Source organism: Lytechinus variegatus, chromosome 13, assembly GCF_018143015.1.
Source record: "Lytechinus variegatus isolate NC3 chromosome 13, Lvar_3.0, whole genome shotgun sequence".
Classification (NCBI taxonomy): Eukaryota; Metazoa; Echinodermata; class Echinoidea; order Temnopleuroida; family Toxopneustidae; genus Lytechinus; species Lytechinus variegatus.
In genome coordinates, this window is record NC_054752.1 from 18,203,201 (window position 1) to 18,325,729 (window position 122,529).

The window sequence follows — 122,529 nt, forward strand, 5'->3', positions numbered from 1 at the left end:
TTATGTGGTACTAGTGAACAAAATAAAAAGACCTGCTTGCAAAAATATTTTGTAATGGAAGAAACAATTTATTATACTTAAAAATGTAATACATGTGATATGACTGCTGGATTTTGTTTACTACCCTTCCTCTAACTGTATTGAACAGTTCGTCGGCATTGTCTCTTAATGACATAAACCAGTTTTGGCAAAATTGATCATGAAGTATAGTGGGGGGGGGGGGGGGTCAGGAAAAAGCATTTTCATAGTGAGATATAACTTCCATAATTACACACATTAAGAAGATTTTTGTGGCACTGAAAATGGAGAATTAAATATTGCTGACTTAGAAGGAACTTTTGTCCTGTGGCCATTTTCACCATTAACACTTGTGTAATAAAACACTCGCCATGAGTCCCTTAAACTATGTGCTTCCTTTAACTTAATCATGGTTAAGAGATTCCCTTAAGGGTACAGGATGCTTTCTTTTTAGCGCAGCTACAAAAAGATAATTTTCATGGTTTAGAATAGGAGATTAATGACAAATAAACCCTGAATGCTTTTCTTGGTCATGGAATACAAGTCGTACATTTTGTACACTTTAAATAATTTCTTAATGTATTGTGGTTTTTCAGTTATGTGTCATTTTATGAAGATGGTCCATTTCAACTCTTTTTACATCATAATTGAAGAACCACAAGACCCACAAAATTGTAACTGGATATTTGGATTCAGCATCACACCTGATTTAAAATCTTTACAAATTTCACTATAGCCGATTAGGACTCGCAAGTTATGACGAACGACCAAATCTCCTATGTCAAAAGGTCCTGTAGCCTTAAGTTTACCTCAAATTTAATTTTTTTCCATTGTCTTAAGTTATAATAAGCATATTTAGAGCTGGATTTTGCTGTAAACCCAACTAAAATTATTTGAGTTACTGTTGTAATGGTATGGCCAATTTAGTGCAGCTGAAAATAACAAAAATACAAAGGGATTTGAACACTGTAACTGGCTATATCTCAAAATCAACACATCTGACAAATTACTGAATTCATTTGATCACATCACCTATTAATGCCTTTATAACCTAAATAAATAGTACAAATGAGTTATTACTGTAAACAGGTACAGGCATGTGACAAATATTGAAACACTTTTGCATTATATCCTAAATTTTCCAGTAGGGATTAACGCACAAAATCTAGTTTAGATCATTAAATCCCCACTCATGTACTTCAGGGTAGGGAAAACAAAACAAAACAAACAAAAAAACATTCCAAAGCTTGTATGTCCCACAGAATTCAAAACTGGCATTGAACTAGTTGTGAATGACCCCAAAGGTCGAATATTGATTCATATGTAGAGTACAAATGCCACTTTTAGGTGCTTTTGGACATAACTTTTTATTATATATATATATACATACAGTGCATCCCAAAAAGAACTATACACTTGAAATGGCTACCAAATAAAGGTAATAAGATTCTTGGGTAAAATGTTTATATTTATATAAAGCTCATATCCTTAACTATCATTATGACACCAAAAATTCTGAAAAAAACGCATGCTTCAGTGAGTAATGCCCACTTTTGTAAAGGACACAAAAATTACCCTGCGCAGGAATTCACTATTCATTTTGCACGTGGTTATGAAACGCCATGAAGGAGTCAAAATTAATGATGGAATAAATCAGCAAACAGAGTCAAAAATAAACCAAGAGTTAAAAAAACAATCAATATTATGCAAAAATGTAATATTTTTACTGTTTTGTTTTCATATCATTGATTTTTGCCTGTACTTCAATTTATTTTTGTCTTTGTTGGCCGATTGATTCCATCATTAATTTTGACTTATCATGGCGTTCCATAACCAGGTGCAAAATGAATAGTGAATTCCTGCGCAGGGTAATTTTTGTGTCCTATACAAAAGTGGGCATTACTCACTGAAGCATGCGTTATTTTTGGAATTTTTTGTATCATATTGATAGTTGAGGATATGAGCTTTATATATTTATAAATTTTTTCCCCAATAATCATATATATTCCTATTTGGTAGCTATTTAAAAAGTGTATAGTTCTTTTTGGGACGCACTGTATATTATACAGATATTGCCTACCTAGAGTTTGAATATAACATTTCCTCTCCCCGATGGAGTTATATTTTTCCCAAGGGAATATATTTTGCCCGAAGCTTGCAGCGCTGAGGGAAAATATTATCCCGAGGGAAAAATATAGCTTCGGAGGGGAGTTGAAATGGTATTTATTAAAACGATAGACCAGGCAATATCTGTTATATTATATAGTATATGTGGATTCGCCATCAGAAATTGCATTCATCATCTGGTTCAAGAGCGAAATTCTTGCTACAGCTCTGATCCGTCTACGTCATAATAGATTTTTTTTTTGAAAATACATCAAGCGCGTTCTTCATGCAATCGACGCGTTAACACTAGCGCGTACATCAAATAAACTATCTTGTTGCGCAACTTGTATGCAGCGAGTGACGTCACCTTAGGTGATATAACGCCGCAATTGAAAATACTACGCAGTATATTCCCTGAGGTGACGTCAAAACCTAGAATATAACAAATGCGATCCTCGCAGCTATGGTCACGTGATGGCGTATTGACCTATCACTGATTCGAATCTACATAGCCTATGTAATATATGTATATATATATATACACCTAATACATAAGATTATTGTTCACTGGTCATATTTACTATCAATCTCACAAACTTGTCACAGGGAAAAAGTTACTAAGCTGAAATGATAGTGCCCTTTTTCTCTGCCCTAAGTCAAATGATAGAACAATTTTTCCCTGTGCATGTTACCATGGCACACGACACTTATGCTTGAAGGGACAGTTGACACTAGAGATGAGTTCATGACACATTAGTCTATCATCACCAACTTTGCATTGACACGTTGAATGGCGGACTAGAAATTCCATACAGCCAAAGATTTATAAACATTTAACAATTAAATTTGAAGTGGGTATGTGCAGGAATACATTTCAGTAAGTTAAGTTTCATTTACTCATTCCAGAAAAATACAGCAATAAATTTCCTAAATAAAATAAATACTAAATCGTTGTGCGATGAAACACCTGTATATTGCAATCCTTTAATTAGCACTATAATCTGTCGCAACAAGGCTTGGCAGTGATGTCAGTGTGTGCTTTATTGCACACAGCTACAAATTACAAGCGTTCACACAATGCACTTGTGCATAATTATATGCGTGTGTGTTTAAGGATATCGCCTAGATTCACGCAAATATAACTGTCTTTTATTCCAGATTGGGTGGTTTGCTTCCGTTTGTACGTGATCAAATCCTTAGCAGGTTCAATCAATGTATTCAAATTGAGCACCCAAAGCAGATAAGGTGACACTTGTATGTATTGAAGGTTAAAGATTGTTTTGCTTGCCTGTGTGCTTAGAAAGAAACATTGGGTGCTTCTCCAAACAATGGTCCCACAAACTCTTAAGCAAGTTTGCTTCATCACGTGCATGTTAGCATTTGTAAACTATTCATGGAAGTTGTAGATAAAATGGCGAGACCCTTTCCTCTGTAACAGTTGTCCCACTTTTATGAATAGCCTGTTGGCAAATCTAAGATCCTTGGTCATACTCATCCACATTGTGAGTCACTTCATTGTGCTGCCACTCAATCATTAAATCTGATAAGTTATAAATGGAGTTTTTAAAGACCCATCTCTTGGCTTTCTTGCTAATTAACAGAATGGTGTTTACTGTGAAATACACTAAATGTGTCCATTCTCAACATCATCAAAATTCACACTGATGTTGAATATGCTGATGCCAATTCTTCTTTCCTGAAATCAGTAAGAGTAGCACTTCAAGTTCAAAGGAAGGAAGGGAGGGATAGATTTCATGCTCTAATGCTTGCACAGTGACGTCAGTCCATTCAAATTATGTGAACATGACATCACTATGCTTGCTGCACTAAAGCATGAATAATGATAACATGGTGAGGGTAGACACTTTTTGTGTCTGAGTAGATCACATGGTGAGGGTAGACACTGATTTTGGGTGTTTAATAACTACATTTGTTTGATTTTATGTCTATGATTAATACCATTCTCTTGTTTGCTGTTTTCTTTTCAATGATCGAGGGATGAGTGTTTAATAGTTACATTTATAAAATATAAAGTTCAATTTTATGAGTTACACAGCTCTCTGTTAAATGTCCAATTTCAATTGTGACTTTCATTCATTGTTATCTTCTGCTTCACCTTCATTATGTTCTTCACTTGCTTCACCTTCATTATGTTCTTCACTTGCTTCGCCTTCATTATGTTCTTCACCTCCTTCGCCTTCATTATGTTCTTCACTTGCTTCACCTTCATTATGTTCTTCACTTGCTTCACCTTCATTATGTTCTTCACTTGCTTCACCTTCATTATGTTCTTCACTTGCTTCACCTTCATTATGTTCTTCACTTGCTTCACCTTCATTATGTTCTTCACTTGCTTCGCCTTCATTATGTTCTTCACTTGCTTCGCCTTTATTATGTTCTTCACTTGGTTCGCCTTCATTATGTTCTTCACCTCCTTCGCCTTCATTATGTTCTCCTGGCGTGCCTTTTTCATTCTGCCCTGTTTGTACCTCTCTCCACCTTCCATATCTTCCACTCCGTCTTCATCAGTAAAATTGTAAATGTCATTCTGATCCTACAGGTTGCCAGTTACTACTGCAGGCAACTCTGTATATACTGACCTGCATGCTGTATCTGGGCTGCGTATCTGCAATGTGGTAGAAAAATAGATGCGATATTAAAACAGAGTACATTAAAATAAAAGTTTGCCATTGTGACATTTACCTTGCTTCTCCCCATTCCAGAAAATAACAACAAAAACATTTATACCATAAATAGGCCTACATGACACATGTCTCTCCCCCAATAATTCAATTAGCAGTTATTGGGAATAAAACTTGACATTTCAAATGTCATCAATTTCTAGGTGTTTTTGCACACTGGAACCAGCTGCAAGACTTGGAACGAGACATAATTTCAATTATGTTTGTTGTTGTTGTTGGTTTTATTTTCCAATGTTATAAAAATAATGATAAAAATCCGGCCAACCCTATTGGACAACGCTGGATCCGCCCCTGTATAATACTCGGGATGCTAACAATATAATTACTGTTATCAGTGGTAGATATGAACACACCTAACTTATTCTGGGGTCTCCTCCCCCTGACCCGTCCCCACCACTGTGCTTCTTGTGCTTCAGAAATTTTGAAAATGAATAAAACCATAATGTCCATAGGAGAAATCTATAAGAGTATAAGACTGGGCCTCCAAATACACATGAGCAAATAGAACATTGATTCTTGCCAAACGAAATAAGCTAGTGCGGGCATGGTAGCAGTTAACTCATTCGGTACAAAGTGACCACATCTTGTGATTTGGCCCACTGACAGCCTTACATTAGAAGAAAGAGTAAATACCACACAAATGCCCATTTTTATTGTTGCATCAGTACCCTTCGTTCACGGAAAAGGAAAAAAATAACTAAAATCCTAAAGTTGGCAACGTGATAGAAATATCCGAATTGCTCTTTTCCCACGCAAATTGGGGAAAAAAAATAAACTTTTAAAGACATTCCTGAAACCTCAACTTAAAAAGGAAAAAAAAAATGCAGCAAAGCTAAGCAACTAATCAATTGTCACGAATGAGAGTATTCAATGTATATGATAAAGGTTTGTTCTCTTATCGTATCCCATGAAATCCGTTTTGTTTGCCTGCGCTCTTAAAAGCCACTAGAACGTAAAGACATGGGTGGCGTAAAGACATTTTATGGCTTTTTTGCCGAGAACCAGCTCTAAATTTACGCATGTACACGAAAAGGAAATAAAAAAATGTATATACCACGCTAAATAGAACTGGGTCATTTTTTAATCATGCCCCTTTTGGATGTATTGAGTACATTCCTTCAGCGCCTTCATCCCGGGGGGTTACATATATCTGATAATCATCAAGCATTTTGAAAAGGATGATTATACCTTTGATAACTATGTCTTGCACCAGTCTTCGCACTCATTCAAGATGCCATTTTAAGATCAGCGTTCATAGCTCCACTCAAACGGCATCCCAAATCTTAAGATAGAAGACAATATTTATGATAACAAGACGTTTAATGGCTTTTTTTGCAGAGGACCAGCTCTCAATTTACCCAAGTACACAAAAAAGGAAACCAAACAGTGTATTATACCACGCTAAATAGAACTGGGTCATTTTTTAATCATGTCCCTTTTGGATGTATTGAGTACATTCCTTCAGCCCAGGTCAATTTCCTGTATGTCACCGCAAAAGGAATGTATGATAGAAATTAACAGCTGTACTCTCTCAATTAAATATTCTATCAGGAATTGATAATTATCTTCAGATTTGGATTCTTGTCAGATTTGGATTCTTGTACACGAAAATGAAACCAAACAGTGTGTATATACCATGCTAAATAGAACTGGGTCATATTCTCAATCATGCCCCTTTTGGCTGTATCGAGTATATTCCTTCAGCCAAGGTCAATATCCTGTAAGTCTGTTACCGCGAAAGGAATGTATGTTAGAAATTAACACCTGTACTCTCTCAATATAATACTCTATCAGACTATCAGGAATTGTTAATTTCTCAAATTTTGATTTTTTTTTAATTTCTAATGTCCGTTTGACCAGAGTGAAATTGTATATGCTACTTTCAAAAACTGAGCTTAGGGCAAGGAACAGAGAATTAAGCGGGATTAAGGATTATGAAGCATGAAATTTCACACAGCTTTTCATAAGGGAAGGTTACATATATCTGATAATCATCAAGCGTTTTGAAAAGGGGCAATTCCATGAGATGGGTGCCATGGGGTGAAAAAATAAATTCATATTTTGGAACTTGTCACCCACCTAATTTTGTTCAGTATACTTCTTGGCATACGGAACAGCAATTTTTTTCCAAAAATTCCATCAAGAATTGCAAATATTGAAATTTGAACTCAACTTACAACTTTATTGAGAAAAAACAGTAAAATTTACCTAAAGAATTAATTTGAATTAAAAAATAATTAAAGAATGGTCAGCAGTTGTTTAGTTGATTTTTAGAATGTATGGAGCATTAGTTTTGAGTTACCAAAGACACAAAAGTGTCTTCCAATCCCATGAGTGGGTGAAAAGCATGCCACCCCATCGCTTAAACCAATGTAACGTGAGTAACGAAAAAACTGAAGAAGTTTGATTTTTTTATATTCCCTTCCATTCAAAATGTGCCAATGGAAATTTTCTTCATACTCCTTGTACCTGATAAGAAAAATAAAGTAGGAGCTGTATACATGTCATGGTATTACAATGAATGAGGCCCAAAAAATGTAACGTGAGTAACAATGTAACGTGAGTAACGATGGTGTAACGTGAGTAACGACATAAAATTGTGATATTGATGTGTTTTTCACAGGCTATGGTACAGTACCCTTTTCCTGTATGACTAAGGGGTAAAAACAAAGAGTTTGGTCCATTAATGACCTCAATGACCCTTTTGAAGTGGTCATTAATGTCATTAAAGAAATTTGCCAGTTGTGGTAAAGATCACAAAATTAATTCGATCAGAATCAAATGAAATGACCAACCAAGTGTTTGTATATATTAAATAAATAAAATATATAAAAATGTGCCAAATGGCTCTTGAAGAAAATGTGTAATTGCTGAGAAATTAGCAAAATAAATTCCATCAAAAGTCAGGTACGTTTCCAAGCAATATTGATACACTGTCCCACATATGCTTTTCTGTGTTAGTGATCATGAGCGTTGTCAGTTTTTAGCTAAGATTTCATGATTTCACAAAGATAAGTTAATGTTATTTATCTAGATCTATGATAATAGAATGACAATCAACCTTGATTCTAAAGACTTTCCCATGAAATAATTGTTTGCTGCAAGTACATACATGTACATTCTTTTGCCATTAACATAGATAAACCAGATGTAGCTAATAATTGTTGCCCTTTCAAGTTTACTGTTCAGTTTTAAGCCTTTCTGAGACTTTTCATCAATAAAGATGAATAAATTTGTATCTTTGCTTATAAGAGTCTGCATTATTTGCATATACTGTATAGTATAGCCTAATGTTCAAGTACCAACACTAAACTTTGGTGCATTGCTTTCATGTACTAGAAATAAGTTCATAAATAATTCAGCTGGCTAATAATTACAGATGGATAAAGCATAAAAAATATTACACTTCATTTCATTTTAGTTTGTTAAAGGTGGCAATTTCTGTTTTCACAATTTGCATTTTTTTAAGGTGGAAGGGATATATGATAATTTCTTAACCTTATAATGCAATATTTAGATAGAATGTTTTGGTCAGAGTTACTCTATTATCTGTTTAACGCATAATTCTGCTCCCTTAATCTTTAAGCAAGCACATTACCTTTATAAGATACATGTAGGTTTGCTTGATATTGCTTACAGTACAATTAATTCATTCATGGGATTTCATGAAAGCGAAACATAATAGAGTATATATATATATATATATACAGATTGCACATAAATGTGGTGTGGAGTCCAGGGGAATAGTTTTCTACCAGTTGTTATGTTGCTTCACGATTATTAAAGTCTTCAAACGACTGACTAAATAGAATTCAAGTGTCTCCTGACTCAGTGATTCAGAGAAACTTGAAAGGAATTTACTTTTAAGAGAATAGAATTAAAGGAGAATATTTTTCACTCCACATCACTTACAAATTTCATGTATTTTCACTAAAATTGACATCGTACGTGTATGTGTGGTAATTGTTGATGATAAGTCATATAAAATGGGCAATACAGTCATTCTTGAGAAAAGAGGTTAACAAAACTGTTCCATTTTATGCCTAAAATAATTCTAATAGTTAATTACATCTAAATATACACTTTCAAGCAAATATTCATGGTCAGGAGCATGGCAATGAGTTATGTTCAATATGTAACGTGAGTAACGCGTAAGTTGAGTAACGCTAATTTGGGTAAATTTGTCAAAGATGTGAAATGTTTCAAAATTTCTGAGCATCTACATTTGTGAACCTCTATACCAGTTATAAAAATCATAAACCCACTTCTTGTTATTCCACTCAGTATGAGGACACTTTTTGAACAAAGTCATGTTCTTGATTTATGGGGTCCAAAAATGTAACGTGAGTAACAAGAATTTGCTTGCCTATATTTTCTGGATAGAATTGTCAAACTAAATTATGATAATATACCAAGGTGTATTAAGTTATCATAAACCTTGTGCAGAAAAGAGAAATTGTCAAACCCCACAGTAAGCAAAATATGGCAATTACAATATGTTAAGGTGCCTAAATTGTGTAACGTGAGTAACGTGGAATTGCCCATAGGATGATTATACCTTTGATAACTATGTCTTGCACCAGTCTTCGCACTCATTCAAGATGCCATTTTAAGATCAGCGTTCATAGTTCCACTCAAACAGCATCCCAAATCTTAAGATAGAAGACAATATTTATGATAACAAGATGTTTAATGGCTTTTTTTGCAGAGGACCAGCTCTCAATTTACCCAAGTACACAAAAAGGAAACCAAACAGTGTATTATACCATGCTAAATAGAACTGGGTCATTTTTTAATCATGTCCCTTTTGGATGTATTGAGTACATTCCTTCAGCCCAGGTCAATTTCCTGTATGTCACCGCAAAAGGAATGTATGATAGAAATTAACAGCTGTACTCTCTCAATTAAATATTCTATCAGGAATTGATAATTATCTTCAGATTTGGATTCTTGTCAGATTTGGATTCTTGTACACGAAAATGAAACCAAATAGTGTGTATATACCATGCTAAATAGAACTGGGTCATATTCTTAATCATGCCCCTTTTGGCTGTATCGAGTATATTCCTTCAGCCAAGGTCAATATCATGTAAGTCTGTTACCGCGAAAGGAATGTATGTTAGAAATTAACACCTGTACTCTCTCAATATAATACTCTATCAGACTATCAGGAATTGTTAATTTCTCAGATTTTGATTTTTTTTAATTTCTAATGTCCCTTTGACCAGAGTGAAATTGTATACGCTATTTCAAAATCTGAGCTTCAGAGAATTCTGCGGGATTAGGATTATGAAGCATGACAGCTTTAATATAAAAGAAGGAATGAATCAATGAATCAAAGGAAGAAGACAGAAATATGAAAACAGTTTGAAAAGATGAACCTTTGATAACTATGTCTTGCACCAGTCTTCGCACTCATTCAAGATGCCATTTTAAGATCAGCGTTTATAGCTCCACTCAAACAGCATCCCAAATCTTAAGATAGAAGACGATATTTATGATAACAAGACGTTTAATGGCTTTTTTTGCAGAGGACCAGCTCTCAATTTACCCAAGTACACAAAAAGGAAACCAAACAGTGTATTATACCATCATGCCCCTTTTGGCTGTATTTGAGTACATTCCTTCAGTCAAGGTCAATTTCCTGTAAGTATGTTACCGCGATTGGAATGTATACATGCCTGTACTCTCTCAATTTAACACTCAATCAGGAATCATTAATTTTTCAAATTTGGATTCTTAAAAAAAACAAGTGGAATGCCTCTGGCCGTCTCACCTGCATCACGCGGTTCAATATAGCAGCAGTGCTGACTTTGAACACTACTCTAACTCGCACAAGATGTTCAGTGATACATGGTTACTCTTATGTCCACTTTTTATGAACTAGACCAATAAACTTACAGAGATATGATGGTTATTCAACAAAAAAACCCAACATGGCCAAAGTTCATTGACCTTACATGACCTTTGACCTTGATCATGTGACCTGAAACTCGAACAGGATGTTCAGTGATACTTGATTACTCTTATGTACAAGTTTCATGAATCAGATCCATAAACTTTCAAAGTTATGATGGTAATTCAACAGATACACCCTATTCGGCCAAAGTTCATTGACCTTTGACCTTGGTCATGTGACCTGAAACGCGCACAGGATGTTCAGTGATACTTGATTACTCTAATGTCCAAGTTTAATGAACTAGACAAATAAACTTTCAAAGTTATGATGGTAATTCAACAGAAACCCCCGATTCGGCCAAAGTTCATTGACCCTAAATGACCTTTGACCTTAATCATGAGACCTGAAACTTGCACAAAATTTTCAGTGATGCATGATTACTATTATGTCCAAGTTTCATGAATCAGATCCATAAACTTTCAAAGTTATGATGGGAATTCAACAGATATCCCCAATTCGGCCAAAGTTCATTGACCCTAAATGACCTTTGACCTTGGTCATGTGACGTGAAACTCATGCAGGATGTTTAGTGATACTTGATTAAGCTTATGTCCAAGTTTCATGAACTAGGTCCATATATTTTCTAAGTTATGATGACATTTCAAAAACTTAACCTCAGGTTAAGATTTCGATGTTGATTCCTCCAACATGGTCTAAGTTCATTGACCCTAAATGACCTTTGACCTTGGTCATGTGACATGAAACTCTAATAGGATGTTCAGTAATACTTGATTAACCTTATGGCCAAGTTTTATTAACTAGGTCCATATACTTTCTAAGTTATGGCGTCATTTCAAAAACTTAACCTCAGGTTAAGATTTGATGTTGACGCCGCCGCCGCCGTCGCCGCCGCCGTCGGAAAAGCGGCGCCTATAGTCTCACTTTGCTTCGCAGGTGAGACAAAAAACGTCCTTTTGACCCGAGTGAAATTGCATACTTCACTTCTCTAACTTCAAAATCTGAGCTTATAGGCAAAGAACAGAACATAATGGGGGACAGCATTTTAGCAATTAATAAGTCTAATAATTGTTTTTTAAAAATCATATTTTCTGACCAAACTAAAGGATTAAGAATCATGGAATTACACACCGCTTTCTATATTGGAAGATTACATGTAACTGATGAACATCAAGTATTTTGAAAGGGATGATAATACATGTACCTTTTATCTTCTTGCATACATCTTCGCACTCATTCAAAATCCCATTTTAAGATAAGCGTTTATATACATGTAACTACACTATTACAGTGTCCCAAATTCAAAGAAAAAAAATGATAACAGGATGTTCGCTGTCACATGATTTTGATATCAAGGCATCAAGAACATCTTTCAAATTCTAACCTGGTCTACTGTAAGACCAACTACAGTAGATAATCACCAGCCCAATAGAATACTGTAGGCCTACAAATGCAATAGGCTAAAGCCTAATTCATCTATGGTCAGTGCTCAAGATAGCCGGTATTGCATCAGTTTGCTCTAGTTTTGCAGTATTGCTGTAAAATAGGCTACTACATTTATAGACATATTCAACATCCCAGACCAATTAAATTTAGCCCCTTATACATGTACTTGCCTTAAGCAATCACTGTTGTTTATTTCACATCAAGTACCAATTTAAACTGCCACCCCCCTCTCCATGCTCTATAACATTTAGGCGTCTTTTGATTAGAGTAAACTGTTTATATAACAGTCTGTACTCATTCCACTTTGTGAAAAGACAGTCATTTAGCACTTTCCTTGGAATACTTCTTCTTAAAAGTGCAACTGTTGAAGATGATGACATTGATGATGATGATAGCAGTGCTGATGACTTACATGTAGATGTATTTGACAATGATGGTAGCAGTGCTGATGACTTTGACGTATTTGACGACGATGCTAGCAGTGCTGATGACTTAGATGTATTTGACGATGATGGTAGCAGCGCTGATGACTTCAACGTATTTGACGACGATGGTAGCAGTGCTGATGAATTCGACGTATTTGATGATGGCAGCAGTGCTGATGAATTTGACATATTTGATGATGGTAGCAGTGCTGATGATGACTTTGACGATGATGGTAGCAGTGCTGATGATGACTTTGACTTTGGCGGCGTACAGAATAAAGGGGTGTGTTTTTCAGTCATTTTGGTTTGGATGCAATGGCTGTTATCTTCATTAGCTGGGCTATCAATTTTCATGTGACTCATTTGGGTATCATCCAAATCATTCCCAGCTAATTTTGTTTCTCTCATTGCTGATCTTCTTCTTTTCAAATATGCCCTTCTTGCTTCTTTTCTGTGCTTACCCATGAAGTTGTAAATGGACAGTAACTGCAGGCTATTCAATATGACATCTGGAGATGAAGTAACTAAAGCTGTTTTCTCCTTCTCTCAGTTCCATCATCTGTAACAGAAACATTTCTGAAACAGAACATTCACAATTAATAAACTAATTGATGAATGTTCAATTTTCATTAGTTGTTAGACTAGGGTTCCCAAACTTCCCGCTAGCCTTCAACGGCTCCTCTAATCTGTTGCACAACTGTAAAACCCAGTCAGGATATTTGTGTCCCTTAATGCCCCAGAGACATTATGTGTCAGGATGAAACACTGACAATTTCAGGTAGTGTAGGCATGTAAAACTAATTAGCCCTTTTCAGCCAATGTTCAAAATGAGCAGTTTGAATGAAGTATATACATTATACAATTCACAACATAATTACGACAATTTGATATTCTGGAATATTCAGCCAATTATTCGTATAAAACAAGTGGAATGCCCCTGGCGGAATGGCATAATTTTCAACTGAATCAATTCCAAATTTTGATTTGCTTATAAGTTTGAACACAGCTAATTTTTCTTTGAAAATCATGTAAAAGATAGATTGAGTTTTCTTATTGTTCTAATAATAATATTTGATATTTGAATAGCGCACATACCGGTATCCATCATTATGATGCTCAAGGCGCTACAATATTACCCCAGCTAAGCTAGGTGTCATAAGCGCTCACAGCATTGAAGGAATTCATTCCTACACCCATTTACACCTGGGTGGAGAGTTGCAAACGTAGATTCATGTTTTGCCAATGGACATTACTTAGTGCTGCGGTGGGATTTGAACCCTGAACCTCGTGGTTCATAGTCCGGGGAGGTGGGATTGATCCACAACACCTAGATATATTCTCTGTAGAGGTTTTTCTCTGTAAGCAAGTACACCCCAACAAAAAGTGGAATTGTATGAACAAAAAAACTCAAACAAGCATACATGTTGATTATTTCATCAAAATCGTACGTGAAAGGAGAAAGTTTAGAAAATTTCATATATTTTCACAAATCTGTCGTGCACAACATGGGTGATAGGCAAATGGTCGAGACAGCCGATGATATCACACACTCACTATTTCTTTTGTTTGTTATTATATAAAATATAGAATATATCAATTTTAGCACTTTTGACAATAAGGAAGGTTTTTATTGATGTTGCAAAAATTGATTTTCCAAATGTTCAGGGAGGTATCAAACCTAATTGTTTAAAGTTTTATGAGAAAAGAAATATGATATTCCATATTTCATACAATAAACTACAAAAGAGATAGTGACGTCATCGGACCCCCTCAATTCTAAACTGACCAGAATGTGGACATATAGGTCTAAGTGTTTTGTGGAATTAAGCAAGACTTTAAACTGTCATAACTTTATCATTTTACATCCTATTTGATGTAATTTTCAGCATTGTCCTTTACATAAAACAGGCCCTTCACCGAGCAGCTCACAGATTCGATCGAAATTTGATGAACTTCGCCAAATTCGCGCATGCGCCCAACATTGCACGTTCAATCGGCCGATTGAGACTTGTACCTGCGCTGTTGGGCGCATGCGCGAATTTGGCGAAGTTCATCAAATTTCGATCGAATCTGTTTTCTTTGCGCACGAGCCCTTGTCTCTCTCTCAATCGGTAATCTGCCATTTTGTAGGCCCTATAGAATTTTGAAAGATGGAGTGGTACCGCGACAGAACTTACAGTAGAGGCGCATGGCCAATATGGGAGACTCTCTCCAATAGGGGAGACAATCTCCCACATTGGAGACTTGCTTTGTAAAAGGACAAAAGAAACAACACCAACAAAAGCACGATTTTTTCCACCCGAAATTTTGTCTCACTGAGGTCAGAAGCCCATTTGTTTTGTGTGTGATTGACAACAAAAATCCTTATCAAAACAAAAGCAGACGGTGAATTTTTAAAGTAGACGGTGAAAAGGGGTAATTTTTCACGAGGAATCTGCTTATCACATTTTTATTTGCCGCCAAGGTAATCCTTTTGCAGCAAATGTAAACAAAGGAAATTGGTCTCCACTATTGGAGACTGTCTCTGAAATTGGATACCAAAATTCTTTACAAAAGTCTCTGATATTGGAGATAATCTCCCACATTGGAGACAGTCTCCAATATTGGCCGTGCGCCGGCCTCTACTGACTTATCGGGTTTTTTTAGGGTTCGACTTCGAGCCTTTGACCCGATGTCTGGATGCTGTCCTTAGTAAGACCATCATCCATATAATACATTTAAGTGCTTAATTTATGTTTCCACCTTTTACTTGACTCGTATTGATAACCATAAATACCCCTGTTACGGTCGGAGTGTGAATGAGCGGTCGGAGTGTGAATGAGCGATGGGCTGGGCTCCGGCCCGCGAAGCGGCCGGAGCTCCCTGGCCTGGGTGTCATAGGGTCTAACGTACTAAAATTATAAAGCCAAGACTCTATACCGGTCTGGGCCCCTAAGGCTGAGATGTAGATCTAGCCCATTTACAGCCTTTGATGATTAAATAATGTCAAACAAAACTTACCGAAATAAAGTCAATGCAGCTCATTTCAGGTCTCTGATAATGCATTCAAAGCCCAGCTCTAGAATTGTTTCCTGCGATAACTCAGCTCTAGCTAGCGGCGCGCATGTACTGTAGATTCAAATTTCAACGTTTGATTGAATTGAGTCAAAGATAGAATACGGTTGACGGTGAAGACGCACGCATGTATTTTTATCGTAGTCAATAGAAGATTCCAAATTGGGGTAACCTTATTATCACAGTCACAGAACAGATGAATTATTGATTCCTCTTCATTATCACAAAATGTACAGTTTGGTAAATCTTTCCTTTTGATTTTATACAGAAATGCATTTAGAGCTATAGTATTATGAAAAATCTTAAAGTAAAAGGAACGGAGTTTAGTATCGATAGTACAAAAGAAATTGGCTTTATGTACCTTTTCCCACAAAGTGGGTACAGGGATTGATAGACATTCATTCCAGTAGTTGTACCGTCTATCTGGAAGTATTGCACATTCAAAATTTTATAGGCATAACATGGTACTTTTTTCGCAGTAATCAGTTTAGTAATCAAAATATCATGAACGTGTACATTAGTCAAAACTGTTCTATTAAACCACTCCATTGGAATATTTTTCATTAAAAAATTGTATTTTCTCCTATCAGACACAGGAATATCAAAATCTAAAATAAGTTCTTCAAACAGTTTATGTCCAGGATGAGGTGGATTCAATAAGTCTGAAATTACAACAACATTCTTCTCATGCCAAGATTCATAATAGAAGTATTTTTTGGATTTTGATCGAATTAATCTATTAAACCATAAGAATTGGCAATGCCCCATCTCAGAAAATTTACAATGAAATGATTCTATAGAAGCATATTCTCTGAAATAATACCATGAACGAAGCGAATCTGCAATTTGGGAATTACCTAAAGATTGTAAAACGGTTTCTGGGGCATATGATTTCTAGAGCTGAGATTTCAATTGATTTCCAAACAGACTCAAAATTATCATCAAGTAGGTGTTTGACCCATGTCATTTTTTGGGATAGAGCAAATGAATAAGGATCAATCATCTTTAGTCCACACTGAGTATAATCATTACACATAAATGATCTCTTAACCCTATCATTACCACCACTCCAAATAAATTTAAAGAACAGACTATTAAGTTCCTTAAAAAATGACTGTGGTATCTTTATACTGAGAACAGAAAAAATACATATTTCAGATTTCAATCTCACTAATTTTCAAAAATTGTTTGGTGTATCAGCGGATAGATTTGTTACTTACCTTTTACTATTGGCCAAATATTATATTTATATTTGTAAATTCAAGAACACCTTACCAAATGTGGATTTATTTAAAAGTTTTGTGAAGAAACAAAAGGAAATTGAGCATCACCTAGCCAAGAAAAGAAACAAACTCACTGTACACTTTAAGAAGTGGCGATTTGATATATGATTTTTATTTTAGACACAGGTAGTTCCCCCTTTTCCATTCTATTTGTTTTTGTATCTTAAATTGAGACTTGTACAATGCACAGAGTAATATGCTACAATTGATTATACATGTAAATTTATCTCGATGTGTATTCCCTTTAAATAGAGTAACCTGTATCGTCCAATGTTTTATTTTGATTTATGTCACCCTTTTTATTTTTTATTTTTATTTTATTTCTTTTTAATTTTTTTTTTCCATTTTTTTTTTCCATTTATTTTTTTATTTCATCTTTGTTTTGTGATTTTACTGCTTTTGAACTGTTTCAAATCATTCCAATTACCTGTAAATATTGTGATTATATGTGATTTTGAATACCAATAAAACACATAATTAAAAAAAAAAAAAAAAAAAAAAGACGCACGCATGTACTCGAGCAGTTGCGATGCATGTTTAATTGTGCACGATTACGTTAATGCACACGTGCAAAGCTTTGCATTGCAACTTCGCACAAGTGTTTTCAATGGTGCAGCTAGAATTCAAGTTTTAATTCATTTTGGGGAAGGGAGCAGAAAGTGGAATTTTGTGAGAAGTTAATGGAACTTAGTACAATTTTATGTGACTTTGTGAACCTTTGCGCAATTTTGCATAACTTTGTGAAAAGTTAATGTAACTTTGTACAACTTTGCGCAATTTTTTGCAACTTTGTGAGAAGATCATGCAACTTTGTACAACTTTGCACATTTTTGTGCAACTTCGTGAGAAGTTTATGCAACTTTGTACAACTTTACGCAATTTTTTGCAACTTTGTGAAAAATTTGTACAATTTTGCGCAATTTAGTGCAACTTTGAGAAAAGTTTGTGCAACTTTGTACAATTTTGCGCAATTTAGTGCAACTTTGAGAAAAGTTTGTGCAACTTTGTACAATTTTGCGCAATTTAGTGCAACTTTGAGAAAAGTTTGTGCAACTTAGTACAATTTTGCGCAATTTATTGCAACTTTGAGAAAAGTTGTGCAACTTTGTACAATTTTGCGCAATTTTGTGCAACTTTGTGAAAAGTTTATGCAACTTTGTACAACTTTGCGCAATTTTGAGCAACTTTGTGAAAAGTTTATGCAATTTTGTACAATTTTGTGCAACTTTGGTCAATTTTGTCAATTTCTGGCAACTTTTGTCAATTTCCACTGTGACATGGGGCCTAACAACAAGATCAAGGACTCATATTTCCTTTTCAATGTGCCCATTTATACCACATGTGCATTTAGTAAAGGATGGAGTCGGTTACTCCGTGCGGTGTGACTGTGCATGCCACACTGCCTTTTCGCTCCACGTCGCACGACGGATCCAAGAACATAGAAAATAAATTATCGAATACCCTTCATGACGATGAACAACCAAGGGGCCTTTGTCAAAGATTGGTTTATCAAAACAGCATTTTTGTCTCGGGGGAGCGTTTCATGAAAGGACTTGTCGGATGTTTTATCCAACAAGTCCTGTTTTATCCGACAGTTACTATAGTAACAGTGCTTCTCAACCAATCAGAACCCAGGAAAGTTGTCAGATCTGACAACTTGTCGGACGAAAATATTGATGAAACGCCCCCAGGACTCAGGACAAACGTCCTTATTACAATTATTATTCGTCAGCTCCAATCAACTGCTGTTGCGGTTCACCAATTTTCAACAAAGACTTCCCAACTGTTCTTTGCCATTATTTTGATGGGCATTTTTTAATACATTCACTGTAACTATACTTGAATCTGTCGTGCGTCGTGGTGCGGAAAAACTCTTTACTTTCTAAAAACAAAATGACTTGATGATATCATTCGCGAAATGTTTTATCCACAACGAGCTAGTCCACTTATTACGAAAGTCGAATATCTAAACCGTGTTTACATTTGCTGAAGTCGAGATATGCGTTCTTTGTCACTTTATTGTAAACTTTAATTTGAAAAAAAAAATAGTAAAGTAAAGAATGGTTCCTTCAATTTTTAAAAGCCTGATTGGAGATCAGGTTTAAAAAGTGCGCCCTCTTGTGTTTATGACCTAACCACTGATAAGCAAAGTCGCGCCGGGGCCGTTTCATAAAGCTGTTCGTAAGTTAAAAGCGCTTTTAAGAACGACTGGTGAACCTTTCTTACGCGCCAATGAATATACCATTTACCTCAAAAAAAGGTAACTAGTCGTTCTCAAAATCACTCATTAATATTAGGAAGAGCTTTATGAAACACCCACCAAGGCCGAATTCGAACTAATGCTAAAGTCACTCGTCCGGCGAAACTGATTCTAGACCATCGGTAGTTTTAGAGGCAGCGTATTTGGTTTAACTGTAGCATACTTAAATTGTGCATCATGAAAAGTATCAGTCGTGAAAAAAGAGGAGAAAGGGAGATCAAAGGGAGAAAATGCAGAAAGAAGGGACTAAGTGAGAGGGCTGTGAACTGTCATCCTTTGTAAATTACTATTATCATTTGAGATTTTTAAAAGCTATTACGTCAGCCTTCATCTTGTCCCCTGCATGCATGCTATATAAAAATATACATTCGCCGCCCCTGCGTGCAATAATCTGACGGCTGAACTTAACTGAAACATCCTGATTGTTTGTTGCATAGGCATGGCCGGACCTACTACTCTGGCTAGTAGGTCCATGGTCATACCGTCCTACACATTTTTCATCCACTTTAGGATAGCTTTGATTTTTCAGTATGAATGGGGCCTACATGATTCCGATTATCCACACCACACCTGCACATGGAATAGATTAGGTGACGGAATTTAAACGGGATCCGACGGATGCTGAAGCCAGTGTACCTGTTTGCCTGTGAAGCAACTGGAAAGTTATTCAGTGATGTAAGCTTATAGCTAGTAGAGATATTATATTTAATTCTACGCGCCAAAGGAGACTGCCAAAGTTAATTTAAAAGCCCCAACAGCTAGCATAATTTGCCATGGCGTCTGACACTGACACAGTGACTGGCGACACATCTTCTGCAGGTTTCGACTACGACGATTGGTCAGATGTGATCGAATTGGCCGGTCGACTCCTGACGACATTCCGGGTGGGCTTTTCACTCGTCACCATCATCTTGGTCGTCGGCCTGGTCGCCAACGGGTTCATTCTCTATGCCATCTTGCGAAGTAAGAAGTTACGGAATACTGTCTACAACGTGTACATCGTCAGCCTCTCTGTTTCAAATTTTATTTTTCTTCTTGTCTGGGGACTGACCGATGCAGTCATTTACGGGATATATCTTCACAAGCAAGTGTTCCACGTCGTAACGGACTCGAGTATTAGGAAACTGATCGAAGCATGTGAATCGGTAGGCCTACATCAATTTCATTCTTTCAGTAGATCTAAACACATTCCATGTTCACAATTTGAATTCAGGAAAAAATGTATGTTTATGTAAAAGAAGTGTTGTATAAAGGATAGATCCAAAGATATCTATGGGGCAGTAAATGACAATGCTGGTGCAACAATAATCCAACTTCGTCTGGCAAAATTTGCTAGACAATTAATGACGTTGCCTTAATGTGCATGGGCAGGTAATGGCACCTTTCCCAAGTTCCCCATTGTTAAAGGTATTCTGCCTTAATCTTTTAACAGAGTACTATGGTGATTAATTGTTTCATGATAACGGCACTGGCAGTGGATAGATACGCCATCGTAGCACACCCTCAGGCTCTGCATAACAGGAGAACTGTAAAGAACGCCCTCATCGGCTGTGGCATCGTCTGGGCAGGTAAGTCAAGCATTTGGGATAAAAACACAACAAATATTGAATGATATCTAGTAATTAAGAATCATGATATTTAAACAGAGATTCTTTCAATTTCTTCATTTTGCTCTGCGAGCGCGCATTATCGGCAGTCATCCGATTATCTATGGAAGGCGTGTTGTAGCAAAATTGCCCAACCCAGATCAATATGGCGGTATTTTCAAAATACATGTCGCCTTCCATATATATGCAAAAAATGTTAACATGCAAATTATAGATTTCTTTCCAAAAAAATGATAGGACATTAACGAAAACAACACAGTAGAGATCAAATTAAATTACCTAACAAGAACTGGACGTATACTTTATTGGATTATTTATCTCTTTCGTTTCTCCCCCCCCCCCCCCTTTCTCCATCCTTTTCTCGGTGCCTTGGTGAAAATGAAACAGTTGGATTGCTGTCATCATGTGTGGTTATTCCCATCGACCTGTTCACCACTCTGGAAACGTTGTACTGCATCAATATCATCTTGTTCATTTTCACCTTTGCCATACCCTTCGTCATCATAATAGTGTGTTTCGGGTTAACCATCGGGGCTGCTGCAACGAAGCAAAACACGTCGACTCTGTCCCTAACCAGTCGGCGAAGAATTGCACGCAAAACACGTTTCTTGGCGCTGATCGGAGGAGTGTCGCTATCTTTCTTCATCAGTTGGGGTTATTGGCATGGCTACTACTTAGCGATATGGCCGCATGTCCTCAAAGGAGACTTCTATCACCGTAACGTGGTGCTTCACATCTCCCTAAACATGTTAACTGATGTCCTAGTCCTCTTCAACGCGGCGCTCAATCCAATTCTCTACATTCTCAATCAACCTCACATGAAGCGCCATCTTGCTAGTTTGTTTCCTTGCGGACGTAAAAGTACACAACACGCGGCGGCTGAAATGAACAATGGACGATCTGATGGAACAACAGAAAGTGTGTCCGTTAGTACGCCAAACGATGGTGGTGTCGCTTTCAATGTTGCCGAAGAATCCCTGGCGGACACCAGGGGCGGATCCAGGATTTTGAAATAGGGGGGGGGGGCGCCAGCGGCGAGGGAGCGAAGCGACCGAGCGGGGGGAGGGTGTGGGAGGGGGGATACCCCCTCCCACGGCAAGGACTTTTTCAAAAATCATGTCCAAAAGTCGTATTTTGAGAGCACCTTTAGAAGAAAATACACACTTAAATCACTGTAACTTCATGAATAAAAGACACATACTGACTCATTTAGGAGCTGGTTTCCAGTCACACACCGTATAAGCGGTCATTCAAAACATACATTTGGCAAAGGCTCTTCACTTGCTTGCATCGTGTGATTGAAACGTCAAATTTAAATGATACGAAACTGAGACTTGTAATCGATAAGTTCCGAATAATCCATTCTGTTTATTGTCATTTGTGTATTTACATTGTGTGTTTCAAACGAGAATTGTTAAGTCGTATGGCAACATGCATAAAATTTGGTTCTTTTTTCCCCAAAATGCACAGTAAATTGTTACAAACTACAGAAAAAACGACATCATCTTCTGGTAATCAACCTTTTCCCTCGTATTATTTTCAAATCATCTTCAATAATCCAGTCATTCTGCACAACCTCAAAGTAATATAATGCTTCTTAAGGGGATTCTCATCATATTTATTGTTTACGTTTTCGATTTTGCTGGCAATTTTTTAAAAAGATATATTGTAATCAGCAAACCTATAGATTATCAAACATTAAAAATGGGGTAAGGGGGGGGGGGGGTTAATGTCACAATTTCTACTTTTTAACAATACACAATGTGTCCTCGGGACGTTTTTCCCCAGCACGAAAGTATTTTTATTCTCCCCCACCCCCCCCCCCCCCCCCCGTCACATAAAATCTTCGCTCCTTACGCTGACATATAGCTGCCTATACACAGCAAACGCGGAGTGGGGTCGACTGGTGATTGAGAATATACAATTTTGCTCCTTGATAATTCGTTGGAATGATTGCTTCGGCGAAACTTAGTTGGGGCGCCCTGGATAATATGCCTCTGAATCTACCAGAAAGTGTAAAAGTTAGTTTACATTAAATACAAATATGTCTGACCTATACACATTTCAGTGAAAACGTACATGACCAAGGCAGAATGATAATGCTGCGCACGTGGTGCCCGATATAGGGCTTCATCTTTGAGTGAAGATTAATCTCGGGGATAGACATTATCATTCGCATCGTTGTTGACACTTTCTCTCGCGATCTGTTACTTACAATTTACATGTATTTTCCATAAAGACGGACAAACGCATGTTACAAAAAACACAAAATTTCGGGAAAAAATGATATCCAATCCAACATCTTCACACTGGTCACTGCACTGCAACTCCCGATTACAAGTGGCGCATCTTTCCAACCAATCGACTTGCGCGCCCTGGAATTCCGGAATTTACATATTGCAATACAGTATGACAGAGGTGCATTTGTGCGAACACAAAGGCCATGAGCGTGAGTTAAAATATAGTTTTGACTAGATCTAGCCCTTGAAATTGACTACATTGTGCCATCCAGTAAATATAACCATCAACAAAAAAAAAAATCCGGCGAAAATAGGGGGGGGGGGGCGCGCGCCCGGGGCGCCCCCCTCTGGATCCGCCACTGGACACTGTTCCAAAATCTACGTTTGGTATGTAGGAATGCAATATGGTAGACATAATTAAGGTCCACGTCTCCAACATCTTCAACAGCATCATCGAATGACTAATATTTTCGTTTCAAACGACTGGACTGACAGGCCCCAGGAGAGTCGAAAACATATTGGGGGAGGGCGGCTTGGGGCGCTTGCCCCTATCCCTCTCATTTTTCACGACAAAGAAAAATAATAGATTGTTATGAAAGAAAAGGATAAGAGAGAAGGGTGAAATATGATATAATTTTCTGGATATTATGTCATAATCTATAGCAGAATTATGTTTTTGTATGGAAGCTTAAAAGTGCCACCGAGATGTTGAGATAATTATCTCATCATGTTGACATCTTGTAGAAGAGATGATGAGATGACAAGATCCCGGATCTCATCATGTTGACATCTTGTAGAAGAGGTGATGAGATGACAAGATCCCGGATCTCATCATGTTGACATCTTGTAGAAGAGATGATGAGATGACAAGATCTTGGATCTCGTCATGTCTACATCTTTAAGAAGAAATGGTCAGATGACAAGATCTTCGATCCATGATCATGTCATCTAATCATCTCTTCTACAAGATGTCGACATGACGAGATCCGAGATCTTGTCATGTCAACATCTTTTAGAAGAGATGATGAGATGACAAGATCTTGGATCTCGTCATGTCTACATCTTTAAGAAGAAATGGTCAGATGACAAGATCTTCGATCCATGATCATGTCATCTAATCATCTCTTCTACAAGATGTCGACATGACGAGATCCGAGATCTTGTCATCTCATCATCTCTACTAAAAGATGACGACATGACGAGATCCGGGATCTTGTCATCTCAACATCTCTTCTAAAAGATGTCAACATGATGAGATCCGAGATCTTGTCATCTCATCATCTCTTCTAAAAGATGTTGACATGATGAGATCCGGGATCTTGTCATCTCAACATCTCTTCTAAAAGATGTCAACATGATGAGATCCGGGATCTTGTCATCTCATCATCTCTTCCAAAAGATGTTGACATGATGAGATTCCGGATCTTGTCATCTCATCATCTCTTCTACAAGATGTCAACATGATGAGATCCGGGATCTTGTCATCTCATCATCTCTTCTTAAAGATGTCGACATGATGAGATCTGGGATCTCGTCATCTTATCCTTTGCTATCAAGATGTCGACTTCCCGAGATAATTATCTCAACATCTCGGTGGCACTTTTAAGCTTCCATAGTTTTGACCTGAAAATGCCGAAATTCGCAAGTTTTTCATAGGCATTGATAAAGGTGAAGGGCCTTTTGAAACTTGCCAAACACACACCAAAAAAAAATGCGAAGGTCTCTTTGTAAGAAGCAATCACCCCTCTCAAGTACTTTTTTGAAATGTGAGGTCCATCCCATAACGATGCGAGAATTATTTAGGGAAGGAGAAGCACTGAAAATTTCATCAGTTAGTAAAAACGAAAGTTATGAATATCGCCATCTAGTATACAGGTTTATGACCCTGCCTGTATGCACATGAGGGAGATGACGTCATACCCTTTCTTTTGTATATGATTATGTACTATCAAAACAAATATTTTAATTTCACTTTTGATCAAAAGAAATATCTTCATTGATTCACAATGTTCCACGGAAAATCGATTCATACTGTACATTAATTGGGGAAAATTCAGAATATTGATTAGATTGAAACAAAAATATTTGTAACAGTGGGTGTATACCATCAACGGATCCCTTACTTAAAGGTCAAGTCCACCGCAGAAAAAATGTTGATTTGAATCAACAGAGAAAAATCAGACAAGCATAATGCTGAAATTTTCATCAAAATCGGATGTAAAATAAGAAAGTTATGACATTTTAAAGTTTCGCTTATTTTTTTACAAAATAGTTATATGCACAATTTAGTTACATGCAAATGAAAGAATCAATGATGTCCCTCCCTCACTATCATTTTTACATTTTTTATAATTGTTTGAATCATACAAATATTTCAATTTTTACAGATTTGACAGTAAAGACTAACTTGACTGAGCCATAAAATGTTAAGTAATGATAATTCAACATGTTCAGGGTGAAGTATAACTTTGTTTCAAAGGATAAAGAGGATAAAATAGAATATTTCATATAATAAAATACGAAAGAAGTAGTGAGTGTGTGATGTCATCAGTTCCCTCATATGCATACCGACCTGGATGTGAATTAACTATTTTTTTTTAATTAAGCGAAACTTAAAAATGTCATAACTTTCCAATTTCCCTCCGATTTTGATGAAATTTTCAGTGTTGTGGTTGTTGGATTTTTCTCTTTTTATTCAGATCCACTTTGGTTGGGGTGGACTTGTCCTTTAAATGCCATCATTCAGTGTTATGCTTGTTTGATTACTCTCTAATTCTACCGAACTGGTTTTTCCGCGTGAATTTGACCTCTCATATGAATAAGTTCACTCTGACGTAGACTTGAATCTATATATGCTGAGGTTCTAATAATAAATCAGAAAGTGATAGAATCACAGTGTATATCATGAAAGTTGACAAAAAAATCCACCAAAGGTATGATTCATTTTGATATTGTTGTGACGTCACACGCAAGCTTTTCTTCTTTATGTCAAGTACTATAAATGCTGTAGCTTCTTTTTCATAAATTTCTAATGGCTTTTATCTTAATATGCATAACTATGACTCATCCCTTATGTCTACGAAAAACTGATACTTGAGTAGATCTCTTTGATTTCTAATTTCTTTTTATTTGTCTTTTTAGAATTTTTACCTGTTGAGAATGTGTTTTTCATCATTAGAGATGATAAAAAAAATCTTGTCAATGCTGATTTGGAATTACACTTCATGTTGCTTGTCCTTTTTTTTCCTTGTTTCTTGAATGCTATATGTTTTAATTTTTGTAAGTGATTTCGGTTAAATACTTATTGCTGAATTGAGAAAGATGTTTGTTGGGATTGAAATTAATTAGTTATTAGGATTTGAATAAAAAAAATATTTACAATTCGCCCTTTCTGGATTTAAATTGCCCCACCCCATCTGATTGACTTCGGTAGGCCTTATACGCCATTGTGTATTCGAGCGGATTAGGAAACACTTAGCTTCCCCTCTTCTTTTTATATTGAAGGATATAATTGCACATTGCATTCATCAAATTTGAAAGACACCATCATGATATATAAACCACATTTTTGGTGGAATTCATAGCGGTTTCGGAAACGCAACCTACATCAGGCCTACCATGTGTGTGTTTTATTTTCGGGGGGGGGGGTATTAACAGGGGCGGATCCATAATTTCCACGGGGCAAATTTTTTGGAGGAAAATTTTGGGGAGCAAAAAAAAAAACACAAATGAAGGATATTTCGCACCCGAAAATATTTGACAAGCAAAAAAAAGGCCTTCAGGTCCGCCAGTGGGTATTGATGCACTGCTTGGGTAAAGATCCAGCTTCACCACAGGTGGCACTCTACAAAAATAATTGTCAAGCCTCCAGATCAAATTTATCAACATTCATGGGGAACAATTTCCCGTTATGCTTAGGACCCAATGACTAAATATAAATATACAAATTCCTCAGGATTGGGGCACCCCCCCCCCCCTTCCAGGAGTGTGTCATGGTATATCAAGGTATATGTGATGCACCCTTCCAATGCAGCTCAACATTATCGCTGGTCAAAAGATTTGTAGACCAACTAAACCAAAATCTAGGCCTGTACCCATTCAACGCAGTTCGTTCATATAAGGAGGGGTGGGGATGAGGGTTGATCGGCCATAAGCTCCATGGATGAGAAAATATCGTTTTAATTTGGACTGCCCAAACAATATATCCGTCAAAAACAGTGGCGTAACAGCCGGGCGGGGGGGGGGCAAGTTGCACCCCCCCCGCCTGATTTCACCGGGAAAATAAAGCAGGAAAAGAGAAAGGGGAGGAAGAAAGAAAGGGAAGAAAAAAAAGAGGAAATGGGGAATGGAAAGGGAAAGGGAAAAAGTGTGGGAAAAAATAAAATGAAACATAAAAACGGAAAGGAAGAAAAACTGGAAAAAGAAGAAAAGAAGAACGTGAATTATGAGAAAGAACAAATCATCCCGAAATGCTAATAAATTAGAATGATCAGTAAGCAATGATGAGAACGGGAAAAAAATTAAAAGATGACATAAATACACAGACAAGTGGGAAATGAAGGTAGGATGGAATGAGCCAAAAGCTAACATAGAAAATGAAGAAAAGGACAAAAAACACAAGGCTGCCGAGGATTGAAAATAAAGAACGGGGAGAAAGATGAGTGACCTATAACATTGTGTATGAAGTCTATCATAAGCTTGCTAAATCTCCAAAGTTAAATTTAGTTAGATTCTCATGAAAAGGTGTATTTTTTTTCTCGCTCGCTCAGAACGTATACATTTAGCAACTTTTTACAACATGCGCCAAATTTTTTGCCCGATATATATATTATATATATATATATATATATATACGCTATTTCTGGCCCCCTAAAATTTTTAGCCCCATTACGCCATTGCCTGTTCATGCCATGATATGACCGGGAATCTTGGGTTTTTATATAGCTCACAGGCCTAATTCATTTCCCTAAACTCGTGTGTTAAAGTGGCACTTAAAAAGAATTCATTAAAAAATAGGAGAAAATTCGAGGGTTGAATGTTTACTACCAGTGGATCGGATAGATGTCTGACATTCCAAATCTGACCAGAAAAGGGCACCTCGACCGGCTCATTTTAAAAATAAATCAGCATTTATGAAGACAACACCTGACAGGACTAAATTCATCACTTGAGAGAGTAAAATGACCCTAATTCTTCCGCCAGTAAAAATATAGTTCATTATATAGTGGTGATATTCCAATTTGGAAAAAGTAAGTTCAGTAGGTACCCTTCCCAGAATTAGTATTAGATTTTCAGCAATATTCATTCATTTTTGTTAATCAGCAATATCAAATTTGAAAATCGAGCAATGGGTTGGCTCGAATGAATATCTATGTGGCCTGCCAGTTGCGTAATTATAATATAATCGGTTGCGAAGTTTTGTATCAATGGTTGCGCCTAAAGCACAAGAGGTCGCACTATCTTTGGCCAAGTAAAACTTTCATACATGCATACGTGAAAGCCTCGACACAACACACCAAAAGGGCCAGTTTATCACTGCCGGGGGGGGGGGGGGGGGGGGGGGGTTACGTGCATAGGTATGTGGTGAAAAATATAACCATGTAATCACGAGAAAATGTGTACTTTTTCAACGCTTGATAAGTAACCTACTTGTAAGGGCACTCACCCTAAAAAATGTTTTTTTTTCGGTGGGGGCATGAAAAACTACTCTGAAATGAGGAAGGGTTTTTTTTGTGTCGTCGGTCTATTTAGAAAGTCGAACATGGTGTACGTGTACCTCCTTATGAGGACTTCTGCTACCCCCCACCCCCAATTTCAGCCGGCTAAGCTTGGGAAGACAAATAACCAATCACAGTGTCAACCTATAGTGATCCCGCCTAAATCATGTAATTTTTACTTTCTTGTCTGTCATAGATTAATGTACTGAAAATAATGACATATGGCACTAAACCAAAATAAACGACATTCGAAGTGTATTTCTTTCAGCTTTATGGGATTGGTATGGTATTTATTTTCCATATCACAATGTATGTATAAAAAAATTAAAAAATAAATTGTATAGTGCACAACAAAAACTGTGGTGTTAACCGATGTACATAGAGGACCACACCACTTATTTTACACCGGTGTTACTTGGTGATGTTAGTTTTACACCTGTAGGTGTTATTACAACACCTTTGGTTGTTACATTTACACTCTTTGGTGTTACGTTCAATCTCTAGGGTGTAATTTTAACACCTCAGGGTGTGGTCCTCTATTAGCACCGATTGGTGTAAGTTTTAACACCACAGTTCTTACAGTGTGATGGCTGGATAAGCCCACTCAGCTTTGCTAAATACAACAACGCTGCTTTTATGATCGGGATGGTCCGTTGATATCACAATACAACTTTAAATATTTCCTGAAACATGGATATATATCATTAGGTTCATCTTTTCTTCCACAATTTTAGAAACAAAATATAGTTATTAACTCTCCGGGAACGAAATTTTCGGTACATTATCTTTTGACAAATCCTTGTCTCTCCAATCACACAGGTTTGAGGTCCATTTTAAAACAAACTTTAACAATTACTGCAAAGTACAAATCAAGTTAATAGTGTCGAGTGCCTCAGGTAATTACTGTAACACGGAAAGAGCAACTAGATTGTGCGATTGTGTAAATTCTTTAATAAACGTGCTGGCACAATGAACAAAAAATGAAAAACAATTTTATCCGAAAATATATAGGGCCTACTTCATCCACCATGACTATACAGCAGTACTAATGCAATAAAATTTATTGAAGTTAACTAACTCTAAACCTGTCTGTGTTTTGTCGAAATCGCTCCGAATTTTGTCGTTCTTTAGGATATTTTTTTTAAAGAACATGGCTCCGTCGCTATATACTCCCTAATTGCAGCTAGATTTATTTAAACGTTTTAATATAATATAGCGTCGATCCATGTTTCGGACGGCGAGAGGGGACAATGTCCAAAATTATCGCCAAATTATAATGCAGAATTTTGCACGAGAATCACACCGAAAAAAATACAATTTTATATGTTTATTAGTATTTTTATGTCAAGTTTGATGGCTTTATTTTCAAAGACATTTTTTGCAATGAATTCATAAATTTTTCATTTTGTCAAAATCATTGTAGGGCAAATCGATATAGGTTGGCCGCATCCCCCAAATTTTTCAAATGCAAGGTTTCACTTTCAAATTTATCTCCAAACTCCCTCGTAATATTTTTAAGGGGTGCTTGACATTAAAATCCTGCTATGTTCTATTATACCTTCAGACGCTCTAAATTTTGAGAATATCGCTCTTGAAAAAAAAAACGCCTGGAGAGAAAAACAACACTCAGGCAAACCCATTATCGTGAAATGCCCTCGTCTCAATTTTGGAATAAAACTTAGTAGAATTTGATGCTAATTGAGACTTGGAATATCTTTCTGTGTAATGTTCGAAATCATCGTACGAATACCTGTGTTCAAATTTGTGACTATGCTATGATCATTCTTCTTAAAATAAAAGCAAATTTAATATCTAATAAAAATGACGTCATAGCAGTCGAACGATTGGCTACGATTTGAAGCTAATTTGGCCTTTCCTCCAAAAGAAAAGTTTAGAATCTTACAATTTGGTTATATCAGTATTCTTTCAATTAATTTTAACCTGAAATAAAATGATATTAACATTGTCAGAAAATGAGCAAAATGCAATTGTTCAAAAATCGGATCGCGAACAATTGTAAGGTGTTCGGTGGTCTTAACACCCATCTGGCCGCATTGCATGTTATAGATGAAAAATTCTCAAGCATTTTGAAAATGTGATTTGTTTTTCTCACTCGGTCGTTACGCGCCCTCGCATTACATTTAATTTTATTGGGGGTGGGGACTTTAGCTGTACGGTCAGTATAATGCTACCCACAATAGCTAGGCCATTTTCATTGTATTGAATGAACCAACTTCGAAAATTTCTCAATCCCCCCCCCCCTCAAGAAAAAAAAAAAACTACATCTATATGGCACCCAACTGGCCATGCACCGCTGCAGGCCTATCATAACGGGCATGGCATTTTTCATTTCGAAGATATTCTTCCAGTCAACACAGATGGCGCAAATTACATCCGGGTCCTCAAGGTGATGTGAGCAGAAATATGGTGGCACCCGAAGCAGAAAAAGAGGAGAGGAAAAAGACCATCGGAACGTTGATATTTTCGCTCAAAGTATTTCTATTTGGAGATGAGCAATAGCAATATACAGATGGAGTGATATAATATATATTGGGTGCCTGGATCATTACCCTTTTTCCTTGGAGTTACAGAAGCTGCGCAGGATTATTCCACAACACCACAGAGATAGAGAAAGCAACACGGAAATTGTTCCGGAGCGTCTCCGGTCATCCGGATTGCCGCAAACTCAACGAAATGTAACACAAAACTCACCTTGAAATACCAGTCCTATTCATCATTTGGAAATATCTAAACACTTTTAGAAAGTCTTGAAGGCATAACATAAATATATGGATGAATTTCACCGTATTTAATCAATTTTCTGTCCTACTTTGATCTAAAAACACAACATGTCTGTAGACGCAGTGGAATTGGACGTTAGTACCGTCGGGGGAGGGCCGAATCACAGCGGACCATCGCCGGGAGGTTCGGCGGGTAGGAGGAGGGTGAAGAGTCGGGCCTACACCGCGGAGGATGAAGCTCTCACAGATATCGCAAAAGCGGTTAGTAACTCTAACGTTAGATTCTAAGTTTAATTTCATTCATCCTTTAACCCTGTCACCAGTGTCAGAAGTCAGACATCTTTTTTTTAGAGTCTTATAGACTGCAGGAAATTTACACTTGCTAGATTTGGCAGCGATATGACCGAGTATTATTTCAAAGAATTGTCCACGCCCATTCCCAGAATTCCTGCTCAAAATAACCAAATAGGGGGTCTGATAGTAATAGAATTTTTCTATTTTAGTGAAGACTTTGTTTGACGAGTATGTTAAAACATATTGTCTAGCTAAAAATGATGGTTTGGGGTGATTTTTTTTTCATTTTCAAGAGGCAACCCCTATAGTACTAGATCCCGCTATTCCAAAACAAAGTTGTCAACAACCTCCAGGTCTCTTCATGGACAGGAATAACCGTTGTTTGTGGGGGGGGGGTTTATTTAACAATTTCTGACCTTTTACTCTCATCCCCATTCACAGACGGTAGTGTGTATGTGAGCCTGCATGTGTAATCAGGTACACCAATTGGGGCGACTGGGTTTTGTCTAGATTTTAAAATTCTAAATAATATATTATTATCTTGAAAGAAGGCCCACTATTTTCGTTAGACTCTTTCTTTTACTACTTTTGATGTATACATATTCCCAGAAAATATCGAAAATATATGTTACCAATGATTAATTCCTTACTTTTTAAACTTTCTGCTGGAGAGGAAAAAATGGCAGCTGTGTGTTGCTGCCTTCTACGTTCAATGAGTTGTGCTTTTATCAAACCTTTCTGATTAAATTTTCGGTATCCTGGCCAATCAATACGAGCGACAAGCTCTGAATGCAGGCACATCTACAAGCGCAAAGCAGTGGCACAAATCGTGATATATAGTGACTGGTAAATACGTCTGTAAGGATGATGACGTCATCCAAGATGGCAACTTATGTATGTTGACCATCGAAAGGATCGAAGATGACAATGTTTTGATCATCATTTTAAAGGAATTGGTGGTTACTGCGGTCTAATGTACGATATTTCTGAATTTTATTTATTTTCTTTTCAACTTGGGTGTAATTTCATTTTTATAATGTTACATTTTATGTACAAAATAACGATCAGAAAATCAGGTTTCCGCTGAATGTTAGCTATCTAACATTACTGCTAATATGTTGTCTGTAGTGTACGGGCCAACAACTCTATGTATTGGTGAGTGAGCCAAGGCAGTTCAGTGGAACAACCAAAAAAAGAGACTGAAGCTTTTGTCTAGGGTTTTCAATGCTTTTCTACGTGTAGATGTGGATGCGTGGCAGGGTAATGAGCCCCCACCCCCCCAATACGCCTTGTTTCATCAGTTGGATACAATTTAATGCTTTGAGAGACCAACCAGGATCAGGGACCCATAACATGAAATTTAGAGATTGATCTTGAGGCTGATTTTTACAAGTGATGCTATCGATCAATCAATCAATCATACTGTACATCAGCCCCTGGCATGATCAATTCCTATTAAACCTTTAACCTTGAAGAGATGAGAGCATTCCATGTCTTGAATGAAGTGTATAGCAGTTATGGAATAAAATACCCTTTTTAAAAGAAATTTATGCTTGCCTTGCTTTCCTAGTTTGTTGGTGTAATCTTACAATGTACATGTAGTTGTCAGAAATTATTCGATATTAAATTGAAGAAATCAAAGTTGAAATATCAAGAACAGTACGTTTGTATATAACAAGCAGGCAAGACAAAAGCTGAAAATAAATCTGCACTTTTGAGAGGGAAATGTCATTCATTGATTCGTAGGACCTACATTACAGTCACAAGTGATTTTACAAATGATTGCCGATTATTTCTTTGGCACTAAATAAACATCAATCAATGAAATTGGTGTAGCCTTTATATGTACAGGTGGGTGTTTCATAAAGCTGTTCGTAAGTTAAGAGCGACTTTAAGAACGACTGGTGATCCTTTCTTGTGGTAAATGGTATATACATTGGCGATGGTTAAGCGCGTAAGAAAGGTTCACCAGTCGTTCTTAAAGTCGCTCTTATCTTACGAACAGCTTTATGAAACGGCCTCCAGGTATATCATTTACAATACAAAGAAAGTCTAGTCATTCGTAAAATCGCTTGTTACTTAGAACATGTACGAACAGCTTTTTATGAAACACCCACCAGATTTCATTCATGATGCATATATTTTGCATTGACCCTAATCATGCTTGAAAATGAACAACATAGAAATCTGTTGTGATAGAAATGTTTAAATAAAGGTCAAGTCAACCTCAGAAAAATGTTGATTTGAATCAATAGAGAAAAATCAGACAAGCACAATGCTGAAGATTTCATCAAAATCGGATGTAAAATAAGAAAGATCTGACATTTCAAAGTTTCGCTTATTTTCAACAAAATAGTTATATGAACGAGCCAGTTACATCCAAATGAGAGAGTCGATGATGTCACTCACTCACTATTTCTTTTGTTTTTTATTGTTTGAATTATACAATATTTCAATTTTTTACGAATTTGATGATAGATGATTAGGACCTCCTTGCCTGAAGCACAAAATGTTAAAATAATGGAATTCCAAGTGTTCAGGGAGGAATTGAACTTCATTTCACGTGACAATGACGAGAAAATCAAAATATTTCATATTTCAAACAAAGAAAACAAAAGATATAGTGAGTGAGTGACATCATCGACTCTCTCATTTGCATACCGACCGAGATGTGCATGCATGTAACTGTTTTGTGAAATGAAGCGAAAGTTAGAAATGTCATAACTTTCTTAATATTTTACATCCGATTTTGATAAAATTTTCAGTGTCATGCTTGTTGAATTTTTCTCTTTTTATTCAAATCAAGTTTTCATTGGGGTGGACTTGTCTTTTAAGGTTTGTGATGAGACACAAGTTTCACGCACTGCTTGTACTGCAGTACGCAGTGTGGATGACATTGGAAGATGAGTACCGTATTGCAACTACAAATGAAACTGGTTATTGGATCAGAGAAAATTATACAATTTGTCAGAAAAAGAGGGTCTTTTTCTGTATGAATGTGCCAGCGTTAGCTTGCCTGTGAGGACACGTCCCGAGGGTCATGGAGTTCTAACACCTTTTTTCCCCGCACCAATCCTGAAGAAAGTTAATCACATTATGTGCATTCCCTTGAAATACAATCTCAAGTGGTTGGCACATAATACAGTACATAGTATGCAGGTGTGCCCTAGATTTGAACACAAACCACCATTTTTGGTCTGGTGTACCTTGAAAAATAGAATGGCTCAGTTCAGTGTTATGCTAAAATTGTCACTCATTCTTTTTGTACAACCATGATGTATAGCGCCACAATCTCAGAAAAGTATTGAATCGCTGTCCACAGGGATGGATGGATGTATTGTACATGTACATGTAGGAGCCGATATCAGGACAGCACATTTAATCCATGTGTTATAGTGTGTATAGTGTGTTCACAACTCCCTGGTTACTTTGTACAATTTAATAAAATAAAAATTCATCAATGAAAAATAAACAGATTTGGTGCTAATGAATTTTAAAAACAAATGAAAGTATGAAAGTCATGTTATGTACTTGTAATAGCTAAAAGCAACATGTACATTGTAGCTACATGCTTGAGATAGTGAGTGAAAAAAATAGATACAGTTGTAGTTGAATGTCATCACACAGTGATCAAGATCAAAGGCTTTTGCTTTGAGGCTAATGAAAACATGACCAGTGACCACTGAATGCCATCACAGGATATAATACTGTACATGTTGATGTACATGTACATTGTATAAAGCTGTGAAAGGGCTAATGAGAACTTGGCTGTTGTACATGTAGATAAATGTCATCACACAGTAGATTAAAGGGCTAATGAAAACATGGCCTTTGTAGTTGTATTCCAGCACAGACCAAACTTGCATGCAGATCAGCTTTGAGGGGGCTAATGAAAACTTGGCTGTAATTGAATGTCATTGCCTACATCACACAGGGATGACTGTATGGTATCATCTCAGGTCACTCGGCATTCCATCTTCTCTTTTCAACTCTCTCTGAACCCTTTAATACACTACTGTGAATTGTCTCTTGGTCTTTACACTTTATGCCAGTTGGTTCCAACTCAAACATGTACACAATAGGCCTACATGTACATGTAAATGTACATCCTTCGCAAAATACAGGTGGATTGAGATTTGCCACTGCCCTCCATTACCAAACAACCCTGACTAAATTATTAGAAAATGTTCAGTAATAATACACTTTTAATACATTGTACCCCTGTCCTCTGTACTGTGTTCATTTCAAAGCTCTTAAAGAAATTTAATTGTATATCACTTGTGCAATAAATTTTATGCCTCCAAAATTTATGATGAACCCACTTGTACAAACACAAATGCATGCATTTACTGTAGGAGTGCACATTATGAGGAGAACAAATATACGGGGCTACATTGTAGATTGCTTGAAAGAACCTCCAGGCCACAGCTAGTCAAGGGAGAGAGGAATGATGAGCTGCCCTGTCTGCAAATTATGTACCTGTAACCTGTACAAGTACATGTACATCTACACTGTACATGTATGTACTGTACTACCGTATAATATAAACAGATCTTCATTTTTGAGGAGCGCGATCGCTCTGGCGCTCTTAACGCGCTCCTTAAAAAATAATTGATAAAATTTCACATTTTACATCTTTAAATCCGTGAAATGGCCATTTATTTTCCATAATTCCTTGAAATTATTTTGATTTAGTGGAAAACTAGCAGAAAATGAAGAATATTCATCTCTTTCCCGACTCTGATTTGAATTTAAACTCGGTGAATAGTCCCATATGTAGATTTTTATGGTGATCACCAATTTTTTTTTTTTTTAGCAGGAGCGCGATATTTTGTAAACGATTGACCCAGGCCTAGTTTCACCACAGATTGATACAGCTATTGCATACAATGTTAAGAAAAAAATACAATTTATCATACATAGTATTTTATTGAATTGATTTGAGCTCCTCAAGGAGAGCGCTTCTGAGGAGCTCAATTGAGCTCCTCAAAAAAATAAGGAGAGTGATATATTGAGTTCCACGAAATTATAAAGGTGAAGGACTGTAATAAAATTATGAATTCAAGAATAAAGGAATTGCCCAACGTACACTGTACATGTACATGCAAATGGGACCACCAGGGACTTTTGCTTGTTTCAAATATTGTTTTTTATTTATAATACTGTACATGTATTTCCCCTATAAAAACTGGCCACCTCTCTACACATTTCCAATGGCATCCATTTTCATCTGAACTTAGCGTGCTATTTCTGATCCGGCGAATTATCCCGATCGGAACAATCTCGAGATTATTTGCAATGGAGACGCAATTACATTTGTATCTCGCTAGTTCGTAGGATTAACATGTATCTCGAGATTGCGATCCCAAGTCAACTTGGGATTATTTGCAAAATAGCGCGCTATTTTACGAATTATCGCGCTAATTCATAGGTGCAGACGCAATCGGGATTATTAATTTACGGTGTCAGACCATAATGCATTGATGCCTCGCTCGAACAGGAATTGCTCTTCTTGCGATGGTGGAGACGGGGTTTCTTGAATCTCGAGATTGAGCAAACTCAGGATGGTGCAGCACCACCTTATGTGATTCTCCCTCTCTCTAGGCGGTTTCAAACCGCCTCGATCACAAGAATCCCCGTTAAATTACGAGAACTTTTTAAGGCTAAAAAATACCCGTTAATTATTCCTGCATTCACACCGCCCCGAAACACATCCTTCGGGATAAGTTCCCGAAGTTACGAGCATGCGCAGAGTGGTCTGATAAGCAGGCAAGGCGGGAGATTCAAAATCTCTAGCCCAGCAGCCACCCACGCCGCCGTGCCCAACGACACGCTGGGATAAAAGTTCCCGTAATTTGCTTTCACATCGCCAAAATACCTGCGACCTTGGAAAAATCCCCACGAAAGTTCTCGTAATTTCGCCAAGTACCTACTATTTAGCGGGTATTTTCTTTCGGGGAGATTACGCGTAGTTTGCTTTCACATTACCAAAATACCTGGTATTTTCTGATCGGGGTAAATTTCCCGATCAGAGAATACCTGGAACTGGCGAACTTCGAGGCGGTCTGAAACCACCTTCTCTCTCTCTGCATCTTAAACTGACCGGTCGTTAAGCTGGAAGAAGACACTGCATTCCACATTACCACAGATTTGAGACATGACCTCTTTGAGACAGCTCGACAGTCATTTAAGCCTTCATTCATTGGTACATGTACATGTACATTCATACCCCCTCAATCACGAGAATGCCCGTATATTTCTTATCCAGCCTTCTCAAGGCTCATTTTATTGCGATTGTTCTCACCAACCGGAACCAGATTAAGTTTTCCACTTGATCACATGAATATTTACTTATTCAGTATTTTCAGGACAATGAGTACATGTACCAGATACTGGATAGTTTCATTTTACATGTATGTACAAATTATTTACACCCCCCCACCCCGATACTGTACACAAATGAGCCAGCAATGAGTATACAGGATTATAAATCTAGCTGCACATTTGAAGTTCTTAAAACTTTTCTTTCACTCTGCAAAAATTCCTGTGACAGTGCTTTAAAGAAACAAAGACCAAGGTCACAGTCTTGGATGCCATGCTCATTGGCCTCAGTGCCCCTTTCCTTGTTCTTGGATATTTTTTTGGTGCCCCCCCCCCCATTGTGATGTACATGTAAAGGTGAAAATGACTTTACAGGGCTGCGTTTTGCTATAAAGTGTGCATTGTACATACAGTAATACTGTCTGTACAATGTGCCGGGTATATCATTAGCCCATGAGAATTTCAAGTGCTCTTTTCTAGATTTTCAGGGCTCTTTGCAGGCTTGCAGCACTCTGTATTTGGGGCACCAAAAATGTTAATAATTACAATGTAAGTGCTTAGAAACATAAGTGCTGTATTTTATTAGCCCCAAGCCCCCATATAGAAATGTGCCTTTGATATTCAGAAGTCACATATATTTTATCAAAATATCAAAAGAAAGGCTATTATTTCTGTGACTGTGCAGAAGTTCCTGTGAAAGGTACACGTATTTAAAAAAAATATTTTTCAAAATCTACTTTCCAGTATTTTCTTTCACGAATATTGCCTTTACACAAGCAAAGTATCAGGTACATTGTATTTTCTGTAAGTGAGTGGGTATGAAAATTCCTTTTTGAGTGTCTTGGAGTCATACTGCCTTGGGTTGGATGGGCATCGTAATTGGATTCATTTTAATAGGCCAGTTGTGCTCTTATGCATTGATACATGTATTCATAAGTGACTGGATGTTGGTTGCCATTAATGATTCACCCAAAGGCATCAGATGCTCATGATATCTGCAGTATAATGTGTAAAATAATATTTTTCGTACAAAATGAATACATACACATGTAATGTGTGGAAAAAACTACAGATTTACAATACAAAATTTGTACAGTATGTGTATAGGGCCTACAAGTACACATGTACATGCCTACATTGTACATTGGTACTTTATCGATATTGGTATTTATGATAATTACATGTGTAATAGTGATTCTAAATATTTGATAATGATGTTTAAAATATTAAATGCAATATTGAAATGATAATCATTATTTCACAGAGCTGCCAAGTAGTAGGCCCTACTTACTGATTTACCGTATAATTTACATGTACATGTAGTACTGAAAATAGAGAAGAATACTGATGGTTTCATGCAAAATACTGATTTCAAAAGTTTATGTGTTGTCCTATGGTACTCTTGTGAAAATACTAATTTCCTCACCAAAATACTGATTTTCAGCCTTGAAAATACAAATGTTCTTGTTGCTCTCTGATTTCAAAGTACAAAGGATATTGTAAAGGTGAAAATGACAATGATGACAATTGCTTTGGTGAACTGTCAAGACAAGCTGCTTTATAAAAATTACAGTGATCAGTATGACAAAATTTGTTTCCCCTTCACAAGCTCTCTCCCTTGAAAGAAAACATGTTTACCGTTTTACATATCAAATGTGTATGTACTTAACATTTGTTCTGAACAACATTACATGTATGACCTTCCATCAACATTGAACATTGAAAATACATCATTATAATTGGCAATCAAATGTTGATCCTGTCATGGTCTACAGACTGTACGTTTAATACACACATACATGGTGTTCTGGTATAATACAGTGTACTTGTGGTGACTACAGTACGATACTGCAAATTATCCCATGAGCCAGCACAGACAAAACAAGCAATAAAGAAACAATGGATGAATGAGACAAGCAAATACACCGCATATCAGCCCCCCCCCCTGATAAATGAATTGAAAAAAAAATAGAATAAAAGAGACAGTGGGGCTGGAGATGACTTATCCTCCAAAATATTTCTGCAAATTATTTTTGACTCGATATGAAAGGAAAAATAAAAACCTTCCCCTACAGAAATTTAAGCGTGCCGCATGCTAGTAACTAGCGTGCGACTAGCAGGGCGCTTGCTTAATAAGCAAGTGCATGCTAGTAAAAGTCCCTGCTCGCTAAAAGATTGCTTAAGTATTAATCTGCATGCATATTACACGCTTATTAAGCTAGCCGCATGCGAGTTACTAGCATGCCGCAAGCTTGTCGCACGCTTGCCGCAAGCTTGAAAATTTCTGTGGGGGTTGTAGAAAGAGTCGAGCGCAAGTCCAGAATCCCCAATGTACAGTACACAACCTGTTCGGTTGAAAATAAAGAGCTGCGTTTGGTTTCAAGTTCTTCAGCAATTGGCCCCATCAGGTACTGTACATGTACATGAATGCACACTGCGTCAAAGAGGTCCGCGATCCCAAAAGGTGGTTTCGACTGCCTCAAAAGTTCTTCACTTCCAGGTATTTTGGCAGTGTGAAAGTAAATTACGCGTAATCCCCCGGAAAGAAAATACCCAATATAAACAGTAGGTACATATCAAATTTATAAGAACTTTCGCTGGGATTTTTCCAGAGTCGCACGTATTTTGACAGTGTGAAAGCAAATTACAGGAACTTTTAGCTCAGTGTGTACATGTACGTAGTTTGGCATTGGCGCCATGGGTGGCTGCTCAGCTAGCAGCTTTGAATCTTGCACCTTGCTTGCTTATCAGACCATACTAGGTGGTTTCAAACCGCCTCGATCACAAGAATCCCCGTTAAATTACGAGAACTTTTTAAGGCTAGAAAATACCCGTTAATTATTCCTGCATTCACACCGCCCCGAAACACATCCTTCGGGATAAGTTCCCGAAGTTACGAGCATGCGCAGTATGGTCTGATAAGAAGGCAAGGCGCGAGATTCAAAATCACTAGCCCAGCAGCCACCCACGCCGCCGCGCCCAACGACACGCTGGGCTTAAAGTTCCCGTAATTTGCTTTCACATCGCCAAAATACCTGCGACCTTGGAAAAATCCCCACGAAAGTTCTCGTAATTTTGCCAAGTACCTACTATTTAGCGGGTATTTTCTTTCGGGGAAATTACACGTAGTTTGCTTTCACATTACCAAAATACCTAGTATTTTCTGATCGGGGTAAATTTCCCGATCAGAGAATACCTGGAGCTGGCGAACTTCGAGGCGGTCTGAAACCACCTATTGAGCATGCTGGTTACTTCAGGAACTTATCCCGAAGGGTATGTTTCGGGGTGGTGTGCATTCAGGAATAATAACATAATAACAGACCTGTATTTTTTAGCCGTAAGATGTTCTCGTAATTTTACAGGGATTCTTGTGATCGAGGCAGTATGAAACCACCTACATACTGTACATTGTCTCTGTGATTGATGCATTGTTGTGCCAGGGCCCAGGGTAATGTTCACAAAGGTGTGTTATTATCATGAGTGAGATATGAACTTCTGGGATATTTCGAGCCAATTTGGATATTATGGCAAATGGAATTTTGAAGTAGAAGTACAGTATATTGTTAATGTTAAGAATGTATTGTAATTTCACATAAATATTACAAACCCATTAATTGGCAGAATATCATTAAAGGGGAAATTCACCTTGATGATACATGTACTGTACATCGGATAAAAATAGAGAAAAATATTATTGGTTATTCCTTGCTGAATTTTCATCAAACCTTTACCAATATGTGTTCTCTTTTTTTTCTGTCTGTTATTATCAGCTTGGCGAACTTTCCCTTTAATGACAATAAAAGAAGTTTGTTGCTATTTGTTAGTTTGCATGTTTTGTCCTTATGTAATTTTTGTCACAATTTCTCTGTCAATTTGACCTACATGTAACAGGAAGCAGAAAAGGTGAGTGTAGAATATTATTGCATCACCCACTGTAATCGACCACTGAGCTTTTTTTTTATACAGGGGAGCATATCATGAAGAGAATTTGCGGTGCTAATAGTTACTAAGCTACTGAGATCAATCTCTTGATCTGAATGGCTTATTATAAAAGAGCAATGATCTTTCATGGAATGGTCCTCATATAGATGCTTAAAAAGCTCCACATCATTCAAGTTACTGTGTTCTAGTATTTACAATACATTTTTTTTCTTCATCAATTAGTATTTAATATTTCATAGTATTTCATTCTACATCACAATGATCATGTGAACAATACATGCATACATGTAGTTTACATACTCTACATGCTACATCACAGTGAGAGAGTCCATAGGAGACTAGTACTGCACATACAAATGCAGAGTCAGAAAGCAATGGGGGGGGGGTCTTTATTTTTGTAATAATTGATTGTTTATTTTCATTTAACATGTCAAAATGAAAATAAAAGTTACATGTAGCAGAGCACAATATTTTTTATTCAAATTCTTGCACATTTTTATTTGATTTGATTTCTGCTTTGAATACAAATTATCACATATACATGTATGTACACAAAGTACATATAGATGGAATGAACAGTTAGAGAATATTAAAGGTGTATTGGACCTTTTCTTCCAAATTACATAATGTTCATGTACAGTGTACATGTATGTGGCAATAATAATCAGAAATCCCATTGGGATGGGGGAGGGGGTGGTGCTTGATATTTATGCATATTTTATATCCCAAACATAAGATATTAGAACTGATTACTTTTTAAAGGGAAATCCCTATTTAGAATAAAAAGGACTTTACATTATTTTGATTTGAAAGCACTTGCAAAATGCACCAAGAGCATTTTTTTTGCACTCAAGATGGTTTATTGACAGCTTTTTATCAATTGTAAAAGTTAATAAAAAGTGCTTCAGTATGCTCACAGTCTAATAATTAAAGCTAACAAGTTTTTATTTTTTTTATTTTGATGTTGAAAACAAATTATTTATTAAAAAAAAGATTGATATTGAATAGAAAATAAGTTGGGGGGGGGGGGGGGGGGTGGGGAGGGGGTGAAGCATGGGTTTTAGACAAGGACTTTAATACACCTTATTTAGTAGTTGTTGCTTTTTGTAAAACATTAATTCTGTTCCATTTGTCATTTCATTTTACATGTATTTTTTTCTTTCAAATCTTAAATTCCTACCATTATGATTTTTTCTTACTCTTGTATTTTTAGGTTTTGCTTCATCTATTCTTCTTCTTCTTCTTCTACTTCTTCTACTTCTATTCTTCTTCTTCTTCTTCTTCTTCTTCTTCTTCTCCTTCTCCTCTCCTTCTTCTTCTTCTTTTTCTTCTTCTTCTTCTTTTTTTCTTTTTCTTCTTCTTCTTCTCCTTTCCTCCTCCTCCTTCTCCTTCTTCTTCTCCTCCTCCTCTCATCCTTCTCCCCCTACCCTTCTCATCATTTCTAAAATTCTTCTCTTGCTTTGTACATGTACATGTAGTTCCTTTTTTTCTATCTTCCCCATTTTCTCCCATCCACTTTCTTCCCCTTCCCAACTGTACATTGGAATACTACAACTACATTTAGGTAACAGATAATTCAATTCATAATTTTAATTCAATTATATTCCCTCGACATGCATTTTCCCTGTGTTATACACACTGTACTATCTTTCTTCATACAATGCAATACATGTACATGTATGCATTTTTCTGACATTCAAGTGATTCAAGTATACATTCAAGTTATTCAACTACTAGTATCTAGTATTATATATTTCTTCACCACATTTTGCTTCCTACGTAATGTAAATGAATATATAGTTATTTTTAAAAAATCTCTGGCTCATCTTCATACACAGTGTGACAGTTTCTTTGAAAGAAACTTCCAGCCACCACCCTGTTATTAATATTTTGAATTTTATTTCATTTTACTTTCTCAATGTAAATCAAAATGGTTGGATTGCCCTCAAGTACTGCACTGTACTGTAAAGTATCTTTATGCATACAAATACCAAAATTATACCTCAGAGCACTGGATCTTTTAATGGGAACTACATGTAGGGGCCCCAAAGTACAAAAACAAGTTCAAATGGTTTTGGAAGCAATGAGTTAGGTTCCTTGCTATGTCAGTGCTTGAAATATCTTTTTGCAAAAGTGGAATATGGACGGTACACCATGTATGAAGTCCTGCAAGGACCGATAAAGTGGATAGAGATACAAAAAAAAAAAAATGGAAAGGCAAGTAAGTGGAGGTTGGGGAGAAGAGTATTCTTTTTAGAATGAGTGTAGTCCTTATAATAAAAAGGATTGAAAACCAGGAGTGAAAAGCTGAGTAGAAGGCAGGGTGAGAGGCTTGATTAGGAGGCTTTTAATAGTTGTAGTGAGTTGGAGAGGTGAGAGAGGCTTGAGTAGAATGATGAGAGAAGGCTAGCTTGAGTTGGCAAATGGAGCTCACTCTGCAGGCACAGACCCTGAGTGAAACTTTGATCTGCAAGCGTGTCTCCACGCAAAGACTAGCACGTATAAAACTTGCTGTAGAGGGCCTTCAGTACACAAGGCATGAGTACTGTAGGCTGCACATTCAGACCCTTAACTGAAGAGAAGGTTTTGCAGAGCAGACTATCTGGAGCTGTAGACCTGGAGCAGGAGAGAAGACTCGATCTTTTGGGCAGGTAGACTGTTCATCTTCAGGAGTGAGTCCACCCAGGCACTCACTTCTGAAGATGGTCAACCTGCTTGAAACCTCGAGTCCAGCTCCTGCTCTAGCTCAACAGCTCCGTTTGCTGACTCAAGCCGGCCTTCTCTCTTCTACTGAAGCCTCTCTCACCTCTCCAACCCACCGAAGCCTCTCACCCCTTCCTACTACTCAGCTTTTCACTCTTTTTGGGACTACACTAATTCTGAAACGAATATTCTGCATGTACTTCCAAAACTCCACTTTCTTGCCTTTCTATTTTTCACGCCTTTCTATTTTCATTTCTATCTCTTTCCACTTTTATCTCAGGACACATGGTGTACCTTATTAGGCGTAAACCACTTTCGGGATTGTTTATAAACCACCATGTAAACCTTCAAACATCATAATTACATGTATCTCTCGTTGGCAACAGGCATGTACTTGAGACCCCCCCCCTTCTTTCCTGTTTGAAATAAAATGTACAGTATTAAGCCATCTTTAAACAGCACCCAAAACGTTTTTTTTCTTTAATTTTTGTTCATACAATTATGGGTGAAGTGCATTTTGGAAATCTGTTTGTAAACCTGTAAAAGAATTTATTGCATGTTCCTGCTATGGAAAAAAAATACCCAAGCAAGTCAATTTATTATTATTACCTGAATGGGATGCCACATAAAAAGCAATAACCCAGCCACACTTGCTCACAGGTATATTTTTCTGGCAGCACTAAGGACTTGAGTCTGTTTCATATATAATGATGAATTGCTTTGAACAGTGATGATTTTATTGATTCTCAGTGCTCCTATTTGAGCATGTGTGATGTGATACAATATGACTGTGCAGACTTTTTTATCACATGGGACCACAGTTGCATACAAAACATTTTATATGTAAGGTACAGTATGCTAGCTACATGTACATGTAGTTTTCTCTCATCAATCTGTACAGTATTAAAAAGCAATGAAAAATTTACTTGTTCTATACACTCTAAAAACACAAAAGGCAGAAAGGGTGGAAAAGGGCTGAGGGGGACAGTGCTTTTATTAAACCCTTATTAAAAGCGCTATCTTTTGTGAAAATAATGAAAGTACATTGTAACCTTGAATAAAACATACATATTAACAAATAGCCGAGTTTAAATACTGTGATTAGTATGATTATGTCATTGGCGAATATATTATAGCATTGTATAGTGTATGAATAAATTGATGGGGTTATATTATTCAGACATGAAGAAGAAAATGCAAGTCATGATTCACCTTGGACTCATAGATCAGGTGCAGGTCAATGCTTATTAAAGATTTTTAAGAATGACTGACTCATGCTTACACTGTATGTACACTGTAAAAACTGTGGTGTTAAAACTGACACCAATTGGTGTTAATAGAGGACCACACCCTGAGGTGTTAAAATTACACCCTGAAGATTAAACATAACACCAAAGAGTGTAAATGTAGCAACAATAGGTGTTGTAATAACACCTATAGGTGTAAAACTAACACCACCAATTTAACACCGGTGTAAAATAACTGGTGTGGTCCTCTATGTACACAGGTTAGCACCACAGTTTTTGCTGTGTATTTTTATGCAGATTCCTTGTGTCAGTTCACATCAATTGGATAAAATTAATTTGTTAATGTTATAAACTCTGTTCCAAATTAATTGTCAAACAACAAGCAAACAATGTTTTTAATTATTCTTCTCCGACAAGTAAATTCTTTAGAGCTGTCTGGGATATATGCGAGCGCTTATCCAGGGGAGGGGGCATGTGGGCACACCTCATTAAATATTGAATATACAATGGTGCTCTTCTTAAATAGAATGCCTTAATTCATTGCGCACCCAGTAAAATGAGCGATGATGTCTTTTTTTTTTTTGGGGGGGGGTTCAAATTACATAGACAAAATTGCAGCCTGCAAAAGTCACCCTGGATCTGCGCCTGATATGGGTCTGTATGTAATGTAAGCTCCAAAATTGAGCAAATTTTTAAAGGACTTCCCATTTTCAAAACCTCTTTACGGTGATAGTACTTTGGAAACACTTAATTCGATCACGATGATATCCTATTCAAAACTAATGTTAGTTTCTATTTTCAATATTTAATACTGAAATCACTCCTGCAGCAATTCTAATTTATTGATAAGCACTTTGAATTGGGACTACATAATCATTTTGTTGCATGGGAAGGCGAAAAGCAGATTGTATGGGTATGTAAAGCCTTGTCTCTGTTTTGACACTTTATTTGAGCAAAATTTGTGTATGAGAAAAGTATACAGTGTTGCGATTTTACTTTCACTGTTTATAAATGCAATAAATCAAATCTTGATTATGACATTTGTTTTGTTACCACTTTTCATATTTCTTGTTATTTCTTTGTTTTATTTTTTTTTCAGGCGGAAACGAAGCTTGCTCAAAGAAGGCAAGCGAGGGCTGAGGCCAGGAAAATCAGAATGTTGGAATTGGAAAAGCAACAAAAAGAAGTAAGTCTTTCAAATGTAGTAGAACTTTATATAAAAACAGAACCTTCTCGCTTTCAATAGCACAAACCCAAGTATAAGTAGCAAGCAATGATAAATGTGAAAATATTAAACAATCAAGATTTATTGTTTCAATAGGGTAGATTGCAATTTAAGGTTTTGCAAACAAAAAGGGTGAAACAATTAGATAGTCTGACTTTTCTGATCCTCAACCTGTTCATTAATTCATTTTGGCGAAATGGCCTATCGTCCGCACTCACAAATTATTGAAAGGGTTATGTGTTTGTTTCAATTTGCTAATTTTGCAAGAAGTACACAAAATGCTTTGCTGATTGCTTGGTGCTTACATGACTAGATTGCATTTACCATGTAATATTGTTGACAATTACGCGGATCATAAAGCTGAAAATTGGTCATCCGTACAAATTAATCAATATATTGGAGCTTCCGACATTTGATAATTATTTTCATTTTAGTTTTGTGCCATCCACCTTCATAAAGAGTTGTTTAATGATGTGTTCCTAATTGAAAATATTGCACAGTTGATTTTTATTAATGTTACATTTATGTGTAGGTACCTGTAGGTTCAGGTGCAAATTCCCTCTTTGTTAATTGTGAATAACTGCAATGCTAATACTTAGGGATTTCTTTTTTTTTCTCTCTCTCACTCTCTCTGTTTTTGCTTCATTATCTACCAGGGCTCTGTTCAAATCTTTCGCCTCTTGCTTTGTGCCCTTCCACACACTTATTTCAAGACACTCTATCCTAATTTGACAGACAATCGTAAATTTTACTCTTTGTCTCTGTACTTACTTTTTGTTTGTTCAGGTTGACGAGAAGATGGATATGGAATATAAAATGCAACAAGAAGAAAAAAAGACTGTAAGTATACCTCCCATGCCAATCCAACAACATGCAGAATTCTATTTGATAAAAAGTAGCTTTCTAATGCATGTATTATCATGGCTGCTGAAAGTGAATTTTTGCATTTCGGCATATGTTTGTTCTTTGGATTGCCAATGGCAGGGAATGCACCCATCCATCTATTGACGCCATACACCAAGGGAGTTCACATACAGAAATTATTACGATTTAATAGTCACTACTAAACATACTTTGCAAGTGATCATTTGCTGGTAACTTTGGAGCTCACCTTTATAATCCCCTGAAGTGAAGCATTCAAACTGATTTGCAGTTTAGATTGCAGGTTTTCAAGGAAGAAGGGACAGGATATTAAAATCCATTTTACAACCTCACCCATGATCGATGTGGGGAAATCTCTTGCTCAAATAACTCTGGGCTCCATAACATAGTAGTTATTGATCACGAAGGCTGATATTTTCTATTCTATGATTGGTTGCATTGATTAATGTGTATGATCAATTTTATAAAAATCAGCCCTGTGATCGATCGTGAAATTTCGTGAAACTAAGTTGTGGTATTGGGATTAACTATGAAATGATACACTGTATTTATCTCTGCAGTTTTTCTTGGAAAAAAATTAATTAAAGCTAGTATTGATTGATGTGTACTACATAAGAAGTTGATATGTTATGATGCACAAAACAGGTTTAACAATTAGACAGTACTTTATCAATAATTCTATTTTTTAATAGAGATATTAAGTGTCAAAGAGTACAATCAACTTTTCAAAATCTGTATCATATGTGGGATGGTTCTCAAACTGGAATTAAGCTGTAAATCTCTGCTTGAATAATAATCACCTTCAGTATACAAGCAGCACTGTAGTTAATTTCTGTATTTTTAAGTATGACCCTCTGCTATTTTCTCCTTCAAATGCGGTTTTGAACTGCAAAGGGTCTACCAGAAAAATCTTGGAAGGTAACAAATGAATATGTATGTATCTGTATGCCCTTCTGGTGTGTTCAGTTAATGTTTTAACACTACAATCACAAAATGAACCAAAAGTCAAAATAAATCCTTAATATGCAGGATAGCATTCAAGTGAATTTTCATCACTGTCCTTCTTTACAAAGCCCACCCACTGTGCATCATAAAAACTGGATTGTTTGACTTTTATTATTATTGGTGAACTTTTCAATGCAGTCTATTGAACTTCGTGATTCTGCAGCTCTAATTTTTCTGAACCAAACTTGCTTGAATGCAACTGTGATTGAATCAAATATCTGTAACACTGTGTTTCTAGATTTTTAAAATATTGATTGAACACAGCCTTGGTCAGCCAAACTTCCTTCCTAATAGTATTCTTAACTAACCCTCTATACTATTCTGTGATTATTTTGAAATGCCATCCATACTGTATACAACCCTAGTATCGTCATCGGATAATGGTAAACCATAGTCTGTTCATTCTTTCATCTCATTGTTCGTGGAACCAGTGACAGTATAATTGATGATGCAGAAATTTTGTTTTGATATTGTTCTTCAATATGCAATTTCATGCTTGAAATGAATGAAGAGCATTTTGCTTGTTGTCAAAACTGTTCAGTGGATATTTGTTTCTGCATTTATTATTTTTTTTTAAATTTGAGCAGGGACTAAATGTAGAGTGAGAATATAATACATACATGTAGGCGCCGCTTTTCTGGCGGCAGCGACGTCGGGCGTGAACATTATTTAAAAACCAAGGTTAAGTTTTTGAAATGTTGTCATAAATTAGAAAGTAAATGTACCTAGTTCATGAACTTGGACATAAGGGTAATCAACTTTTACTGAATATCTTGCCCGAGTTTCAGCTCACATCACATGACCAAGGTCAAAGGTCATTTAGGGTCAATGGACTTCATAGACCATGTTGTGGTAATCAACATTGAAACCTTGAAAGGTTAAGTTTTGAAATTTCGTCATAATGCAAAAGTTTATGGATCTAGTTCTTGAAACTTGGACATAAGAGTAATGGTATATCACTGAACATCTTGCCTGAGTTTTGGGAAAGATGACCAAGGTCAAAGGTCATTTTAATAGGGTCAATGAACTTTGGTCATGTTGGGGGTAATTGTTGAATTGCCATCATAAGAAGTTAATAGATCTAGTTCATAAAACTTTGACATAAGAGCAATCAAGTATCATGAGTTTCAGGTCACATGACAAAGGTTAAAGGTCATTTAAGGTCAATGAGCTTTGGCCATGTTGTGGGTATTGTTAAATTGCCATCATAACTTTGAAAGTTTATGGATCTAGTTTATGGACATGGATGAAAGGTTAATCAAGTACATGTATCACTTTGCACGAGTCTTTAGGCCACATGATCAAAGTCAAAGGTCATTCAGGTATTATCATATGAATGGTGTTTTTTGTGAATGATCATTCAATAGTTGTTTTCAAAGTCAGCACTGCTGCTATATTGGGTCGCATAATGCAGGTGAGACTGCCGAATTTGCGATGCATTTCTGGTTGTAATCTTGAGCAAAGCTTCCAACTGTATTTTGTACAGTTCTTGCTACACACAAGAAATTCTGTGTTACAGTAATTGAGATCTTTGGACCAAATTGCAATTCGATAACCAGGAAAATTATTCCCTGTTTGAGGTACACTGTTATGTTCATCAAAACATTTTCTCTGTTTCTGTTACAAATCAAAATATAGAGCAATTGCTTTTTAATACTAAGAATCAGAAATATCATTTTCTTCAATTATTTTCTTTTACCCTAAGGCCTACATGTATAAATGGGTGTATATGCAATATTGTATCATGTACTCGTTTTATAGTACCTGCTTGCTTTGTTTGTACCGCTGAGTGCTGTATGACTAGATACATACACATTTCTCTCCATTCATGTACACTTTCAAGCACATGCTATGATTTTAAACTTTACATGTAAATGTGATTATGATCCAAAGTTGATGGCAATTTTTGTTTCAGTTTCTAGACATCATTATGGCAATATAAACAATACAGGTTCTATGGGTCAACTCTCACTATCAATCAAATGTCTAATAAGCCTGTGTATAGCTTTGGTAAAGGGTCAATAATGTGATTGATAATCGAATATCATCTAATATCATCTAATATGACAGTCTTACTGAAGCGTAGAGACCGTTAGATATTTTTCCAACTGCACTTCTCTGAGAAAATTTCAAATATTCAAATCTCTCGGCGATGCTTGTTTTAAATTTAAAAATGGGCATTCAAGCACTTATCTTATAAATTTAGTGATTAGATATCCAAAAGTTACAGACAAAGAACATATCTTGAAAGTTTCAGCCCATTCCATGATTTGGAATAGGATTTAATTGAAAGACAAAAACACACAGATATTTTAATTTGATCGGGTGACCCGATCAAGTTAAATTTCCATGTAAAATCGCAAAATTTATCCTGTAAAACACATTTTCATTTCATATCCTCCACATCATAACTGTTATAGGGCATATCCATTCATATTAGCTAGCAATGAATTGGAATAGTGATAGGTGCATTTTGGTGGATTTACCAAAACTATGCACAAGCTTTAAAGGGATGCTCCAGGCTTCACATGTAGTAAAATTCACAGAGCAATTCAAATAACAAATACAGGTAGCAAAGTTATTGAATTTATCAATATTTTGTGAAAATGGTTATATGCACATCATCATGAATATTCATTATTAGGGCTGATGATGTCACACCCCCTCTTTCCTCTTTCTTCTCATGAAATCATAATTGTTTCATGTGTTCATGCAGTGTGCACATGTAAATGATGTGCCTCCATCGGGACAAAATAAAGTTGCAGCAATTAATGCCCTTAATTTGTTGTCAATCCAATTGTTTTAGTTTTTGGTAGAAAATTTTGAATAGAACTAATTTCATATTATAAAATACAAAAGAACAAGCGGGGATATGACATCATCAGCCTACCTAATGAATATTAATGAAGACATGCCTAGAACTGCTCCACTGGAATAATGCCAATCTTTAAAATTCAATGACTTTGTTATTTGTTATCCGATTTTGATCAAATATTCAGCATTTTGCTCTATAAAGTTTGAGATATAAATATCTTCAGCCTGGAGTATCCCTTTACGTGTACAGATTTGCTAGTCTTCCTCTTCAGTCTTGAATGATTTTTGTTTTAAAAATATACAAATACACGTAGATACACAGTGATGACTATGGTAGTCTGCACAGACTCAATGTTGACACACCAATTCTTGGTACCATATCCAGGATTGAGACTACACTCCAAAGTATGTTGCATGTCTGAATCAAGCAGCATTGAGTGAATGAAGTAAATCTAGTCTCCTACTTCAGACTGCATTACATGTACATGTGAACTCAAAACAGAGCCAACATATGAAGGTCTTGATACTTTTGTTGTACTCTAGAAATAGAACAATTGATGGCCTTAATAGTTTACCTACATGTTTGTATTTTCTTTTGCCCCCTCCTTCCCCCATTCGTCAAGTTTCTATCTTAGTGATGAAAATTGATAAAAAAAGGAAGTCAATTTGTATAGTGTTTGGTAATATTCACAAAATGAAAGGAAGATACAGTACATGAAGTGCAAGTGGAAACATTAGTTTGCACTGCTACACGTATGGTGCAAAATTTTTTCATTTGAAAATTTACATCCATATTTGATTTTAGATTGAATCTCTAATCTCTACACTTTATAATGTAATGATTGTAATGATTTGAAATTATGAATCAAACTTACACAGTCTTTAGAAATAGAAATAAAATTTCAACTTGAAATATAATGATAATATGGACAAGCAGTCTGGAGCTGAGACTAGGGTGTGATGCGGCTCAAAATAAATTGCTCTAGTCCCACACACTGGAACCCCTGTCCTGACATGTTGTTTAGACTGGGTAATTATAGCCGACAGCAACGTTCCCTTGATGTGTTTATGAAATGCCAAGTGAGACATCCGCATAAAGGTAGTTCCAATGTGCTAAGGATACGACTGGGATGATGTTCACTGTAGACACGGCCCATTGTTGGTAGTCCGTTATGCGTTCATTGACCAAAGTGTATGAAAATACTATATCTGCAGATCTATTGCGCTCCAGTGGATTAGGCTTCACTTTACCCTGACATTACACATTGAAGCAAGAGGCCAGAGGAGCTCTTAATGTACATGTAGGCTTAAGTAGTTCAAGACTTAAAATATCCCCATCCAATTTGATTTTTGTTCAGACTGCGTTATAGATAATTTTAGACACCATGTTCAAGGTTTAGCATGAGATAATATTTATTTCAGATAATTTAAATGTGTGGGATTGTTGAAAAAAAAATGTTTTAAGCAAACTACATGCAAAACATGTGTACATGATGAATGGATAACATTGAATCCAATCCATAAGATCTAAGTGCGGATTCCACATCAGCATCCTTTTTTTAGAACCATTTTGTTTCTGGTGAAAAAAAATTTTGGCTTAAAGGGCAAGCCCACCCTTTTACAAAAAATAATAATTCATATAGAAGAGAACCCCCACCCAAGTACAGTGTATAGCGCTGTAATTTCAAGCTTCAAAATATAAATTTCAAAAAGTTTTCCTTTTTTCACAAGACAGTTGGTACATTTGTAAAAATACAACACAGGTGGTACAATGTATGCAAATGGACAGGCGATGATCTCATAGCATACAATCACAAATTTTTGTATGAAATACGGAAAATCTCAATTTTTCAGATTTCCCAATGCATGTATCATGAAAAGATCTTCAGTGAATTATAATAGTGGCAATGGCAATTTCACAGTTTCATAGAGAAAGAATGCAGTACCTTGTTTAACATTATAATGAGGAAGATTAGTACTTCATACTGTACAAAAAAAATAGTGAGTGGGTGACTTCATTAGTTCCATATTTGCATACTGATCAGGATGTTATGCAGAATAAAAGCAGAACTTTATATCAAAACTTTCTTACAGCAGATTTTGATGATATTGTCAACGTTATGCTTGTTTGATTTTTCTCTAGATTCATTCAAATCACCTTTATTGTGGTGAACTTGCCCTTTATTACTTTTACCTTGACATACATGTAGTTCAAATTGATATTAATTGATATACATTATGAATTTGTAATCAAAGCGTCTGGTATATTGAATGCTACATGTATGTAATATGCTTTTGTTTTCATAAGTTTATATACATGCTGTGACTATTCTGTATTTTTCAAAATGATTTTGCTGCTTTCTCCATGTAGCATTCATTGCATTGCATCATTTTATAATGTGCATATCCTCTTTTTATTTCCTTCCCTCTTTTTCTTCCCCTTCCTGTTTGCTTGGTTCAATTTTTGGTTTGTAATTTTGCATCGTGGTTGTATGTAAATGTGTGCGTTGCCAATTTGCAGCAGCTTAAAGAGCTCCCAAGTTCTAGACAGAAATGGTACCCATCGCCGAACCTCCTGCAAGTGCCTATGATTACGAGTAATATGAGGATGAACGTAAATTGAATTTCTTTATTTTTCACTCGAGTTCACGTATGCTGTATCATCCTTCACATTAGGGGTTGGTTTCATAAAAGCTGTTGTAAGTTACTCCCGATTTTATGATCAAGTGGTGACCGTTTCTTCCGCCAGTGAGGTTCCCACTGTATTCCCATCAGCTTTGAAGAACTTGAAAAATCTGCTCTTTAAAAAAAAAAATTCTTGTTAAAAGCATTTTAATGTGGGCGCACCGTGGTCTAGTGGTTCTGACTCTCGCCTTTGAAACAGAGGGTTGTGGGTTCGAATCCTAGCCATGGCGTGTTTTCTGTCAGATTCATTAGGAAATTTATCCACAATGTGCTGCTCTTGACCTGCCAGTGGGGTTCCCACTGTATTCCCATCAGCTTCGAAGAACTTGAAAAATCTGCTCTTTTAAAAAAAAAAATTCTTGTTAAAGCATTTTAATGTGGGCGCACCGTGGTCTAGTGGTTCTGACTCTCGCCTTTGAAACAGAGGGTTGTGGGTTCGAATCCTAGCCATGGCGTGTTTTCTGTCAGATTCATTAGGAAATTTATCCACAATGTGCTGCTCTTGACCTGCCACTGTATTCCCATCAGCTTTGAAGAACTTGAAAAATCTGCTCTTTTAAAAAAAATTCTTGTTAAAAGCATTTTAATGTGGGCGCACCCTGGTCTAGTGGTTCTGACTCTCGCCTTTGAAACAGAGGGTTGTGGGTTCGAATCCTAGCCATGGCGTGTTTTCTGTCATTAGGAAATTTATCCACAATGTGCTGCTCTTGACCCAGGTGAGGTGAATGGGTACCCGGCAGGATTATTTCCTTGAATGCACTGAGCGCCAGTGATGGTTGCTCGAGCTAAAGCCAGGGTAATAATAGCAGCGCTTTGTATCCTCAGGCAAAATGCGCTTTATGAATCTAGCTACATGTATTATTATTATCATTCTAATGCAAGAATTGCTGTTTTCCAAGATTTGCATCATTGAGAGTTCGTTCCCATAATCTTAAAAACAAGGAAAACTTTGGGTATCTCACTTTTATAGCATTCACCTCTCTCTTCAATTTTTTGTAACTGTACAAACAGCTTTATGAAACTGCCCCCAGGTCTGCTGTTTAATACAAAATTTACATGACATTGTAACATCAAAATTAGATTAGAACAAGGAACATTCATACATGTACTTTTGTGAATTGTGAAAGTCACTCAGAACTAATACCACATTTTCACTGAATTAACTTTGTATTGTCTGGTGAAAAATATCTCATCCTCACACGTGCCGTTTGGTGTAATGTTCATAATATTTGCCATCAAAATTTGAACTTCATAGGTCTGTGCAACTTTACAAATGAAATGTAAAGAAGTTTAGCTTCAGACCACTCCAAGTCTCAAGTGGTTTTTACTTGAATAAGTTTCAATAATAAAGAAGTTGGGCTATTTTAGAACATGATTGAATTCAGTTTTAAATCCATGATAGCACAATAATTATACATGCAACATTTCTATTGAGGCCTTCAACGACAAACACTCACTAAAATGATTCTAAGATTTTTCCAGCGTCTGATGAGTAGGGTTTTATTCTGCTTCCAATATTAAGCTTGTGTTTGAAAAAAAACCCACAATTTTTTAAATCATATTGCAATCTCTATGCAAAGATTTATGAGAACTCTGCATGATGTGTGTTTTTCCTTTTTAGCAGTTTCTTTCTGCATTTGCTTCTTTTAAAAAGCAACTAAAATTTTGTAATTACAAATTTGTTGATGTTTTCTATTAAGAAGTTTCAAGTACCAGTAACTTTATGTTTCAGTAGTTAAAAACTGATACATGTAACTACTGTACACTGAACATGCAATGGAAAAATGCAGGGAATATATGCAAAAAATGAAATCTTGAATATACATGGAATTAAAATGAAATACTGTCTCTTGAGAGGTGCCATTTTATGGAAATGAATATACATCTTAAAAGTATAAATTTGTTTTGGTGTGGGATTTGATGAAAAATTCAGATTTTCAGGTTGCATGCTTAATGACAGATACAACATAGACTACATACGCAACCAAATTTCTTGTATCATGTCCATTTATTTTATGTTTGGCACTCTAATATCAGATTGTCAAATTATATTCTTGAGGTAATGGATAAAATTTCTCCATATTTTTTTTTATGATAGTGGGTAAATTTGGAAATTGGTATTAATAACCAAGCCCAAAGCTAGACAGTACATGTATGTGCATGCCCTTTATTAAATTGAAAGTGTGAATCTGGTTTTGGACATGATTACAGTATTAGCACTGTATGACCGAAGTATACATTGTATATAATTGCAATTTTATTGACATTGGCTTATAGATAGGCCTGCATGTACTGTAGATCATGTATTTCATTGTGTGATTATTGTTCACAGGGGCATGTTGTAGAGTGTTCTGTGGAAAAGTTTTACACTCAAACATTTTTATATCAATGCTTTTGATAAATAGAAAAGTAGCTTTTACTGTACTACATGTAGTATTTAAAAAAAAAGTGTTTGCATGATACTGGTGTGTTTTTTATTCAATGTATAATGAAGGAAAAGTTTTTGCTTGATTTTAAGAGTATTTCAAAACTGTTTAAACGTTATGGTGCAAGCATGCTTTTTTATGAATGCTCTTCAGTTAATACAGGTTGGTATATACTGTATGTAGTTTGTAAGATTTATTAATTTTGTGGTATACTGTGAACTATGATGATTAGACAAAGTTGATAAACATAATGTATGGTAAAATTCTGTTTGTAACGATATAATTTATCTCATCCAGATTTGAAACTTTGCTAAAACTTTTCCTGTTTATAGATTATACATGTAGCTCCCCTTTAGAATTGCAGCATCTTTGGTCACACAATACGTAGATCATTACCTAATTCCAGTAACTGCCACATATAATGTTTTACATACATTGAAGTGCTGAGCTCTTGGGCATAAACCCATGAATCCATGATTATTAAAACTCAAGTCTTAAATAGGGCTGAGTTTATTGGTGGTGGGGTGTTTGAATTACACTCATACTAGAAATAGAATGTCCCTCTCCATCTTCCAACATTGTAGATAGCATCTTTTGGTCTGTATTTTTAAGTCGGGTTTGTTATAAATTGTAGTCAAAACTTGAGGTTTAACTATGGACAGCCAGTATTGGCATAAATTCAATAGTAGAGTTTCAATGTAATAGCTCAATTTTCTCTCAAATCATAAACTGTTTGAGGAGGATAAATTGTATATCTTGTACATGTAGTTTTCATCACCATCAATGACCTAGGAAAGAGAACAGTAAATATTAGAAACTTTCAATGTATGAAACCTTGACTTTTTTGCTTTCCATAGTTTAAGCACAGAATGTAGACCACATGTCTAAAGTTAAACCCGACTTCAGAATACAGGCCTTTGAGTGTATAAAACTTGTGTAGAAATAGGAGAATCTCCACTGTCACTTTGAATTACATTTATTTCTCAAGACACTTTTAAAATCATAGAGCTTGTCCGAGAGAATTATTTGGGAGAACCATTCAGTGTGGAATTAAAAAAATGTTTGCTTTAAAGATTATCTAATCACTTTTCCTTTCTCAAAAGTAATACATTGTACATGTCCTGAATCCAACTTTGCAGTGATTTAAACATTACGAACGTTGCAAATACATGCATGTATCCACATTTCCCCCCCCCTCCCCGAAAAAAGAAATGTTAGGAGTATATTACCCTTCCTCTTGAAACATTGTGAGTACTGGTAGTTATATTATTATTTTCATTAAAGTGTGTCATGATCTTGAAATTACATTCATATTTTAAGTATGGGACTTACTTGTTTTATTTCTCTCCTTTTCTTTCTGACTTTGTGTTTTATCCTATCCTTTCCAATTCTAATGTTTATACGATATTCAGATGTTAACGAAGCAAGCAGAGATGGTGGTAGCGGCAGGGTCTGGGAGTTCTGGTAGCAGACCTTCCTCTCGGAGAGGCAGCACAGAATCTGTGGAGCATGATCTTTTGAAGGTGAGTAGTGCCATACTTTTTTGGGACGATACACAATACTCTCAAACTATGTAGAATATTAAAGAGTGACGCATCTTTTGTTGCCTGGTTGGCAAAAAAGGCGAAAGGATTACGTTTAATGTCAATTCTTCCTTTCGCACATTCATGTACATGTATATGTAGCTGATATGAAATGATATCAGCCTTCAATATCGATATCTGATCGATTGCTATCGGGACGTACACTTCCGGTTTAAGGGGCGACCAGTGCAAAATCACTGATGCCTCGGACATGCAAAATTCATTGAACTTGTTATTCCAACCTTGCAAATTCATAACTTCCCCCTGAAGTCATTGGTTTGAACATTGTCTTTCATTAAAATCATGTTAACTACTAAAATAAAATACCCCAAAGCATGTTATTCCTGGACACAATCCCTGTTCGTAGAATCACATTGCCCCTCTGTAAAGCACCGATAGTGTCTTTATAGCAGTTAAATTTGATGTTCAGTTTTATGTCTGCACTGATGCTATAGTAAAAGTATAATTGTTACCAATTGTGAGCTGAATTAATCTCACATTTATCATTTATTTCTCTTGTGCTTTCTGATTGTGACCCCCCTTCTTTCTGTGGATTAATCAGGGGTAGATGTCATCCTTGTATTCTAATTTGGAATTCAGTAGAATATTGTAAAATGAAACTTAAGGTAAATGTAAACAATAAATGCTTTATTATATTACTAGTAGACAAAAATAATGTTGGTGTCATGATGGTGTACTTTCGACTGTCCCACTGTTTTTTTTTTTTTTTTGAAAAGTCAAATTTAATTCGGACATGGTGCCCAAACAGAGTCAACTCTGTTTCTTGTCAAAGTGACTTCACTCGTTTGTGAGTTGTAATTGAGAGATTTCCCTCATCTCTGAGTCCCATTGATTTGAAATCTGAGTCACTTTAACTTGGAATAGACTCAAGTCAAAGAGGGCAGTTTTAAGAGTGTGGTTGCCATCATGGCCCTTATTTTAGATCCATAGTTCATACAGCGATGAATGGAAATCATTGAAACATGGGCTTAGGCTCAATCATGTATGTGAAAACCATTACAGATGTTGACATACTGTAAGGATGGGGGCAGTTGAAATGGTGTGGCTTCATGACCGGGCAGCTTTCATACCCATGAACCATGGAGCTATGACTGTTTCACAATAAAGCTGCTCAGTCACATTTGCTCTACAGCGCCTCGACGGCGAGTTGAAAGCAGCCATTTTAATAATTTTTGTACTAGTTATATAGGTGGTTTGAATAAAGAGGATTAAAACGGCTGTTTTTTTATTCTCGGATTGCTGCTGTAGGGGAAATGTGAATGTAGCATTAGTTACAAACGACTTTACTGAGTGCTAAATCAACACCAGTGAAAATAAATCGTTTGCCACGAGATGGTAACTATTCCTGCTCAAATTCGAGCATAAATTTGTGCATAAACTATGTATGTAATTTCTACAGCTTCACTACTCCCCCCATGGTATTTTTTATTTTGAAATCAACCCAGACCAGAAAACAGGCATTTAATGTACTCAGTGTGACAGAAATGTCAATCACAATAACCTATAAATTTATCTCAATATTTTGAGGCCTGCGTGAATACTTGTGATTATTTATTTTCTTGTAATTGAGGGGGTATGAAAGCACCTTGTGACACATGTCAACACATTTTGACATTTTATGACATTTGCTCATCATCCAAGGGTAGCCTTTCTCTCAGACCTGTTTTTTTTGTTCTGACCCTTTAAATGAATAATCAAGAAACACACATGATGAAATTATGGGATATCTTTTGTGACTTTGCTAAGTTTGTCTTGATATTTATTAATCAATGATTTTTTTCTTCACACATGTGCTTCGGAGAATGGGAATATGAATTTGTAGATACATGTAGGAAAGAGAGATTATGTACATGTGTAGGGTCTAGATAAAGGACTAGTTTGTAGTGACTATCTGTATAGTTTCTATGGTATGTCACAAGGGTCTGGTAATGGACTTTAAGCAGCAAATAACAAATTAAAAAAAGTTACTTCAGACAAGATTGCTGCAGATCTCAAATCAGGAATTGAACATTGTTAAAATGAAGTGGGGGTGCATTCATACTGGACTAAAGTGTGCATAATTTGGAAAATTATATTCTGTCTGACCTGTTTGCCAATTCATATTACAATACACACAAATCCCATCAAGCCATAGATTCTTTAGAATGTCATGATTGTTATTTTGGATGAAAAACTACAGATTTTTTTTTATTTACATGTTTGTTTTAACACATCATAAATGTCTGTTTATAACTCTGTGAAGATGTTTGATAATTAATATTGTTGCTAATGATCTTTTAATAAATGTGTTTTGTTTCAGATAGAGTATGTCATGTCATCACCATTTCCCTTTGTTTATGATATTAAACTGTCTTTATTTTGTTATTGTTTACCCTTTACCCCATGACCTTTGACACACATAACACAGGGGTCAACAAACTCTGAGGAGGTTCAGGTACATGTAGCACCCCATAGGGGTGGCATTGACCCCCGTGAATTGGAGCCTCTGAAGGTTGGTTTACACTGCTTCTATTCTGGCTCACTCAATTTCACCCTTTTTCTAACAGCGTCATTAAAAGGAAAAAAAAAATCATTTGCGTATGACCCCTGTGACCAGGAAGTCCAATCTAATTTGCATATCAACTCTGACCTCTGCCACCTTTGGGTCAATCAATATGTACATGTATTTCATAATCATAACTTTCATCTCCCTACCCTTCAATATATGTATCTACATGTATATAGCACTCTGTACATACATGTACCTGTATCGTATGAATGTTGTAATTTGACCTTGTGTGACCCTTTGACCCTTTGACCTCCAGGGGTCACCAACGGGGATGAGGTCCAGTCTGAATCCCAAACGGGAGGATTGGACTTAGATGAGCAAGAATTACTCAAGGTTTGTTACCATGGCAATTAAGGAAACATGTTATGCTCTTTTAGATGCTTTTAAATCTTGGACATGGTAGGTTTTAGAGACCTTTTTTGCTTGAACTTTGAACTGTTATACAGGTGCATCATGGGAGTTTATTTCTTTAATCCTCTTGGGAGAAGTTTGCAGGGTCATATTATTTTTAGAATAGATAGTTAACCTTATCCATTACATACAGATATATTTAAAAAGTCAATAGCAGACACAATTTACATATATTCCTTTTTAATAGTGTAGTATAGTGCAGGATTGGATACTGGATAGATAACAAATTTTGAATTAAAAAAAGGCTTGTCTGTATGGTTAGGTTAAAATGTGATTGATACAGATCTCATAGTAATACAAATGTTGAAACTGAAAGTTAAAAGATATACTGGTAATTATTATTATTTTAATTCATAGAAGAGCCTACAAAAGTATGAGATTTTATATTGAGATCATAGTTGTAACCAAAGCAAAAGAAGGGAAGGGGTGCAAAATCTATTCCTTGTAAAAACTGAAAATCTTAATCATTTGCATAATGTGGGATTTGTACCATATATTCAGTATTCTGGTAGTGACATTGGATGGCAAAGTTATCATCATAATTTATAATTACTTCTTTAATGGGATCCAGGACTATTAGAGCACCGGTATTTAGTTGACTAACCCCTTTCAGTTTTCAGTACATAGTTGTGCTCAAAAGATAGTGAACCCCGCCAAAAAAATGCATTCCTTCATGCTGAGAGTGTTGAATGTAGACAACAACAATACAATGTTCAGCAAACCCAGAGAAACAAATTTTATTAAATGTAATACATGAATTTCTATCCCTGATTTCACAATCTAAAACATGGCAGAACAAAAAAAAAAGAATATTCTTACATGAAGGTTAATCCATAGCTCTATTCTTGGAGCCATTATTTGTTGGCCAAGTTTATGGAAACTTGCTGTTACTGTGATTCTAGCTTTCGCGTGTATGCTGATATTGATAATGCATTTAACCCTAAATAGATTGGGCTATTTCGACGCCTGAAAAGACAGCGGGGGGGGGGGGGGGGGGCTGATTCAGCCCCCCCTTATGATCTCGACTGTTGATCGCGCGATTGCGACGAAAATTGGCACACGCGTTACCCATGGCATTATTATCTACAAAACTATAACATCAAATTTGGCAAAAAATCTCATGTCTCATTAACTATGCTGATTTATGCGTAAAATCATAAGTTTGCTCTAATTAATAAAATAATGCCCCTGAAATGCTAATTTTTGTTTCACATACTCTAGATAGGCATCTGATCAAATTGATTTTAAAAAAATTTTAAAATCAAATTCATTTTTATATGTATTCTATTGTTTTCGAAATTTCTTATGTATTTCTGTGTTTTTCGACTTTTTGTTTTTTATTGTTTTTTCAATGGAAATTGTCGGGGACTTTATTTTGACCATAAAAAAGATAAAATTAATTGATTTTGAGCAGTAAAAGGAAAAATAATGATACATTTATGAATTTTGGCTAAAAACACTATTTGCATTGGATTTGTACACAAATTCACGTTTTTGAGTAATTTTGGGTCTGCATGCACTTACGAAATGTTGCGTTATTTTGGAACCGCGTACCGGGGGGTCACAATTTTGGTCTCAAAAGTTGCGCAAAACTTGAAAGTAAAAAGTCAGCGAGCGACGCGGTCAAAAAAATTTGCGCAGCGGATTTATCGCGAAAAATGTCGAGGGGGGGGGCTGAATCAGCCCCCCAGTCTTTTTAGGGTTAAACAAGAAGCATCAGGATAATTTATTGTTCATTTTCTAGTTCGGTTCACTCACTTTTGAGCACCACCCTAGGCACACTGCACTACATGTATATACAGTGTATGAATATGCACTCAATCTGCATTTCTCTGTGTTTTCTCCATTAAAACTATATACAACGTTTTTACTTTTCAAATTGACCTTTCAAATTGATATGTAAACCACAGTAGACATGCAAATATATCTCGAGCTATTTGCCCATTTAATATTAGCACCATAATTTAAAATTGTACTCTAAAAGTTATTAGACTAAAATAAATCTGTACATGTAGTTAAGGCTTGGTTCGATTATTAGAATAACTTTATTTAAAGGAAACCAAAACCCAAGAAGAGAAGCAATCTTAATATTGGAAAGGGTAAAATAAGAGGAACAATGTAAAACAAGTTCATCAAAATCAGTTGTGAAATAAGAAAGTTATGGACTTTAAAAAAAGTCTTGTAGTTTCTATTGGGATCCTCAAATTGGCAAACATGCTTCAAAATGGCTTATTTTGTGGACAACTTTCCACTTGTTTTGTTCACAATTTTTCAGATTTTCCCTATTATCTTTAAAATTGCTTTATCTCATTCTGAGCATAACACATGTCATTGGAAAATGTAATTCACTTCACATATGTCAAGGTCAGGAGAAGATAATGTGAAATATGTAAAATTAAGAGAAAATCTGAAAACTTGCATTTCATAACCAATTTTGATGAAACTTGTTTTAAATTGTTCCCCTTGTTTTACTCTTTCCAATAAGATTGCTTCTCTTCTTGCGTTTTGTTTTTCTTAAAAATTGCATCACAACGACTGTAGTGCTCATAGTTGAGAATAGTTTTAGCGCACGTTCAACATGTTAACCACTTTGTGCATTATGCCTGGCAACTAACCCATTTTACTTTAGATATAGTTTTAACTTCACTGTATTTGTTATTGAATTGAATATAAACATGTTGAAAATAAAGAATAAATCTTACATCAAGATTAATCCAATCTGGAAAGCTATTCTTTGAGTCATTATTTGTTATGGCCAAGTTTATGGAAACTTTCGGAAACTTTCGGAAACTTTCTCTTTAATACTGTGATTCTAGCTTTTGCACATTTGCTGAATTTGATAATGCATATATACAAAAAGCGTACAATGTATGTACAGGATAATTTAATAGTCAGTACTTGGAACTTGAATATAACAGTACAAAGTTCTACAAGTGTTTTGCATTTCCATTGTATAAGAGGCAATTTCATCAGAATCTGGTCTCATGACACACATGCAAAGAAATGTCGTCTGAATTTTTACCAAAAATTGGGAATATTTTTTATCATTTTCGATGCAGTGGAAGCATCATTTCCCTGTATGAGAGATTGGAAATCAATCCATCTTCAGTTTCTTTTGTCACTTTATGGCATAAATATGAAGATTTTTGCTGGTACTTACCGCTTGTTCTTAGATGCAATGCGGATATGGAGAAATTCAGGGCAACCTTATGACTACACAGCAGTATTTCAAGTAATTTGTGTTTGAATATCTTACGCAATTGTTTACTTGGCTATACAGACATGTACACAAAATATACATTTTCAACAGAGAATTATGGTATTTGCCTGAAAATGAAAATAAAGAGGAAAAATGTATTTTCTGTATTTAAAAAAAAATTACATGATGTGATAACATCATGTACATGTACATACGTAGATCGATTAATTATTACAAATTAATCAGCATGTTTAATTTCATGTACCATTTAGTTGCATTTGTTTTGTTTTTGTTGTTCATTGTCATGCCTGACTTTATGAACAAATTACTGTTATGATAACAAATTTAGCTCGTAGTAACCCCCTTTTATTGCGCATAAATTTCTTAATATTATCAATTTTTCAGATTTGTCTCAATTTAAAATTTATTGTATTTTCTTTTTATTCAGATTTCCAATTCACAAAAGAGAATTGAAGCGCCATCTATTTTTAAATCATGCACACAGAAAAACTATGATCCCATTCCTCTATATATTTTCTTTTCTAGGTGTGCACATACTACAGTCAATAATAATATGTGAGGTCTACATACATGTAATGGATTTTTGCTCTTGAAAAAAATAAGCTTGGAAAACAAAAGGGAGTAGTCTCCTACTATTAGGCTGTTTTATGATAATGGGCTCTAGAAACTGACTTTTAGTTTTGCCTGTAATGATATAATCCCATACTATTGAGAGTAAGCTAAACTTTTATTATTACTCATTTTTTTTTAAGTGTAGTTTTCTTTGTACTTGATGGTTAAGCCTTAGTTTATGCATTAAAGTGCCTTGAGCATATTAAACAATGTACATGTACATGTAGACATGGCTCTGTAAAAACATTATTAAATATAATTGGTATGGTTTTTCAGACGGCATTATAGAAGATATGTTCATATTTTATCCATATATGTAAAATTGTAATTGGATACCATCCGTAGTCTTGGGTTTTCCCCCATCGTTTTCACTTTCTTACAATGTACATTTATCCAGAGTTCTTCCTGGATGTACATGTAAGTGACAATTGGGAAAGAGGAACAACTCAATCATTAACATATATATTTTCCCCTTTATTATACAGCAATGAGAAAGACATATGTTGCATCACACGTCCATAATAACATTTCACACTTTTGGAATCATGGAAACATATTTGATAATTTAATACTACCCGGTATTTTTCATAGTTCAATTTGAGTTTGAAAGGAAATTTAGTTAAAAGCCTGTACATAAGAATTTATTTTGTCTGTGTTTGCAAGATTTTGATGGACGTCATGAGTGGTGTTTTTTTTTCTAATTCAAGTTTTGAAATTGAAGATTTGCCTGAATTTTTTAATGAGTTTTATCACAATAAAATATGAAAATGGCTATTTCATGAAAAAAAATGAAATTGTGTTGTTTATGGTAATAAAAAATTGATGAAAAATTATATTAGAATGTCCAATATCCTTTTCTATTATTTTTTTGCCAGAAATCTTTTACTTCATTACCATTTACCACTGCAATTGATTATATTAACTAGATTTAGATACAGCTGAGAGAACATGTTATCAATATAGTATTATCATAACAATCAAAATCACTATCATTATCATCATCATAATCAAGATTACAATCATTTCATCATCGTCATATTGTAGTCATCACCGTCATCATCATCATTATTATTACACATCAAAGTTATTATTTTAATCAACATTATCATCATCAGCATAAATTATCGTAATCATAATCTTCCCCTTCATTATTATATTATCATCTTCATCATCACCATAGTCATCACAATCATCATCATCATCATCATCACCATCACCATCATCATCATTATTATCATCATCATCATCATCATCATCATCACCATCATCATCATCATCATCATCATCATCATCACCACCACCACCATCATCATCACCATCATCATCACCATCATCATCATCATCATTATTATCATCATCATCATCATCATCATCACCATCATCATCATCATCATCATCACCATCATCATCATCACCATCACCATCATCATCATCATCATCATTATTATCATCATCATCATCATCATAGTCTTTGGTACAACTACCTACACTACTAATGTTATCACCTAGTATTCCCCACACGCCCCATATTTTTTGCTTTGAATGACCTTTAACCTTGACACTGCTTGTAATGACCTTGAACCTTGGCACCATTGTTTCATACAGGATGCGGTGGCTGACCTTGAAGAGAAGTACAAGAAATCGATGATGACCAATGCTCAGCTGGACAATGAGAAGTCCACACTGGTCTACGAAGTCGACTGCCTCAAGGATGTCCTGGCAGATCAAGAGGAACATATGATGGAGCTTAGCAGAGAAGCCAGGGATAAACATAGAGTAAGGCTGTGCTGTAACCTGACCAACCTTTAATAGTGAAAAAGGAAAAAAGACTTAATCTTTTCAATTTTTTAAATACTTGCAAACTGACACTAGACTTCAACATTCATTGATTTGTATTTTGACGATAGTCAATAAAAAAATTAGTATAAATGTAGCAACCTCAATTAATTAATCGATCTTGGAAGGTTTACATGGCGTTTCAGATCACAGAATGGAGGTTTTTTTACAATATGATATAGTGTAAACCGTGTGTACAATAATTGATTAATGATGCTCTGTAGTATCTTAGTATTTATTATTGCAATATTTATTTAAAGATTTTGATGCTAACATACTTGTATCTGACTGATTCAAGCACTAATTTGTTATTTTGAAATTTAACATTATTCATACATTTTTTCTTCATTTTGTGTGATTGATTTTTTTATTTTGTTGATGTCTCACCAACGAATGCTGCATTTTTCTTTCAGGACTTAGAATCGAAGAAGCGTGAGAATGTCGGATTGAAGAGAGAGGTTGACATTCTGAGGGAAATGGTAGAACAACGGGATCAACTCATTTCGGTAAGCGTCCTCTTTATTATGATAAGCCAGGGTGCGGTTTCATGAAGCTGCTCGTATGTTGCACATGACTGTATGCACGGCAGGTGTGATAATCCATTTAATAGTATGCTGTATGCTTCAAGTGAAAGAAAGTGGGACCTATTCAAAGGACATACATTTGGAAACTTATCTCCAGGACACCTCTTCATCTTGCCGAGTGTTTGATGATAAGAACCTGGAGCGCAACCTTTAATGGTTTATTGATACCCAGATTATTATTACCATTCCTGCTTCTTCTCTGTTCTTTGTTAATTTTTTCTGTTGTTTTTTTTACCTCTCCCACAGGAACATGGTTTATTACTCGTCGGAGGAGAGCAAGCAGACGGGGACTCTTCCAAACCTGTACAGCCAAAGGTCGGAACCATCGTAGTGGTATCGCCCGAGGCGGCGGAACTCTTAGAAGTCGTCGGTGACGGCCCCCTCGATGTCAGGCTAAAGAGATTTGTCGAGGAGAGAAAAGAACTTCTTGAGCAGGTTCGGACAAAGGATTTGATTTCAATCAAAGTGCTTTATCACTATTCTAATGCAAGGCTAAAATCTACCTATAGGGTGGAGCATTTGCCCTATTACAAGTGATTTATTTCCAATTCGTCTAATGCCAATTCGTCCAATTGCCAACTCGTCTACTACCATTAGGTCTATCATCAGTTCGTCTACTCACCACATGGTCCACTTTCATTTAGTTTAATGCCATTCCGTCTAATAACCAGTTGGTCCAATAGCCATTTAGTCCATATACTGTTTGGTCTAATTAAACTGAAGTGTTAATTGTGCAACATAAATGAATACAAAATGGGTATTAGACCAACTGGTTATTAGACGAAATGGTAATAGACAAAGTGATGATTGGACCAAATGGTTGTTAGACCAAATCCTGATGGATGGAATGGCATTAGACTAAATGAAGGTAGACCATGTGGTGAATGGACGAATTGGCAATATACCTTGCAAGTGACGGGGGGGGGGTTCATATAGATGTTCATGATTTAGTAATGAATTACCAAATGACTGATGACCCTTTCTTGTGATAAAATGAAATATCCTCTGACCCTGACCTAGCCCCTAAGAACATGATCCAGTTGTTGAGCTTATGCATGTGACATAATATAGCGCCCTCCCTCAGAGGATATAGGAATGCGCATAAATGAAGTTGTCAGAGATGCGTCAGCAGGAGATCATCAACATTTGAAACTGCCACATCAATCTGTTCCTCTTTCTTATAAATGACATTACAGCCCTCGTACAAAGACCCAAGTTGGTAATCGTGCCTATTCTGTAATTGCCCCCACGCTCTGGAACAACTCCAAACCAAAATTCAAAATAAGTAATCAAAGCACCTCTTATATACTTTTTGGTAACTGCAAATTTTAAAGTTTTATTATAATTTATGTGATACTTTCCTGAAGAAACTTTATGATGAAAGTGTTTTTCTTTGTCTCACAGATCAGAAAACTTAAGATTGAGTTAGAGGAATCAAAAGAAAGGGCAGAGAACGCGGAAAGGAGAAGAGCGAATCCCATCACAATAAATGGACCAGATTTAGATGCACATGATTTACAAAGTAAGCTCATACATTTTCTTTTTTGCATGATCCCTAGTATAAACTGCTGTAGTGTATTGCAGATTTAATAATGAAAAATGAAATATTTTTTCATGACAAGGAATAATTGTTGATGATGAATTTGAGTATGATTGTGATGATGGTGGTGGTGGAGATGAAGATTATAATGATGATGATTTTGGTGATGTGGTTTATGATAATGGTGATGATTTTGTTATTGGGATAATGGTGATAATGATGATGAAGATTGAGTATGACGAAGAAGATGATTATGATGGTGATGATGATGATGATGAATATGAATGTGATGATGAAAAAAAAAAGATGATAATGATGATGAAGAAGACGATTTGAGGGCAATAGTTATAAAGGTAATAATTGTGATGATAATATGATCATGATGATAAGGTTTATGATGATAATGGTGGTCATATAATATGAGGATGTTTAAATTGATGACAAATGGGTCTTTAGATTTTGTATGCAATGTCACCTTTTGAAATGTCTAAATTATTAATGTAATTCTCTGTTTCTTCTAGGAGAAGCAACAAAACAAGTTGGTGAATACAAGTTCAAGTTACAAAAGGCAGAACAGGATATCACAAATCTAGGTGGACAGGTGAGTACATTGTTTGTATACTTTTATTTCAGTATACAGGAACAAATTTTCAATCAAGATCAGTATTGAAGGTGGTGCAAACCCCCCAAAATTGAAGTCTGATATAAAGCATCTACATCTCATCATCATCAGCAGCAGGAGTATCATATCATTATCATCATCATCATCATCATCATCATCATCATCACCACCACCACCACCACCACCACCACCACCACCACCATCATCATCATCATCATCACCACCACCACCACACAACCACCACCACCACCACCATCATCATCATCGTCACCACCACCATCATCATCATTACTACCACCATGATCATTGTTGTAGTCTGTGTCATCACCATCACCAAAACATACTAAATATTGTTGGCGTCATTATTATTGCTATGGTCATCATCGCCCCCATCATCGTCATCGCTATCTCTCTGACCACCACGTTGTAATTATTCTCTTGCTCTTTGTTTCATCCTAGGTTGTGAGACTAGAAGGTCAGGTCAGAAGGTATAAAACAGCATCAGAAGTAGCAGAAAAGAATGAAGAGGAACTCAAACTAGAAAAGAGGAAAATGTCAAGAGAGGTAATTGAACACCCATGTTGCTTTCCCTTTAGATTTCCCGTTATCAGCAAACCCTTCTTTCTTACATTTGCCATACTACAGTCAAACCCGCTATAGTGACCACCTGTATAGAAGGGTCACCTGTCTGTAAAAAAACACTAGTTAGGTTTCCATTGAGTGGTTTCCTCGTTGAAACTTGTACGTGTACTGCTACAAGACCCTGTCCATAAAGTTGTCTTTCTTCCCTTTGGTTGGCTTGGTAGGCAGGTTCAACTGTATTTGTTTATATATCTTTATAATGTGACCTTAGAAATATCAGGTACCATTTCATTTCCTTTTATCTCTAGTGGACAGGTTGTTTTAATCTCAATTGTCATTATTTTGTGTTTTTTCCCTCACTTTATTATTCCCTAATTCACGTTGAAGAGTTTTTTTATTTTTTTTTATTAAATGCCCAAGAAAAAAAAGGTTTTCATGTATATCTGTTATTTTTTATTTGAATATGTCTGAAAATAACTAATGCCCTTTTTTTGCTTAGTAAGTCTTTCTCTAGGCTTGGCCAACATTATAAAATATTAGAATAAGACTGTTTTGTGCTCTATATTCAGTTAAACCTACATGTATGATAAATGGGGAGGGGGCAGGGTCCTTGGTGGCCCCCATAAAATTGATCAATTATAGCACATGCATTAATTATGAGCCAGATTTGTGCGATGATGAAATGTAATGACTACTTTCAGTAGTTTGTAATTAACTTTTTATAAAAGCCTTGGTTTTCATGCCAATGTCTTTAATGTATTTGGCAACTTTATCCATCAGAAGAAATGTAAAAGTATTGTCATTTCAAATATATTATCAGAATTATTTCATATTTCATTACATCTTCTGTTTGAAAAAAATGGAAAATTTTGGACCTGTAGTGGACTAACTCACTTTGTTCATTCCATTTTTATTATTTGTTTGAATTTTTTTAACATTGTGGTTTAAAAAAAAGGAGGAGAAAGTGGAGGAAAAGCCAAAGGAAGGCGATTCTGACACATGCAAAGTTTTCTAACTACCATTGCTCTTAAGGTAACATAAGCTATTTTGATATAGTACACACTCATCAGCTGTGGGTATTACTTTGGTATGGTGAAGGGCTTATTTTTATTTGGGTATTTCCCCCTATCTATTTTGTTCCTTGCTTAATTTGCTTATTTTGGGATGAGGTGTAGAGAACTCTTGTTTTGGTCTCAGTTATTATAGCCAACAATTCATATGGAAATGTAATGATTAGTCCACGCTCTTTCCTAGAGTTTGTGAGATGACAATTGAAGCCTAATGTTCAATAGTCGTTATTTTTTATTTGTATGTTTGATTAATTTCCATGATTACAAGCATAACAGATCACATAAGTTCTGTCGACAAAAAAGGACTGTATTTATTCAGTTTCAAATGCAGGTAACATTTGTGCAGAAATGACTGAAAATATGGCTAAACAGATAGCATATATCGAAGTTAATTGAACTTCCACTTATAATCATATGATATTGACTGGCCTTGAGGGGAACATCAAATATATTGCCAGCAAAGAATCATATTGGCCCAAGTCTTTAGACGAGGGCAATATGGGTCTTTTAAGGGCAATATATTTGATGTTCCCCGAAAGAAGAGCCAGTCAATATTTTTATTATCGTCCAAATCAGATATCTAGAGCAAAAATCATGATAATGGGGATATTTCTTTTAAAAATAGAGTTCTATTGTGTCATGTTAATATCGGTCTAGGCTCTGCACTTTACCATTATGACGTACTTGCAAGCTCTCGGATCCAGCGTTGTCTTTATTATGACGTATATTGTTGGTGCGCGGATCCTTATGAAGCGTATCTCTTCATACGCATCCACAAATGCCCGGATGTGAGACCAGGGAAAATACAAAGGTATTTTTTGCTTCGTCTCTGCATGCAAAGTAAATGCGCACATTGAGACCGAGGAAGATGCAAACAATATACCTACCCTTCCCGATGTTAAGAAAATGTAGGGCAATACGGTTTTGTAAATGACCAGCTCAGATGTCTGATACGGGTGATAATGTATTATATTAATAAACAAGTCATTTTCAATACAGGTAAACTTGCATAAACTGAGTTTTCGTAAGTCAGATACATGTATCCGCCCAAGTGGAAATATTTTGTACATCAGGGGGCCGTTTCATAAAGCTGTTATGTTAAGAGCGTCTTTAAGAACGACTGGTGAACCCTTCTTATACGCGCTAAACAATCGCCAATTCAATATCATTTACCACAAGAAAGGATCACCAGTCGTTCTTAAAGTCGCTCTTAACTTAAGAACAGCTTTATGAAACACCCACCAGGGCCCCATTATACAAAGAGTTACAGGAGATCCAGTCAATCTCAACTGTACGGAAATCCATCCATACCATAACTTTTTTTTCTACAGGAAATTTTCATGATTTCCTTAGTAAACAAAGATAATCACCCTGAAATTCCAAGAGTATGATGAATCATGAATGTATGCATATACATCACAGGCCTCAGTGGGAATCCGAAATAGGATTTTTGGGGGGCAAGGCCACTTTTTTGAGGGGCACTTTTTCACTGAGGCCAGGCAGCAGAGGGCACCAAGGCCATACAGAGGGGCACCAAGGCCACTTTTTAAGGGGCATGTAATAAATTATTTGTAGGTGTTACAGTTTCGCGGCGTGGGGGGGGGGGCTTTCCATAGTCGAAGTTCATTACCAAACCACATTATTTACTTAAGAAAAAATGAACTTTAATAGTCTAACAATGCACTCACTGTATAAGGTTTGAAAAGAAAGTTTCATTATTCTTCAGAATCACTTCAGGACAGGATAACACATCATTGCATTGCTTTGAGTCTTGAATTTGACATCCAACATGTAACATGTACATATTAACAAATCAAGTAAAAGTACCTCTGGTAGAAGTAAATTAATTTCATCTAATTCTTTATCCAAATTACCTCATGGCATGCCAAGTAGGCCTGGGACGAATACCCTTTTTGCCATTTGATTGTTCGCCAGAGGAAACAATCGATTAGTTCAATTAATCGAGATTCCTGGAATATCAGAAATCACGCACTCAAAAATTGACCTACTTCCATTACCTACCGGTAGCTGCGCTTATTGATATGGGCTGATATGATGGGAGTGGAACTTGGAATAAATGCATTGTATACAAGGAATATGTACTTGTACTGTGTTTGTCATTTATCCCGCCCTCTATACACACAATGAACGAATAGCAAAGGAGTTGTACTGTGTTTGTCATTTTATCCCGCCCTCTCAGCACACAATGAACGAATAGCAAAGGACTTTGAGAACTGTGCGTGACCGCGATGGTGCATGGATGTTAGGCCTGGGACGATTGTCATTTTTACCATTCAATAATTTCCTGAAAAAAATAATCGAATGATTCGATTGTTCGTCGGGAATCAGGTCTTTTAGGTCACAATAGTTGACCTACTTTATGGTTACCCCCCACCCCATGAAGAAATCTCCATCAAAGTCACATGTTTAGAATAAATGAAAGTAGGACCTTTTCCCCTTCTCCATGATATTTATATCAAAAGAAACTACATGAAATGAGATTAAAACTTTCAGTTTATTGTTCCAATGAAAATCCTTCCTAAATCCATGCTGGTACTCTGGTATTATGCATGCATCCCTCCAAGTGCCACACCCCTGCATATGAATGAATCAGCCCAGATCAGAGTTCAAAGTCCAAAGCCCAAATATGTAAACAACTCATTCATGAACTATTCTTTGAGACTGACCCCAGGTGGAGCATTTCTTGAACAATTGCATCCCTTGCCCACACCATGGCCCCGCCCCCACTTGTGGCACTGCCCACGATTCTACACATGTATTTCAAAAAAATGTTTTGCAAAATATTTAATTTGAAATACCTTTTAAAATTACGATTTTTTATCATTTGAACCTACATGTATAACTGGGTCTATTTTGGAGACTAGTCGAGAAAGTACCAGTGAAGACGGGCGCATGTATATGTTGGAATGTAGTTTTCATTGTGTGAGGGGATAGAAAAAAGGTTGCATTATTGTTTTGAAACATGAAAGGAATTCTCTGGCTCCCACCCTTATCTTTCTCTCTCCCTCACACACACACACACACACACACACAGATGGGGGAGGGGTCAATTTATTTCTGAAGTCATGACCTCTCCTGATAAGGGAACCACTGCCTTCTTCTTTGTTTCCCCAAAAGTTTCATTGGTTATCCGAAGGTCCAATCAGCTCAAGTGAGCTTGGTTGTGTGTTTTCTTATTGTTTTGTGCACGCAGACAATGAACTCATTTTGTGTATCGAGGGCTCGTCCATTCTTATGCTGCAGCTTACATAGCATATGTAAAGCGCGCTAGCGGCCGGCCGGCCGCTAGCGGTGTACAGTCAGACCGCAGGTCCCTGTGCTAATGAGCAAAAAGGCCAGATTCATCCAAATCATCTCGTGGCAGAATCCTCCTCCTTGCAAAATCTCGTGATTCGTGAGATTTTCTTTCTCTTAGAATTTACCTGATTTAACCTCAAGTAAAATGAAATATCATTGCACCATCAGATAGAGTAAATGTTACTCTTTCATGTTGGTCATTTACTTTGCATACAATATTTTGATAAATAAGTGAATTCCTGCCCTGAACACGTGCCTCAAAACTGAATTTTCTTCCTCTGTTTTCTTTTGCAAATTGTGCAAAACTTTTTATTTTGAGCCTCAATGATATATATATCACCGTAAAGCTGAACTTCTCTACTTTCTCACTATGCCACTCTTGATATGCGGCACCTTTTAATCGGGTCAAGATCACACTTTTCCCACCAAGGTACAAGACGAGATTTATGAAATTTGTAGTTGCATGAAATCCAGAGTTCTGATTGGCTGGATAAGGTTTGCACAACAACAGGCGCGGGTAATTTGAGGAGATTACCACATGGGGAGTGTGACCTTCTCATGAATCCATGCACTGGAACCGTTGGAATTTGCAAGTGTGTGGTCTCTGACCAATCAGAGTGCAGTATTCTTGTTTTCAAGCTGCTTTTTGTACTTGGCCAATGAAAAGTGTGATCTTGACCCGATTAAACCAATTGTTATTTTGAAACCTATACCATTTTAAAGCATACATATTCAGCTTTATCATGATCTAAAAATAGTTTGGGCTCAAACAAAAATAAAGAGTAAAAATTGCAGATTTTGTCAGGTGAAAATAATTATTTTGTAGCATGTTTTAGATCAAATGTTTAACCTATATTACAAAGTCTTTGAATAAATGCAAACACATGACCTGAAAGAATGATTCTTCTTCTTTACAATGATACCAAAATCATAAAATTTGATGCCCAATTAAAGCAGCAATGACTAAATGAAAAGAGGTGTGTTGGTCCGCATCAAGCTCATTAAATATGCAAAACCCCTATAGTCATGAATATCACTTGGATGAAAGAAGCCTTTTTCTTGGGACCTGCCGACTGACTGTGTATAGCTAGCTCATATCGTTCGGCGCGGCTTCGGACTAGACTGCATACATGCACTGGACGTTGCTGGTAAAGCTTAAAGGTATTGGATACTTTTTGAGATCGGAGAAAAGTTTTCCTCGCTCAGAAAAAAAGGTGCAGACTTTCAAAAGGGGCACATTATATATCAGAAAAAGGGCACATTTATGAGAAAAAGGGCACCACGGCCATATAAAAAGGGCACATTTTTAGTGGCCGTAACTTTTAGCAAAAAGAAGAAGGGCATGACGGCCAGTAATGGGGGCATCGACGGCCATGGCCGTCGATGGCCGTCGATTATTTCGAGGCCTGATGATGACATCATATCTATAAATCATTTTGAACCAACTTATGTTTTAGATGTTGACGTTGCTGGCTTTCCATAGTTGTGGTTGATCGGATCAATCCTAAATCTTTGTAAGACAGGGCCCAGATTATGCAACACTTTATTCCTCTTCCAAGTCCGATATCTCTTAGGTTAAACAGATTTCTGTTGTCCTAAAAGATTCGACTTGGGCAAAGTTACATGCCATGTAGTTGCAGTTGAAATTCTTGTAAAATCAATATAATGGTTGAAGCAATTTACCTACCTTGTGTAGTGAGAGGTAACTGTAGATTACTGTCTTGCCTGTTATAGATATGTGTATGCTCCCGGTGGCTAATAGGAAGTACAGAAAACTTTGCATGTGTTGGCTGCTTCTCCAGTATACCTTCTATAATGTTATTTTATCTTTGGGAAATGAATGATTTGGATGGGAATGATAATTTCCGTACGAAGATGTTTACTAGACTTAATAGAAAAAATCCATTGGTTGAGTTGCTTTCTTCTTTCTTATTTCTGTGTCCATTTGACTAAGTTAGTTACTACATCAGTGTATGTGTGAATCAAGATTTTTGAACAGGCACCACAAAGACCACACAAATGTATTTTTAGTTTATAAATATCTCATGTGAAAGAGGAAGTGATGTATAACGTACTACCACTTGATGATCGTAACTCGTTTTACATCTATAAAGAAGAATGTTCACTACCATTGCAACATTTAAACCCATGACTGTGTTGTACTTGTCTTTGTTGGATTTGGGATAGCACGTGTATTTTGAAATCGTATCAGTGCACAGTGACGACATATTTTTCACTTCTTAAACTAAATCGTTTTCATTTGTTTTCTTCTTGTTTTTCAGCTCCGGATATTACGGGAGAAAGTAGAAGAAGTTGAGACATCGAATACGCATTTACAGAAACGACTAGACAAATTCATTAAACGAAAACCGGAACACTGATAGCTGGCAGTTACGTAGATTTTAAGCTTCTATTTAACCTACAGAGTACGTCATTTGTATTTTAATTTTCAAAAGTAATGACTGACCTGGCTTGTATATCAGTGAATTTCTGTTGAAGAAAACAGTGATTAAATAAACCCATAGATGTATAGGTCTGTATTCTTAAGTCGGGTTCATTTGCTCTTGGTCTGAAGTTGTGTTTTAACTTTTGATAACCAATTATGGCACATTTTCTTGACAGTGCATAGTCATGTGATCATGTCATTAGACACTCAAAACATTTGCTACTGTCTAGGAATAATAACTGAATAAGTTTTCTTCACTATTATAAAAGCATGGGTAATCAACCGGTTCAACATGAAAAATATGGCTTCCGATAAAGTTAGAACCAAGTTTGACAATGACCTAAGTTTCACTGGAATTCTGAATACAGGCCATAGTGTTTAAGGCATTCGGTCGTTCCAATTGCAAAAAAATGCACGTGGAATAAAAGTCATGATGCTGTGTATTTAGTAAAATTTCAGGTGCAGTTTGTTGTGCCATGGATTGCAGATTTAATTTTAAAGTTCTTTAATCTCAGCTCATCATTATTCTTCTTGAGTGGTGATTCAATAGAAAAATGTCTAAAATCCCTATTTCAGAATAAAAATCACCAACTTCTTTGAAACTTGCATCGTTTTGGCTCGTAATATCATTTTTAAAAAGCTGTTATAAAGCATTAAAAAATGCCAATTTGAGGATAAAAAACGATTAATCTAGACTTAAAAGATTTTGTGTACTTCTATGGGTTAAAGCTAATATGTAAAAAATATTCTGCTTTTTCACCACGTTTTTTCTTAATTAATCCAAGTGAAACATTACATTGAAAATGCGAAAGTCAACTACATGTATTACTCAACTACATCGAAAGATTATTTGATACATATGAAGTGTTTAATGTACACATCAATAAAGAATGTGTATGTGCGCCAAAACTCCAGGACTATTCAGAGTTACTCAGTGGTAAACCCAGGCCTTTGAAAAATAGGGGGCGCAAAGAGCAGAAAGAGGGCGGGGCGCAAATGATAATTTCTCAGATTTAACTATGTTACTTAGTATATTCAATAGGTGATTCTCCATATATAGATGGGGTGCACATACCCTGCGCCGCCGCACCCCCCCCCCTTGATCTGCCACTATACTTGTGTACAAGGCATTTATTAGGGCCACTACAATAGAACAGTAAAGTTAGGAGATAAAACCAGTGTCAGCAAGTTATTCTAAATATTTTGGGTGCATACATGTACATGAATCATACAGGTCCTTTGTGCCAAAGAAACATGACCAAAATTTGTAGTGACAAATTTGAAGCTATTTTGAGAACCTGCTCTGGAAAGGAAATCCACCGCTTTTGCTATGAAGAAGTAAAACGTGAAGTTCCCAGTATCAAGCAGCATCTCTTCTTCACACGACTTTAGGTCAGTTTTGATATAAATTCATACATGTACACACAGGACATTGTGTTTAGGCTCACAATAAGGTGCTTGTTAAAATGATAGGGTGTTTAAGCAGAGTTATTGAGGTTGATATTAGAAGTATTGGTTGTACTGTCTGTCTGAATGTGATTTCACATTCACTGTTGACATTTGTGCATTGGTGTGAGGTCAACGTTTCACCTCACCGTAGCATCTATGAACCTATGATCAAGCTGGTCCTGGGATGAATTTCATTAGGTGTTGAGACATCATTACCATTGTTTTAGAGTTTTCTTATAAAGACACCTAATGATAACGAATGCTTGTTAGTGCAAACCCAAGGGATTACAGCTTTCATCCTCTCCGAGTCTATACCAGGGGGTTGATTCACAAATATTTAGTATGACTTAGTGTTGCACCTAAATGCTAAGTTGAGTTCATTATGAAAGGCATGACTGCATTGGTCAGATCATGCCAGGAGGATGCTCACTACTGCGTATAAATCAGTAAGATAGCGTGTTGCATATCATACATGCGCCGGTATTTAAGTGCAACACTTTATAGTCATGCTTAAATCTTTGTGAAACACCTCCAGGTCACAAAAACCATAGAGCACTGTGCTAGAACATATCCCACTAGTTTACAATGCGAATTACCAATTGCTTAACCTTATTTTATTGTGCAAGATCGTTTAAAGGGAACAAATTCATATTGCAAATTTCCAATCATGTCTAACATCTGCATATAAAGAGAAACTGCTCGCATATTCATTCTCTCTGATGTATATTTTTCTTTATGTATTCCCCCCCCCCTCCTCTCTACCTAACTGTCTCTCTTTTTCTCTATCACCCAAATGTTGAAGGAGCATATTGTGTTCTCATCTGTCCTTGCTTGAGCTATAGAGGGCAGTAGATGGTCTTCCACTGCGCGAATGCACCTGATTTTATATTATTTATAACAATTTCAGTTTTGACCCCCTTTTCCTTCCTTGCTAGTATATTATAGGTGATAGAATACTTCAGCTCCCCCCCACCCCCAATGTTTTTTTTAACCAAATCTAGTGAGCATATACCCTCCCCCATTCGTTTATCCAATGAGATAACACTAATAGTCAAACAGTAACTACAAATTTGGTTGCTGAGGTTTCTTCTTTTGAAATATTGTTTATTTTAATAATCAAAATGTGGATGAATACACATATGTAGTACAAACGTACTTTGTTATTTCAGCGACCCACTGATTTGTAAATTATAATGGATTAAAATGTATTACAGTGTACATTGTCATATTATTTCATGGTTTTAATGATTAAAACTGTTAGTTATCAGTAATGCTTAAATGATTAAATACCCATATATTTATTTCTTATGAGCATTATGTATAATACCTCGGTCATATTTTCTCTACGGCGGCCGTAAGGTGAATCGAAAACAGCTGATTTATTCATTTTTATTCAATGCACCTATATGTAGCCGAGTACAAAAAATGTTAAAAACGGCTGTTTTCGACTTGCCATACGCCCGCCGTCGAGCAAATGTGACCGAGGTATTAGGGTTGAATGAATAACAACCACTTTTTTGTATAAAATGCATCATAGTTTATCATGATGTAGCAAACAGACATATAGTGATAGGTTTCTTTATTTTTTCATCATTATTAACACAACACTTTTTTATGTGTCAGTTGAAACTACTAAAATGAGAAAACTTTTTTACACTTCCAAATCATGGCATGTTAAAGAGGAACTGTTAGATATCTTTTACCAGATTTTTTTACCAGATCTTTAATTTTCTTTATGACTTTAAGTGACGTACAAAGTGCAGTTTATTATATAAAGTATTTTTAATCATCTTTATGGCTTTTGTCTTTGATATCATTGATTTTCGGAAAACCTTTCATCCATCTGCAAAGCATTTTGATTTTTAAAGGGGGGTACATTGCAAAATTTACTTCCTGTGTATTAAGTGTAATGTTATCAACAAATTTACTAGTTCTTAAAGGCCTTGCTCAAAATCTGCTGCAGTTAATGAGGTTTGATAAAGGTCATGTCTCATTCAGTGTACATTTCAGAGATCAGATTGCATTACACTTAATTGTAAATATTACTGTACAACTATTAGGTTAAAGAAAAAAAAGCTGTATAGATATGAATAAAACTCATCCAACAAGGCAATAATTTTAGAATATCGTACTCTAGCCTGTGCTATTAAAGCCTATGTAATTTTTTTTTGAAAATCACAATTCATACATTGTTGCTAGTATCATATATGTTTATTATAAATAAATAAAAATGGTTATTTCCTCTGTTTTAAGAGAAAACGGAGGATGAAGCTATATAGAGTACCATTTTATGTTAAACTATTCCCTAATTCATACTAGTGGGTCATCAAATGGGGTAGATTCCTTTCTAGATGATGGATATTACATCATATTAGCATTAATTCAGAAAGTCTTCTATACAATATACATATAAATGAATAAATCTTTATAAAGGGTTACCACTGATCCAATCAATTGTAACTCTATGGAAATCCATCAGTGTCATAATATTCTATAGAATATTTGCAAAATGCTCTGTTAACAAATAAGAACACACCAAATTGTCGAGAAATCAATGAATTTATGGATATACATTCATATCCATTTTTTTTTAATCAAACAAATATTTTATGTAGTCTACCAGTATTGACATTGGAGGCTTTCCATAGTTGCGATTGATCGGATCATTCGCAACTCTTTGTAAGACGGGGCCAAGATTAGAGTGGCACACATTGCACACTGCCCATTTTGGTGGAACCAGAGCTTGGATACTGAATCCTTGATAATCTTAAATTTCCATCTTGATAATGAAGATAATCTGGACATTACAGTGTGTCCATATTTTCCCTCTATTCTGTTGCGTATATTTGCATTGTACCAAATTTCACATGGATTTGTCAAACCATGGACATACTAGGTAGGTCCATGGTCAAACTTAAGGGGGATTAGATATGGACGGATAGTCGGCATGGGACGAAATATGATATTTGGGAAAATTTCTTTTGTGAACAAGTGATTTCTGTACAAAGGTGATTTTATTACTTTTTATGAGTCTGATCTGTAATTATGCATTTGATTTCCTTTACGTATTGTGCAGATGATATTCATCAATATGAAATGGTTTTGAAGCAGCATAAAATACATTTACTTTGATAGTGCCTATTGAAATTTGTTTAATTTCACCATGTTTATTTAATAGCTACATTGTTTTACCCACCCCTTTCGTGCAGTGAGTGAGCATATCGCAAGATTGCACTGAACTTGCAATGTTGTTGAACAAAGAAGGTCTTGTGATGAGGTGTAAAGCTCAATTCTGCCAACTATGAATGACTTCAGAGCATTACAGTGTAGCAGCAATTGTTACGGGTCTGCGTGAGGGAATTGCCGTTCCTCCCAACATTTCATCATAGTGGATGACAGGACTTAATGTGAGATTTTGCAAAGCGTGTTGGCTGTGTCTTATGTTAAAATATGAAATAAACACACATCACCCACTAAAAACAAGCCCCCATCTTAGGTACTGTTCAGTTTTCAACATTAAACAAAAAAAACCTGATTCGCTTTTCGTTAATTTTTGTGTGGTGCCCCTCCCGTCTTTTTCTTTGATTATTTTTTTGTTTGTTTGCCAATACTGTACTACATCTGTATTAGATGAATTTATCTGTGTGTGAGTATTTCATTTTTTGTCCAATTCACAAGAAAGGTTCAAGCATTATGCTGTTGGCAAATATGTTCAGGAAGAGAAAAGTAGGCTTGGGGCTTGGTCTTCATCATCCCCCCCAAAAAAAGAAAAGGGGGCTGTTTTTGTATAATGCCCAGAATTTAAATATTTCACGTGTGAACTGGTACAAGAAAAGTTCACATTAAGTTAAAAAAAACAGTTTGGTTTGAAATTCTAGCATTTTTAAAAGCAAAATGACCAAACATTAAACAAATTTGACAAAAAATAAAGTTTAAAAGACCAAACTAACTAAAATAAAGCAGTTTTGTGGGAAAAGAATGGTGGGGGAGGGGGGGGGGGGTTGCAGTAGGCCCCACCCACCACAGACACCAGTGCCATATCGAAATGGTACATAATAGCCATTGATATTAGTCTGTAAATATGACCTTCGCAAAGCATTATGGTACATAAATCAGATAAAGATTGCATTGAATTTTCCAGAAATGTATTGTCATTCGTTTGGTCCTGCTGCTTTTGATCAAATTGTTCTCTACATTACATGGAGATCACTGATTGAGGTATAGATGGTTTTGGTTGAGAATGATAATGAGATTGAAATATTTTTATGGCGAAGCATACCCTCTTTTGTTAATAAAGCTTCCAATGATTCTGATATTAGATCACTTTCAGATGTTTCCCATATCATTAAGAACCTCTTTTGCTGTATCTATTCTGGTTCTCGATGCTTATCATTCTGTTTTCAAACATTGACACGGTTGAATCTCTTGAATTAAAATCGTTGACTTGATTATTTAAATGCTATGTTAGGCAACTATTCATTCATCTCATTTGCATATTTATGTTAATGATCGAGTTCATGATTTACATGAAGTGGTCGGTATCTTGATGCTTCCTACTGGTTAAATACCTTAAAAAGTTGTTGCTTACCCAGGTATTCAGTCAGTTTGATTTTATGCTTTAATCTTTGGTATGCACTCCTTGGGATTTTCTTGAGTATATATGAGTATGCATACATCAGAAATTTGTTGAATTGATTATGATTATAGTTTGTGAATTAACTAATGTATGATAAATTATGTATCTCTAAAAGGCTTGCTTCTGCTGGCATATCAAGGCAGTAGCGGCGAAAATTTGCAAATAAATAATGAAATGAATTCATTGAAATGATATTGATAACTTATCTTGGTCTCTTTGTGTTCATGTTTAATATGTGGTCTTTGTCTTCAATGAAATAGTTTCATGGGAGGGGAGGGGGTGGTGAGGAGATAAGGGAGAAGGGTATGTGAGTTTCAGAAAAAAATCTCAATCATGGAGGTATGTGTATGGGTCTAAAATGTCCTCCATAATAATCTGACAAGTTCATGGCTCCATGAAAAATATAAGCCTTAATTTACAAGGCCTAATAGTTTATTATACATGTATCCCTAAGGGCATAATCAATTCCTTCCAGGGTTTGGGATTTTGCACCTCTCCCTGCCCTTATCGCTCAAGATTGAAAATGTGATTTGAACAGTAGCAGTAAAAGCCAATCACTGACAATTTCATCAAAATTGGATTGGGTCCTTTTGGGAATACAAAATTAAGGTTTTTTTCATTATCAGAATTCCAGTTCTGTGCATGCTTTTCAAACACTTTTCATGCAAAAGGGACTACAAGTCCACCTTTGCTCAAACTTCATAAATCAATATTTTTATTTTACCCAAATGTCTTTGTCCATTTAGGATTTTTTTCCCATTTTAAGAAAAAAAAAATCCTCCAGATGTCTTAATTATATTCTCAGGCTCATATGAGTTTTTATATTTTGGATTTATTACCTTGCTTCTCTCTTCCCCAGGCTACCCTTCCTATTGTCATGGTGTTTAAATTGTTTACTGGTTTGTTTTTCTATTAAAAATATAAACTTTGTCTGACATAGCAGCAACTTAAAACTAGTTTTTTTTGCAGAATAGCCTGCATTTTTATAAAAGAATCATACAAAATAAAAGACATCTGCAAATTTTTTGTATCTGTCTTTTTTTTAAATCTGTATGTACGAAATTTGATTTGAGAGAAAAAATGTCGATTTATGATGGAATTTAAGAGGATGATCAGTAATGCGCCGGTAAGCAGTATCTAGTACGGCCGGCCGGCCGTCCTACCGGCCGCAAAATGCATGTGGTCTCGTCGCGTGACGTGTTGCCAAGGAACCTCCTCCAAGATGGGAGAAAACGTCAAAGTCGCCGTTCGAGTTAGACCATTTATATCCTTTACGGTGTTCATAATCATTATGTAGATGTTTTTATGAAATCACTAATGAATTTCGAGAAGAATTGTGCCGACTGGGTCTGACAAACAGTTTCAGCGACATGCAGATGTCGAGCTGAATTTAACGTTAGCTGTGGAATTCCTGCCATACAGTCCCAGTCGTTACATTCTGTGTTGTCTGTTTTCTGTTAGCGGTGTTGTCCACTTATTTAAGCTTATAAGCTGCTTATCGTTTCACGTCAAAGGTCATAGTTTGACACTTGATATCTTCACTTTTAGGAAACCTTTGGAAATGGGAGTTGGTATGTTTGTTTTGGTTTGATTTTCTCTTTCTATTCATTGTATATTTAATTGTAAAGACGTTCAAATAAAAATTCTAGGATTTAATTTTGTCCTCCCTACCACTTATCTCAAATTGAATTTCAGATTAAACATGAATTCCTATGAAATTTCTCCGAGATATTGGTTTATATTGTTCTTTAAAATCCAAATAGTGAATAATTGTGTTGAAAAATCTCATCTAAATTTGGGCAGAATATTTTATTCTAATTTCTAACGAATTCCTTTTCAATCTAAGTTCAGTTCATGTCATTGATTGACACTGTCAATTAAATTAACTTGTCGACCCATGGGAAAGGTGGTTATTGTGGGCCTGTTTACAGAACATTTCTGAAATTTAATATTTCAGTATTTAGAAGGCAGATCTTTGTTGATTTTAATCTGAAGGTGGCATGATTTTAACCTTTATAAGTGAACTGTCAACCTATCAACTTTAAATTTCTGTAAGATTCACGCAAATCACAATATTCCTGTCCCTTGTAAAGTTTTCCTGCATTATTGTGGAGGGGCCGAAACACCAACAGTCATACACACATATAAATCGGGAGAAGGTCTTACCTTATTCACTTGTATATAATAATATAGAACACGCTCGCTCACGACACGTCTGTACCGTCCGGGGGTTTGGGTATGGAGTCATCCTCTGAATGGCGTGTGTAGAATACCGGTATGTGTGTGTTGTGTGCTGCATTGGTGATGGGTGCAAATATTCCCGCCGGTGCCGGTGATCGTGTGACGTTGTCTATCGTCTGCTTAACTACTATTAATCCCCTAACACTATAGTATGTAAAATGCAATTAGAGAAATTCCACATAATTATACTTATTTACATGTACAAGCAGATTTTTTGTTCTTGCTGGGTTTTTGTCACAGCGTTTTAATCCTGGAACTGTCTGGAATTGGGCAATTCCAAGCAAAAGTGGACATTTTCCAAAAATTTATATTGGCTCTATTTTAAATCCAGATCAAATTTTTCTTTCAAAACTTATATGGGATTTCATAAATACAAAAGGGGAACATAATCAGCCACAATTTTTTTCTTACACATCTCTTTACAGGATAATTCAAACCATACAAAAAATTTTATACATGGGACTACATATATTGTATTTACTTAACGGGTAATTTCAATTTGACAGAAAACTATATTGCTTGTTTAGTAAAATTTTCTTTTGGATAATCTGAAGGTCATCATTTTACATCGATCATATCAAAAGAAAATTTTAAAATATAAGATCATTATACGTTGCCTGTTTGTGAATATATCATATGGGCAATTCCATGTTACTCACGTTACACAATTTAGGCACCTTAACATATTGTAATTGCCATTTTTTGCTTACTGTGGGGTTTGACAATCTCTCTTTTCTGCACAAGGTTTATGATAACTTAATACACCTTGGTATATTATCATAATTTAGTTTGACTATTCTATCCAGAAAATATAGGCAAGCAAATTCTTGTTACTCACGTTACATTTTTGGACCACATAAATCAACAACACGACTTTGTTCAAAAAGTGTCCTCATACTGGGTGGAATAACAACTAGTGGGTTTATGATTTTTATAGCTGGCAGAGAGGTTCACAAATGTAGATGCTCAGAAATTTTGAAACATTTCATATCTTTGACAAATTTACCAAAATTAGCGTTACTCACGTTACACGTTACTCACGTTACATATTGAACATAACTCATTGCCATGCTCCTGACCATGAATATTTGCTGGAAAGTGTGTATTTAGATGTAATTAACTATTAGAATTATTTTAGGCATAAAATGGAACAGTTTTGTTAACCTCTTTTTTTCAAGAATGACTGTATTGCCCATTTTATATGACTTATCATCAGCAATTACCACACATACACGTACGATGTCAATTTTAGTGAAAATACATGAATATTGTAAGTGATGTGGAGTGAAAAATATTCTCCTTTAATTCTATTCTCCTAAAATGAAATTCCTTTCAAGTGTCTCTGAATCACTGAGTCAGGAGACACTTGAATTTTATTTAGTCAGTCGTTTGAAGATTTTAATAATCGTGAAGCAAAATATCAACTGGCAGAATGATTAAAAAAATATTCCCCTGGACTCCACACCACATTTATGTGCAATCTGATCCAACCTAACACATGAACTTACATACATATATACTCTATTATGTTTCTCTTTCATGAAATCCCATGAATGAATTAATTGTACTGTAAGCAATATCAAGCAAACCTATCTGATAAAGTTAATGTGCTTGCTTAAAGATTAAGGGAGCAGAATTATGTGTTCAACAGATAATAGATTAATTCTGACCAAAACATTCTATCTAAATAATACAAGGTTAAGAAATTATCATATATCCCTCCCCCTTAAAAAAATTGCAAATTGTGAAAACAGAAATTTTCACCTTTAAGCAAACTCAAATGAAATGAAGTGTAATATCTTTTATGCTTTATCCATCTGTAATCATTAGCCAGCTTAATAATTTATGAAATAACTTATTTCTAGTACATGAAAGCAATGCACCAAAGTTTAGTGTTGGTATTTGAACATTAGGCTATATGCAAATCATGCAGACTCTTATAAGCAAAGATACAATTTTATTCATCTTTATTGATGAAAAGTCTGAGAAAGGCTTAAAAATGGACAGTAAACTTGAAAGGGGAACAACTGTTAGCTACATCCGGTTTATCTATAGATGTTAATGACAAAAGAATGTACATGTACATGTATGTAGTTGCAGCAAACAATTATTTCATGGGAAAGTCTTTAGAATCAAGGTTGATTGTCATTCTATTATTATAGATCTAGATATTAAAATAAAATAAACTTATCTTTGTGAAATCATGAAATCTTAGCTAAAAACTGACAACACTCATGATCACTAACACAGAAAAGCATATGTGGGACAGTGTATCAATATTGCTTGGAAACATACCTGACCTTTGATGGAATCTATTTTGCTAATTTCTCAGCAATTACACATTTTCTTCAAGAGCCATTTGGCACATTTTTATTTATTTCTTATTTATTTAATATATACAAACACTTGGTTGGTCATTTCAATTGACTCTGATTGAACTAATTTTGTGATCTTTACCACAACTGGCAAATTTCTCTTTAATGACATTAATGACCACTTCAAAAGGGTCATTAATGGACCAAACTCTTTGTTTTTACCCCTTAGTCATACAGTAAAAGGGTACTGTACCATAGCCTGTGAAAAACATATCAATATCACAATTTTATGTCGTTACTCACGTTACACCATCGTTACTCACGTTACATTGTTACTCACGTTACATTTTTTGGGCCTCATTCATTGTAATACCATGACATGTATACAGCTCCTACTTTATTTTTCTTATCAGGTACAAGGAGAATGAAGAAAATTTCCATTGGCACATTTTGAGTGGAAGGGAATATTAAAATATCAAACTTTTTCAGTTTTTTCGTTACTCACGTTACATTGGTTTAAGCGATGGGGTGGCATGCTTTTTACCCACTCATGGGATTGGAAGACACTTTTGTGTCTTTGGCAACTCAAAACTAATGCTCCATACATTCTAAAAATCAACTAAACAACTGCTGACCATTCTTTAATTATTTTTTAATTCAAATTAATTCTTTAGGTAAATTTTACTGTTTTTTCTCAATAGAGTTGTAAGTTGAGTTCAAATTTCAATATTTGCAATTCTTGATGGAATTTTTGGGAAAAAAATGCTGTTCCGTATGCCCAGAAGTATACTGAACAAAATTAGGTGGGTGACAAGTTCCAAATTATAAATTTATTTTTTCACCCCATTGCACCTATCTCATGGAATTGCCCATATGTCACATCGTAACCGTCACTCCGAAACCGGGTATGGGTTTATGTTTTAAGTTGTAATTAATGAAAATTATTTGATGTAATGCAGTATATTAAAGCTAGAACAACATGTAATCCAATCAATAACTCAACATTGTGATAGCCATTTAAAGTTCACAGAGTTTGAGCAATATGTTTTCTCCTCAAATATACATGTAAATGTCCATTTTATGTCGATCCGTAACCATGATTATGAATATTCATATCTCATTAATTCAGTGGATCAAAATAACAAATGTTATTATTTTGAAAAGTGGGTTTTAGCAACTACCGTCAGGTACCATCTCTTTGCAAATAACTTTTTAAATATGGGTGATATCTATGTTTGAATGCTAAAAACCTTCTGAATGTCACTCCGTAGCCGTGGAACTGCCCCTTTGTCTCGGGCCTGACATCACCAGAATTTCATCCTGATCTAGGATCCAAAATGTCACTAGATTAAATTACTGAAAAAGAAAAATTTTGTTGGAAAATGCTACTTTTGAAGATTTCCAGAGTGTTTAATTCTTGAGATTTTTTGCGAGAGAATGCACTCAAGTGCACCACTCACTGCAGAGCTGCCAAGTAGTACGGATTTTCAGTATTTAATACTGAAAAAATGAGAAGAATTCTGATGGTTTCATGCAAAATACTGATTTCTCAAGTTTCAGTTTTATGTGTTGTCCTATGGTATTTCTTTGAAAATACTGATTTCCTCGCCAAAATACTGATTTTCAGCTTTAAAAATACTGAAATGTTCTTGTTCAGGTTGGCAGCTCTGTCACTGCCAGCAAGATCACACAGAGTTTGACTGTTTTTTTTTTTACTTTGATGGGTCTTCCACACTGCAACTTGTTAACATCCTTTACATGTACCAATTTACTATTTACAATCAAAATCAATATCATTGAAATCCTTAACATGTCACACAATGAACGGGAGAAAAACCGCAAGTCAAAATGCATAATTCAAATGAACGGGCAGACGACGTCCATCAAGAATCCAGAGAACGAGAGGGAGGAGCCGAAGAAATTCGCTTACGATTTCTCGTACTGGTCACATGATGGCTACAAAGAAAACAAGGAAGGGTATCTGGAACCATCTGACAAGAAATATGCAGACCAGGTATGTACTTCTCTGTTTTAAAAGAAATATACCTGTAATTAAAAGCAAGTCTGTTATTGTCATTAAAAAAATTAAAGCAGTTCCTATATCTTAAATATGTATAGTTATTTTTCTCTTGTAGATTTACACCTTTTTATCTCATTTTGTCTGTTTATGATTTTGTTTGTTGTTTATATATCACGTTTAATTCTTTATCTTATTGTTTCTCTATACCATGTCATGTTATCATTGTTCTGGGAACTGCCACTTGGCTTTATTTATGCAGTTCCCCATTTTATTTTCATTTATTACTCTTGCTTGTAAATATATTGTTTCTCATACCTTGCTTTATATTTGTTTTTATTGAGAATGAAATAAAATACAATTGAAAAAAATACTTTCCTAGAGGTGTTGAGTATCCTGTAGAGGATCATTGAATGTTTGAACTTTTACCCTCTATCCATTCGGGTTAGAAAAAAACAGAAGAAAGGCTGAAACAAAGTTCTAGGTAAAATAAGAAACAGAAGAAAGCAAAAGAAAGAGAAGGAAAGAAAGAAAGCAAGAAAGGAATGAAGGAAGGGAGGAAGAAAGAGAAAGAAAGATTGAACCTCTAAATCTACCTACATGTAATTTGAATGTGTGCTTGAAGAATAATGAATTAATAGAAATTAAGTTTATATCATTAGGTATCACATTAGCTTATTACCAGCTTGCCAAGTTAATGCTACCATGCCATTGAAGTTAATTTTTGCCTTAGACAACTTTTTAAAAAATTATTTTCAAACACTGCTGTAATTATTTCACCAAATCCAGAGGTAAATATGAAAGTAAATTTTATTGTAGAAAAAATGGAGAATTACAATCAAACACTAATTTTGTAATCAATTCCAGATATAATAGTTCTGTTCAGTTTCATGCAACAGTGCAGCCAATGATGTCACACACTCTTCCTGGCCATTTTGAATTTTTCATTTTTTGTCAAGATTTGGTTTGACTTCTCATAAAGCATGCAATATATAGAGGGCTGCTTTATGATAACGAATTCTCAATATCTGATTTTATATGAAAATTCTATGCTTCAGTGAAATAGATTAAAAGTGTGACATGATTTGCTTGTTCATTGTATTGAATGGCCTGAATGAATCTTTGTATTTTAACTTCAGTAGGCCTAATCAATTTATTTCAATCACTGTTGAAGCTCCTTTATGAAATATTATGATGAGATGATTTGTGTATTTTCCTGATTTTTTTTGTCAATTCAAATTCAGAAACGTGTTTTTGCTGACTTGGGAGAGAGTGTCCTAGCCAATGCTTGGAAAGGATACAACTGTTGTTTGTTTGCCTATGGGCAGACTGGGAGTGGAAAGTCTTACTCTATTGTCGGCTATGGACCAAATAAAGGTTGGTTTACTTTTTATTATTACTTCCACTTTTTCAAAATTTAAAATAATCATTTCTTTGACAGGACTTCATTTCAATTTTGCATACACAGTTGACAAATATTACCTTACAGCTCATGTTTTTGACAAGTCAGATCAATGTGAACCAATGCTTTAATAAACTTAACTGGTATAATTATCATCTTATTTGTTATCATCTTATAATGTTATTTGTTTTGTAGGTATAGTACCTGTGGCATGTTCAGAGTTATTCAGAGGAATTGGACAGAAGAATAAAAATGCTGATAAATCAAAGGAAGAGGAATACCAGGTAACAATATTATTGACTGATGAAAGGGAATGATTGCCCCAAGGTGATTTTGAGAGAATTGAAAAAATGAAACATATTGATTAAGTTTAGCAAGAATTCCTCAAGTATTTACAAATGTATGGATTTTAAAGTCTTAATGTTGTGTTGCCATGTGCCAGAAGCTCACATATTTGTCATTTTCTTTAAGAGTTAGAAATGACATTCAGGACCATCAAGCACATCATTTTGTCATGAAAGTCTTTTAAGAAAGAGATTGCTGATCAAATGATCTCAGGAACCAATGATGTTGTGGAATACTCTACAAAGTCTTGCATGTATATGACATCCTTGTATGGGGCTAAATTAGATGTGACATCACAAATTAAATTCAAAGAAGTTATAATTCTTGGATGGAGTTTTATGAAACTTTCTTTTTTCCTTATTTTTTGCCTAAACCAGTTTTATGTCAGAAGAAAATTAACTCCAGTATAAAATTTCTAAATATCTTTGGCCTTTTTAATAGTCTGTTTTTGGCAGTTAGGTTTTAAACATTTCTCTTGTATCTGCTTGGTCAAAATGCCAGATATGACATCTGTTTGTGAAACATTGTTCATTTGACAAATTGATATACTAAAATAAAGTAGATCAGAGTAGAAAAATGAGATCTTCGGGCATTAGACTAAATGACATGTTTTATAGACTAAACAGTAATTAGACCAAATTCTGAGTAGATCAAGTAGGTTTATTCCGTGATGGAGTAAAGTGATCTGAGAATTATACCATTTATCTGTAGACCTTGTGGGTACAAGCTTGATTTACAATTCCTAGTTGTAGATTTCACAAGATACACAAAGGAATACAGTAGATCAGATAAATATTAATGTTATGCCTGTTATTCATTGTCAACATTATTTTCTCTGCAGGTGTTTGTGAGTATGTTGGAGATCTACAATGAACAGGTTCGTGACCTTCTCATGCCTGCAAGTTTCAAAGTCAAAGGAGGGTTAAAAGTCAGAGAACATCCTCAAAAAGGTTTCTATGGTAAGTGATACTTACAAATATTTGCATGATGTATAGTTTCTATGGTAAGCTAATAAGCACAAATATTTGCATGATGTTTAGTTTCTGTGGTAGTAGTACAAGGGATAGTTCTATTTGTCTGTTATGTGTTACTTTTTTTTTAATTTATATATTTCATTCATTCATTCATTTTTATTCATCCATTCATTCATTCATTCATTATTATTGTATTTTTATTTATTTATTTATTTTATTATTTTTTTTTTGAGGGGGGTAATTATATTTATTATGATGAATGGAATTCAACTTATTAATCTTGGTGAAATTTTTCATTCTCTTTGTGTGTGCAATGTAGTTGAGCAACAAGCCACATTCCCAGTTATGAGTTATGATGATATCAACAACAAAATTAATGAAGGAACAAGAAATAGAACCATTGCTTCAACAAATATGAATGCAACCAGCAGGTAAGTATACATCTATTTCTTTCTCTTGTGAATGAACTACAGATTTTACTTTTTAGGCTTTCTAGATGACATAGTCCACCAATTTTTCCCTTCTATATTAAAAGAAAAAATCTTTCTAGAAAATAATAATAATAATGATATAGGATTTGTATAGCACATGTATCCACCTTGCTAAGTGCTCAAGGCGCTCCTTTATTACCCCGGCTAAGCTAGTCTACCGATTCAAGTGCGCACAGATTTTTGAGAATTACTTCCTGCCGGTACCCATTTACCTCACCTGGGTCGAGTGTAGCACAGTGTGGATAAATTGTGGATAAAATAAAAATCCCCTGGCTTTTTATGAATAATGTCTGAAACAGCTTTGTGAATGATCAATAAAGCCGTTGTGAAGCTTGTCAATAGAATATTTATTGATTGAATTCTTCATTGAACAAATGGCAAAGTTTTCTTTTGAAATAATGTCATTGCAATGATCCTTCGTTTTGCAGCCGGGCACACACCATTGTATCAATACGGTTTATACAGAAAGGAAAGAATGAAGCAGGGAAGAACATGACAAAGACATCCATCATCAATCTAGTAGATTTAGCAGGAAGGTGAGAGCAAAGCTAGCGAGGAGGAAGAAGAGGATGGTGGGTGTGATGAAGATGAAGCTGATGATGATGAGGAGGATGATGACGATGATGATGATGATTATGACGATGACTGATAATGTTGATGATGATGATGATTATTTTGATGATCGTGATGATGATGATGATTGTGATGATGATGATGATGATAATGCTGATAATGATGATGATGACGATGATACTGCTAATGATAACGATGATTGTGATAATGATTCATAAATAAAAGACATAAATCAGGGATAATATACATGAATAATGCATCAGTAATACATATAAAGCATTAAATCAAACAATATTGATACTTGATGATAACGATTCTGATTACATTTACAGTGGTGATGAAGATAATGCTGGTAACCATAATGATGATGATGGTGATGACATTGATGGTTTGATATTGATTCTGATGATAAGGATAATGGTCATGACAACAGTTATGAATAGGATGATGATGATCAATCATGAATTCATTTCCATTCAATCATCATAAATCTACCTCTACATTGTAATCACATTTGAATTTCAGCGAGAGAGTAGATAGCACAGGAGCAACGGGAGATAGATTAAAAGAAGGGGCAGCGATCAATCTGTCTCTTTCATCCCTCGGCAATGTCATCAAGGCACTAGCTGATATGGGTGCTGGAAAGAAAGGGATTAGAGGTGAGAAATGGAAAGAACTTTCAGAAGATTTCATGGAATATGATAATAATGATAACGCGAATCTTGTATAGCACATATCACATTATTTCATAACGTCCCTATGTGCTTCCAAAGGACTTGGATATTATTGGAACTTTGGTAGATGTCTGATGATACTGCATGGCCTAATTTACCGAGATGCTTTTTCATCTCTGGTATTTAATCATGTTTTATGCAAATTTCATGCATTGATTATGCTGAATTCAGCACTTATATGGAGAATGCGACCAATAACAAATGTACACTTTTATCACTGCATGCTGAATCAATTGGCCCTTGTTGCTGAGAGGTTACAACATTGATAAGTCCTCTGTTTTGAGCTAATGATTTGGCTGTTGATTAATTCACATATATATGTACAGTTGGCTCTTTCATGCAGTAACCTTTATTGACATAATTTAATTTAGAAGCCTGTGGCGAGAGTGCAAATTCATTATTCCAGGCTTTCTCAATATAATGTATATACATGTAGATGAGCTGAATTTAGCAATGCATGCAATCTGCTGAAACTATAAACAAATTTGTGGGGCCTGCAAGCTTTGAATACTGTTCAAGTTTTATTACTTTTTTTATCACACCCCAACTAAGCAATATGTTAAGAGGTACATAGGAATCAGTGTATACCTTGATTTGGTATCTCAATTGTATTTTTTTTCTCACAGGTTTTCAGCTTGTTCAGTGCGAGACAATTCTTTATAATCCCTCATAATTTCAGCTCTCAAAATTATTTCAGTTGTTTGAATGTTGCATTTTAATTTCAGCAATTTTTGAAAATTGTTCTAAATAATTTACATTCCAGATAGATGGTGTTTGGTCACTTTTTAATATCCAACATTGTTTTGCTGCACCTCAGCAGCAGTGAAATAGAGAGGACATTTTGTTCAACATTTACCATGCATGAGATACCAGATTTTATCAATTTTGACTTGCAGAATTGACTTGCCAATAAAAATTGTACCGTTTACGAATTTGAAATACATTAATTTTTTTTTGTTTGTTTACAGTTCCATACAGAGATTCAAAGCTCACAATGTTGCTTAAGAATGCCTTAGGAGGAAACAGCAAAACAATCATGGTGAGTTACTATCTTGAAACTCAATGATTCATATTAAAATATTTAAAAAGTTTGTTTATTTCCAGTCCTTTGCCCATATTCTGAACTCACATTTAATTTCAACTGTGGTCTAAAATGGAAGTTGAAATATGGATAGGCCATTGTGATCAATACAAAATATCCAACATGACATGGTTCAATTCATCAGCTCTCAGGCTTCCCAGCCCATCAGGGAAATCAGGGACAGTTATTTTACTTTTTTCCAGTCAGGGAAAAATAAGGGAATTTTGATTTTTTAGCCCAAAAGTTGAAAGCATGGTAGTCAGTCAGACTCTGTTATATTTTGTTGTATATCAAAACAAACTACATTAAAATGACTTGATAAATGTTGTTTTTTAGTGTTTACTTATTATTTTTAAATGAATGTTTTTATACTGAAAATACATGTAATTCATTGTAACATTTTTAACATGCGAAACTGGGAATGGGTTTGAATAATTATCAGGGAATATCGTTTCCTTGAAAATCTGGGACCCTGGCTCACTTGGCACACAAACCAGTTCAAAACTGTTTGGAATAATAACAAACATAGTTTAGTTTGTTAAACATAAAGAAATATGACATTGTTTACATTTTTGGCTTCCTATAATTTTGTCACAGAGTTACCTGTAGATTGTGAAACGGAACTTCAGAATATGGACCATGGTGATGAATAAAATGATAGGCAGATTACAGAAATGATATGATGAAAGATTGAGATAGTAGTACTTTGATACAAAATGGATTTACGACTATTTGAAAAGTTAGCTATTGTAGCAAGTAGTGGTATCAAAATATAATATATGGATATCATTATACAAATATGGCTGAGAGAGGATCTACTTATATGACACCTAGATAGATCCTTGTGATTTTTAGATAGATCCTTGTGATTTGATTGGTTGTTTGATATCGTTCATTCAGCCCAATTTTGCAATGACGTTATCAACCGTGCAATTTTTTTATCCACTCATCGTGCAATTTTGGATCCATACGATTTTGTCCATTGCACTCGCGCATTGAGACTGCAGCTGCAGGCACCAGCAGTGCGCATGTTGTAATTACGTAACAATCAATAGACCAAACTCGCACTGCATGAGCATGTTTTGCATCGAAATTCATGAATTTCATATGATTTTTTAAGTGTCATATAAACCAAATAATGAATGTTCTTTTCAATCGTGCAATGGACAGAATACTTCCTTCAGTGAATGGATCATTTCGTCTGTATTCCGTCCATTGCACTCATAAACATTCATTATTTGTATAATACTGTATGACTTCAATTACATAAATAGTGAAGTACATGAACAGATCATTGCCATGACAGGTATAATTCTGACTATTGTTGTTTTCAATACCATTAGATTGCTGCTATTAGCCCAGCAGACATCAACTATGACGAAACATTATCAACTCTTAGATATGGTAAGTCTTTTCTTCATGCATGAACTCAACTGCTCTACACTTGCCACATAATTATCACTATTCTTTTTTTTGTGGTTGAAAGATATGTTTGTGATGTGATGAGTGTTGATTCCTCAAGATGTACTATTTATTTCTATTTTTTATCTCCTAAATCCAGACTATTGGTGATCTTAGCCTATGGTTTTATAAAATTTAAAGGGGGAGCTCAGCCTGAGGATAAAGATGTTATAATAGAAGCAAAAATCAGAGAAGAATATTTGTGATGTTTAACAAATATCCAACAAAGAACTTAACTATCATTTTTCAAAGATTTGACTTCATGACATCATATGTAAACAACTGCCCCTTATATCCATGAATATAGATTCAACAGCAGATCATCTTTACTGTTCCATTATATCCCATGAACTCTAACCCCTTGACCTATTTAATCTTTCTGATCAGCGGATAGAGCCAAGGCTATCAAGACCAAGGCAGTCGTGAACGAGAGTCCAACAGATAAACTCATCAGGGAGCTGAAGGAGGAGAACGCCAGGCTCCTCAAGGAGCTACAGGGTAAAGGAGGAGGTGGAAAGGAGCCTGGTATACTTCAAGGAATACCAGAAGAAGGTAAACAATAGGAATAATTATACTGATGTAGTGCTCAATATGTAATGATGTGCGAGAAGAGCCAATGGATGTAATGTAATGATGTCTTCTATTACACAACTCCCAAGAATGTTCTGTAATTTGATTGGTCCAAATCAGATCACATGATATTCGGCAAATTGCACTATTACATCCAAAACGCATTATCCTGCACTCTGACGTCATACCAAAAGTACTATCCTGCACTCTGACCTCAGAGTACAGGACAGTAATTATCTAGAATTCAGATCAAATATAGCATTTGTGGCAACTTAGTAACATGGGGGAGGAGAGGGGTTGTATTAAACAAACAATGCACGCATTCTTGTGCATGGAGGACCTAAATAATGAACTCTGTGCTCGACTCGCCAAATGGATATACCGCACTCTGTCCTGTGGATCTCGGTGCGGGATATCCGTTGACTCTTCTCGCACATCGTTCATTATTTGGCACTGCGTGCATGTGCTTACATGCATTATTTGTTTTATTATTGAATAGGGTGGCACAACATTTGCTCCTGTGACAATTAATCCGGGCTTCATTTCGTCGAAGATGTAGGGTTAGGGTTGCAATATGGTTTTATGTTGGGTCTATAGGACAGGGTACAGCATTAAATGTTGGTCGTTCGATTTAGTGTGTCGAATTTAGAGCCGATGCAAATGGTATGAAACCCTTGAATAGTGCCTGCACACAGCATATGCACTTTATCCCCCCTCCCCTTTTTTTTGGACCTGGGAGGGGGCCCAAGAAATCACCAAATTAGCATAATTGCTATGGCCGACATACTTGACAATTATTAATATGTGTATGTTGTTATAATTTTAAGTAACAGTTTTAGAAATGCTTTATCTCTCAGGATGCATCCCTTTCTTGGCTAAAACAACATATTTTCCTTATGATACCTGCTTCTGTCTTAGATAATGAAGAGGATCTGACCATCTGGTACAGATTATTTGGAGAATTGCCCCCCTCCCCCAAAAGAATAAAAAAATGATAATAATAAAATAAAAAAAAACAAATAAAGATCTTCAATTTTTTGCAGTTTTATGATACATGTATTTAGTCATGTAAAAAGGGCATTCATAGTATTTTCATTTTAAGAAATGGCTGTTATATATATCTGTCTATTTTTAAAAAAATATATATTCTTCAATAATTGATTTCTTTTTCCCCTCCTCTGTGTTTTTCTGACTCTTTCTCTGTCCTTTTCTACTTCTGACCATCTCTCTTCTCTTTCTCCTCGCTCTTCTTTTATGTATTTTCTGCTCTTCTCTCTCTCTCTGCCTCCTTATCTCCCCTTCTTTCTTTCTTCTCCTTTTCCTTTCTCTTTGTTCCTCTCTTCTCTATTTCTGACCTCACTCTCTCTCCCTTTTTGTTTCTCTTCTTGTCTCTCCTGATCTCTCTTTACCGTCTCCTTGTCTATCTTCGACCCTCTTGATATTTTGCTGAGTAGAAGTTGAGGAGATGAAGAAAGCTCTTGAGAGGGAGCTTCAGAGGAATCAATTAGAGATGGAATCAATGAAGAAATCCTGGGAACAGAAACTCAAAGAAGTTCATTCCGCTCAAGAGGTATGTCTAAGAATATGAATTTTTCATTAAAAAAACATAAAAACACCAATTTATGAATTGTTACATAAAGTAGGACATTAGACTGACATAACAATATTACTATATTAGAGAATCTTAAAATAAGTCTGTAAAACTACTCTTTATGAATCATTATTCTGGGGGTGTTCTATAAAGCTGGTTGTAAGCAGAAGAAAGAGAGAGAGAAGGAGAGGAGTCTAGTGCTATTATGCAAAACATCCCCAATACATCCGATGCAGAAGATTACACTTTGCACTCCGATCTTGCGTTAGTTCTTCTTGATCTATGAAAATCCATCAGTTCTTCTTGATCTAAGAAAATCCATCAATTTTTTCCTATGCAGTGAATTTTCAAGAAAACATGAATGCATGAATATTCATCATAGCTAGAAAATATTTGGAACAAGCATGCATAATTGATGTTGACATTGCTGGCCATCCATAGTTGTGATTGATCGGATCAATCGTAACTCTTTGTATTAAAGACGGGGCCCAGAAGTATTTGTGTATTTTGAGTAACAGCATCAGACTCGGCAAAAACAATAGTTGCATCCTCTGCCTACATTACAGGGGCTAATGAACAAATAAATAAATGAATGAATAGATTTAACAATTGCATGAATAAATAAATTCATAAATGTACAAATGAATGAATGTATGAATGAAAGGATTGATGAATTTTTCATATTTTAATGCCTGCAGCAAGAATTAGCAAAGGAGAAGAAGAAACATGAGGAGATGAAAGTCACTCCTCATTTATGGAACCTTAACGAGGATCCCGCGTTGACAGGGATGATCATTCATATGATCAAACAAGGTTTAACCAAAGTGGGCAGTGACAAAGCTACTCCAGCTGCGGATATTGTCCTCTCTGGTCTCAAGTAAGTTTCAAGTTTCTGCCCATGTGTTTTGGAAGCATTTTTCTATTGTTTTTTGTACAATATCATGTCATAAGATCAGTCATTTATGGTTTAATGCCAACTTAATTTGACGTATTTCTATGACTCTGCATGCTGAATTAAAATTGAGGGAATAAGCAAGAACAAAATTGAATGTCTGAATCTTGCCTTTTTTTATTGCACCATTAATGATAGTAATTATCCAATAAATGTTGTCTGTTTGATACTCTGCAACTAATAATGAATCCCCTCTCTTTCGTACTCTTTTCTCCATTTCTTTTTCCCCTTTCATCCTCCCCTATTTTCGCTTTCCCTTTCTCTCCCATCTCTCATCTGGCTTTCTTTCTCTCAATCTCTCCTGCTCTCTTCTTCCATTTTGCTTCCTCCCCACACTTTCCTTCCCTTCCCCCTCCACTTTATCCTCTTCTTCTCTCTCACCTTCTCCCTCTGTTTCTTTCTCCCTCTATCTCTTATCTTCTGTCTTTTGTACCTCCTCCACTTCTATTTTCTTATTCCCCTTCTCTACCTCCCTACCTCAATCATCCATACATGTATCTCTTACCCTTTCTCCCCTCCCTTGTTCCATCTTTCCCCTCCTTGTCTTGTAACAGCATGGAGAAGGAGCATGCGATGATATCAAGCCGTGGTAGCACGGTGAAGATCAAGCCATGTCTCCCTGCCAAGGTACTGGTGAATGGCAAGCAGCTGACTGACGGGGAAGAACTTCACCATAATGATAGGTAATGCCTTCTGAGTGTTGATGAAGATGATGAGGAGGATGATGATGATGATGTTGATTTTAGTAATGATGATGGTGGTAATGATGATTGTAATGATGGTGACAGTACTGCTTATGTTGGTGGTGATGATGATTGTGATGGTTGTGATGATGATGATGACAGTGGTGATGATGATGGTGATTATTTTGATGGCGATGGCAGGCCTGCCAACTTCTCCGGGTTTTCCGGAGTTTCTCCGTTTTTCAGAATTTATAGCGGCCCAAAAGCGGAGAACTCCGTTTTCTTTGTATTTCAGATGATTATCTTTTTTCTTTGGGAAATGACGCACTTTCCGTCTGCATCTGCCTACGGCTCTCTTTCTCTCTCTCTGAGTCCTCTCAATGTTACATTTACGTACGTACGTTAATTAAACGCATGCACTACGCGCGCGTACGTGGAGTTCAGAGTTCAATGGATAAGAACGCGTGATGGGCCTGTGCTCCGTGTGTGCATATACGAAGCGCAACAAGCCGCGGCCAGCGTGCTATTTATCCGACAGCGATCGTGTGTATTGACATTGGACAGTTCGCCCGCGATCGCGAGGATTCATAGCGCGTGTAGTGCGAATGTAACTCTATGCATTTGTACGGTACGATGCAGCGCAGCGCTTGCGTGCCTCCGCTACTATACTACCGTACTACCGTTCTGGAATACCGTGTGGGAAATGGATTGTTTCGCCAGCTGAGGTTTAGAAACGGTAACATTTTAAACTAATATCTTCTCATGATATTTTTATATGTGCTTTGTGCTTAGTGAGCTAAATGCTTTGGATTTTACAAGTCTGCCGTTTCAGGGCCGATTCTTGCAAACTTTTAGACCCCTGCTGTATGTGAATGATCCATGATGCCAAAAGCAAAAGGGCACACTCAAAAGTTTCGCGACGTTTACAAAGATATGGACAAACTTGAACAAGAATTTAATCTTTATCAAATAGATCAAGATGTTGATGAAATTGTTGCAAGTTCAAATACAGACAGAATCGATGAGAAATGGCACAAGATAGGAGCTATTAAGGATATCACAAGGCACACAGAGAAGTACTCCCTCCTATGCAAAACAATGAAAGCAGTTCTGCTAATTTTTCATAGCAACAGTGACTGTGAAAGAGTATTTTCCATCGTGGTAAAGAACAAAACTAAGCAGAGAGCAAGCCTGAGCACAAGAACATTAAGTTCTCTGATGGTACATGAATTGGCTATGGAGAGTAGAAAGAAACTATGCCATACTTAAGAGAGGTAATACATGGTGCCAAAAAAGCCACTTATGAAAGGCTCCAGAGAAAGGACAAGGCATAAAAAGCTCAAGAAGGGCTCCAGAAGGCTTGTTTTTAAGGTGAAATTTCCTAAATGTCCTCCCCTTGACCCCCGCCGTTGGGGGTTCGGCTTTCTGCGCGATTCGTGGACTCCTTTTTTCCATTTTCAAATGTTGGCAGGTCTGCGATGGTGATAATGATTTTATCATGACTGTGATCTTTATGATGAGGAGGAGAAGGAGGAAGATAAATGTGATTGTAATGATGATGATCATGATGATTAATGGTGGTGACTATGGGTAATGATGGCAATGATAATGAAAAAAATCATGGAAGTGCTAGTGATAGATGTATATTGTGATGATGATAGTGGTCATGAGTATGATGGTAAATGATGAGGAGGAGGAGGATGAGAAGAATGATGATAATGAAGATGATGATAATGGAAGCGGTGATCTTGATGATGATGATGGTGATGAGTGTGTACCTGTAAAAAAATTCTTTCATAGCAATACTTTAGCCTCATCATGCACTATAAAACTTTTTTTTTTTCATTTCATATGATATGAACTGAACCACAAAATTAGAATGTGTAAAACACCTGATATACAATAAAACTGATTAAACTTGTACTACATTCGATATTTCCTCGTTATTATTCTTTACTAGGGTTCTCTTTGGTTCCAAGCATCTCTATGTTGTCCATCATCCTCAAGATCTGGCTAAGAACCCGAAGAAGGAGAAGAAAGGACCTGAGGAGAAACCCACCTACAGCAAAGCTCAGGAAGAGATCGCTGCAAACTCTGGCTTCGACATCAAACAGGGCCCAAATAGGTCAAAAGGTAGGCATACAATCCCTTCATCAGGGCACTGTTTCATGAAAATATAGCAAATACTAAAATTATATAACAAATCCCCTCTCAATATCCAATCATATTGCATCATTTCAGTAGCTTATAACAGGACCACACCCTCGTTGAAAAGTTTTATATCTTTGGATATCTTAAAACCTGCCTGTAAGACCACCCAAGGAGGAGAAGAAAAATGGTTTTCATGAGCAGGGGGGGGGGTGTTTCACAAAGATTTAAGTATGGCTTAGTAGAGTCGCACTTAAGGTCGACGTGTACATAATATGCAACGCACAATCTTCTTCAATTCGCAGTAGTGCGCGTCGTCTTGGCATGATCTGACCAATGTGATGATGTCTATACTGGACGCAACTAGGCATTTAAGTGCAACTTAAGTCATACTTAAATCTTTGTGAAACACCCTCGGTTCTTTATGGGCAGATTTCTTTGATGCATGCTCAATAAGGAAAAGTTTTATAAGGGGGAACCAAAGAAGTGGTCTTCATTCAGGTGCAGGTTTGGCTGTATCAAGCGTCACTCAGTCGGGTTCAGATGCACCAACCATTATCTTTGTGCTGTGTTTTATAGTTTTGTAATTTTTTGAAATACCAAAATAAAAAACCATTATCTTTGCAAAGCTCGATAGTTATGCATATCTGCATATTGATTGCTCTGGGCTTTATTTCGTCTAAGTTATAGGGTTAGGGTCTCAGTGGGTTTTATGTTACATGTAGGTTTAGGGTTAGGTTCAGAATAGGGTATAGTGTTAAACCCAGGATTGAAGTTGGTCATTCTATTAATGTGTGGACTCTGCTTGGAGCAATTGTCGCCAGAGCAATTGTCACAGAACCGTTTTATAACCCCAATAACATCTATAGGCAGCAATAAATAGTTCCCTGAAATGTAGCATTACATTTTTTAACTTAATTTCTTTGGATGTATCGATTGTGTTTGATATAGATGAGCTTTTGATCCAAGAAGACCTTGTTGAATTGATACCCCATGTCAGTGAAGCTAACGCAATGAGTGAGGAGTTGAAGAAGAGGGTACGCTTTGAGATAGCTCTCATCTCACCTCAGGCCAGAGGGGCTAAGCATGGCAGGACAGAGGTAGGTGGTTGTTGGGCTCATTTATTCACGTAGGGATAAATTTATTAATGATAATATGAGCGATCCATGAAAAAACCTCTTTATATAATTGTTTGACTGCATGGACATTGCTTTTACCTGTTGCTGCAAAACAATTTGCATCTGATAATGCCAATCCGACCTCCATAGTTTACTTTCATTGATGTAAGGTTAGATTTTGAATGTCATTTTTGTGAGAAAGCTAGAAAAAAAAAATGATACCAAAACAAGTGCATCTGATAATGGCAGCCTTTGTTTACTGAAGAAGACATGATGAGCCAAGATAATAAAGAAAATGAATAGATACAATATGCCAATCCAACCTCCATGGCTTACTTTTATTGATGTAAGGTTAGATGTTTAATGTCATTATAGTGTGAAAGGTAAAATAGAATGAATACCAAATATTTTACTTTCAGGTAGTATTTATTTACAGGAATTGTGCTACTTTCTCTTGTTTCATAGAAAGACTGTAATGGGAAACAGGTTACCAGAATCTGAGTGCATTGGACCGAGACTGGTATTCTGGAATCAACAATTCTGGCATTATTGTTGTGAATACTTATATCATTTATGTTATTATTGATATCATGTTAATTGTTATTGTGTTACCTATCATTATTGGGATTATCATGAGTAATAAGACTTTTCTGATGATTGTGTTTATTTTTATTATCTTTGTTATCATTATCCTGTGAAATGGCTTGACCTATTTTATCTCTTCATATCACAATCTGTAGGTTTCTATATGCATGAAGAACGTGGACAATGACAATGAGTTCTTGTGGACCAGGAATAAATTTCTGAATCGCAAGTATCTCATGCAGGAGATGTATCAGAACTATACAGACGGTGATAAAGATTGGGATGTAGAACAGGTAGGAACAAATGTCTTGTTGGTGAGAAGAGTGATTATGATGATGGTGATGATGACGATGATGATGATATTGATGATGGTGATGATGATGATGATATTGATGATGGTGATGATGATGGTGATTATGATGATGATGGTGATTATGATGATGATGATGGTGATGATGGTGATGATGGTGATGATGATGATGATGATATTGATGATGATGATGATGATGGTGATGGTGATGGTGATGATGATGATGGTGATGATGATGGTGATGATGGTGGTGATAATGATGATGATGGTGATGGTGGTGATGATGGTGATGATGATGATGACGATGGTGATTATGATGATGATGACGATGATGATGGTGATGATGGTGATGATGATGATAATGGTGGTGTTGGAGATGATAATGATAATAATGGTGGTGGTGTTAGAGATGATAATGATGGGGATGATGATGAAGTTGGTTATGATGGATGTTGTCAGTGGTGGCTATGATGAATATTACGATATTGAAAATGGTAGTAGTGATAAAGAACATGATTAGAGAGGATGAGGATGAGGAGGATTATAGTGATGGTGGTAATTATTGATAATGGTTGTTATGATGATGATGATTAAGACGATGATAAGAAAGAAAAGTAGAAGAGTGAGGATTACAGTGATAATGATGACGATGATGTAAGTGGTTGTAGAGATGATTATGATGATAGTGATGATCGTGATAGTAATATTGCTGATGGTGATCATAATATGGAGGAGGATGTTGATAACGATAAAGGATGATAGTATGATGGTTGTGAAGATGAGGAGGACGATGGTAATGATGTTGCAATATTAGCTGTTGGTAGGAGTGAGAATATATATGTTAAAAATGATAGTGGTGCTACTGAAAGGTGATGGTAAAAATGATTATACTGACCAATGATGAAAATGGTAATGATGATGACAGTAGAGGTGATGGTGATAGCTATAGCATTGAAAAAAAAGAAACTGTTACTGAATAACAGAAATAAAAGGCAGTCCAATCATCTTTAATCCCTTCCTCCAACCTTCTCCATTGCAGAACAAAGATCCCTTCTGGGAGCCTCCAGACACGGAGGTCCTCATCGGCTGCGTCCACGTATACCTTCAGAGCCTTGCATACCTGATAGAGATCGAAGAGCTCCTTGGTATCGGTGATTTCCGAGGGATGGAGCAGGGTCTCCTCCAGGTTGACATCCGTCCTTGTAAATCGGACGGCTCTCACCTCCCTGATGAAGACTTTGTGGACGATCCCAAAGAATTGGTCAGTATAATTCATCCTGGACCCATCTCACAAAGAGTTGCAATTGATCTGGGCCCTGTCTTACAAAGAGTTATGATTAATCCGATCAATCTGAAGTATATGGAAATCCATCATTGTCATAATTTTTTCTTTGGGAAATTTGCTCAATGTCCTTTGAAAACAAAGAAAAGCAAACTGAATTGTCAAGAAAACAGTGAATGTATGAGTATACATAATTTCTAGGAAATACTTTGATCAAATATGTATTTTAGATGCTGACATTGCTGGCTTTCCATAGTTACGTTTGATCGGACCAATCACAACTCTTTGTAAGACGGGCCCCTGATCAGTCACAACTATGGAAAACCAGCAAGGTAAACATCCAAAATGCTTGCTTGTTCAAATAATTTTGAGTATGCTCCTGTTTGTTTACAAAAGAATAAAGTGTAAATTTCCCTGTAGAAAAAAATTATATTGATAACTTTTCAAATGTTTGTGGTTCATCGCATCAGTCGCAACTCTGTTTAAGAAAGGGCCCTGTTTACTGTTTTTCTTCAATTGATCACCAGCAAGTGTGAATAAGTCCTATCATCTGATTGGCTGTTTACAAATTTGTGGATGAACATCACTATTTATTCATGAAATGCTCCCCAGGTTTTAGAGAGCAACAGGGGAGCGTTTCATGAAAGTTGTCAGCACTGACAAGTTGGCTTTCTCATACCATAGTAGAGCGTTGTGGCCCAGTGGATTAGTCTTCGGACTTTGAAATAGAGGGTCGTGGGTTCGAATCCCAGCCATGGCGAAATTTCCTTCAGCAAGAAACTGATCCACAATGTGCTGCACTCAACCCAGGTGAGGTAAATGGGTACCGGTAGGAAGTAATTCCATAAAAAGTTGTTTGTGCTATGAACGCCAAGCTTAGCCGGGTAATATAGGAGCGCCTTGAGCACCTAACAAGGTGGATATGTGTGCAATATAAATACCCTATATTATTATTAGTAGTAGTAGTAGTAACTAGGCCCGTTTCGGGTACACGTGTACACGCACGGTCAAGTCAGTGCACGTGTACTAAATTCCATCACCGTGTACACGGTAGCGTCTGCATAAAGCTTGCATGGGGCTACAAAGTCAGTGAACAAGCTCACAGCCTCACATTAAATCTTAGTTCTCAGACACTGCACATGTTTTAAATACTAATATGTCAATATATTTCAATTAATCCAGAGTGAGTTCACTTCCAAAATCGCCAATTTAATCCACATTCTTTCTGGAGACTCACGTTTTTGTACCACGAAATGGGTCTGCTCCGGTCTTGAAAGCTCGAAAGCGTTGCTCAATCACACTCAGAGTCAATTTGAGAATCACCAATTGCGATAGCGATCATCGCTTCAACTTACGTGTTATACGCTCGCACACATGTGCTACAAGCCTACAAACAAACGCTCTTCAAATTGGCAACATAATAATGAAAATCAATCGATAACTTCAGTTACACTTATTCTGCAGCGATCTGTGCATGCATGTACGGTACAGTATACAAAATGCGCATCCAACGGGCGTCGGCGCTAGCTAGGGCCCTGCACTGATTTTCTTTTGCATTCTTTATTAATTTAATGCGCTGCTAAGCCAAGTAAACTTTTAATTTGCACCAATTTTTGTGGATTGTAACTTCAAACTTATCAGGTAAGCTTTAAAACCGTGACTTAGGCTATATAGACCCCTTTTTTATGACATGTTGATGCGGGTCCGTGTCGACATGAAAACAGAACTCGCTCTCACAGTGTTTACAACGTGTACACGTGTACACGACCGAAAAACACGCCGTGTACACGTGCATCAAAAATTGACTTTCAAAACGGGCCTAGTAGTAACAGTCAGAGGCAAATGCTCACAGCCAATCACAACCAAGGATTTCGCTGAAATTGTCATTACCGACAATTTAGTCAGTGCTGACAACTGTCATGAAACACCCCAAATCCAAGGAACCCTAGCTCTAATTGAATCTCCTGTTACATGTATAGACAAATATCTTTAAATTGATAATCTTGATACATATACCCTTTCATGAAATAAGTAGAAATAAACTGAATTTTAGTCTCACCTGCAAAGGATAAGCAAGGTATACATGTAGGCAGTTATTTTCAGACCGCAGGGGCCTTTTTTTACCAAAATTTCAAGATTTACCAACATTTACTTTACATATTGCTGTACATGTATCTTTGATTTATTGAAATTTAAGTAAGTCTGATACAATGAATGTATTGATTTAATTGTCTGGATTCTACATGTACATGTATCGATAAAGAAAATAAAACAAAAATTGAATAGTATGAACAAACGAAAAGTATGAATTATTTGTGCATTGGATCAGATCCTTGTTTACAAACCATTCCTGAATACTCCTTTCAATTCACTCTTGTGATTATTATGATTAATTATGACAATTATTTCATTTCTTTGTGATTTCATGATTAAAGATTGGGAAGAGTACTAACTTCAAGTTCCAGATCTCACATGCCCGAGGATTACCAGCAAGAATATCAAAGGTAATTCATTCTGCTTTATAGAATAAATGCAAGGATGTAGCCAATATGCTTAGGAAAGTCACGCCAATGAACCAACTGCAGACCGATCAAAGCTTTGAATGGCATATCATCAGTGGCTTTGGAATCTGATTAATTTGGTGTGACGAAAGCGTAAAGGTTGAGGAGTCACTGAATGGACATACTTTCAGAGAGAAGGCTATTGCAAGGATTTTTTTAGCCCACTTAGGCACGCATCATATGGCTATACATCTAGATATATATGATATTATCATTGAAAGCAGATGATTGTCTTATGAAGGGTTTTTATCAATAATTGTATTCCAATAAATTTATTAATTTTATACTTCCAACTCAATACATAATACAAATAATGCACAGATAAGTTCATGATGTTGGTGGAGATGCATGCATCTTGGCTATTTGCAATGTTGTGTATAATTACTCAGTGCTGGTACCTCATGCTTTTTAATGCCCTTGCATTTGCTGCATGGCCCTAACACACTGACCTGTGCATTATTTGTATTATGTAGTTGAATTTGCCTAAGGGAAATCTCTTGAGACCATAGACTTAGAAGTGACAAATCATGCATTTAGTATGCATTTATTTGACTTGTGAAAGGTTGACTTATGCAAACTTTAATGTATTATGCTGGTCGTGAGTTCATTTCTGTAGATCTTTTAATATACATGTAGCTCCGTAAAAGGATGACATTTTCTTGCATGTGATAACCACTATGAGGTTATATGACGTTGCTGGATCGACTGTCTGATACTGAGCGAATGTGTATGTACGAAAGGGGTATGATTAAGTGGCATTATTCATACTTACCAACTGTCTTTTGTTTTTTAACAGACACAGTCCCTATTTTGGGGAAAGATAACAAAAATATTCACCCATAATGACCCTGTGTCCCTGCATGTGTTTGAGTGTTTGTAGGGGACCTGCACAACTCTTAATGATTTGTGCTAAAAAGTGACATTCCCAAATAATCCATGTTACAACAATTTTCTTGACCAACGACACGCTTTTGGATTCAACATGCTTGCTGATAACAATAAACATAAAGTTGTTTTAAACTGAGAAACAACTTTATGAAACTCCACCCTGAACCTGTTCGTTCAGTCTGTTGATATTCCAACTCAAGGATGGGAGACTTCAGCTTTGTAGCTGATTTCACCTATTTTTGTTTTTGAGTTAAGCTAATAATTTCAGCTTATGTTAGCTTTCCTGTGGACAAAAGTAAAGGAGCACTTTCAATTTTTATTTTTCAATACTCTAACTTAACAAGCAATTTTCAGCTGTTTTTAGTTGTGATCACTGACACACTTGCAACTGTATTACAATATATGTTACTTGAGCATTTGTTGCTTGATTGTTTTTCCTCCATCTAGAGTTTTTGTCGGTACAAGTTTTATCAAAACCGAGAAGCAGCTCAGTCGGCTGAGGTAGAGGGTAGAAACCCAGAGTACAATCATGAAAAAATATTCTCAACATCAGTCATAACTCCAGAGGTAAGATACATTGTAGTGTTTTTGATATCGGTAGCATTCAATATTTACTGGTAATTGTTTATTTAGAAGGAAACTATTGCATTATGTTTAGGTGATCATGAAATTGTACTTTTTTATGGCAAAATCTTTATATTTGTCAGTGTATATCTTCTATTTGATAGTGTTGCATATTATTACTTTTGCTTGAACATAGTTGTCAATTAAGTGGTTAATAATAACAGTATATTTACCCAGGGTAGCCGCTTCAGTTCCGAAAACTGTTCTCCCAGCGTGCCCTGCTATTATTACCTGGCTAAGCTTGGCTACCTATTCAGGTGCACACAGCTTTTTTGAGGAATTACTTCCTGCCGGTACATATTTACCTCACCTGGGTCGAGTGCAGCACACAGTGGATGAATTCTTTGCTGAAGGAAATTACACCATGGCTGCGATTTGATCTCTCGACCCTCTGTTTCAAAGCCCAGAGACTAATCTTTTAGGCCATTGCACGCCACATAAATAATAAATTAATAAATTCATGCTTTGTATCCCTTTATGAAGTTAATCTGGCTACCCTTCTTCAGCAGGCACAAATCAGATTTAACCCTTTTTTAAATGGGCTATTTTAGACCACTGAGGCTATTGACCCTTTCAGTTAGCTAAGGATTAAGAGCTCTGACAGGTAGTCATTGAAAGTCTATATGAATGTGTGTGGGTTCATTACTACATTCATTCTGTACTGTGTATGTATTCATATTTAGTCACATACATCAACCGTGATATGATATTTCATGGACAAAGAAACACTCTGCTTGGTCAGTTTTGACGTAAAAATTACATACCTTTTGTTTTGTCACGATTGAAACATAGCCAGTCTTTCCCATTTGAATTAATCATATCAAATCTATTTTTTATTCAATTCAGATGCTGAAATATTTAGACAATGAATCATTGATCATTGAGGTGTGGGGGCGCCAGAGAGATAAGACGTCACCTGAAAGAAGATCGCTTGGTGGTGATACAAAGAGGAGTACATCTATCGTAAGTGCAGTCATGAAATTCAAATTCAAACTACATAATACATGTAACTCTACTTGTATTTACCCAGGGTAGCCACTTCAGCTGTTTGTTGAATTTCTAGCAGGCCCTGCGTAACATAATATTATTTACTCTTCTTTATTTTGATACATTGAGTGCCTGAAAATAAAGCAGGAGGTCCCACTTTTTTTGGTATGACTCGGCTGGGGATTGAACCCACAACCTGCTTCTCGTGAACCTGGTGCTCTATCACGGAACCACTTATGATTTGCTATTGGCTTTAGTCATCTCATCATAGGTCCATCTTAACGATGAATCCTGAGGGCATTTCATCAAAACAATTTTCACTGAATATTAATAATAATAATAATAGGCATTTATATAGCGCCATCTATCTAGAAATATTCTATTCCGAGGCGCATTGTTATTATTATTACCCCGGCTTTAGCTTATATTTGTTATAAGCTATTGAAATCCTTGCATCCGATCGGCTCAAGAGTTTATTTGCCAGTAAAAATCACATTCAAAATGCTTCATTAAACACTACCCTATCTCATATCAAGCTGCTTCTAAAAAGCTATGAGAATAAGAAAAGAAAATAAACCTTGTATTTTCATTTTGATCGTTTGATTTCTTTGCCTCCCTAAATATTGTAAGTTAAGAGTTGGAGACGTAACATTTTGACTGTAAGCAGTCTAAGATCCCATGAAGATAAGATTACATTCATGGAAAACATATTTGTCGACCTCTGTCCCAAACAAATATTAAACAAATGATTTGATTATAAAAAGAAAGAAAACAAACAAAAATTGTGAAGGAGACATGCTTGATTTATGTTCACTTAGAACTACATGTACTACATGTGATTTTTATGCATGATTCAAGTCAATGTTTCGATGAAGGTTTGTACACATTCTTTTTCAGTCAACGGATGAGAAATACAAGCTAAATGTTGAACTGAATACAGAGAAGAAGAGGGTGCAAAGATTGGAAGCTAAATTGGTAAGTCTTGACTGCTGCCCTGTTTTTCTCATGATACCCACCAGGCAGCGATCACCTGGTTTACTCTGGGGTAACTCTAGGGTAATATTCCAAAGATTTCACACTGGTTAATGGACTCCCGGTGGATTTTTTCTGAGAAAGCCTATTATTATGCCTTGACTTGCAATTGAGTCTTTGAACTCGTGTTCGAATGCTCCCCAGGGAGTGGATAAAGTAAAATACACTGTGTGCAGGCATGCCAGGATCCGATGATCAGGGCTATAATTATTGCAATGTATAGCGATGGGAAAGTGAGAAACATAATGCACATGTATTAAGTGTTATATAAATGCAATAATTGTTGTCAATATTGATTATTATACTTAATTCCTTCCCCCGCCCTCAATCTAATGTCCAGCAAAGAATCCAGGAACTGGTAAATGAGGCTGTTCAGCTGAAGAAGAACACCCTCGACCTGAAGGACGTCCAAGAGGTCATGAGCACCGGGAGCCTTCACCGCTTCAAGGCGGCGGCTCACGTCATCGGTATAACGGAACAGATCGGCAGATTGACCGCAAATGAAAAGGTGAAGAGTGAAACATGTACACTCAATTAAATGTTAACCCATTGCCTACTTGGACCGCATGGCCCATTTACATGTACAAAACCTATGCTGATTATAGATTATCCCATCAATCTCATTTATGAAAATATATCATTGTCATATTTTCATATTATTTTTACACTATTTCCCATTTGGAAACAAAGAGGATGACTTGTACATTCATTTGTTGAGACAATGATACATGTATCATTAGTGCATAATGCATGTAATATCGCGTGATATATGAATGTTATATTTGTTAGAAAATGATTTCAACCGCTGTATACATTCTACGTATTGGTGCAGCTGGCTTAAAATAGTTGGGAATAATTGGAATAATCGCAACTTTAAGATGGAGCCCCTGTTTACCATGTTGGTCGGATCTGTTGATTTTAATGTGGTATAGTTGTCTTTAGAGTTTAATTTATTGAAAATGTGATGAAAAAAAAGCTGATTTTGTATAAATTGATTTGGGATATATGTACCTGCAATCAGGCATAAAACCCGTCTCATCCAACATTCCAATCTTACAAAAGGCTAGTGGCTTTTGAATATTATTTTGTGTGTATCTATGCCCTCTCTTGGTCATATTTGTATATAATTTTTAGACTGAGGCCTATTTTACAAAGAGTTGTGATAAATTGCAATGGAACTCAAATTTCAATCAAACTCTAGTTACTATGAACTTGTAAATACACAAATGTAAATCAAATACTATTGAGATTTAAATTTATCACATCTCTTTGTGAGATGGGGCTCAGAGTAACTGCCAAAGTAATATGTATCGCCTGTAAAACTTGCCTTTATTATACCTTGTTTTGGTACTTTTTTTTGGGGGGGGGTATCTGAAGTTTCTTTTTGAAATCAAAAAGCGTATTGTATATTTGTCTATTTTCTATTCATCATGAGGAAACTTATTCAGTTTACATGATCCATTCTTTAAAGATAACAGCAATGATGATATGCAAAATTAAGGAAAGCCTGCTTTTTTGTATAGGAGTTGAATGAAATTAATATTTTTTATGTTCTTTATATCTTTTATTTTGGATATGATATTCATTTGTATATTACAGCTTTCATGGTTATCTCCATGGGTGCTGGTCCTCAAATTGGACTATAGAATATTTTTCTCAGCAAAAGAAATTTACTAATAAAAGAACCCAAATTCCTAGAAATATATAAACTAAGCTGTAAAAGAGCTGAAAATTGATATAATTTTTTTTAATGTGCTATTTGCAGTTATGCCTCCCTTGAAAGAAAATTTATATTTATCTCTATGCTTTGACAAACTGCATTTGGTTTTGACAGGAACAATGTATGTACATGTGTACATGTATATTGCCTTGTATTGCAGTGTGTTACATTAGCAGATTTTCTTGGTGGACCTTTTTTTTTTGTTATACGTGTACTTGACTTTCAAGCTTTAGTATAATCTGTCAAGCATTGGTGCTGGTTTTTCTGCTAGAATTGTGCTATTTCATATATCTATTTGTGTTTTTTGTTTCTTTTCTTTCATGCATGTGGCAGGTCTAGCAAGGCAGGGACATTGAATGTGCAAGTAAAATTGATTTTGAACATTTCCTCAATTTGATAATACTTCATTTGTTTTCACTTTATCAATCATGGCTGAATAATCCAGCTGTTTTACTGATAATTGAGAATTCTTTTTTTTTCATCTTTAACTTTATTACAACCATCCTTCAAATTGCATGCTCCAGACACTTCTTTGATAAATTAATCTAACATTTAAATGGAAAATAAAAGTAATGAAATACAAACTGCTTTGCCTAAATGTTTTTTGACATTCATCCTTCACTTTAACAATGTTCGCTTAAAATTGCATGCTACTAACTTTCTATGTGATGGTTTGATTAAGGGGGATTTTGAAAATAAAGCTTATTTTTATTGGATGACAATGATTTTCTTGTCCAAGCTGAGAGTACGTGTTAACTCTTTCAAATTTGGACCTTGATGTGAAGGAGCTGTAACTCTATTAATCTATTTGGGCATTTAGGAGGCATGATAGCTTAGTAAATAGAGCAGGGATTCGGGCTCCGGTTACCTAGGGTTGATTCCTGCCAATGCCCACTGGGTGCTCCAATGCCCTTTGGTATTACACCTATCCTTCAGAAAGTCTTTGGTCCCCCGATTGCTTGCTTGCAAGGATTCTTGCTTTCTTTAATAGCAATCAGATTTAACAAAAAATGTCGCCATCATAATAGATTGAAAGGAAAAATAAGTGAACTGAGGTCAAGTAGCCACCCCCCCACCAAAAAAAATAGAGAATTTTTTTTTCAATAATTACAACACACAAATCATTCTTCATTGAACCTTTTGAACTTGCTGTTTCTTGTTTTAACCACGTATGTGCTGCTCATTCGTAGTATTATGCAACTCAGTGAAAATAATTTTTGCATGTAATGTTTTGCATTTCTCATTCATTTTGCACGTATTCACGCATTAATTTTCATACTCGTTGAATAACAATTCTTTGTTTTGTGCTTATTTCATATCATTACTTTTTTGTCACTGTCTTGTTACATAAACTTCTTTATAGTAATGATTAGAAAAAAAAATCAGTTTGAGTACTAGCATGGGTCCTACTAGTTCTAGTAGGATCCATGGTACCAGCAATCTTTTTAATTCACAAGTACTGCTATGGACAGAGATGCACAATGAAATCAAATATATTAGCTAAATTATTTTATTCACCAAGCTCATGATGTAAGCAAAATTCAGTTAAATCATTTTGTTTGTTTTATTTTACAATTGAAACCTTTTTTTTTCATTTACAACATTTAAAGCTTCATCCAGGCTACATTATCTTTATTAAAGGGGAAGTTCACCCTGACAAAAAGTATATTGTAAAAATAGCGAAAAAATAATAAAAACTATTGCTGAAGGTTTGAGAAAAATTGGTCAAATAATTAAAAAGTTATTAGAATTTCAATTATTTGATTTGTGACGTCATATGAAATGTCGTTTTCTCAGAAAATTGAAAATGGTTTTCACTGTACCTTTTGTATATCAGTAGACAAATCATTTCACACCCGATCATGAATAGAAAACAAAATTAAGTCATCAGGAACCATACAAAATTTGAAATTCATGCATTTATATTACATAACACATGTGCAGCTGCTCGTTTGTGATGTCACAAATCCAAAACTTTGAACTCTAATAACACTCTTAAACGGATTTTCCTTAAAACTTCACCGATATTTTTCACTATTTTTTCTGCTATTTTTACAACAAAGTTTAGTGTGAACTCCCCCTTTAAAGCAGAAAAGGATTATTCAAATAATTTGTTTGAATTTGATTAGAATATATATGTAGATTGTTTTATTTGTTTTTTCATTTATTATAATTTATTTATTTATTATCATTTATTATTCTTCTTTATTATTGGGGGTGGGGGCAGCTATTTGGAAAATGAAGTCACTAAAACAATAGTTAATTTTCACAAAGGATTTTACCCATGAGGGGGCCCAGATAAAAAAAAGTTGACATTTTCCTCTAAATATTTTCATGCAAATTATGTCTAGATAAATGTTTTTATTGATGAAAGTGTTTATACATAACTGCTCTCATGGTTTCATATCATAAAATGGGCATGTGGATCCTTATCAAAAGATTGGCCAAAATCTATCACTTGACACTTAATATAATCAACAGGAAAATTGGCCAGTGACCGGTAGTAATGTTCAGTTCTTTTGACTGGTTGTTGTGAGATAAGAATGTTTTATCCAAGAACAAGGATCCACAACACAATATAACACTTAATTTTGTTCAGCCGTAGAATAATTAACACACTTGTTACACTTGAAACTGTCCAAAAACTGTTTCCAAGGGTACCCACCTTGTGCATGTAATTTTTCTTCTTGCCTGAAGGAAGTTCGGCAGAGACCTAGTAATCATTTTTCCTGTTGGTCTGTTTGTCCACTAGTCTGTTCCAAATATCAAAAAAAACTTTTGTTCAACTTACTCTCATTTCTTTATTTCTGCATCAATTATGTTCATACTCGGTACATTTGATCCTTGGGTAATACCACATGTGTGTTGTTGAGAATGATGGGGTCAAAGGTTGTCTAGGGGTCAAAATGTGTTGGTCTGTTAGTATGTTCCAAAATGTTTTTAAAAATTTGTTCAACTTGTTCTCATTTCTTTATTTCTTCATCAATTATGTTCATACTTGGTACATATGATCCTTGGGTAATACCGCATGTGTGCCCATGAGGAATATGGGGTCAAAGGTCATCTAGGGGTCAAAAGGTGTTGGTCTGGTAGTCTGTTGTTCTGTTAGTTTAGTACTTAGTCTGTTCCAAAATGTTAAAAAGTTTTTTGTTCAACTTTCTTTATTTCTGCATGAATTATGTTCATACTCGGTATATATGATCCTTAGGTAATACCGCATGTGTATTGTTGAGGATGATGGGGTCAAACATCATCTAGGGGTCAAAGGTCAAATGTTATGAGGTCTTGTCCATCCTTTTTTTGAAGGTTTTGTTCACCTTGCTCTCATTTCTTTATTTCTGCATTAATTGTGTTTACACTTGGTACAAATGATCCTTCTGTATATCCACATGTAAGGATGATAAGGTCAAAGGTCATTTAGGGGTCAAAAGATTATATTGCATATTTTATTGATCGCGAAATCAGGTGAGACTTACTAATCTCATCAATGATGTTTATTATTTTTGTATATAGTAGATTAGCTGTTCTTATCTTTTGCGTGTTTAACACCCATCTCAAATTTTCCTGTATTAAAGTAAACTACTTGTATTTCCAAACTATTTTAATCATTTCTTTCTTCTTTCGGCAATCATTTCTTCCTTTGCCAAAGCTGTTGCCTTTTGATTCATTCTCACTCCTTTTCTTCACATTCCAATCACTAAGGACACATCATTATTACAATCATACTTTTTGTATTGCTATATGTTTTCCAACTTATTTGATTGATGTCTCTGTGTGTGCTGAAATTATAGTCTATCCATGCTTTTGAAGTCATTCATTAATTACAAAAGATTACTCTTTGTTTAATTCTTGTAACCATTTTGTGGTGATATATTACTTATCCATTAATGTGTCTTTCAATGTCTATTCATCTGAATTAACTTGCATTACTTTTTAAAATTTCATATAGTTATGGTTACAAAGTTTGGTATACTACAATCGTTCATTTTTTTCTGTCATGCTTGTTAAAAATTTAACATGCAGTAATTTCACCTTGATGTTTGTGCATTATCAATTGAGAAATGAGATGAAACGTAATTTATAGAAACTAATTTAATGAGTATTGTAAATATATTTGTTGAAATGCCAAATTGAAAAAAATATGTTGTATTCCAAATGATGAAGGTATATAGACCTTGTGAATTAGCTAGTGTCTGTATTTCACAGCTCAATTATTTCATTAATTGCAAGGTTTTATTAAAAGGCAGTGCAGAGTCCCCTAGCCCAAACTCGTCAAATCAAAAGAACTGGATAATATTGATGGTCATGTAAATACTATTGTCCATATTTCTCTCAGGATATGTATATAAAACCCCAGGAAAACATATCTTCTCATCCCATCATGAAATTGTCTAAATTTTCTATCAGTAATCATTCACCACTTGACAGATATGTTGAATTATTTAGCTGAGAATTGAGCAAAATGGGGAGAAAGCATTTAGGATATTGTGTGAAATAAGTCATTCCTATCCCACCCTTTCCTGCAAAAAGTAAATTCAGACAAAGGCATGATGGAATAGAATTTGTTTCCTTGCCCAGCCCCTTTATTATACAAATTTGATACTTCAACCTACTCCCCCCCCTCCATTGAAAGTTATTATGTATTGCAATGTAATTACTCTTTCTTCGGGGGGGGGGGGGAGGGGGTGGAGGTATTTGCCACTTATGTTATCTATAACTTATGAAAACCACTGCTGGAAAGATTATGTTTCTTTGAATACAGTATCTCATGAGAGCTTTGTTTTTGAAGGACCCTGTCTATAAAGACTGCCTTCTTCTACATGTATCGTCTTCTCGTTGCTTTATATACTTAATATTTCACATTACCTAGATGCCTATGCTAAACATGACAATATGTTGTATTTTGTTATGATTTACTATGGTGATTACTTCTCTTTTCTGTCTTAACTGGTAAAGTGTATTCAGGGGCCCGTAACACAAAGCTCAGCAATGATCGTAGAACATTTTTCTACGGTTGATTCCATTGACTACAGTAGTACAGTGTACAATCAATCGTGAAAATCAAGCGTACGATCAATTGCTAACCTTTGTGTTATGGAAACCAGGTCTTGTTTCATGTAGCTTGTTATCAATGGCAGGTTTCAATTACTGTTATAAGCTACTGAAATAGTCAAGTTTGATTGGTTAATAGCGAATTTGTTATTGATTGCAAAGCTAGGTGAAACTTGCACATTGCAAATTCATCACTGGTAATACCCATAAGGACCATATGCACTTCATAATAACATAACGTTTGTGTTTATGACGGTTGTCTGTATTAAAGTTTATCATACTGCTATTACAATGCCACATATGCCTACAAAGTTTCACACTATTTTTGTGAAAAAACCTTCACTCTTTCAAATTCTTATCTCATTTTCACCATAAATGACATCCATTTCATATTATGACTGTTTTGGTAAAGTGTGGTCTTCTACATAGTAATTGATGTACTATACTCGGTACTGATTGTTCTTTCATTTATTCTATCACCTTGAAATTGAAATGTGACTCAATTTTTTTTGCAATGTGGAAGTCAAATATATTGTGTAATAATGAAATTGGTTACAATTATTATAATTTTCAATGTGTTTGATTTGATTCTTTCATCATGAATGTTTACTGTCTACTCTCTTGTTTGCACGACATGAGCAAAACTTTAAGAATTGTTTTTGATTTCCAAAGATCATTAACAAATACTTGTACAATGTAGTTTTTGGCATCAGGCATGGTGGTTCCGACTCCTGCCTCTGAAGGTCGTTGGTTCAAAGCCTGCTCCTATCACTGATTTCATTCAGCAAGAAATTTATCCATATTGTGCTGCACACATGCCAGGTGACCTGGCAGGAATTTATCGCAGAGCATGTATCAGCAGCTCTATAGTGGCTACATGTATTCACTGTTTCTGATCTGTAATGTCAGCTGTCTTTGTGTGAAAAGTTGAACGGAAATAGTGTATAGATCCATCAATATTTAGCATTCAAGAAGACTTAATACAATCAACTTTTATTTCATATTTTGATGTAAATGTGAAATGAAAATGAAAGAAAAAAATCTTTATATTATTGACATATACTTTCATAAAAAAAAGTCATCTTGAAATTTGTGTAATGCGACTTGAAGAATTTATCACATCCTTGAATGGGCTAATTTAATCATGATAATGCTAATGTATGTACATTATCTACACAACTAAAATTTGTGGAATCAATATTACTGTAATAGACTTTGAAAATATAAGAATGTTAAGTTAAGTATTTATTTCCTCTTCAGAGTATAATTGTTGTTGCTTAATCACTTTGTGAAACCAATGGACTTTGAGAAAATATAAATGAAAATGTGAATTTTATGAAGGCAATATTTTGTTGTCTAGATATTGTGTAATAAACAAAGTATTAAGAAAAAAACATTTCTCCCTCATTTTTGTAATGTATTTTAAAAGGACAAGTCCACCCCAACAAAAAGTAAAATCGAGTAAAAAGAGAAAAAATCTAACTAGCATAATGCTGAAAATTCATCAAAATTGGATGTAAAATAAGAAAGTTATGACATCTTAAACTTTCACTTAATATCACAAAACAGCTATATGCACATCCTGGTCGATATGCAAACGAGGGGACTGATGACATCACTCACTACTTATTTCTTTTGTAGTTCATTATATGAAATATGAAATATTTACAATTTTCTCCTCATTTTCATGTGAAATAAAGTTTTATTCCTCCCTGGGGGTTTGGGGTTTAGTCAAGTTTGCCATAATTGTCAAATCTGTAATAAAGCAATTTTAGGAAAAAACAGTAAGGGGCATTATCGACTCATTTTTATATCACTGAGTTGTGCATACAACTATTTTGTGAGAAATAAGCGAAACTTTAAGATGTCCTCACATCCTTATTATTTTATCTCCAGTTTCGAGAAAAATTTCATTGTTATGGTTGTTTAATTTTTCTGTATTGATTTAAACCCACACTTTTGTAGGGTGGACTAGACCTTTAAGTTAGAGGCAGTACCAATAGGAAGGGGGGGGGGTGGTAGCTCCACTTGATATTATTTTTGAGTGATTTGAAAAACGATACCAAAAAAGGGGGAGAGAGTATAAAAGGAAAAAAAAGTGGCACAAAGATAGATCATATTACAGTAAAATATTGTTTTATGGGGGAGGGGCGAGGTACAAGTACAGATTTAAAGGGGAAGTTCACCCTGACAAAAAGTTTATTGTAAAAATAGCAGAAAAAATTATGAAAAATATTGCCGAAGGTTTGAGAAAATTCATCAAATAAATAAAAAGTTATTAGAATTTCAATTATTTGATTTGTGACGTCATATGCGAGCAGCATTCCTACATAGCGAATGGTAAAAAATCAATGAAATGTCATTTTCTCAGAAAATTGAAAATGGTTTTCACTGTACCTTTTGTATATCAATAGACAAATTATTTCACACCCGATCATGAATCGAAAACAAAATTAAGTCATCAGGAACCATACAAAATTTGAAATTCATGCATTTTATATTACATAACACATGAGGCAGCTGCTCGTTTATGACGTCACAAATCCAAAACTTTGAACTCTAATAACTTTCTTACTCTTTAACGGATTTTCCTCAAACCTTCACCGATATTTTTTACTATTTTTTCTGCTATTTTTAAAACAAAGTTTTCTTCAGGGTGAACTTCTTTAAGAACAGAGTAATTGTATAGTCGAATGCCCGTCATGACAAAACAAAGAAGTCTATTTATTCATATATTCACATTCCACACATTTTTAGAGAATATTTCATAATCATTTACAGTAAAAATATGCATTATCTGCATAACATATGAAGTTTTAAAACGTACCAATAAAATAAAAAAAAGTGGAGGGGCCTACTGAAAAGCAAAGCTGGTAAGATGTAGACCCCCTATCGAAATTATATAGAAGAGTAATATATGATTGGAATATATCAAAATAATCTATAAATTGATATAGATATAAACACTATAACACGACACTATGTACACAATTATACTTTAGAATAATCAACACTATCGTGGATGTTTTATTAAGTCAGTAAGAATTCAGAAGAAATGTTTTGATGAGTACTTTAAGTCGGTTCAGATGTTCCATTGAATGACTAAAAAGCATGTTACTTTTTTGCAGATTCATTGACAGTTTGTTGGCTTTAATCCAATTTGTTACTTTTTAAATTTTACATTCATAGTGCTCACAAGTGAACATGGATCATAATCCATGTGTGTGTTAAATGTTGGAATCATCAGCAAAGAG

At 35.6% G+C, this 122,529-nt stretch overlaps 4 protein-coding genes across 9 annotated transcripts; 3 read left to right on the plus strand and 1 right to left on the minus strand.

Moving 5' to 3' along the window:
- Positions 1-4,476: 4,476 nt before the first annotated feature.
- On the minus strand, positions 4,477-15,727 carry LOC121426518 (putative protein TPRXL). 2 transcript variants are annotated; one of them, XM_041622853.1, is made up of 3 exons: positions 15,615-15,727; positions 12,602-13,190; positions 4,477-4,750 (listed from the first exon to the last, which is right to left on the minus strand). In XM_041622853.1, exons 2-3 carry the CDS (start codon positions 13,077-13,079, stop codon positions 4,668-4,670), a joined length of 561 nt encoding a protein of 186 aa, XP_041478787.1. In that variant the 5' UTR covers positions 13,080-13,190; positions 15,615-15,727; the 3' UTR covers positions 4,477-4,667. The 2 variants fall into 2 exon arrangements, 1 of the variants encoding a protein (XP_041478787.1); XR_005971608.1 differs by lacking the exon at positions 4,477-4,750 and having other exon boundaries at positions 12,417-13,173.
- A 4,257-nt stretch (positions 15,728-19,984) lies between these two features.
- Positions 19,985-25,480, plus strand: LOC121426682 (atypical chemokine receptor 2-like). The gene is made up of 3 exons (XM_041623056.1): positions 19,985-20,356; positions 20,644-20,779; positions 25,446-25,480. The coding sequence occupies exons 1-3, from the start codon at positions 19,985-19,987 to the stop codon at positions 25,478-25,480; spliced, it is 543 nt and encodes a 180-aa protein (XP_041478990.1).
- Positions 25,481-31,408: 5,928 nt separating this feature from the next.
- LOC121426845 (leucine-rich repeat flightless-interacting protein 2-like) lies at positions 31,409-77,847 on the plus strand. 5 transcript variants are annotated; one of them, XM_041623243.1, is made up of 14 exons: positions 31,409-31,777; positions 42,023-42,034; positions 47,123-47,209; positions 48,035-48,088; positions 49,501-49,518; positions 58,473-58,583; positions 61,072-61,155; positions 67,061-67,231; positions 67,705-67,797; positions 68,122-68,310; positions 69,280-69,397; positions 69,937-70,016; positions 70,497-70,601; positions 77,290-77,847. In XM_041623243.1, exons 1-14 carry the CDS (start codon positions 31,625-31,627, stop codon positions 77,386-77,388), a joined length of 1,374 nt encoding a protein of 457 aa, XP_041479177.1. In that variant the 5' UTR covers positions 31,409-31,624; the 3' UTR covers positions 77,389-77,847. The 5 variants fall into 5 exon arrangements, with proteins under 5 accessions (XP_041479177.1, XP_041479175.1, XP_041479179.1 ...); XM_041623241.1 differs by lacking the exon at positions 49,501-49,518 and adding an exon at positions 54,471-54,563; XM_041623245.1 differs by lacking the exon at positions 61,072-61,155.
- Positions 77,848-84,725: 6,878 nt separating this feature from the next.
- LOC121426184 (kinesin-like protein KIF28P) lies at positions 84,726-115,927 on the plus strand. Its single transcript, XM_041622387.1, has 24 exons — positions 84,726-84,802; positions 89,914-90,108; positions 91,356-91,488; positions 91,709-91,797; positions 92,700-92,817; positions 93,152-93,263; positions 93,752-93,859; positions 94,422-94,555; positions 95,599-95,669; positions 97,055-97,115; positions 97,560-97,724; positions 99,197-99,312; positions 100,032-100,210; positions 100,840-100,968; positions 102,929-103,101; positions 104,068-104,216; positions 104,975-105,112; positions 106,169-106,390; positions 108,847-108,915; positions 110,308-110,427; positions 111,331-111,447; positions 112,369-112,446; positions 112,844-113,011; positions 114,557-115,927. Exons 1-24 carry the CDS (start codon positions 84,761-84,763, stop codon positions 114,560-114,562), a joined length of 2,892 nt encoding a protein of 963 aa, XP_041478321.1. The 5' UTR covers positions 84,726-84,760; the 3' UTR covers positions 114,563-115,927.
- The last annotated feature ends 6,602 nt before the right edge of the window (positions 115,928-122,529 follow it).

What these genes read in the sequence shown, in the direction of transcription:
- LOC121426184 (XM_041622387.1), top strand. Translation starts at nt 84,761, where the DNA reads ATGGGAGAAAACGTCAAAGTCGCCGTTCGAGTTAGACCATTT. An exon ending in GAAACAGCAAAACAATCATG is followed by an intron (nt 95,670 to 97,054) that starts GTGAGTTACTAT and finishes CAATACCATTAG; the next exon opens with ATTGCTGCTATTAGCCCAGC. An exon ending in AAGTTCATTCCGCTCAAGAG is followed by an intron (nt 99,313 to 100,031) that starts GTATGTCTAAGA and finishes TAATGCCTGCAG; the next exon opens with CAAGAATTAGCAAAGGAGAA.
- LOC121426518 (XM_041622853.1), bottom strand. Translation starts at nt 13,079, where the DNA reads ATGGGTAAGCACAGAAAAGAAGCAAGAAGGGCATATTTGAAAAGAAGA. An exon ending in ATTGTCAAATACATCTACAT is followed by an intron (nt 4,751 to 12,601) that starts GTAAGTCATCAG and finishes ACCACATTGCAG; the next exon opens with ATACGCAGCCCAGATACAGC.
- LOC121426682 (XM_041623056.1), top strand. Translation starts at nt 19,985, where the DNA reads ATGGCGTCTGACACTGACACAGTGACTGGCGACACATCTTCTGCAGGT. An exon ending in TGATCGAAGCATGTGAATCG is followed by an intron (nt 20,357 to 20,643) that starts GTAGGCCTACAT and finishes ATCTTTTAACAG; the next exon opens with AGTACTATGGTGATTAATTG. An exon ending in CTGTGGCATCGTCTGGGCAG is followed by an intron (nt 20,780 to 25,445) that starts GTAAGTCAAGCA and finishes CAATTTTTACAG; the next exon opens with ATTTGACAGTAAAGACTAAC.
- LOC121426845 (XM_041623241.1), top strand. Translation starts at nt 31,625, where the DNA reads ATGTCTGTAGACGCAGTGGAATTGGACGTTAGTACCGTCGGGGGAGGG. An exon ending in AACAAGAAGAAAAAAAGACT is followed by an intron (nt 48,089 to 54,470) that starts GTAAGTATACCT and finishes GCCAATTTGCAG; the next exon opens with CAGCTTAAAGAGCTCCCAAG. An exon ending in AGATGCACATGATTTACAAA is followed by an intron (nt 69,398 to 69,936) that starts GTAAGCTCATAC and finishes TGTTTCTTCTAG; the next exon opens with GAGAAGCAACAAAACAAGTT.